The following is a 144,179-nucleotide window of genomic DNA, read 5'->3' as shown; positions in this document are numbered from 1 at the left end:
AACCTCCACGTGTTTGATGGTGATTGGAGACATCACTTACACAAACAATGAGGCGGAGGATGACAACATCTTCTGCATGACGAGTGTGTGTTTTTGAAGGCTGTCCTCACACAACCAAATGGCACTTTGAATCATCCTCACGCCCCTGGACGTGTGTACACTCGTGGCACGCACAAACACATCCAAACACACAAAGAGATTTCACTTCACATTTTCCAGCCCGACGTCGTATAAAGTGTGCGGCTACACAAGGTGGAGGGGGTCACTCGCCTTGTTTGAGAATCAATAAAGAAGCACTCAGAGGAGAGAAATGAATGAAGGTGTTTGAGTGTCAGAATTAGAGAGATGAGGACGTCGGTCTTAAAGGGAAAAAAAACAACAAATCCCGCTCTTCTCTCCTCTCTCGCTCCATCTTCACTTAAACGACTTTGACAACTCAGCGGTCTATAACCATTCCACAGCACTACCCCTTCATTTGCCTTCTCCTGTAGGATGATGTGATTTCATGCGGTGGACGTGGATGCTCGAAGAGGGATCAGGGATCTGAGCAGGCAGGACAGCGTGCTACATCGAGCTGTGGCTTCACGATGACAGACATTCTTCAATCAATCAGTCAGCTTTTATTTCTAAAGAGCCAAATCAAATCAAAGGTTTTCTCAGGACACTCTACCTAAAGAGTGAACATGAATCCACCATGAGCCGAGGGCCGATCCAAGGGGAGGCCAGAGGTGACCTGGGCCCCCCTTTGAGATCGGATGGCCACCCCAGGTGCCACCAAAAATCCTTACTCCTCATCCTCACATTCTCATTGGCGCTGACGGCTTTCTCTTTCTTCACTCTTCAAATAAAATAAAAACTTTGATGCTTAAAAAACGATATCACAGTTTGACTCGTTATTGTTAATTTTAACTTCAATGGAGATTTTCAGGGTTTAAACTTAAACTTAAACTTCAATATAATTCTAGTAAAAAAAATCAAATGATATTGTTCCCTGTTTCAATAACATGGCAACGAAAGTAGAAGTCCATAAGCAACCAATAGTGCTTTCACACTTGCAGAAAACTCCTGATATTTACAGGAGGAGCGTCATGTGTGAACGCAAACAGCCAACTACACCTGGAGTTTCTCCTCCAGCCTCCTCGTATTTATTCTGCTGCAAGTCTGATGAGCTGACGCAGCAGAATATTACCCGGAGATATCACCTCGAGCCAATGGGATGGTGGAGCGACGTTTATAACCTGTGACTGGAGTCTGCAAAGGACCTCTCCGTGCTCTAATGAACCTGCTGCATTATGTTTCCTGTTCTCCAGTATGTTCTTCTCCACTCTTTAGTTCACATTGTGATTCTGTTCAACTACACGTAGCATTTATATAAAGACAAATATTCTCATTATAGAGTTGTATAGAGGACTCTGTTGCTGACCTCAGGAGACCCCCCGTCCCCACGTCTGACAGGGATAGTCGCCCCCTGTGAGGTGCATGTGTGAACGACCAGATGTGTAGAAAATCAGGAGCCGTCCTCCTGAATTGATCTAGATATTTTCAGGAGTGCAGATGTGAAAACAGCTCTATATTAGGTATTTACTTATTTACAAGAAAAAAAGAAAATTAGTATAGTGATATACTGTCCATTTTTTTGATATAGCAGCATCTCAGGGTAAGCTGTGTGCAAATTCCTCTCCCATGCACCTGGCTCATGATCAACGTGCAATAAAGGTGTGGTCATAGCAACATCTCAGGGTAGACTGAGGCTGTGTATGACGGGCTCTTTGGTCTTTCATGTCTTTATTTAGAGACAGGACAGTAGATGGAGTCAGATATCGGGGAGAGAGAGAGAGAGAGGAATGAAATGCTGGAAAGGAGCCACAGGTCGGATTTGAACCCAGGCCGTCCACTTATAGAGGGCTATAGCCTCTGTACATGGGGCACACCCACTAACCACTAGGCTACTGGCACCCCCCGGATGTGATATCTTTTCATTGGGCCCTGAAAACCTGCCCACGCCCCTGATCACACTATGGTGCATTGTTGTAGATCTCAAACTGTACGTTGTGTCACTCTAACAAACGTTACGTGCAGTCGGGTTATTACATCCGAATGCACACCTTGAGCCGGTGCTGCTCCCTCACACGGCTCCTCTTCAGGTGTGGTCCTCCCAGATACACACCATCAGCTGTGCAATCCACCATGTTCTGCTGCCAGCCTAATAAATGGCTTGTGTCAGAGGCAGTGTCAGTCTATCGCTTGCTCATTTTGAGTTTGTCTCGGGGTCGGAGAGGAGCTTTGCATTCTCTGCCGCTCTGCTCAGTGACTGGCAAAGTCCTGACTTTATTGATTTCTTTCTTCACTGCTCTTTGTCAAAACATCCAACTGCGGACCTTAAAGACCCCCGCCATCGCTCGACATCTGCAGCCACACACGCTCCTCTTCTAATGCTCGACTCCTGCACTTTGTTTTTTTTTTTGAAGGGGGAGTGGGGATGATAGGCTGTGTGAGTGGAAGATGATTGGAGAACACAATCTAAAGCCACAGCAGCCCTCTCTCTCTCTCTCTCTCTCTCTCTCTCTCTCTCTTTCCGTTCTGACACAGAGAAAATATTGTACACTGACTGGCTCCCTTTGAATCCACGTTGTGATTCATCGTCCAATTTCAAACTGCCAAGCAGCTAAATTGCACCAGGTCTGCCAAAATTCATCCCAGGAACTCGCAGGAGATGTGAAAAATTAAATGTCATCGTGGCACAGTGGAAAACTTTCACCTCTCATCGAGCAGAATATGCTCGCTTCATTCTGTACTGATGGATGACGGCCCGGGGCTATACTTAACCTACTTAGTAATGTCATGTACCGCAGAATGTGTTTACTTTTGAAAAATAGTGAGAAAACATAAACTCTATCAGAGCCTGACATCTACGCATTCTTCCTCCAAATAAAGTGGCTTTTTATGTTGATGCAGGAATGAATTTTCCCCCTCATCAGACTTGTTTGCTGTATATCATGCGCTAACGCTGCGGGTGTAAAATAATGTAGGCGAGAGGAAAAGACTGACACAGCTTCTAAATATGAAGCCACGTCTGTTACACTTCTCTGCTCAAGTATCGGGACACACTGGGAGAGATTTTTATATATCTTTAAGGTGCCAAATGAAAGTTTTATTAAGGACAGTTGTAACGTCCGGACATCTTGAAGGGATAAAGGTACATTATTGAGCGTGGACGAGACAATGGGCTGAAAAGCCGAGAAAGGATGAGGATGGGAGGCAGGGAGAGGGTAGGAGGGCTGAGCGATGACTGGCTACTTTAGCAATTAAAATGTGGGGCAAAGACACAGAGGCTTGGTTTGACCGAGAGACTGCACCATTCATCATCCCAGCTGCCATAAAGCAGCAGTAGATGGAATCTTTGATTTGAGCTTCACAGGAACATAAATCAAAATCCAAACCATGGCCTGTCAGGGCCATCGCCAGAATAACCCATTTGAGAGAGGGAGAAGAGGAAGAGAGGGGAGGTGAGGCTGCAGAGAGGAAAGGTAGTTACTTCTCTGCCTTTGCACTCCATTCTTAATGTACACACACACACACACACACACACACACACACACACACACACACACACACACACACACACACACACACACACACACACACCTCTGCCCCTCTATGTGTATTTGAAGTTCAGACGCAGCTGCCTCACACCCAGCACAATATCCAAACCAGGGATCATTGATCAAGTGGCTGGGTCCTGTCAGTGGCCAGTGGTGTGCCTGACCCGCCCCGCCCTGCCAACATCCCCCCCGCCCGCCCCCCTCCTCTCCTCACACCCTCCAATACAAGGCAGAGAACAAGGAAGTGAGGTCATGCCGCGTGTACACCCATCCATCTAAATAGCATGACAACGACAGCTAATAAATCATTCATTCATTGTTTAATCTATTGTCTGCCCGGGCAGAAGTCATGCGGCTGATATGAAGACAGATTTACCCCGTGCAGGTGGGGCCCGTTGCAGGGGGACTTTTACTGTTACATGGTTTCCTTATCAATTAGTAATGTGTTCATTAAACCTCTGAGCAATTAAAAGCACTAATGATTGAAATAACACTCGGGGTCTTCTATCACGTCAGTGTTTAATGCAAGTTGTGCATTTTATATTGGAGGCCTCAGGCGTCTTCTAAAGGTTAGGACCTGTGTCCGTTTCCTCAGTAGTGACCTTATAGTCCGTTTTAAATCCTTTCTTTGATTAATATTTGCTTTAATTCACCAAGAAATCATGAAAACAAGATGAAGGAATCACGACTTGGCAGCAGCTCTACACCTGGAAGTTTAACCCCCAGAAACACAGATTGGTTTCTTCTCCGCCGTCGTTGTTGACAAAATTAATATCAGACGTCCAGCCTGTTCTTGATTTTGATTGGTTGATGATAATCACACTTTGGTGGCTGGGAAATACAAAACATAATTACACTTAAAAACACTTTTACAAAATTTGCGACAAATTTACATTTTGAAAAACATTTTTTACATTTTATAAAACGAAATTACAAAACCAATACATTTTTACAAGCACTGGGACAAATGTACAAGTGGCAGAACACTTTCACCAGTCCCCAAACAAATTGACAAACGACAGAATCCTGACGGAAAGGGAATGTACCAAATGCAGGAAGTGACTGCATTAGAGTGATTGAGTTAGAGGTTGTTTTGTTTGTTTTGGTGGAAAGACTTGGCGGATTATTTTGTTTTATTAATTAATACATTTTTAATCATATACTCATAACATTATATTCATTTCTATACGTCTTAAAGAAAAACTGAGTAATCTGGCTCAAATGAGTTCCACAAAACGGGAAACACATCTTTCTTTCACCACAAACTCTGTATCACTGTTCACCAAGTCTTTCATCCAAAACAAACAAAATGACCCCTCACTTGATAGTTAGTAGTTTAAATTACAGACCAATTTAATATTTTTCTAACTTGTTTCCATTAATTTGCTTGGCTCATAATCGTCCTGATTTTTCGATCCGAATCTTTCTCAAAAGTTTTCTTTTGAACATCCAGATTTCTGATGTCTGTGATCCTGTTGGAGGACTTTTGAACATCTTGGCTCAGACGTTGTGATTGATCGATGTGTTGTGGGTAAAGACTGAAAGAGTTATTTTAACAGTACCTCCACCTGCACGTACATGCAGCAGCGACTCTAATAATATATTCATTTGGGAGGAGGGGGGGGGGGGGGGGGGGGGGGGGCTCACTAGCAAGGTCAGGGAAGGTTCACTTTAAATGCAACGCACAGTCCCTGAAGGATGAATATTTAGGTTCATCTTCTGCACTGTGAGCCGTGTTTAATTTATTATAATTACAGAAGTCTGAGTGAAGGCGGCATGTTATGAGCAGAGGTAACAACCCTAACATAACCCTATTACGCCGGGGTTACGTTCCCCCAGTGCAGAATCAATGTAGAACACATGACCTGGAGAAGCTCAGGACAGGTTAATGAGGCTGCGTTTGGGACCTGCATCTCATTACGGCCGCCGGAGGGAAGGTCACTAAACACCACTGTTTACCTTCAACACACCCACGTTTTAAAACCGGGGCGAAATGTTCAAAAACATGTTGGTATGACTCAGACGGGAAAAAAACTCACATTCCATTTGGAAAAGGTCATGGGCGTTTGTCCCTCGGCGCACATGGCCGCCATGTTTAACCTGTTATTAAAGCGGTGATAGCTATTGTTTTACGCCAGATGAGTCGGATACACAGTGTGATTTAGAAGCCATAAAAAGCGATGAGGTAGTGTTGATCTCCCCGACATGCGGCCGTCGCTGCTGATGAATGATTGAGCTCGGGGACGGGCTTGAAGCCGCCGATGGGAGGCCACTGGAAGGAGCGCGTTCATTTAGGTGGAAGCCAGAAAGCGGTGTGTGGCACTGCCGTCTGTGCCCGCATGCCGAGCGTGGCATTAGTCAGAGAGTGTAAAGCCCTACCAGTCAGACGGGAGACGGGCTGAGGGAGATGAATGGGAGGCAGGTTCACTTTATTACTGTCACTCTGCTCTCTCCCAGTCTGCCTCAACCTCCCCACTACCACCCATCCATTAATCACCTTCCTGCCTCCTCCTCCCTCTCTCTGTCTATTTCTCCTCCCTCCACCTTTATACTCCTCCTCCACAGCTCCAGACAGACATCCATCCTTCTATCATCCACAATCGCATCACTTCTCCCATAAAACCCTCGCTTACTTTCTCTCCCTCGCACGCCCTTTCAATCAGTCCTGTCCGTCTCGTTTGACCCTCCCTCTTTAGGTCAACACAAACTCAAGTCATGTCAATAAAGTTAACCTCTAAAAGGAAGAAGATCAGCCATCTTTTAGTGGATTATAGTTCATCAACAGTTTTGCTTTAAAGTTTGTCTTATGTTCTTTGTGATCAGATCGCTGGCTACTTTCAAACTTTATAAACTTTCTTTCTAAAGCCGGGTTCACACTAAAACATTATTAAAGTCAGAACAGAAGACAGCAAATAATCAAAGATCTAACCGTTTTATTCCTGTGGTGTGAGGAGAGAAAGGATGTGACCAAAACATCACAAACCAGCACTAAGAGCGCACTGACACGAGTAACTTTGACCCAAAAAAGTCCAGGTGGTTTGACTAGTGAGCGCTCTGTACCGTGTTCAAGCATGATGCACTTCCTTGGCCGTGGTGGGATTGGACGAGGTGTGCTTCAGAATGGTACAGTCGCTCATGCACGTATTATCGTTTCCCTTCTTGCATAATCGAGAAAGTGTTAGAGGGCCGTATCCGACAAAAACAACTCAAAACAAGCCACAGAGTCATTGAAGGTGCAGCCATGTTCTCTGTGTTTAGAGTCGGAAATCATGTAGAGACAGAGGGGAGAGAGGAGCTGCAGGTCAGACTTAAATTCAGGCCGCCTGCTTGGAGGAGTGTAGCCCCACACGGGGCACGACATAGCCCCGAGGCCAACAGGGATCTGGTAATAGTCCCGTCACTACCCACCCTGCAGGATAAAGAGACTTAGAATAATCTTAACGTCTGTGACTAAAATGTCTTTGGATGTCGGAGAGTTTCAGACTGTGGTCTTTTAAAAATGAACCCCTTTTTTGTTGTTGGATGAAACTTGTTTTAGTTTAGTGATGTGTGCTCGCCTCTCGTTGTGTTATAACTAACCTGAGTTTGAACTAACGCAGATCAGGAGTATCTGGCCTCTGGTCCTTAAACATGCAGACTGCAGGAGCTGCTCTCTACAGATGAGTGTGGAGCAGCAGATTTCCCCCTGCAGTGATGCCACCAGCTCTCCCTCTGTCCCAGCAGCTATCAGCCTTTCTGCAACTCCCAGGGGCCGCACGTCAGACTGTACTGCTGTGTTGATGCTTTTGCAACACGCTGTATATATATATAGCCAGCTAGCTCTGCCTCTCTGGGGTACCTGGATGAGCTGTGAGCTACGTGGAGACCCGGAATGAGGGGGAGGAGGAAAGGGAGGTAGGAGAGGCCCCTATAGGCCGGCTGTGCCGCCGCTCCCCCGGATCCTGTCGGCTAATGGGTCGGCAGGGATTTGGGGAGGGGGGTGGAGGTGGACAGAGACGGATGGCTCCTGACAAACTCACACTGACAGCCAGTGAATACAGGGCAGCCTAGCAGAAAGGTCAGAGCAGGGATGGATAAAGGACCGCTTGACTTTCAAAGTTTCACCCTGCTTGGTGCCACCGCTCTGTCAGCGAGGAGAGAAAAGTGTTTACGGCTCGTCGGTTGGTTTTTCTGTCAAGTTAGCCAGCCGTCTTTGCTAACGGCCTCTTCTTTAGATTCACATTCCTGCAAACATTTACATCCTGTGCTGCACACAAAACACATTTCTTTCTACAGGCAGGATAGGATGAAGAATAAAAGAAGGCTGATCCTTAAAATAGCCAAATTCCAGGTGCAGAACATGCATGCAACCCAGCTGACACTCTCGTTAAGTCCTCTGTAAGCTGTGTACCTTCAAGGAGAGAGAATCAAACCCTTTCTAAATGAACTAATCTGGCGTTCGCCCCAGAGGCTCAGTTACTGTGTGTTTGTGTTTGTGCGTAGGTGATGTGTTTATTGACTCCAGTAGAGGAGTGGATAAGAGGAGAGCCTCTGACTGAAGAACACTGATCCAGTCAGATGTCACAGGCCCTCAGAACTGCCTCTAATAGGGCCCCGGGGACGCTCTATCTCTCCCTCACACTCTTCCTCTTTCTCTGTCCTCCTCACCAGCTCTCCAAAGCTCAGTGTCTCTCTGCTCCTGCTGCACTGTGTGCATCTCCTCTTACATGTGTGCATCAAAAACTGAATGCATAGTCCACCTCTCAAAGAAACCACAAGATTACCCTGCTTTATGCATCATGAAAAAAAAAGATCCAGATTAATTCAAAGAGAATAACACATTAAATTGTTCTTGCATCAGGGCTCAGTCAGCATCAGATCAGTTAATGAATCAGCGTGAAACTTGGGGAGCTATCTTTATTTGTTTTCTTGTCGAGTGCCGAGAAGAAATTTACAAAATAAACCTGGAGCTAGAAGACAGTTAGCTTAGCTTAGCACAAAAACTGGCTAAAGGGGGAAACCTAGCTTAGCTCTGTGTGAAGGTAGAAAAAAAAAGCCTGTAAACCACAATGTGTTTTTTTTACACTTCAGTCTTTGCACAGAACAAACACACAGGATGTAACATCTTAATTACTCTCAGTGACCTTGAGAAGAGCTGGTTGGCAGATTTCGTCAGCGAACCATCTGCTGACTACGGCTTCATGTTTGACAGACAAATTGATGAGAGATGAATCAGCCTTCTTAGCATACGGGTGCCAAGGAAACAAATCTGTGAATTTTCCCAAAACGTCTAATTATCCATCTCTTGTGTATTTTTCTGTAAAGAAAGAGATTATACAGATTTCAGAAATACATCTTTGAACTAGATCTACCCTCTAATTAACCAGCCATATAAAAATCTCAACAGGATGAAACATATCTTTCTCAGGACTACAATGTATACTTTGTCCACAGGGGGCGCCAAATCCATCCAGGCTGAAAAATCCTCACAGCTGTATTAAAGCAAATATCTGTTACCACCTTAAAATAGCCGTTTCAAAGATGATCTATTAGAACAGTAAGGGAGAAGGGCGTCTCTCTCTCATGTCCACAGAGCGCCCCGCTCGCCTGTTTTCAACACTATGTAACTTTGGCAGCGGGTCGAGGTCAGCTACAAAGCGGCCAATTCGCCCATCTCTGTACTGTCTGATACGACGGCTGAGACTGAGAGGAAGAGGACGGAGACGGAGGAAGATAAGAAGAGAGAGAGAGAGAGAGAGAGAGTGAGCGAACGAGGAACTGATCCAGTCCTGTGCCTGGATCAGGAGGATCCTTTTGGATCCAAGTTTTACCAATCCCTCTCAAAAGTTTTTAACAACACAAACTGAAAGCTTAAAAAAAAGATGGGATTTCCCGATCATAAGACCTGACCCAATCCAATACCTTTCACCCTGTTGGATTAATTTTTAACAACCGGGCCCAGGAGATCTGTTTCTGCTCACCAGATAAATCACACTTTCACTCACATGGATTACAACAAAAATGTAGGAAAATAAAGTATTTGAAAGCATGAGTGAGGATGGATTTGATCTCTTGATAACAAAACCGAATATAAGTCCACAACTCATCTCTATCGGCCACCAAGTCTTCCCTAATGTATTGACCTGTCAGGTGTCAGGTATGGGGTTGTTCTCTTTGTGTAGAGCTGCACAGTCAGAGTACCTTCACATGTCCAGTCTTCTTCTGCGAGTTCTACAGCAGCAGGGATCCAACACATTATGACAGAAAACAAAACTCTCCATGAATGATTAAAACTGCTCCCTCTATGAGGCCTCTGAACCTTCTTCATCACACAGCCCCTCAAACGTGCCCACATTTATGATTTCTTTCAGATAAACAAAATGGATTCTTTATGTTGACTGGATTTCACACACTGCTGCAAAAATCTTGGTTAGCGCTCTCTGGGTTGTTTCTTTCCTCATGTCGCTCTGATTCCACGAGAAAGTGTCCACACTGAAACACATCTGATTTGCCTACTTAGCGTGAGCCTCATCATGTGAGATCAGCAAGGACACCACTCGTCAGCGGGACGGAGGAACCGGAAGGGACAGTTCCCGGCAGGACGTCCACTCCCACCGCTCACAGAAGGCCATGCTTCAGCCATGTGTCCATCATCACCGTTGGGAGGCGTCCATTTTTGAGTCGTCGCGTCCTCGTTCTGAGGCACCCCTGTCTCTTTGACGAGTCGCGTGACCTTTTCCCCACGTCAGGTGTCGCGCTCGGTTACGTCAGCACGGCGGCAGAGTGTCAAAATGTGGTCCTGCTTGTGTCTGTTGACTCTGTTAATGGTTTGACCCAAAGAGCACTGCTTTGGAGTGAGACAGGACCTGATGGGAGGTGACAGGGTGACAGGGACATGCCGGCCTGCCTCTGCTGGACGAGGTGGCCTTGACTCGCTGTGACGAGTCTTATTAAGACGGGCCTCAAACTATTTAACACTGATACGGTAGAGTGCACTCTCCATGATGATTTTAAGATAAATAGTGCCGTAATCAGGGATAGAAAAATCCAAAGGCAGACTTTTAAAGTTACAATTTCAAGAGGACTGCCCTGAAATCCTCCTGACCTGGTTGTTCACACATGCACCTCACAACATGTGAGTGTTTCTGCAGACACAAAGGGACCCATGCTGACCTTACACCCCCCCCCCCCCCCCCCACCCGCCCCCAAAAGAGGCTCCATCTAACACAGGACAGACAGCGCATGTCCCTCCGCCGTGTCATAACCCCTTTTCTTCTCCCTCATTACATCTCTAAGGTTGGACAAAACACATTGTGCTCACACACCATTGCCTGATCATGTTAGAGTTTACTGGGACACCAAAGCTGCCCTCCCCCCCCCCCCAGGCTCCTTCCGGACCCCCTGCTGATACTGTACCATCACTGCAACAAGGGTCAAACAACCAGCCTCTTTGATTCAGCACATGCTCCTGAGCATGAAGGGCTTTCTGAGTGCTCAGAACCCTCACCCGGGTGTCTCGATGTGCTTGGGAGCACATTAAAAGAGTCTTAACACGTCAGCGTTTGTTTCAGCCTGTGTGCTTTATTTGGACACACATTGGCTCCAGTAAAACACTTTGTAACTGATGGTTTTGTTCCAGCGTTTAAACCTGTTTCAGAGACCTGTTGGGAGCCGGGAACATTTGGTGTTAATAGGGCAGAACGGCGGGGTGTATTTGATAACCACGGCAGCTACAGTATGACATCCACAGCCAAACGATGGCTAGCAGCTCTGCAAACAACCACCACACCCTCGATCCATTTTTATTGTATTTGAGCAGCAGTGTTATATTTCCTGGCCTCCCCTTAGCACCACACACACAGGGCACTCCAAACAAAAAATCCATACTATCGACCCGCCAATGTCACCACAATTACTCTTCCCAAACAGCCATTGAGGACAAATTACATCTGCACTGCCTTTTCACCCGGTCACTATGGCTGAGCAGTAGGCCCCTCACACCACTGCCTCCCCCTCCCACTCCTCCCCCTCAGCCTCCCATCTCCGTCCCTCCGTTTGCCCCCTAACTGTAGTCTGGTTGGAGATATGGAGAGCGGGGTCACAGCAGCAGAAGAGCAAAGAGCCGGCAGCTTAGATTCAGCTTAACAGAGACATTTCATGAAATGTTGCTCCAGCTTATCACCCATCACACGATTTTAAGCCTTCCAGGCAGCTGCCACTAAACGTGCAACAGTTATTCCGCTTGAACACTTTCTCTCTTATCAAAGCAAAGCGGGTTTTTCATTGACATGTAGTGTGGGCAACCAGAAAAAATTGCCTGATATTTGCATACGTCGTGTTTGAATAGGCGATATTCAAATATCATCTTCCTGCCGGTGGCAGACTTCAGCTTAGAGCCGCATCTTCCTCTGCAGCCGGGCAGGCCTCCAGTGGTGAGAGGTAATCTCGCTCTGAGGTGTGAAGAAAACCACTTCCCATGTTTACATGAATACAGAAGCCTAACGCCACAGAAAACCCTCTGGTATTGATTTCCCTGTCTGTATACACTGCCAAAATCATTTATTCACTATTGGCAGCGGTGCTAGCAACAACCAGCATTTAATGCTCTTAGCTATTAAGTTTCTTTGCAAGTAATCTCAGCGAGCGTTGTCCCCCCTCCAACAGCAGACAGGGTGATTGAATTTTCCTGATGCCGCGATGGCCCAGGAGGACATTTAAATGACTTGTGGTGCAGGTGCTGTATACCTGGGTGTCGGGACTTTGATTCTGTTTCAGACGCTGTGTAGGTCCCCTCTCTGAATCAGGATCATCAGTCACCGCCCACACAGCACTGTGTGTGTGTGTGTGTGTGTGTGTGTGTGTGTGTGTGTGTGTGTGTGTGTGTGTGTGTGTGTGTGTGTGTGTGTGTGTGTGTGTGTGTGTGTGTGTGTGTGTGTGGGGTGCCTTTCACCTTCATCTTAAACAATGAAACGGTCTGCTCTCTTTAAACTGTAATAGCTCCAATGCCATCTACTCAGTATTTCTTCTCACAGGAGCACTCGTGTAGAACTATTTCTCTCTGAGGCACATCAGCCGCTTCACGGATATTTTCTTCGGCTGTGAGGCTGGAATCAGAGAAATGTTTGTGTCTGCTCCCTTATGGAGGACAACATGCAGATACAGCAGGCAAAGGTGATTCTGCAGCATTCAAACCAGACCTTTTTTATTTGATCATGAAGGGCCCTAAAAACTCAAATCTTCAATAATATCTCGTTACAGGGCGCAGATGGCCTAGTGGTTAAGTCGCACCCGTGTACAGAGGCTGTAGTCCTCCAAGCGGGCGGCCCAGGTTCAAGTTCGACCTGTAGACTGGCATATCTCCTCACTCCCTCTCCACAATATCCTATCAGATAAAGTCCAAACCCTAAACCATAAGGTCTGGGTTGCTTGTAATTAATAAACATGGTTGCCAATGCAACAAGAACATTTTACACATTAAAGTGACGTTATAGAGGAGTTATTGTTCCGCTTTGGCACCCACCGGAGGTCTCTGCGTGTAACTGCACTGAGTTAAAAAACACAAAGTGTGTTGACAAAGCCAGCTTGATGTTAGACTTGTAGCCTTCAGTTTCTTGACACTCTCTCCAATGTGCTCAAGTCTGTCCAATATGTCATCTTGTCCGGCTTCTCCCTCGCCCACTCTCTCTCTTCTTATCTTCCTCCGTCCTCTTCCTCTTAGCCTCAGCCGTCGTATCAAACAGTACAGAAACGGGCTAACTGGCTGCTTTGTAGCTGAAGGCTGCTGTGTGAACCTCGACCCGATGACGAAGTTACATAGTGCTGAAAACAGGCGAGTGGGGCGCTTTGTGGACATGAGAGAGAGACGCTATTCTCCCTGTTGGAGGTTATTGTGCTGTAGATTCTCTAACCTGAAAGCTCCCGATTATAATCTTATGTAAAGGCTTGAAATTAGTAAAAAAAAAAAAATCTGCACAATGAAACGAGCAAAATGTAATATAATGTAAAATAATCCCTGAAAAAAACATGTGAAAGAAAAGTTAAAGACAGAGTGGAGAGTGAGGGGAATACATCTTTGTTCTGGTGAGAAGGCTCGTATCATGCATCATCTAAAAGTCTTGATTTTGAAGGATTTGATTGACAGAATCTATTTGACTGAGAATGTAATAAGGAGAAGATTCTCGTGTTTCGGTGGAGGAGAGATCGAAGCCTTGAACTGCATCTGAGCAGGCATGTCTGTTGTTTGGTACGTTTGAGATGATGGAAGCAAAGCCGACAGTTTAAACAACGTCCTAACGTTAAAAAAAAAAAGCAACAAAGCTTCATCCAAATAAATCAACCCCCCTCCAATCCACACAGCAACCCATTACGCTCACTCTCTACATTCTGCATTAATGCACAAATCTGCATTAAAACACTAAAGCTCCACCTATCGAGAGCTGTGTGTGTGTGTGTGGACTCATCCATGCATCTGTAAGTGTGTATGTGTATGATATATGGTGATCAGTCACAGGAGGGGTTTTTACTGCGTGATTATTTCTGCTGTGACACTAACGAGCTTCGGCTGCAGATCCACTGCAGACCAATTACAGCGGGAAGAGGCTGCTCGCTTATTACACTCAGATAATCAGCCGGTTTTACCCTCCGTGTTACAGCCCCTGCTACACACATGAACATTTGATTTCTGCAGGACGTGCAAGTCTGACTGCTGCGTAGAAATATATAAGTTTTGTGTGTGTGTGTGTGTGTGTGTGTGTGTGTGTGTGTGTGTGTGTGTGTGTGTGTGTGTGTGTGTACATCCACTCTGCTATTCAGAGGGACGGCAGGCTATTGTCTGTGATGCGGTGCTGTCTATATTGGGGAGCTCCAGCTTGTTGATTTATCACTCCTGCATTGTGTTGCCAGGCTCTCCACTCGATTGTATCTTTGGTGCACCAATATGCCACCTCTGCATGTGTCAGATTGTGACCGGGCCTGCGTGAGGGATTTGTGACTGGAGGGGGACCTCGCAGACAGACGACCTACGAGGACGCTGAATATGAGGAAGACAGAGGGATCAGAAACCGTCTGTATTCGGTGATTGGGTTATTCCAGAAGGCACTGTCAGCACTTTGCACCAAGAGTTGCAGAAAAGCAGGGAGGGCGGTCGGGTGGAGATCTTTTGATGTGTACTGTACCAGTGTGGAAGTGTGTGTGCGAGCATGCACGTGACGCACTCTAATCACCTTAATTATTTCCTCTAATTACCTGCAAACAGCTAATGAATTCCTCAGGAATCCTATCATGTTGTGTATGTGCTCACATCATCATCCGTTTTGCACGGCTGCCATTAATTTGCTCATAAACAAATACAATTAGCATAAAATGTTTCATTACAGGCTCATATATCTGCTTTAGTCTCTGCTGAGGGTTTAAAAAAAGCTCAACTACTCGCACAAAAAGGATCATTTTGTTGCATTTCTTCGCCCGTTTTGTCTTCAGCGTGGTCGAGAGAAATATTCCACGCTGTGTGTGTGTTTGTTGTCCTTGGGGATGTTAATGTGTGCACTACAGTAGCATGTATGTTTGCACGCGTCTGTGTTTGTGTTTGCGCGTGTTTGTTATTTTTTTCACTTTATAAATTTTCCATCCAAGGTCGTCTGCAGAAGAGGGACAATGCGCTCGGCCCTGCGTGGACCGATGATGAATGTGTACATTTCATGACAACAAAAGCATAATGACCTTATTCTATAATGAATGGATTCATCATTAAAAATCTCGGGCCTGCGGCAAAGTCTTTTTTGCATATTCTGATGTCACCTCCTCTCTGAACATCACATGCATTTGTAGTCTGCGCCCCTGGTGTGTGTGTGTGTGTGTGTGTGTGTGTGTGTGTGTGTGTGTGTGTGTGTGTGTGTGTGTGTGTGTGTGTGTGTGTGTGTGTGTGTGTGTGTGTGTGTGTGTGTGTGTGTGCGTGTGTGTGTGTGTATCCTCTGTGGTGCACCAACAGTCCAGACAGAGCTAACTACACCTCCCATTAACACAGTGAGACGTGCTCGCTCACACAGACGGATGTTCAATCACTCAGACATGTTTATGGAAATGCTGGTGTTCATGTAACTGATGTCTGCATGATTGCAGAGTGTGTGTATGTGCAGCATCTTTCCGCAGATAATTAGCGATGAAACGTCTCACCAACTGAGGTTTCTGTGCTGCACAGTGTCCCTGAACCCAACGGAGAAACCCCGTTTATCAAATCTAAACCCTGGATGTATCTGCAGGTTACTGATGATCTGCGGCGTTAAGTTGTTTTACTGAGTGAACTTTGATGTGGTGAAGAGGTGAACTTTACTTTACAGAAACAGGAGAATGGAACTACTCATTTGAAGCATGAGATGATTTCAGCTTCAGTGAATGATTTAATAAAGAGCAGAGTTAATAGTTTAAGTAAACATTGTTCCATTTAATGTTTATTAGCAACTCTTCTTTTGGCACAAAAGAACATGGCAAACCTTTTTACTGAATGTATCAGACCGCCGTTCTGAGTTCTTCCCTCTCTCGCAGAGTTTAGGAATTTGATTTCTAGCCACTTCTGTTTTCAGATTGTAAATGTTTTAATTGATCTTTAATTGATTTTAAGTCTTTGTTGTTATCTTTGCTTGTTTTTCTGTGCTTGTAATCTCGTCGGCGTTGGAGATGAGGGAAACCTCTGTGTCCTTCAGAGAATAAAAAAAGGTTTGAATGAGTTGAAAAGATAAAATGTTGTTATTAAAATAATATTTTTATAAATAAAACAAGGATACAATCAATGAAAATGTCAGAATTAGATTAATGTCAACAAACTACAACAATGAAATGCTACCTGGGTGTTCATGCAGTGTTGTAGTCAAGACCAAACTAACTGAGACCAAGACACAACCGAGACCAGAGTCCTCCAAGACTGAGACAAGACCAAGACATTTAGGGGTCGAGACCAAGTCAAGACCAAGACCAAGGAAGGGTGAGAACGAGACAAGACCATAAATATTAATGAAGAATCATAATCTTGTGTTTAGGGGGCTTGTCACTCACTTAGACCTTAACATAGGGAAAGCTGCGGCCGTAACCGGGGGATAAGGTATTAGTTATTTAAGAAAGAGGGGTTTTCCTGCTAGTCACAGTGATGACGTGGAAAAATGGCCGATCAGTGGATGTCTTGACCATTCAGTCTGACGTGACCTTCAAAAAATGGTCTCGAGACAAAGACCTCAAGTACTACAACACTATGTTCATTCATCACTTATAATACTGCAGTTATATCTTACAGAATATTAAAGTGCTGACATGTCTGCATTATTATATTCAGTTATGTTTCTGCAGGGACAACACTTCACTTTGTACCTGAGTCACAGAATCAAAGAATAACTGAAGCATAAAGAAGCTTTTGATGCATCATATTTCTTTACACCATGGTCTGGAATGAATACTCAATTCTGATTGGCTGATGGGTGTCACTTTTTTTTTCTGCCCTTATCTTGAGACAGGACAGTGGATAGAGTCAGACATAGTGGAGAGAGAGAGCAAAAGAGAGAGAGAGAGTGGGGGATGACATGTAGGAAAGAAGCCACAGGTAAGATTCGAACCGGAGCCGCCTGCTTGGAGGACTACAGCCTCTGTACATGGGACGAGCACACTAACCACTAGGCTACCGGCGCCTCTGTCCATTAACTTTTGATTTATGGACACCTTTGGAAGAAGTTCCAGTTAAACAGTCACCATTCACTGTTTCAAATTAATGCGCCGCAGAGGGTATCTAAGATGAGTAACCATAGCAACAGGGACTCGTGTGTAATGGACCTCGTGGAGGCAACTGTCCTCCGCTAGCCCTCCACGTCGTCCATTAATTCCTGATAATGGACACCTCGTCGGGCATTCTCGCTTGCTGTATTTCATGTTGCAGCCGATAAAGGTTGGAGTAGTTTTTGCTGCTCTGTACTTTTAAATTGTTGTATTTAAAGGGGACATATTCTGAATAATCCACTTCTACAGTGTTTTTGAACATATATTTAGGTAACCTGAGTGTCTACTGACTCACAAAATGTAAAATAAACCCATCCAGTCCTTTGTTTGTGGTCTGCATAAGTCTTACAACACAGAGAAAAATGCTCCATTTCAAATTTGCTCTCCTTGTGATGTCACAGTGGGATTCTGGTAAAAAAAAATCCCCTCCCCTCCCCTGGTATCTCCACCCATGGACTCCACCCCCAGTCTAGAACAAAGATTTTGGGCAAGTCCGCCATTTTTATTCTCGCTAGTGAAGGAGTGATGTCTACCGGGAAAACTTAGGGGGGCTCATTGCATTTAAAGAGACACACACACCAAAACGGAGCATTCTGAGAGAGCTGGTTTATAAAGGGTCACAAACCTCCTCTGGTGCTTGATTCATGTTATATTTTGACCAAAGCACAGCACAGATGTTTCATTTAGACCACAGGGGACTGTTTGAAAAGCTGTAAAATGGGGATAATATGTCCTCTTTCAATTATAATAAAACATCACCAGTAATTTGTTGATGAAGTTTTGTTTTAGAAATATGAACGAGATACTAAAACTCAAAACTTATTGCAGAAAATATGTGAATATTCAAGTCCGGTGGCATCACAGTACATTGTTTACATTCCTTGAACTTCTTCTTATCTGCATTATGTTACACTAACTTCCTCTCTCCAGTGTAGATTTTTAGGAGAGCTTTACTTTCAGGTATTTCTTCTACCTTTACAGTATTTCCTGCTCCAGCAAAGAGACGTTTAATGTTTGCGAAAACAAAGAGCTGATTGATTGACAACAGCCAATTATCAGAGGCTCTCTGTGCCGTATCGATCCTCGGGTAAGATTAGTATCTCTTCTCTGGCTCTCTGTCCTGCAGGTCATGTAACATGCTCTGACCCTGCCAGGGATACAAATGGCACATACATCTCCTGGACGGCTCCAAATGTCACCTGTCAGGAACGGTACTCAGAGAAGATGGGGGGCAGAGAGCGGTTTGGGGTAAACACACACTGCACACACTCACACACACAGAAAGAAACGACCCCCCCCCCCCCCCCCATAAGAATCAGGGACCTCATGAGGCTGGAGAGATGCCTCTTGTTTTAAAAGGCCATTATGTCATTTGACAGGTCTGCATCTCCTCCCGCTGTACGACTTTCTCTGCATCAATGAAACACTCCCTCGCACTCCTCAAAATCCTGACATGGTCCAGGTGGGCTGCTCGGTACAACACAAACATCCAAATCTGTTCCATACAGACTTCTCTTTCTCCAGCCCGCAGTAAAAAGTCTGTGTGGAGTCGGGGTTATTTGAGGTGTGAACACAGCAGGCACATTCACTGTGAGGCAGTGGGAGGGGCTTCCATGTGTCTTTGCTATGTGCTGCTCGCCTCACATGTTGTATTTTCTACTGGTGTTTATGTCCTGGAAACGTCCCTTTACATGCTGTCATGGTATGAACACAGAATCAGGAGCTATTACTGAACACTCCTCCTCCTTAGACTTAATGACGGCAGATCTTTGTTATGAGGAACTGCAACCTGTAAAGGGCCAATGTCTGTTTCTGCAGCGGGCTGTAATTGTTTGACACCTACCCTACCTACCCTTAACAACAACTGTAGACATTTTGAAGTTTAGCAAGAAGTTCTCGCTGATCTTGAAGATCTAATAGAGGAATCAGTGTCCATCTCAGTGTTTTAGTTTGCAGTAGTTCTGTCTGTTGAGGGCCGTGGGTTCAAGTCCCAGGATGGACCAAAGTATGGACATTGGTCTGGTTGCTGGAGAGGTGCCAGGTGACTTCCCGAGTACCTGTCAAGGTGCCCTTGAGCAAGCAATGAACCCAAAACAGCTCATCAGTGCCCCCTGTGAGCAGCCCCCCCTCTCTGATATCTCTCCAATCATACATATCCACAGGTTTGTTTGTGTATTCATGTATTTTAGGCGTATTTCCCTCTATAACAGAGTGTAAACTTTAATTTCTCCTTGGGTTTTAATATAGAATATAACATAAATGAAATATATATTTCATCTTGTTTCATAACCACATAGAGGAGCTTAATGTCTGCCCTGCACGTCTGCATTTTAAAGAGTGTCAGCAGGTAAAACCACTTGAACTCGATCTGGCTTTCACATCCCTCAGTTTGAATATCTAATATCACAGAGCGACCACACTGATGCATTTCTCAGATAAAGGAGCCACAGCGGGCGTACAGTACAGCAGCAGGGGGAGGAAGCGGTGGATTCAGGGTGCCATGTTGAGAATTCAGAGCCTCCCCTCTGTCTGCGGGGATGACAGGGGGCGAGTGCTGGTTGGTGGCTCTCCGGTGGCTCTGACAGCCTGTCACAGCGAGATCACTGCCACATGCCTGTCTGTCCACAACGCTGACGGCTGACCCGTCCAACACGGCCCGGCCCGCTGGTCATGCCATCCCTGTCTGCTGTCGGACGTCTCTGACAGCTGACAAGACACCTGGGACTGTGCAGGCAGGGGCCAGAGCTCTGCTACCTGTATAGACATCAGGATTTACTGCTGCCAAGGAGGAGAGGAGAAAGAAGTGAGGAGGAGGAGGAGGAGGAGAGGGAGCATAAATAACACATAAAGGATCATATAGTGTGGTTGGTAAAATAAAACAATAGAGATTTGCTTCCAATTAGTGAGTCTTTGTCATCAGTTCTTGTCTAAACATAGAAACACAGAGCAGTTAATACAGCATATCCCGGCTTCTGACACAAACATGCACTCTGTGTGCGTCTCCAAGTGTGATTTGTTTGTGTGTGTGCATGTTACATTTCTCACAGCATAACTCCCTTTAGATGTGGAGACAAAGGAGGCTGGCGGCTGGAGTCTGCGCTGCTGAAACATATGGGCCATGTCATTTATCACGTCTGCTGCTGAAGGAATGAGAGCCCATCAGTGGCCTGGCATTGATCCCTGTACGGGCCGGCCATTGTTTCCTGCAGCACCTGGTGGAGTTTATGTCTGCAGTAATGGGGAGGAGGAGACACAGAGGGAGGGGGGAGGGGGGGGGGGGGGGGGGGTTAGTTTAGTGACTCTTTTTAGAGCAGAGCAAAGTTTGAAACAAAAGTTTAAATATTGATTGTTGTTGTCACGTTTCCTTCACAGTTATGTTCTGGTTAAGAAACTCTGAGGGCAGCAAAACTCTTCTTCTTCTTCTTCTTCTTCTTCTTCTACTCTTCTTCTTTGTCAGATAAAAAACATGAAGCCAAACAAACTCGCACTGGAAGCATCGTGAAGACGGGCAACTTCAATCTGAGCAGGAATGACGGACTCTGTCTGAAACATGCCTGAAAGAAAGTAAATACAGAACGTACTGCTCATAGAAGGCTCCACAGGGTTAGACATTTATTTAAAATCTTGTGAATTAAACGATTAATTTTTTTTTAAAAAAGCCATAAAGAGATTATTATGGATTTATTATATTAATAAAATGTACTTGCTTTAGTGTCTTAACTTTCATGATTTTCTGTCTTTACCAAGTGGCAACCTCTAAAAAATAAAGCCAACTGCAGTTCCTCAAGTGTCCACTGGAGTGAATTTAGAATTCCTACTTGGAAACTCGGAGAACCTTCAGTAGTCCGAGTTCAAATCCAACATGCCTGCCCCGTGCATCAACAGTAACGTGTAAGCTGTAGCTGTTGTGTTTATGAGCAGCTTAGTCCTCTTTGTGTATTTAAATCAATCACTCTAATAGCATCGTGTAAGTTCTCTCTGTGGACGTGTTTTATTTTTATTTTCCTGCACAAACCATCACGTAGTGTGTCGTTATCGTCTGGTATTAGCAAACTAAACAAAGGTTCACCCGGAGGTGTCCATGTTGCTCGTGTGACTGGAGTGTGGTTAACTCGTGAGTCATGCTCGGGAGTTGTACGGAGGCTATAGTCCTTAACGTAGCGGTTGTGGGTTCGAGTCCGACCTCAGCCCTTTGCTGCATGTCGTCCCCCGCTCTCAACTCCCAACAGTTTCTCTCTCTCTCTTCAGCTGTCAAAAAAGGTAAAAAGGACCAAAAATATCTTTCAAAAAAATAAATAAAAATAAGGTGTTTATCTTGACTTTGAGACTTTATGTGAAACTAGACAAATGCACACTCTAAGGTTTTTTTTTGCAGTGAATATTGTCTCACAACATGTGCAGATGTCATAAAGGGTTAATCTTCAGAATAATAGTTTATATAAAATCAGTCAATCAAAGAAATGACGAATAAAAAGGATTAAAAACTAAACTTTTAAAGGCCTCCTTTGTTCTCGCTGTGAGCAGTCATATGAGGACAGAAAAGGAACCAGACTTAAACAAAGCAGTTTTATTTATCAGCTGAAGCTGTAATATTTCCACCTGGCTTTGTTAAAAATGTTTGCTTACTCAGCATTGTTTGTCTGCAGTAATTCATCACGCAGGCTTTGAGCTATTGATGGGAGCAGCATCGGTTAGCAGGCTGCTGTCAATGATTCACTCAGTAAGCCCATCTGTCAGCCGCCCTCTGCTTCCTCACCGCTCGGCTCGGCCCTCCTCTTCCTCAGTGATGGATGCATAAAGTCCCTGACAGGCTCAAACGGCCGCATCCAACACAGAAACCCCTCTCAGGTCCAGCTGCTGTTACACAAGCCCTCACAAACACACGATCAGTAACTGTCTCAAAGTCACCTGTGGCGACAAAGGGAAGCATTCACAACTTTGTGGGGAAAGTGTGAAGGTGATTTCTGAAGTGATGGGTAACTATTTGAGTATTCACAGCTTATCCGTGGACAGAGATCAATAAATCAGCTGCTCACAGGATCCATCACGACTGTGTCTTTAAAAGCTCTCGATACAGTCGGTGATAAAGTGGCTCTGTGCGTTTCTGGGAGGTGCTGCGGTGTGGAGCAGGCCGAGCCTCACAGGGAGGGGAAGAGGAAGACTCAGTCTGAGTGTGGAAAGAAACCTGAGGGTTCAGGCCGCCAGCACAGAGCTCTGCTGTGAGTCCAAAACAAGCTGTGGCAAACAGTGCCATCTGTGGGACGACGACGGTAACTGCATATGTGAAATAAATCAGGGTCTTCTGATAGTATGGGAGTCTATCACTGAGGTGCATACAGCAGCTGTAAGGTCAGTCGGTGTGTTTTCAGAGGCTCATATTAAATCTCATTAGAAGGAGTTTGCACAGTTCTGGTTAAAACTCTGTTTTTGAGAGACATGCTTCTGACACACACAAGCCTGATATACACACGTGCACAAACAGGACCTGTTGACATGCAGAGATGTCAGTTTTGGGTTCGGTGTCTTGCTCAAGGGCATATTGGCCGTACCTGGGAAGTGACCTGGCACCTCTCCAGCAACGAGACTAACTTCCATACTGTGAACAGGCGACCCTCTGACTCCCAACTAGGAGTAGGAGTTGAACCTACAACCCTCCAGTTCCCAACCCGTTATATTTTCACTATGTGCTCGATTTTGTATTTCAATTTTATTCTCAACAATTCAACTTTTATTTTGAAGTGCAGAAACTCTTCCTCCCCTCAGTATTTATTTCTCGTGTCTGACCCTTATCCTCTTCCGTAAATTTGAGAGTCACAGCTGATGTCATGATGAGCTCACTAAGCGACTGTCTCTCTGAATTTGCTTTTATGTTTTTTCCCATCAGATTAAATATTCATAATTAAACTGATGTCATACAAGTGTTCATTCTACACGCTCCATTTCTCTGGATCAAAACAGAAACATTTTCAAAGTTCAGCCGTCGTCTAAAACAGGGGTTCTCAACTCGTCCAGCCTCAGGACCCACCAACAACTCCTCCGGGAAAACCCAAATTAGAGTAATTTTTTAACAAATCAGATTTACTTCCTGAAAAATTGTGCAGTTTGGACCTCAAAACATGTGAAAGAAGCAAAAAACTGAATAAATCAAACATGTTTAAAAAGCGCTTCACAGGCTTTTTTTTTCAGGCACACATTGGCAGCTCACTGAAAATGTCTCCGCGTCCCACCTCTGGGTCCCGACCCACCAGTTGAGAACCACTGGTCCAAAACGCTCCGAGGTAACATCTTCTTTAACCATCACCCAACATTAACACGTTACAACAACTCAAAAGAAAACAGCAATCATAGTATCAGGAATAATGAGAGGACTACTACTAAAATAAAAACAACATGTATATTTATACTATTTACACCTAAAATGTCGTTAATACTACTTTACAAAATGGAAAAAACCACTGAACATCAACTTCATAAGACAGGTGCGTAGGCGAGCAATGTGTCCATCAAGTAAATCATGACTAATCAAGGTCTTACATGAATATTTTGAATGGCGATTGATCTCCTGTTATTTTGTCCCTTCAGTCTAACCGTAGATAGTCGTCCTCAGTGTCTCCCTGTAGTCTGATGTAAAAGAAGGACACTGCTGCATCTTTGAATGTCTCATTTCACTTTAACAAACTCTCAGACAGTTCAGCTGATGAGTCCAAAGTAATATCCACCTGATGACATCACACATTGACCTTATGACATCACACATTGACCTTTGTTACTGTTCCTTTGAGCTGTTTGACCTCAGTTTGGGATCCCTAACCACTTCCTGTTTCTGGGCTTAACTTCATGTCCTAACCTTCACTCTACAGGAAGAGAGTTACTTTACTTTAACCATTTTTATTTTTAAATGCAAAATAAAAGTATTCTAAACTTATAAATGTATAAATGTATTTATTTGACAGCCCTTCCCTTAACAAAAGCCACATTTAACTGAAAAATCCAGATTAAAATCTTATTTCATGATATAAAAAGTAATAAAAAAAAGCCTGCAGCAGCAAATTTTACTTGTTTAAGGAGCAACATTTAACTCTGACACCTAGTGTTTAAAATGGGTACTGCAGTCCAAAATCAAAACACTGTAGAGAGCTGTCCGTCCGTCCCTCCGTCCCCACCCCCTCCTCTCTAGTCAATGCTCACACAGGTTGCCATGTGGTGGACACTGAAGCTTCAGTGTTTATCCAGCTCTGCATCGGTCTGTAAACCTTTCTGTGTTCTAACCTCTCTCCATTTTTCAAAAACATCTCCAATATTGATCCTAGTTTGAGCACGTTTCTGCTCGTGGAGCTTATTAGAAACATGCAGAGGCTTTTTAGGTCGGGTACAATCACTTCTATCTGAACCACTTCTCTTGACCGCTTCCATCACTGCAACACCTGTTGGTTTGACCTGATAACTGCTCTCATATCTGACAAACTGAGGGATGTCCAAAACAGCTGTGAGGGGGTGTCTTAAAACCGCCTACCTTCTCTGGTCCAAACAAATCCAGAGCATTCAGGAGCAGAATCTAAAGTTAGAAGGAGGACATACTGACTGCTGCATTGTTGTCAGAGAAGCCAGCACTTCAACATAGCATGTTTCCTTAATGTCTGATCATATAGTAAGGTCACTTTATCATTTCACTCACTACACATCTTACTGATTGATGCTTTACGATTAAAACTTTAAATACAGAATGGAGTCAGAAACAGGCTGCCAGTCTTCTCAGTGATTGTCTCGTTTGTCCCACAGTGTGCTCGCCGATGATTTATTGGTGGTAAACATTGTGTGAACACGCTCCTCATGGCACATTAAAGAACCACGTCAGGAAAAAAACAGTTTGTTTTTTACATCCACTTAGGAACAAAAGGCTGTAAGTGAGGTGCAGCAGAGTCTCTGCGTCTCCAGCTGTGCAGAGATCACTGCAGCTTTCAGTCACTCTCTGAGAGGCCGGGCCCTCAGCGGTGACCCCTTCACATCAGACTCGACTGCTCGTGTCCTGTCTGCATGCCGGCTTGTCGTGTAGGCTGTGTCGCTCTGTCACAAGACATGTCCCACATTTGCAGCCGCCATCGCTGGCCAGCAGGACGAGAGCGTCTGTCAGGAGAGCTGACACGCATGCCACTTTACTGGGCGACTGACAGAGGGCCACGCCACACTGTCACTTCTCCCAGATCTATTGCCTGAGGATAAACAACGGACACACACACACACACACACACACACACACACACACACACACACACACACACACACACACACACACACACACACACACACACACACACACACAAACAGACACAGTCACACTTGTTAATAACACACGAGTAAACAGAGCTGGATCTCCGAGAGTGACTGACTGACAGTCTGACCGGCCGGGGCTGAGGATGCTGCAGCTCTGTGTCACCCCTCATTCTTACAATCTCCAGCTGTCACATCAAACACTCTGCTCCGTGTTGCCCCGCCTCCAGACTCTCCACCCCCTCACCGCCCCCATCCTCTGTGCACAGATCTCATCAGAGACGTATCCTGCAGAGCGGAGCACACACACACACACACACACACACACACACACACACACACACACACAGAGTATCATTCATCCTGATTGTCTCAGGGTAAATAATGCCTCTTACTGGGTTCAGTCTGTTAAATCTGTTGATTTTAAAATTATTTTCTTATAATCACAGACTTCCTGTTAAGATTTTGCTCATTTCAGAAGTTTGTGTGCAGAAAAAAAAACTTCACATTGTGAAAGTTTTGAGAGGTTCTTCTAAAGGCCCTGACACATCAAGCAGACGACAAAGAACTAGTGGTGATGAATGCCGCCTGTGGAGTCGCCTCACATTGCCTCACGTTGCCTCACGTCTTGGCCAAAAAGTTGCACTTGAACACACCGCAAAGACTGCAGCCGACAGCCAACCACCATGTACGTTCTGAGCATGCATGACAGGAAATACCTCTCCATGCCAGCAGGCGGCGGTAGTCTGTTGTTACGATACGAGAAGACCATTTTCACACCGCTGTCGCTCACCACTTGTATTATAGGTAGCCTGCTAATGGAGAATAATCTCTGATTAAAAGTTGAAAATGGCGCTGGCGTTGTCAGCCCTTTGTCTTTTAGTGGAAAAAGAAAAGAAGAAGCAGAAGCGACAAATAAGGAGAAACCGCACTAATGGGTAAAAGCAGGGATACTACAGCGGCATGCTCAAGGGGCTTTACTGAACCTGTGAGGAGAGCTGGAGAGAAATGAAACCTCCCAACAGCCAATCAGAGAGACTCCTCTCACCGACCGCCGCCAAAAAAATGCAGATGGGTGGCCGAAGGAGCCAGACACACCGCAAAATCTAGAGAGACGACCGCTCACTGACGATCTCCTCGGTGTGTCAGGGCCTTAAGCGTGCACTCTCAGCGTGTCATTTCTCCACCAAAACAAACAATTTAAGTAAGTTATCACTTTTTTGGAAGGCCTCGTTTTTTTTATTTTCGTTTCAGTTAAAGAAAATGTTTTTTCCATTTTAGTTTTCCTTATTTCCTTAGATTCCGTTAACGATAATAACTTTGATTGGAACAGTCGTTCTGTGTTTTCGGACCGCAGTTCAGGGACGTTAAGAGGACAGACAGGCTGAAAAAAAGGAACACACAATCGAGTGCGCACATCTGAGACCAACACAAAACTTCATTACTGAGCTTAACAAGTTGTAGCGATATGTGCACGTACATATTTATCATGATTTATTTATCATGGTCCTAAACTTGCTTTTACCCTCAAGAGGTTATTCATTTAGATCATGTTGGGTTGATTTCATTGGTTGGTATTTCTTCCTCTTTTAAGCTCTGACCACTTTTGTCATTTTCATATTTTTAAGGATGTTTTAAATCGTTCTTCTTCTCTCTAACGTGAAGTTTCATTTTACATCAATGTTGTAATTCTGCGTCTGCAAAACTAACCCACTTACAGGTGAAAATAAACTCACCTGAACTTGAACCTGATAACAGAGACAGGACAGGAGCTCGTTTCACACGACAGCAACTTTGAGCTCGACTGTGCACATCATTAGAATCGTCAGCTGCGACTCCCCGGTTCTTCTTTCTCTTTAAACATCAACAATGATTATTTTCTTGTTCTGTTTGAAGAGATGAAATAACCTTCTGCTCTCTCCGAGTTTTACTTTAAAACTTTTACGACTTCCAGTTTCTGAGCTGTGGATTTAATGGGTTATTTGTTACCATGGTTACAGTCAGAATCCAAATGTTTCTGCTTCCCGTGGCAAAGTCAAAGACGTCCTGAGGAGGAAATAAATGTTTGACGTGATTTCTAAACCGCCATATTCTCTCATTAAAATGTGAGACTTGTCATTGCACAGAAGGAAACGGACCCTTTTTTCCTTTTTACTTCAGGACACAAACATTCTGAAGTTCATTTAAAAGAATAAACCCATTTAAAGATAGGGTTTGTAATATTCTAAAACTAGCATGATTTTGAAAGTAGCATTCCCTCAGTGCTCTGCTACGACCCCCTCCCCGCCTCCCCTCTGTGCTCCCTCTAAAGCCACGCCCCTCACTTACATTGAGCGCCATTAATCCAGAAGTGGACCTCAGCTCACCGCTTGCATTGTGTAGAAACTACATCGTCTCATGTCTCATTCAGCAGTAAGTAAACTCACAGTATAAACTCTGTCATGACACGCTTTGAGTGTGGGCTAGAGCACGCAAGAGGTAGAGAATGCGCAGGGAGGCAGGGAGGCGCCTGATTGGTTCATCAGATTGGTACCTCGTGGCAGACATGGTCGATAAATATAAATATAAATAAGGAAGTCATGAGTATCAGGACATGAAAAGATAAAGAAAGAAACTGGAGCTTTTCCAGAGAAAGAACCAAAATGACTGTGAGGACATCGTCTCTTTTGTGGTTTTAAGGGTTTGCCCTCAGTTATTCAGCCTATAGCCCATTTTTTTATTTTACATTTCATTAACAAACATGCAGCGGTGGAAAGACTACTAAAATATTCTACTCAAGTAAAAAGTAGCTTGTTTAAAATGTACTTTAAGTTAAAGTTACTTAATACTTCTACTCTCCTCTGTAGTACAGAAAAGGACGAGATGATTACAGTCTCAAAGTTGATTTGAACTAAAGTCAAATCATTACAAATTCAAGTGTGTGTGTTTGTGCGTGTTTGTGATTGTGTGTGTGCGTGTGTGTGAAAGATGAAAATAGTTGCCTAAATCTGTAAAGCGTCTTTTCTCTTCTGAGACGGAGCTTATTTTCTTCCCTGTCCCTGATTCAAATAAAAAATGTGCAACATGATCACGCTGCACAGCTGATTGTAATACAGGGTTCATGTGCAATATGCAGAGTGTGTAAGTGTGCAATACTACATTCTTTCAGTCAAGTAGTCAAGTATATTTGTATAGCATGTTTAAAACAGCCTGACCAATGTGCTTTACAGACAATGCATAAAAACAAAAACAACAACAAAGGAAAACATTTGAATACGTTTGATAAAGAAGAAGAATAGATATATTCATGCATATAAATTATATTGGATTTATTTAAAATAATTTCAAAGGTCAGGGAAAAAAGGTGAGTTTTGAGTTTTGATTTGAATTAATTCAATGAGTTAATTTTTCTGATGGGGGGGCAGTTGATTCTGAGAAGGCACGGTCGCCCCTGAGTTTCCACTGAGCTCGAGGGATGACAAGGAAAGTGCTCAGAGGACTTGAGCGATCGTCCTGGGGTGTAAGGGGTTAAAAGTTCGGATAAGAGGGAGCTAAACTGTGCTGTGCCTTAAAAACCAGTAATAGAGTTTTTAAATGGATTCTAAAATGTACAGGGAGCCAGTGAAGCGAGGCGAGTACAGGGGTGATGTGCTCTCGTTTGTGTGTACCTGTTAAAAATCCTGCAGCAGCATTTTGTACAAAGTGCAGACGTGAGAGGGACGACTGGCTGACTGACCATAAAGAGGGAGCCACAGTAGTCCAGGCTGGACGTAATAAAAGTATGGATACGTGTTTCTGCATCTTGGAAACATAAAAACAGTTGACCTTTTGTTAAAGGAGGAAGCAGCCTTTGACCACAGAGTTAATTTGTTTGTCGAATTTGAAGGTGGAAATAAAAATTTTTGCCGAGGGGTTAACATCAGAAGACAGTGAGCCAAGTTGTTTTTTTACAGATTAAGTTGGTGGAGTAAGGGGGGCCGAACAGAAGTACCTCAATTTTTTACGGTGGCTGGGAAGTTCAAAGCAAAATTACAAAGTGTGAAACTATTTTGCAAAATTTGAGACAAATTTACATTTTGAAAAACATTTTTACATTTTATAACCCCTCACTCAATGATTTCCAGGTCACGTCCTGTATTAGGTGCATTCCCTCTCCGTCAAGATTATGTCGTTTGTAAATTTGTTTGGGGGCTGGTGAAAGTGTTCTGCCACTTGTACGTTTGTCTCAGTTCTTGCAAACGTGTTATATAAAATGGAATGTTTTTTGTCCTTGGTAAAAAGTGTTTTGGTTTTGTAATTTTGTTTTTCAAAATGTAAATTTGTCTCAAATTTTGTAAGACTGTTTCACACTTTGTAATTTTGCTTTGAACTTCCCAGCCCCCATAGCTTCTTGGAAGTATAAACCATGCTTCCTTCTAAGGGCACCCAGTTGCAGCATGTACAGGAGATAGAGTATACAATTATTGTACCTATTTATTTCTCTATGCATCTTTTTTATGTTTCTGCATTTACAGGTCTGACACTTGAATCTTTCGGCTCCTCTGCTCTTCTTTTGTCTTTCAGTTTCTGTTATTTTAAAGAGTTATTAAATAAGCCACAGTAAGAGATGTTTCTGTGTTTATTTTTATTTTTTAAGTGTCATGCGTTTCTTGGATGCTGTCGTTTCCTCCGGTCTACAACGCTGCAGAAACTGCACATGATGTAACAGTGACCTCTAGTGGCTAAAACGTACATTAAATCCATATAAATAATTTAATGAATAATGTCCTGTTCTTTCTTACCACATCATTAATACATTCATGGTACTTTTTTAAGAAACCACCCTGAAAGTCGGATCTTTAACCCACAGTTGACGGGTCAGGGTCTAAAAACGACACCCTGCCAACATGAATGAAGCCGCAGACCGGGATATGCAGATCAGCATGAGGCATCAGAGCCAAATGTACAATTTAATGTTTTTTTAAATTCAAATCCAGACTCTATTATGTAACTGTGTTCAGTGTAAATAGGTAGGCCTAGAAGAACCGCAGTAATTGCAATATACATTTTAAATTCACACTCATCATGCATCCAGCACTTGGACAACTTTTTAATAAGTGTAATTATCTGAGAGCTAAATTTTAATTCATGATGCCAGAAAACAACCGTGAACTCGTTCAAGGATCCTCAGATCCACCGAAGAAATTCCACAGAGGGGGAAACTCTGAATGTGAAGTAATGAGCTGCTGCCTGGACCACATGCAGCGCCACAGCCTCGCCTATAGGTGGCACTGTGCATTCATGCAACGTGTGAATCAAAAGAGGTTATGATTGAGCAAGACTGAAGATCATTAGTGCTAATTATTAATGAACAAATAGGGAGGCAGATGCACTGTAGCGTGACTGCAGTGAGAGCTGAGTATCTGTGTAGCACAACAACAGATCAATGTGGACTCCTTTAACTCCACAGGAGGCTCAAACAGTCCTCTCCTGCTCTCATGTCTGTGCGTGGAGCAGATATTTAAACCATCAGCAGCTCCTCCGGTGTCTCAGCTGTTTAACTCCACTAATGCCGACTAATTAAGTGTGTGTGTGTGTGTGTGTGTGTGTGTGTGTGTGTGTGTGTGTGTGTGTGTGTGTGTGTGTGTGTGTGTGTGTGTGTGTGTGTGTGTGTGTGTGTGTGTGTGTGTGTGTGTGTGTGTGTGTGTGTGTGTGTGTGTGTGTGTGTGTGTGTGTGTGTGTGTGTGTGTGTGTGTGTGTGTGTGTGTGTGTGTGTGTGTGTGTGTGTGTGTGTGTGTGTGTGTGTGTGTGTGTGTGTGTGTGCGCGCGCCCCGACATACTGGTACCACCACGCTGTGTGTGAGTTCAGAATGCAGACTCCCACGAGCCGAGGTCAGGAGGCTTCAGGCTGTGGACATGAATGATTAATCCTGGAATTGACTTTTCTCTTCTCTTGCAGAGTGTGGCTGAGTAAGACAAGATCAGCTGTTCCAGGTTACTCTTCAGTCATGCATGTTGTTGTTCCAAATAAAATTTAAAAAAAGGACAAAGCAGCAGGAGGAACTTTAGAAGGATAATTCATGTGAAGGTAAAAAATAAAGATGTCTTTTTGCCATTTGTGTCCGCTGAACATTTGGACTCAACATCTGATGATGAATGTCGAGAAAAAAAACGAGAGATTTAACGATCACAAATGTGGGCTGACGTCTGCACAAGATGAAGCGCCGAGCCTCCGAGTATTATCAAAGATAATCATTTATTGAAAAAAGAAAGGGATAATACAAATGAAAGAAAATGATTTTGTCACATAAACGGTTTCATGAGTCATTAACAGCGAAAAAGAGTTCTGGCAGGAAACTCATTAACCGTCAGACTTTGCAGACATTTGATGAGCTTGGTGGAGATGAAGAGTTTGGACACGGCGCTTCCAAAAGTGCTCTCTGTGGAGTTAATACTGTACAGTGCAATGCCAAGTAAACAATACATCACATCTGGTCATTCATTGGTAAACATCTTTTATATCAAAGAGCTGGAAAGTTCAACGTTTCATCAATACAGTACATGTATAGCAGACTTCACACAGACCCTGGGCGTCCTCCCAGTCTCAGAGTATTTCACATTTAATTATCTCCCTTTGGAATTCCCACCAACCGCTCCTGATTAGCGTTGCTTTTCTGCAACCTTCAGTTCAGTTTCTCCGAGCCTCAGCCGCTCTTCTCACAGTTCAGCTGCCCTCTGCTCTCCTTCACTTTGTCTCTCTGGGCCTCCGCAGTCTTGGTCTCTCCTCTCAGATCGCTCACCACGGCTCGGAGGGTTTTGAACCTGTCCAGTCGGCTGCTCGGGGCCGCCTGCAGTTTCACCTCTGAACCCTGAGAGGCACTGAGGGAGCTGAGGGAGCGCACCGCCGCCAAGCCACGCTCCTTCCCGTTGGAGCGCCGCGGCGTGGTCATGGTGCCGAGCTCCCCCGGGTGCTCCATGTCCCTGATGACCTCACACAGGTAGCGGGCTAAGTCCTGGCTAGAGAAGGAGAGGGTTTTGTGGGAGCGGCGGAAAGTCAGAGGGGAAGGCAGTGATTCTGTCTCTGAGGGGGGGATGGCCAGACGCAGGGCGATCGCTGCGCTGCCGTTGCCATTAGTCATCCCCTTCTTGTTGTTGTCCTGGGGGATCTTCGTCTGCGGGTAAGAGATGATGCTCTGTGGGTAGCTGTAGCGCAGAGACTGAGCCGGGCTGGGCTGGAGGGAGCGCTGCAGCTCCACCATGTTGAAGGCATTCTGAGAGAAACACAGAGCGAGAGAGAGAGAGAGAGCGAGAGAGAGAGAAGAGAAGATAAAAGGTGTTTTTTTTCTTGAATTTAAGAGATAATGAAAAACAACATTGCCACATGACACCAATCTGTGCTCGGAGCAGTGTGTGCTCGGCTAATGCCTCTGCTAGCAAATGAATCTGTGCCTCTGTCAGAGCTAAAGATCCAGCATGAAGGCCGAGACGTTGGCTACAACAGTCCCATTGATTAGCCACGTAATTAATTATCTGATTGCAGAGGAGAGAAAACTGCTATTACCAGCAGCACTATTAAAACAGAGGCATTAACAGCATGCCCTGTCTACTTGCTTAATTTCAGTTAATTGGCTCGCACTCCTGGCTCTCCAGGGGACTGGTATTTGGTTTTCATTTGAAGACACCAACAAACACCTTTCTGCATAAAGCGTTTGCTGGTTTAGTTCCTGTTTGATCAGATTTATTTTATGCGTTTAAAAGGTCTTGAAATGACATTTAGAGTGCATTAGGAGGCTGAGATCTGAAAGAAGTGCAGCATTTGTGTTCAGCAGTGCAGTGTTTACCTCCCCCTGTGTGTCTACATACCAGCATGTGTAAATGTTTACCTGGTCCTGCTCGCCTCCTCCCTCCTCGTCGTAGTTAAGCACGTTTTCCCGGATGTCCTCCCACTCGCCGTGGTGCGCAGACACATGGTACACGCCCTCCTTCAGGCCCTTGTGCCTCCTCCAGCAGGAGTAGAGGAAGAGGCCCAGCATCAACACTGAGGGGAGCCAGAGGGCGGGGTTAACACAGAAACACATTTTTAAGTGTGGATGTAATCGACAACGTGAGCGGAAAGTGCTGATATGATAGAAATGACATTTTGTGTGTATATGTGCAGCTTCCATCAAACAAAGAAAAACAGTGTTAATGATAAAGAAAAGGAAAAGCAGACAAACAAAATGAGTCTGTAAGGTCGCACACTTAAAGGGATAGTTTTGAAGTACTGTTGTAAGAGGTCATGAGGTCAAGATGTTGGTCAGCACGGCCTCTTTAAGGAGAAACTGACGGGAGAGACGGAACAGAAGCTACACTACACATCGCTGCATTTATCTGCAGAGTCCCTTTGCACCTTTAAGGAAAAGCTAAAGACCCAGATCTTTATGAACACCTACGACCTTCATGATGATGATGACGATGGTTTTGTTTGATAATGACTGATATTTAGGATGGTTTTGGTGCCGATTAGAACTCTCAACAACAGCTGGCCATGTTGTACTCTGCCTCTGGTCACTTCCTGTCACCACCTGTGCTCTGGTCACTTCCTGTCAGCACCTGTGCTCTGGTCACTTCCTGTCACCACCTGTGCTCTTCCTCTGATCACTTCCTGTCAGCACCTGTGTGTCTGACTTAAAGCTGTTCCTTCATGACGTTGTCTCCTCCGCTCTACATCCTTGCCCATGTTGTTCTTACTCTCTGATGTTTGTCCATTTGGATTAAAGCATCTGATGAGTGAATTGTAAAATTGTAGAGCAAGAATATCAAACTCTACAGCTATTACTGAGACAGCCAGATAATCTTTCAACACCTCGTGCTTTAAATGACTTCAAACTGGGATGCTGTAAAATCCAAAATTCACATTTTAACAATCAGTCTACTCGTACACTATAGAGCCAACTCGCTGAAGGCGGAGGAAGACGTATGTGGTGTGCCTTAGTAGTGCCTACTACAAAGTGGCTTGCTAGCAGCAAAGTAATGCGCTGACGTGATTCTAAATATAGCGTTCCTATTTGGTTATTTCCTGTAAATTAGCTATCTGCGTGGTACAACTACCTCCTGTGGCTTACACACTTACTATTGACAACCACCTTCTTACAACCCATCTTCAAAAAACCAAGCTGTCCCTTTGTAAGACGTCCTAAGAGAAGACACATGGAAGCAGTGGCTCCACCTGTCCCCCTCTCCCTCTCTCGTCCGCTTCCTGTCTTAACAAAGAGCGCGGGTCCTCAGAAACCTATTAACTGGATGTGCAGTCCTCCCAGCTTAAAGTCAAAGCCTCGGTGTCTCGGCTGAACGTGGGGAGGAATTCTGCAAGAGTGGAGCAGGAAAAGGTCCTAAAGCACACACATCAATCACAGCTATTGTGTGCTGAATTATACAACATGCTGCACTGACCTTTAAAGTCCATTAATCTCAACCAATATTTTTCTCCCATCTGCCATCCCTCTTTCTCTCTTCCTCTTCTGTTTTTTTTTTATCTGTGTAATTCTCTTTTTGGTCGTGGAGCTCCCCTCCTCTCTGCCTCTCTCATTAACTCTCTATGATGCTATTTTTCGGCTCCTCTCTGGCCTCTGTCTGGCCTCGGCTTTTATCTCTCGCACTAGATGGGATCCATTTCGACTAGAATAGTTTATATGGTGCGTGTTAAGTATCTGTTTAATTGGAAATCTTGGGAGAAATGCAAGGTAATCACATTAGTCTGGATTTTTAAAGTAATTGCTTTGGAGTAGAACAATGCAGAGAGGGCTCTTTGGGGTCACACTAACAGGCAGGTCTTCATAAACAAAGATGGAAAAACAACTCCCTGAGAGAACACCTCTTCAAAAAAAATAGATGTTATCTCAATTAAAAATCATCTTCTCTGTGTTTTCACTGCCTCACTGCATCAGCTGCTGCTTTTATATTTCTATGCAGCCCTCACACCAGGTAGAGATGCTAGGCTCCCCCCTCTCTCCTCGGTGTGCGGTGGATTGGGAGCGGTATCGATCCGGCCTCCTCACCCTTGCAGAAAACACCAGAATGTCGATGAGTCTGGTTACCCCCCTTCAACTCCAGAATTACACTTCAAAAACTCAAATCTTAAGTGATCTTATCTAATATCTAGTCAAAAAAAATGTATTACACCTACAGTATCATAAGCCACATTAAGTCAAGATTAAAATCTTATGTATTCTTATGTACAGTTTGTAGTGAGTAAAACTACAGTATCAGCCAAGGCAGGGAGCAAATGGTAACTTGTTCAGTATTTCAAAATAAAACATACAGTACATACATAAGTACATCTCATTTCAGGACATTTAAAGGAGTGATTACATTAGTGTACTGTCCGGTCCTCTGAGGTCCAGGATAATGAAGGCGAGACGGCGCTGATGAAATGTGTATGTGGCGGACTTTTATTAATTAATTTTTTTACATTTATATCTTGTCATATTGAACGTTATTTATTGAAAAAGGCTGACGTGCGTATAGCCTGAATAAAACTGAATGATTATGATGATGTGGCTCAGTCAGTAAAGTTTGATACTTAGTGAAATAAAATGTGTAACAGCCCGTCCTAACAGCACACAGCACGAGCCCATTGTTCCCTATTGGAGTGTCCTCTCACTCAACACAGCTTGTTAGCTTATCTTACAAAGAGGAGATGGAGGTGCATTAATCACATCCACATCCTTGAGTTAAATGGTGTGATCTGATTTGTGACACCAGAGAATAATTTTTTTTTCGGCTTACCACGACGAGCTTCTGTGTTGTGATTTGAGTCAACAGCTCCTTAAAGAGGACATATTTTTCCCCTTCTCCACCTTTTCAAGCAGTCCCCTATACCGCTGGCGTGCTGTTAGGACACGGTGGAGGAGACATCAGTATACATTCTGCAGGTCAATTCACCACTTCGCCGTCTGTGTCGCTGTATCCCATGCCTCCAAAATGTACGTACGCCTGAGTCAGCGATAGCTTACCGGCGCTCACATCACCGTTAGGTTCATTTTTATAGATCGTAAACTTTGCGTGGGAAAAGGCGTACGCCAGTTTCAGGCCATGTTTATATGCATACGTAACGGTTATGAATGAGACGATGGTGTGGTGGTTCTTAATACTTTAAACAGTTTAAGACTGCTTAAAAAGTATGACATGAAGGTTATCTTCACTTGTTTAATACATATTTGATGCTTGAACACGCCCTGACCGTCATGTCAGAGGAAAGATGGCTGCCATGGAACTTTGTGTTTAAAAATAAACATTTACGTCTGAGAGTCCTTTCTAGAACAGAATCCTCAGATTGTTTCATTGTGACATAAATGGAACACAGAGGTCACAAAACCCTCAGAGTCCACTCAGATCTTCATAACCACTCTGAGCAGTCTCATCATCAGTCGGTATTTTACAAACCTTTACTTTTCTGTACGTAGTTTAACTACAGCGATGGATAAACGCTTTAACAACAAAGCTCAAAATCCAAGGAGGAGCAGAAATCTGGAGGCACCCTGCAGCACCCTGCAAGACTCTGCTTCCATGTTTGAGTCTGGAGTCCAGGAGGATAAAATGTCTCAGCTGATGGAAGAAAATGCTCATTTAAGAGAGCAACTCCGGGATGTCGAGTACCAGCAGCAAATTAATTACAGCAGATATGTAGCTGCAGATAAGAAAGCTGCAAAGCTGAAGACCCAGCTGAACAAGGCTCGCTCCGATCTGCTCAACACAGAGAATAAAGCTGCAGCTTTTGAGCGCGAACTTGAGATGGCAAAGCAGAAAATGAAGCAGCAAAGCGTCAACACCACTGCAGCCGATCAGTGCACCCAGGCTGAGGAGAAAGACGCCTCACAGCTGATCCTTCAGCTGCAGACAGCTCATGAAGATCTGGAGAAATGCACCCTCAAACTTCAGTCCAATGAAGACTTGAAGGAAGAGGATGAGCAAGAGCACCACCAGAAGGTCCGGGCTCTGAAGTCGGGCATCCTGAGCCTCGGTGTGAAGCTGCAGCAGGAACAGACTGCTTTAATGAAGAAACACACAACAATGAATCCCTGCACCTCAGAAGAAGACGGCAGCAGCCAGCGGAGCCAGTCTGCTCAGGACAAAGAGGTGGAGAAGATTAACTTCCACCTGCAGACGCTCCAAATTGATCTTCTGAACCAGGCCCTGAGTCTGAAAACAGTTTGCAAGGAGAAGAAAGCTCCAAACAAATATCAGTGGGTCAGAACCCACCGGGAACAGGAGCAGCAGACTGACAAGCTGGACGAGAGAGCAGAGAGTCAGAGAGCCGCCGATGTGGAGAAAGATCTGCAAAGGATCAAGGAGGAGGCTCAGACCGAGCTCGAAAGGTCCCGCGCCTCCTTCACAGCCGATCTAGAGAGCCTCAAACAGGTCAACGCTGAGTTAGCTGCAGCCCAAAATAAAGCCGAAGAGAAGCTCCGGCTCCGGCAGAAGGAGTGGCAGGAAGAGAAGAGCTCCCTCTTAGAGGCCTTTCAGCTCCTCCACAAAACCCTGAAGGAGAAGGAGGAGAAGTGGACGGAGAAGGAGAGCTACATGGTCTACAGGATGGATGAGCTGGAGAGCAAGATGGAGGATATGTTAGAGAAGAAAGCAGAGAAGAAGAGAGGCTGGCTGAGACGAATGTTCACCTGCTCCAGCTCCAAATAACCCCGTCTGTACCCTGTCACCTGCACTAAAACATGTCAACTACAATGTGCATGTAAAGAAATATATAAATAAACAAAAAAAATGATCAGTGCATTCATGTTTCATGTCTGTAGAGAATTGTAAGAGGCATTTTCAGTCAATGTATAAGTGTGCAGGATTACAGCAGTGTCACTGCTTCATATGGTTTCCAATTACTTTGATATAGTTAAGAAATATTTCTGATAGGTAAAGGGAATTTTTTTTATTAATTCTAACTCGTACTGCGCTTAATTTAAGGTGGAAATAAAATGTGATGAACTAAAAAGGTTTCAACTCATCGCTGAAGTCAAAAGTTGTTTCTTGAAGGTGTGACCTGCGGCATTAAAGGCTTTGAGTAGTCAGAAGACTTGAAAAGCTCTATATGCTCAAGTCATGGGGGGGCAAAAATACTTTTTAATACAGCATGCATTGCACATTCACTTTTTCCTCAAATACAAACACACTGAAGTCGGAAGAACGGCCTCCCAACTCAGAAACTGGGACCATCCGAGGAGCGCCTGAATACAGCATACGATTGGCCATTTGCAAAATTTCCTGCTGCAGGCTTAATTTTTCGACTTCATGAAATACCATTTAATTTTGGATTTGTCAGTTAAATGTGGCTTTTATTAAGAGTAGGGTTGTCAAACAAATCCATTTATTAATCACATTTCTAATTGCATGTTTGAAATCCAATTATTTTGCATTTTAAAATAAAAATTGTTAGGCTTTAATTTTGAAATGTACTGTCTTAAGATGAGAGTACTTTACTTACAGTGTGCTTTTATTTTGAAATAAAGTAACTCCCTATCTGTAGAGTGAAGGTTAGGACATGAAGTTAAGCCCAGAAACAGGAAGTGGTTAGGAATCCCAAACTGAGGTCAAACAGCTCAAAGGAACGGTAACAAAGGTCAATGTGTGATGTCATAATGTCAATGTATGATGTCATAAGTTGGATATTACTTTGGACTCGTCAGCTGAACTGTCTGAGAGTTTGTTAAAGTGAAATGAGACATTCAAAGATGCAGCAGTGTCCTTCTTTTACATCAGACTACAGGGAGACACTGAAGATGACTATCTACGGTTAGACTGAAGGGACAAAATAACAGGAGATCAATCGTGTTTTTTTTTTTATGTATGCATCAGTTTTGGATCTTTATTAATCATGTTTAAGTGGTTAATACTGACAGCCCTCATGGAGAGTAATGAGACACCTGGTATTTTAAAAGTTTTTACAGTGTACCTGCTTGGAGCTGCTGTCTGCAGGCCTTCATCCGCCACCCCCCCACCCCCACCCCACAGCATCACCTGAGCTGATCCACGCATCTCTACAGGGGAGGAGTTCGATACCCAGCACACACACTTACACACACGCACACGCGCACACGCGCACACACACACAATTAGGCCCAGGTAAACACACACTAGTTGCCCTTACGCCTGGAGCTACTACTTGGATTGTGTGTGTGTGTGTGTGTGTGTGTGTGTGTGTGTGTGTGTGTGTGTGTGTGTGTGTGTGTGTGTGTGTGTGTGTGTGCAGTACATCCCGGGGAGATCAGTATCAATCAGGCTGTGAAGCAAACATCGCAGTCATTCATCAATCCATAATGCTGCTGCCTCTTTGCCCTCTAACCGTTACTACAAACAGAGTAATATGATGTCTGTCCGGACTGGACTGTGCATCATGAACGAGTAAACAACTTGAAAACATCATTCTGATCATAAACATTTCACCTGTTCACCAAATCCAGTGTGAGGAGACAGAGGAGACATGAGCTGCAGCAGGACAGACCAAACATCAATGAAAGAATGACAAAGACAAAGTGAGAAGAAGTGGAAGGAAATGAGACAGGTGAGAGATGAGCTCAAATCATTTATTTATAAAAGTGTCAGGGTTGAAAGGAACAGGCACTTTACATGAATACTGGTCATCCACAAGAACCCATATGGGACACTCGTTTCTTTCAGCCTTCCCAAACCTCGTGTCAAATTTGATTGTGGACTAACGAGTCCCGCTCAGATCATCTGTCAATAACACACTGTGCTCGCTCTGAGACAGCGTGCGTGTGTAGAGCTTAATAATGGATGATCATTTTAACTTTTAATGCACGTCGAGACGGAGAAGGAGTCCCCCTTTAATTTAGCACCAGGCCAGCAGTCTGGCTGGGTGCAGTGAGTGTGAGTGTGTATTTATGGCAGTGGTTCCTGTGGTGATGAGGGTCGTCATTAAACAACTGCACACCGTATGAACCAGCTGTTCATTAAACCCCCCCGACCACTGACTTCATTTTGATTCCACATTCACGACTCTTCTGACACGAGCTGAACATGCTTCTGCTTCTTGCTTTCATTTCCATGAGAACTGTTTTGCACATTTTGTTCATCTTATTCAAGGTGCGAAAATGTAATAGGTGAACAAAGACGTCTCTTTTTCTCTCTGAATTAAAGAGCAGAGTCTCTCAGAGGTGAGAAGACTTGAATACAAACGACTCTCCTGCGACAGTGTCCAAGCCGCTTCAAATCTGCACCTTCTTTGACTTTGCATGCAAGCAACACATGAATTCTCATAAATGATGCCAAGGCCGCACTCTATCATCTTTGAATTCATTATCAAATATTGAAGAGCGCTTTATATGTTTCACTCTCAAGTGTCAGAATAACTGATGTCCCAATACTTGCCTCATGCCCTGCAGGGATGGTTGAGTCACTCAGAGAGGACAGGGACAGTGCAGTGAATCGTCCAGGCGCTTTATAAGCCCGTCACTGACACAAAGACTCATAAACAGTGATGTGGCCCTGCAGAGCCGAGCGAGTGCAACAACATGCAAGCCTCTCTCTCTCTCTCTTTCTCTCTCTCTCTCTCTCTCTCTCTCTCTCTCTCTCTCTCTCTCTCTCTCTCTCTCTCTCTCTCTCTCTCTCTCTCTCTCTCTCTCTCTCTCTCGCACACACCTGTCTTTCTATCTTTGTGAGGACAGGGGAAAAAAAATACCCCAACTCTTTAGCTCCGGTGCCTTAATCTAACACAGTTAACTCATCCCTCTCCTCAGCTGCAGGAAGGAATAAAAGAAGTCGTTTATCTTTTTATTATAGAGAATATCAATGCATATACCTTTAAAAAAAAAAAAAAGCCCTGCTGGCAGCAGATGTGGGAAGATATTGAATCCTGATCTTATTAGATTTTAACCATCCTTATGAAACCATAAACCATGATATCTCATTTTTTACACAGACGGGTGTCGTCACATTTGAACCAGTTCTGGAGCTGAAACATGAGACAATTTAAATGATGGAATTTGTGTGTAACTTTCTCAATTACTAATTAAATATTTCAGTCATTTTTGGAGAAAAGGGTCAAACAGTGTTGGAGGCGCAGAAGGCCTAGCAGTTACGCGCCTTATTGTAAATGGTAAATGGACTTGAGCTTATATAGCGCTTTTCTAGTCTTCCGACTACTCAAAGCGCTTTTACACCGCAGGTCACACCTACACATTCACACCCTTTCACACACTGATGGTAGTGATCGCTATGTAGTATCATCCATCAGAAGTAACTAATCCCATTCATACACCACCACTGAAGCGGTGGGAGCAATTCAGGGTTAAGTGTCTTGCCTGGTCTGAATTATTATAATTGTGAATAACTCTTGTCCTTCATCAAATCAAAACTGATGAGTCATCAACACATTCACCCCCCCCGTTCAGTGTGTGTCCATCGAGACATGAGCTAATCAGACCGGTTTGGTTTTTGAACCAGGCTGTAAACATGTTAATCTCTGCTGTAAAAACAGGCTTTTTAGAATGGATTGAGTGTATGTGACTTCCTGTGCTTCTGCAGTCAACCTCTAGTGGACACTCGAGGAACTGAAGGATTTAACACTTCAGCATCGGCTTCCTTATCTCTCCCATTTCCTACACTTTCCACTGTCCTGTCCAACTTAAGGCAAAAAGCCCAAAGAAAAATGTGTATTATTTTTAAGTTTGAAATTCAATTTTTGGGATCTGGGTTAAGGTTAGACACAATTTGAAGTCATCACCAAAAACGCAGTGACATTTTGATGGGCATTATCTATCGTGTCACATTTCAGAAAATAACGTTTTGTTATCGAGAGGAAAAAGGTCAAATTCACACTAGGGCTGCCAATGTTAACACGTTGACTCGTGTCATTAATCTAGAGACCTAGACGTGGGTCATTATTTTTCTACAAGTCATTTAGCAGACGCTTTTGTCCAAGGCGACATTCATCTGAGAGGAAGTGTCAACCCAAATAAATAATTTGACTTTCTCGCTTCATATTGCAAATTTACAAGGAGCTTCATTCACCTTAATTATACTTTAAACAGATTAAATTGTGATAAGAAACCGTGATTCAGACTCACATCAGAGATAGTGAGAGTGAGACCTCATAATACCGAGCAGCAGACGTCGACCTAGCGGGTCATTACGGACTGAAAGTAATGAAATGTCTGTCTCCGCTCCTCTCGCAAGTCACGCCCCAATCGAGTCATTCTCAGCATGTGGAGATGCAGTAAATGGTAAATGGACTGTGTCTTCCGACTACTCAAAGCGCTTTTACACCACCTGTCACACCCACCCATTCTCACCCTTTCACACACTGAGGGTAGTGCTCGCTATGTAGTATCATCAGAAGTAACTAATCCCATTCATACACCACCACTGAAGCAGCGGGAGCAATTCAGGGTTAAGTGTCTTGCCCAAGGACACATCAGACATGTTTCTCAGCTGGGGATCAAACCCTCGACCTTCTGGTTGAGAGGTGACAACTCTACCAACTGAGCCACAGCCGTAGTAGATGCATCGGGCATTGTAATCGGGCAATCTGACTACAATACTTTAGATTGAGAATATGCACACTTTTAACAGCAAGAAAAAGAGGCTCCTTCTGTTGGACTTGTTTATTGTCTTTACTCCTCACCCAGAACTTCCACCAGATACAGTAATGGTCCACTGAACATACGCTAATGAACATAAGTTGGGGTTAGGGCTAGACACAAGCTCAAGTCGTCACCGAAGACGCAGGGAGCTTTTGATCATTGAAACATAAATGGGTTTTAAAAGGATTTTAAATACATAAATATTTTTGCTCGGTCACCCATGAGTTCATGCCTTTTCACGCACGCACACACACACACACACGCACACACACACGCACGCACACACACACGCGCACACGTGCACACACACACACACTGTATTCTCTTACAAAAGTCGAGCCTTATAAATTCAGCAGCTCAGCTCTGTGCAGGCACTACAAAGAGACAACATAGCCCTCGTCTTACACGTCCTGATTTTATCATTCTGCTCCTCGCCGTTATTGGTCGGGAGATGGTATACATTTGTGAACTTCTGACCCCGGTACATGTCAGGGTGCAGCCTCAGATCATCTAATAAGTCAAAGTCTTCAAAGGGAAACTTTTGTAAGTACCACATCCCAGGATTCCTAATTCTGACTTCACTTTCACATATTTGACAATAACTTCCTCTTTCAGCACGCTCTCTTTATTCTCTTGCTCACCAGCATACACTTCTGTTTTCTCATTGCTGACTTCATCTGGTTTTTGTTTTGCCTTATTTATCCCAAATCGAATACTTGTTGTTCTGGTGGGAGCATTTATCATTCATAATGTGCCCATGGCCGCTGTGTCAGTCCTGACTCACCTGTGGTCTGATGTCCCAGCATGCAGTCAGAGACAGACTCTGCACGCTGAGCTCTTTTTTAAAGTCTGCTGTTAATGAAACATAAAGATTAAAACAGCTGTAGATCTCCTGATCAGAGCTTCAAACCACCGCCTCACACTGATGTCATTTCAAGACTTAAATGCCACAAGGGGGCTCTAAATGAAAACAATAATGATGACGTCGAGGCTGGCGGAGAATCAAGGGAGTGATTCTCTCTGCTACTCCACCACACCCCCAATGGAAACGAACTTAGAGTTGACCGTAGTCATGACGACCAGGCAAATCCAACCCGAAGAAGATTGACGAGCTGATGTATCAGAGTATAAATTACATGACGTTTTTATCACAGCACATACAGCAACAGTACGGCAGCTTTCAGTAGCAGCTCACGCTTCCTTATGTAGCGGTATGTGTATAAAACTACACATTTTTCTGGCTTTGATAACTGTTGGAAATATTTGAGGTAATGTAAATACTCTATAAAAAAAGAATTAACATACTTTTAGTCCATTTTTAATGTAATTTAGGTATTTTAGTGTACAAATTCTACATATTATTCCTTTAAAAATGGGAATCATTGGCTACAACACTAAAGATAGATTTGCAAACACTTAAACCTTACTGGTTTAAAGTGAATTATAGCCAGGGGCAGAGCAAGGTTTCTCCCAGCATCCATTACTATTCCTTCCAGTAACGTTTAGCCTCAGAACAAACCTCCTCATTAAAGCGTGTTATAATAGAAACCACATTATTGAGCTTTCTCTCATACTAAACGGTCACATTAATCAGACATTAGTGATCAAAGGTAACTACATAGATGCATTTTCTAGATTACATGCTGAATTATGGTCACTGCTTTAGCACATTAAAGTGAGAAAAGAAGCTCTGGATTATCTCTAAATGTTAGTCCTGCAGGTTGATATGAAGATACAGGACATGTGGCTGCATGGTAAAAAGATTGAAAGCGTTTGTAGGGCTGCCAATCGGGGGATTTTTTCACTCCAGAGGATGTAAAACAGCAAGCTGGAGTGTTTTGCTCCAGCTGAATGCTTTCACATTTTTAAATACCCGATGGACAGAATAGTGCGGCCAAAGGAAACGTTTATTTTTGGAGTTATTGGCACAAAGATGCTGCTGTGAATAACTCAAATGTTTTTGCATTTTTGTCGATGAACCTGTTTGATGCCTTTTTTGGTTCATTGTTTCCAGAAGTGTATAACATAAACATAATAACATAAAGCAATGCATGTGTTGTACTGTTATATGTTGAAGAGGTAACCGTGCTCTTGCCTGGTAAGTCCTGGAGCAGTGGGAGTGCAGGCCATGCAGAAGGGAATGAGGAGGGGTGACAATCGTGCTTCAGCACAGTGAGGGGACAACTTTGCCGATTGTGAGTGCATCATTAGTGTTGTCTTATGTTGTATGCTGATTGTTGGCTGGATGTTTGTATGTTTTTACTGCTGACTGCAGAACATGTTACCCTCACAGGGAGAATAAAGACAACCTTAAACATTAAACCTTCAAACCTCGGACCACAGAAAACCTGCCATGTTTGTCTATGTGATTGGTGTCACCTGTGTTGTATCAAAACTCCAACTTCAACCTCTAAACTCTGGATCAGTGATACTCAACCCGAGGCTCTAGGGCCACATTTTAGGTCTCTTTTATGGCACTACTTGAAGAAAAAAATCCAAAGTAATTATTTAAAAAAGGGAAACATTGTCAGCAGAAATTATTCTTTGCACTTCATATTTTTCTGGCTCTTGCAGAAATTGGTCAATGTGACTCTTAAGTCTAACAAGGCTGAGTACCACTGCTCTAGATATTAAGTTGAGTCCTTTGAATGGAGTCCTTTCGACCTCACCCTAACCCTTACATTAAAGAGCAGGACAATAAGAAGAGCTTTCACTTCAGAGGTTCTTGTTGCTGTAGGTGAACCCTGACCACAGATCCAAAATAAAGTGCACAGTGTGGACACATTCAGGGGGATTCGGGAAAAACAGAAACATACACAGAAAAGTGGAAGGTAAGGCAAAAAAAAAAGACATCAAGCGAGTAAAATGGTCGGATGGTGGGATATAAAATAAGTTGGCGAGATAAAGAAAATAAGGCTGAGCGTGAAATTGACTTCAGAGCGAAACACTGGAAGAGACAGGGGACACAGAGGTGATGAGAAATACAGAAACACACATAAAGAAACTGTGAAATTGTTTCTCAAGAGGACTTCAGCTTCCCTGTGAATCTTAAATTAACACATTCAATGATTCCCTTCCTGCTCCTCTGATTTCAGCAAACTCCCGTGGAGAAATCGCTTCCTGGTACAACTCCAGAGATCAATACGGGGACTAGATGTGTGAATGTAGATTTCACAGAGCCGAGCAGGGGTGCAGAACAGATAAAAGAGTGGAAGTCACAGACGAAACCACACGAAATGAAAGAATTATACAACAAATCAAAAAATACAACAGGATGAAAATCAATGAGTGGAACAAAAAAAAAACAAGGTGGAGATAAAAACCTACAAGACAAACCATAAAACCATGACGGAGATGATGATGGCGCTTGTTACCACAGGTAAAAGAGGACGTAGTCCACATAGCTACCTAGAAACGCCAGCACACAGATGCTGATGGCGAACATGGAGCTGAGGCTCAGGCTGTTGCCGTCCTCATTGTGGAACATGGCGAGCGTCACTTCGCAGTGGCGTCCCCGGTATCCCTCGCTGCAGAGGCACGTGTAGCGGGACGGGGAGTGAGCCACACAGGTGCCGTGGCGGCAGGGCCGGCTGGCGCACAGCGTGTAGACACACACCTTTCCCACGGAGCTCTCTTTGGTCAGGTGGCCTGCGGGGCACCTGTGCAGAGACGACACAAAGGGGTGTAAAAGCAAAGCCAAGAGACACTCAGGAAGCCGCCAGATAAAAGCGGTGCTGAATTCTGCAGAATTGTGAAACCTAAGCTGACAGTGAAACTCTCAATCCCTCAGGAGTTACACCTCTTATTTCAGATTCAAGGATATGCTCTTTGAACGTTACACAGTGGCAGCTGTTCTCCAACAGAGAAAAAACAAGACAGTGAGATTGGCTCTGCAGTAGTACTCCCACAGTATATTTGTACATGAACTATGCCCTGAATATCCCCTCCCCCTGCCCCCCCCTCTCTCTCTCTGCTCTGTATCCTGAGGCTGTGCTGCAATCACAGAAGGTGGATATCCAGCCACAGCGAGAAGTCTCACACTGATTTGGCACCCTCAAATCAAAGCCAGGAGTGGTCCCGCGGAGTTAAAAGGGACAGTCAACACTCTGACGGGAGCTTCTGTTAAGCACTGTTTACACAATATGACACACACACACACACACACACACACACACACACACACACACACACACACACACACACACACACACACACACACACACACACACACACACACACACACACACACACACACACACACACACACACACACACACACACACACACACACACACTCTGTCACAGGCTGAACGCTGCCGAGCTGCCATCTGCTGGACGCTCTCATTTCAAGTGTGCACAAACTCTGGTCGTCCATGATACAGATTCTTTTCTGCACCAATTGATCCTGACATGGTTAGTTTTCTTTTTTTTTGTACGTAAAAGTTAGAAAGTCACATGTAATGATTTATTAACATCAAGAGTTGAGATTCAGTAGGTGGTTATAAATGTGCATTTAGGTCTGAATGCTGTGAATGCCGACCTGATGACTTACAGTAAGAACATCAAGTACATCAGGTACCAGCCTCTAGGGGTGTGAATCTTTTAATATCTTACGATTCGATTCAAACCGGTTACTGATTCACAAAACATTCCCTGTGTGTTACAAAGTCATGCTTTACTGATTTTATCAGCTGATTCTAAAAGTGTAAACACACAGAGGAAGTTTGAAGCTTGATCTGAAGGGAAGACGTTTCTTCATTTCTAAACTTGAACTTACGAGAAATGTAAGCCTCTGTGGATCATTGTTTGTCTACACACAATTTCTTTATGCAATCTGCAGGTTGAGAGCTGGTGTTACTGATGTGATCATGAGTTAGTCTTCTGTATGCTAGTGTTGTAGTCAAGACCACACTAAACAAGACCGAGATAAAACCGAGACCAGAGTGCTCTGAGACCGAGACAAGACCAAGACAATAAATATCACTGAAAAATCTTCATCTTGTGAGCAGGGGGCGTGTCACTCACTTAGACCATGACACCGGGAAGGTTGCGGCCATAACCGGGGGATAAAAATCTAACAAATACAAATTAATTTACGGTATTGCTTCCTTTGGAAAGAGGAGACCGAGACCTTCAAAAAGTGGTCTTGAGACCAAGTCCGTTTCAAGTACTACAACACTGCAGTTCTGCATGCAGCCCTTGTCTCTGGATGTGTGCGTGTAGATATGTGGTTATCTGCTCTCTTTATTTTCCGCACCTGCACTCGTGATGTCTCCAGAGATCCACGCAGACCAGCGGAGGAGAGCACTGATGTTTCCTGCAGGCGTCAGACGAGCAGCCCAAAGTGACGCCCTGCGAAGTGACCACCTGGAGACCCTCCGAGGGCTGCTCCCCATCCAGGGGGACGGAGCGGCCGTTAAACCTCAAGTCTCGCAAACAGCCTGATGGAAAGGCGAAATAAAAACAGAAAGAAAGAGAGGCGAGGACGAGTAAAAACACAGAGTTTACAACGTGAAAAAGACACTTTTCGACACCAGACCTCAGGCGAAATCTTTTATGGACACGTTTACTCCCAGCTCTAATATACAGACACACATGCATCAGTAAACAGACACACCTGCAGAGCAGCAGAGCAACACACACACACACACACACACACACACACACACACACAAGCTCTCATGCATGCAAACAGCCAAACAGCCTGAGGCTAAGCTGTCAGCGTGGACTTCTTTTTTCGCTGGATATTTTCTCAGCTGGTTAGTTTGCTCTCTCTGTGGGAAGCATGAGCTCTAACACATCATTTAAACACAGATCAGTGGCGCTGACTCGCTCTCTCTCATGCTGCCGCTAACTAAGGGATCCAAACACCTGTGGGCATGCGATGAAATGTGAAAGCATCAGCAAGTGGTAATGAAAAACACTAAATGATTGATGTCCGTCAACTTTAGGAAGCACACAGGGTAACAGAGAGTCAACTCGTGTCTGTTAATTCATTCACCCACCGAGGAAGCTCCGGTTGTGTCCCGAGGGAAAAGAGTTTCCTAACATCACGGCCGAGGAGTCGATGATGATCTCCTGACTCTGCCCGGGTGAGAAGGTGACCTCCCGCCGCCCGCCGCCTCCATCCAGTCTCAGGGTGAACTCTCGGCCGTACCGGTCCAGCTCAACCTGGTGCCACTCTCCATCAGTAAGGCGATGGTGGGGCAGCGTCACGTTGAAGTCTCCGTCTCCGAGGTTGTAGAAAACAGCCAGCAGACCCTGAATCACCTGAGAAACAGAGTGAAGCTGATTGTTTAGCTTTGAAACAGACAGGAGGAAATAGAAGAAACAATAAAGACGTTTTGTGTTTTTGGCCGAGCTCCAGATGTGAACTCTATCTGCTGCAGGACCACATAAGGAGGACGTCTGCACGGCTGAGCAACACAAGCTGCTTTGTTTTGTCATCAGCTGCAGAGATGCTCGTTGAATCAGTGTGAATTTCATGGCTTATAAGGGATGCGTGAATACAACTGTAGAACGGGGTGACACAAATTCTAAAGCGGCAGACCTGGACGGCTGCCATAATGTGCCGCGTTGATGGGCATAAACAGATCCTGTGAATAACAACATCATAAGAAGTAGGCCAGCTCCCGTGGCGGAGAAAAGGCAGCAAAGGTTGGGCCAACAAGAATTGTGATATTCAACTACCCAGAAAAGACTCTCTGCGGTGAACCTGCCAGAAAAAAAAAAAGGCATGAAAATTTCTCTGGTAAAAAATTAATCTAGCAATTTCGCAGCTATGATGCTTTGCAGAGCCGGCGTGCACATCAGCGCGTGGCAGAGCCGGAGTCATCCCGAAGGGAAGGTATACAAGCAACAACAATTATCTTCAGCAGTTAAGGATGAGCGAACACAATGGACTCCACCAATGAGGGGCCCCCATAACGGCAGCTTTTACATGTCCAAGGCTTAATTGGAAACAGTGGGGCAAGATAATTCACATTCTGCCCGGCCTGCGTTAACTATTGCTCCCTCAGCATGGGCTTCTCCAATGAGTGTCCCCCATTGGACTCTCACACAGGGTAAGAGCTGACTGTGCTCCCCCCCACCCGTCCTGCCCCGAAGTCCACCACAAAGAGCAGCAAAAGACAAAGGACTCAATCAATAGTCAGGAAAAATCTGATTACAGACACTTTCTGCACAGATCTGCACAATCACCATTAAGCAGAAGATGTTCAGCAGATTCTCGGAGGTCTGAATTCTTTCTCACGCTTTTAATTAACATTGAATGCAAAAAATCTGAGAACGACAAGCTGAGATTGTGGAGATTTCTGTTCCTGACAAAGTATTAGTCACTCCATAAACTCCATGATGTCTTTGCAGACCCTATATTTTCCTTGGAGAGCTGCATGCTGTTTTTACCCAGCTCGCCCCTGGTAACCTCTGTGTGCTTATTTATTCTGTGTGCACTCTATCCCATATCTGCCCTTAAGAAAGAAAGGCAGCCCTTTAAATTAGGGCTTGTTGTGGGCAAACACTACAGGCTGGTGCTCAAGTGCCTCTAAGAGCTTTGAGACATTCAGGCTGAAAACGTTTCAGCAGACAGACATCCCATGTTTCATTCAGCTCCAGAGAGGCTGCACAGCACTCGTCCTGTTCCTCTCCCCATCTCTGAGCAGCTGCAACCAGGGAGGACAACATTGTTTTTCCTCATGTAGCGTAAAGACACAAAGCAGCAGAACAGATAATGATTCTTTAAACAACGCTGCTCAACAAATAACAAGCACAGACACAAAGAGAAGACGTGTTCAAAGACAGGGCGGGCGGTGTGGAATCGCCCGAACAAACAGGCTCACTGCACACCCCTGACCTGCGTGTGACGGTCCTAACACAGACGTTTACTTCAGCTGCTGTTCACACTCCGGCCTGTCAGTCAGCGAGACGAAAGCTTTGACAGGCAACACCGGCTTCATATCCGCTCAGCAATGTGTCAGCCGTGCCTACGGTGCTTTGGCAAAGCCGAGCCGACTTTTCTCATGAAGGAACGCTTTGTGCGAGCAGCACTCCGCCCCAGGTGTGGCAAAGCAAGCAGCCAGAGTGCAGACATGACTTTGAGCTCGGCTCTTGAAGCAGGCTGTGTCAAAACCCTCAAGTGCAGAGCAGGGGATCTGACCTTCACTGAAGAACACTCGGCCCTCGAATTACAGCTCGCACAGTTTTCTTTTTGTCGTTCTGAATTGTGTTTGAAACATTAACTACAGACCGAAATAACCTTGAATAACTGAGGCCTATTTTTTTAAATAGCAGCTTCTCACCGGCGGCTTTCTGCAGACTTATTGAAAGAGCTTGTCGAGGACTTACATATGTCAATGAGCCCCCTCAGTCTCCACCCATTTGTCTACAACCCTGATATTACTCACTCTCAGCCTGACAGGTATTCACAGCAACCCTAGTCCGGGCCCTAATTATCACTTAGAGGCCCACAAACAAGACAAACAGAGCTATCGAGGTGCAGGGGAGGGTCCTGCTGTAACTCACCTCTAAACGCAGGTATTCATTCTGCTCCTGGGAAAGCAGACTGAGGATGACTCCGGAGGGAGCCCTTGTCCGGACCCCGACCTGGACCCTGTTCTGTCGCGCAGGCAACGACCACAAGAGCTGGAACTGGATGTGGCTGCGTCCGTCAAAGGAGAACTCTGGAGCCGCTTGTCAATCAAACACACACAGGGCTTGTTTAATTAATTCAGCTGTCATGTGGGAAATACACGAGGATATCTCAGCGAGGACGTGCTGTTCTGCTGAAGCACTTAATGCGAGCAGAGGTTATCTTTCTGCAGCAGCAAAGAGACATTTATAAACGCAGAATTTTTTCAATATTTCCCAGCTGGATGGTGCGCCTTGTGAGCCTTAGAGTGCGTGACTCCACAGAAGTCTCACTGCATGCTCCCTGAAAACCTCCAGGTCAGTTAAAAACCATTAAAAACACTGACCTTTTTCACACTGCGGGCCTGTAAACCCTACGTCACACAGGCAGCTGACCGAGCCCCACTCCCCCTGACAGCGCCCCCTCCTGCCGCAGGACGGGAGGGTCTCCATGTTGGTGCAGTGGTCATCAATAGGAAAGCAGCCTTGCACAGTACCGGCAGATTCAGCTGGAGAACCAAGGTCGTAGATCTGAATGGAAGAAGACGAAGAGGAGAAAAGAATATGTAGATAAACCTGAGCAGAGGGCGGGGAATAAAAGAGAAGCTCTCACCCTGTGATTATATAGAGGAGAATGTGACGGCAGAAAATAACATCTTGTAATTAAATATTAGATACTTTAAAATGAGAAGGTTTTTCTTCTTGCTTGTTTAACGAGACATCATGATTCATCTTTTTTCCGAGCTTGTTTCTCTATCATATATTATCACTGAGAGTTTAAAGAGCAGATATCTAAATGTCACAGCTATAAAAAAAAAAGCTCACGCAGAAAAAAAAGAAATGTAACAAGAAAGAAGCAAGAAAACCAAAATAAACCTGTGAACACTCACAGCATGAGAGAGCTTTGTTGAAACACAAATAACGTAAAGAGATGATGAAGTAGTAATGAAGCTATAAATAAGCGCTGGACATCACTGGAGTCAGGTGTTCAGGAGTCTTTTGTCTGCAGCTCACGAGAATGTCACTCTTTTAGCAGCCAAAATATTTTGAAGAAGACGCCGGTGCTGCTGTTGTGTTGATGTTGAAAGCATTATTAAATATTAAATCTATCCTTCTGCTGGGGTAGAGGCGTGAAACGAAGTCCAGCTTGGAGTGCTCATACTTTGACGTTGATCAGTCTATACGTCAGTGGGCATGTACAGAGAGGAGCTTGTTAGAAATGCTAAATGGACTTGAGCTTGTATCGTCTTCTGACTACTCAAAGCGCTTTGACGCCGCAGGTCAAACCCACAGAATGTAAATATTAAAGGACGACGCCTGAGTGACGTCACCCATCCGTTCCTGCAGGGGGCTCCAGAGGCTCATCAGCAGCAGCCGCCATGCTGGAAATCCTATCTCAGCCTAATTTTCAGTCAACCTAACGACAGGCTGAGAGCTGAGGCGGGTTTTAAGCCTCCTGACGAACCGTTACACCCCCCCCCACCTGTCAATCATGTCATGTACGCGCCTAGGTTAACTGCTGACTCTAAAAAAGCCCGTAGGTGTGAATGTGAGTGTGGCTAGTTGTCTGTCTCTGTTTGTCAGCCCTGTGATTGGGACCCCGCCTCTCACCCAACGAGAGCTCATGGGTTTGGCTCCAGCCCCTTGCAACCCCAAATGAGAGAAGCGGTATTGATAACGGATGGATTGATGTTCATCTTCATAGAGAGACAGGTTTTAAATCTGTTTGATGTTGCAGCATCACTTAGTGGGAGTTGCTGTTCTGTACTTCTTGCAGGCTACGTTTCAGATGAATTCTCATTTGCATAGAGGGTGAGTGACAGTGTACTAAGAATATATGTTTATATGCTGATGTTTATGGTGAGGGGTTGGGGGGGTAAGGGGGGCGGTAGAGAAACCTCTGACCCTGCTGTATATAAGCACATATGACTATTCTGAAGCAGTGGATTTATGCCTTCTATTCATCCTTAAGAGGCTTCATAAAGAGAGTAGTGAGTGATGTTACCTTGCTGTCCATGAGCAGGTTTCTTAAACAGCCAGTGAAGTGTTTGTGCTGCAGCTGAGGGTATTCATACGATATGTTTTCATTGACGCCTCCGAGCTGCAGGACCTGGCTTCCATTCAGATACCTGCAAACAAAGACATTTTAATTATTAAACCAACGAGTGGAAGGTGAGCAAAGAAAAAGAAAGGCCGACTCCTTAAGATATATATACGTGCAAAAAACAACAACTCTGGATACACAGAAGACGAGTGTAAGCACACACACACCAACACTGTGTAACCCATCAAGTCTGAAATTCACTTTCATTCTTTTCCTGCTGCGGCTGCCTTCACTCTTAATGCTTTATGACAACAAATATGACATCTGATTCTTGTGATTTTTCTTTTATTGCAGACATAAATGCACAAAGGGAAATTAACTTTTCCCTGCAACGATCCGAACTCAAAGTCATGCAGCTGCAGCTCTTTACATTTTCTGAACTCGACCACACAAAGGTGATAAAACAAAGGCTGTTTTTTATATTGCTTTTTTTTGTTTTAATTGGTTTATTTATCACATTCCCTCGCTAATGATAAACAGTCAACATTTTGTAAACATAATAAGTTTAAACTCTAATCCTGTGATCACAAGGTTCTTGTAATTTAGAAGTTATTAAAATTAATAGCAGCAGTAAAGCCCTTATGTACATTTTTAAACTTCTTAAACTCATAGAATAATTACACAACAAAACAACGAGCACAGTGGCAGGCCGAGCGCACGGCGGGGGGGGGAAACTAACTCCTCTGTGGCAAGGCTGAAGCAGCTGTGAACTGAAACGCCGGCAGGAAGATTAGCAGGGTGTTTAAGGATAATATCTAAGGAACTCATCAGGATTGTTTTTCCTCCAGAGAGGACAGAGGGGTACACCCAGAAGCTGAACGGACGGAGAGAGAAACAGTGGGAGTGTGTCTCTGATTTGATTTTGATGGATGCGTCCATGCAGCTTGGAGACAAACACCACTTTAGAGAGCGTGAAACTGTCAGAGTATGAAGACGGGTCTCTTTGTTGTGTGGAGGTTATCACATAACAGCTTTTATTATCTATCATTAAAGGTGGAATCTGTAGAATTTTACAAAAATATCTAACTTAATAAAAAAATGGACTAAAACTGTGTTATATATTTTTTGTGTTGAGTACTTACATCACCTCAAACAGTTATCAGAGCCAGAGAAATCCTTCATTTTAGAGTTGTAACGGGACGTGTCTGGTCGCGGCAGCTGCCATGACAGGCAGGACATGTCTATCGTTGCCATGGAAACAGCGGATGTAATGTCAAAGACCGCTGCATAATGAAGCGTGAGCTGCTGCTAAAAGCTTCCGTATTGTTGCTGTATGAGCTGCTGTGATAAAAACGTCATGTAAATTATACTCGGATATATTAGCTCGTCTGTAAACATATTCTCTCTTCCTCAGGTCGGTTTCACTTTCACTTTAGTCAAGTTGTCTTGACTACGCTCAACTTGGAGTTCGTTTTCATCGGGGTGTGGGGGGAGTAGCAGAGAGAATCACTCCCATGATTCCCCACCAGCTTCGGTGTCATCTTTTGTTATTGTTTTGATTGAGAGCCCCCTAGTGGTGGAACTTACATACTGAGTGTTTAAATTAGGGATAGGTACCATTACTCCAGCACCCTATGTCATTTTTTGGGCCACGTTTCATCACTTGTGCACACATTATTTTGGGCTACATTAGCCCATCTCCGTTAGTGGTACATTCCCTGTGTCAGCTGTGAGCAGGTAAAGTGACATCTGGAACTATTTTATAACATGCAGGGCAACATGAGGTGTTAACTTGCATATTGTGAGCCTAGCGTTTATGCTGTGCGTCAGAAGTAGAGAGGTTATTGGCTGTAGTAGTAGCAGCTGTTGGTTTGAAAGCGACCTCGACCATTTGCTGCACGTCCTCCCCCCAACTCTCTCTCCTCCCAACGTTTCCTGTCGCCCTTCAGCTGTCCTTCTAATATAGGCAAAAATTGCCACAATATACAGCTTTTAAAAAACAAAACGTACATATCGAAAGCCCTTTTCAGAGTGCGATTCTGAGGCAGCGGAATAATGAAGCTCTGCCATCATTATGTATTTGTATGTTCATAGTGATTGCATTGCGGACGCACAACGTGTAGAGAACCAGCAGGAGCTTCTCATACACACACACTCAGACATGCCAACACACACACACACACACGTAGTACTGGCTCTGCTGATCCCGTTGCTATCTCTAGAGGTGGGTTCAGAGGGGTGATCACTTTGTCCCTCCATCACGTCTGAGGAAAGAGCAGCAGAACAGAGGGCTGATTTGCAACATGTCGACAAAGTGTCTCTTGGACAGCTCTCACTGCAGAGTCATATGTTAACATAACTTGTTATTTAATTGAGAACTTATTAGAAGACTTTTGCCCCGCAAACACGCAGTGCTGATGAGCGACACACCGCAGAAAACAAAGCAGAGGTCTGTGTTCTGAGAATTAGAATATTGAAAGGACTGAAAATAACCATTCCTATATTCTGTTGAAACCCCTAAATGCATAAATACTTCCCTCACACTACATGCAGTTCATTGTCTGTATAAATTGCAGCCACCTTGCAGACTGCAGCCTCTGTGAGTGCCAATGCTGCACTCTATATCAGATTGTTTACCCCTGAGGGGACACAGGGCATTTAGTCATTGTCCCCGTGGGCCGTCCATCCATTGACATTTTAAAACAGGGAAGGAAAAAATAACCTAAAGCCATTTGCAGCCAAAAGGAAAAACCGCCTGCAGGATCTGTGGAGAAATAATAAAGCCTAATTGTTGACAAACTAAAAACTGAACCAGCCTGTAGTGGGATTAACTTTGTTTATGTGTTTGTTCATTTAGCTTTGATAGATAAATATGGTACTAAATCCACCCACACACCGACCCTTTCATCCATCCATTCAACCACCCATCCATCCACCATACATCCATCCATCCATCCACCCACCCATCATCAATCCACCGATCCATCCACCCAACCATTCATCCATCCACCCGTCCATCCATTCATTCATCCATCCATCAACTCACACGACCACCCATCCATCATCCATCCATCCATCCACATGTCAACCCACCCATCCATTCAATTATCCATCCACCCACCCACACGAACACCCAGCCATAATCCATCCATCCACCATTCCATCCATCCATCCATCCACCCACATGACCACCCACCCACCCATCCACTCACCCATCCATCCTCCATCCATCTACCCACCTACACGAACACCCACCATCCATCCATCCACTAGGTTCAGAGGGGCAGCTCTATTTTCTTATACCGTGCAGTCAACTCTCTCTGCACACTTCTTCCACTCAGTTATTGATCTTACTTGTCCCTGTTGGGTGTGACCCCTCGGATTTCACAGGATGAGCGGTCCTCTGTCATTGCCCAGGAGTCCACGCCTTCTGTCTCCATGATGATCGCAGTGGAACATCGATCCAGAGTGAAGCGCACTTCCTTTACATTAGGAGAGAGTGGAGAGAGGTCATCTTCTGCATGTATGGATGAATGAGTATATTACATTCTGGTATTCTATGAAAACTACGGCTAATTTTTTAATCCATCATCTTCTTTATAAACCAGGAGAATCTGCACTTCTCTTACTTTACTGTTGCTCCTCACGTCCAGGCGATGCCAGCGCCTGTCAGCCACTCCGGCATTATGTGTCAACTGGAGCACCAGGGTCCCAGAGCCGTGGTTAACTTTCAGACTGGGTGTCCCACCAATCAGCTCTGAGGAGAAGAGATGTCAGAGATAAGATCATAATTAAATCTGTATGAAAAGTTTTCCATCCAAGAAAAGAGAGCGACTCTTAAAGTTTGGCAGTTCAGAACAACAGCGCGCTCACTAGTAGAGACAAAATGAACAAGGTCATAAATAACTGTCGAGTTGGAAACACTGAAAAACAAGGCGAGGAGAGATGCAAATTATACAGATACAGACAAAAACCCAAGAGAGGCATAACAACCTCTCATTTCCGCATAAACACGAGGAGTATGAAATACAAAAAGAAATTGACAATAAGTCACATCACCGCCGGATTAGAGCGGGAAGAATCAGCAGAAACGACGTGCTGGAAACCAGTGAAACCAGGCAGATAAAGAAATCCATTAAAACGTCGGTTCTTCTAAAAGACGGTGCACAAGGAGCTCTGAATTTTCCAGTAATCAAGACATCCTGGAATCAGATGTTGCTGCAGAACTTTTTCAGTTCTCATTAATAAATGATGTGAGTCTCTCCACCAATGAAAGCGCATTCCCCTTCATTATTTCATGGTGGATGGAAACAGATATCTGAAGACATCAGCACAAAAAAGAAGAGATAAACTATCAGCATGGCTCGAGTCCAACACTGTGAATGTAAAAATCTATTTTTTTGTCCAATTTTGTGGAAGTTAAAAAACAACATTAAATCAGTGACACAGAAGACACAGAAGTTATTGGAGACTGAGTTAATGTGATATTTTAAAACTCACCATTATCCTTAACTAAAACAATGAACAGAAAGTGTTTCATGTTTCCTTGACTGTTTTCATCAACTTTCAATGAAGGATTCCCTGTATTAAAGGACGAAGCCTGAGTGACGTCACCCGTCTGTTCCTCCAGGGGGCGCTGGAGTTCCATCGATGGCGGTCTCCATGCTGGAAATGCCGACTCAGCCTAACTTTCAGTCAACCTAACGACAGGCTGAGAGCTGGAGCTGAGGCGGGTTTTAAGCCTCCTGACAAACCGTTACACCACGCCCGCCTGTCAATCATGTCAGCTACACGCCTTATTGTGAATAACTCTTATCCTTCATCAAATCAAAACTGATGAGTCATCAACACATTCACCCCCCCGTACAGACCTGTTTGGTTTTTTGAACCAGGCTGTAAACATGTTAATCTCTGCTGTAAAAACAGGCTATTTTAGAATGGGTGTGTATGTGACTTCCTGTGCTTCTGCAGCCAGCCTCCAGTGGACACTCGAGGCAAATGCACGATTTTGCACTTCAGCATCAGCTTCATTTTTGAACACTGGACGTTGCTGCTTGAGGATTCCATGTTTCTTAAAGCAACAATATGTAACTTTTACAACTCTTCAAGATCAATCTTACAGTAGAAAAACTTTCAACAGGCAGAATAATGTCTGTGTCCACATGTCGCCCTGGCCGTCGGCTTATAGCACGATTTAAGTTTAGCAGTTGGTAACAGCTTTCTCACAAGAAGAGCACTAAGCAGTTAGTCCGTCTCTGTACTGTTTGATGAGTGACTGAGGCTAAGAGGAAGAGGAGGGTGGCGAATGAAGTCAAGAAGACAAAAAGAAAGATTGACCAAGCAGTGTACATTCCTGCAGATATCTCCTGTGAGGAGTTCTGATCTGGTTATTAAAAAGGCTGTACTCAATGCTGAGGCCTTTTTATGACCTACAAATACAAACAGGACCAGACACGCCAAACTTTCTATAGTGTAGTTTGTCATGCCTGTCCACACTGCTGCCACGTCGCTGTCAGATAAATCCATCTACAGCATGCGCCTGAAACAGACTGCTTACATTTCCCACCATACAACAATCGAGAAAACATTCAGAGCCGGTTCAGAATCGAGAAAAAGAGTCAATAAAGCAAAAATAAAGACGGCTCGCACACTGAAGAAGAACAGGTGTGCTCGAAACGTCACAATGGTGAAATACATTTCTGGACTATTGGAGTCCTGCAGTGTGCGAGCCGTCTTTCTTTCTTCATTTCCACAGAAAAGATTCACAATGAGGTGAGACCATAACCTCTATAACGAACAGATGATGTCTCAGTGGCATCACCCATCAGTTTCTGAATAGGCGTTTGGAGCCGATGATTGCGGTCCCCATTTTAGAAATGCTGACTTCCAAACTTTCAATCAATAGAAATAGGCGATGAGTTCACAGATACGCCGACATGACGCTCGAGCCACACGCTCAATCAAAGACTTGAAATGAGTGTATTCCAGCTACCAGCAGCACCTCGTTCAGGTGCTTGTTAATGCTGTAGGCCACATATTAATGGGTTACTTTTAGCATCTACTTTATGCCTGCAGTGCACACGGCGTGGTGTGTGTGAGTCACCGGAGGCTCAAGAAGGTGAGGTACAATGAAACAGCTGCTCATGTAGACAAACCTCAACTCTGAACATGGACAGGAATAGTTGATGATGTATAGAAGTAAAGCATAACGAGTAAGTTTATGGAGAAATTTGTCCCTCCACCGGTTCTCTCTTCACCTGCTACATGTGTGGGTGTGTGTGTGTGTGTCAGAGGGCCAGACCCAGTGTTGGATCAAGGTAGGAGCAGGTTTAGATTTGAAAACAGGAAATTACTTCAACAATAAAAAGTATAATTTTCTGATTTCGATATGAATTGCTTCATTTTATTGTCCAGCTCTGATTGCAATGAGACTCTAATTGAGTGTATATGACATATGATGACATACTGTAAGTCTTACTCCATCACTAAAACCAATCAGCTATTCAGTTTGATCAAATATTTACTGGTGTCCTTCCCCTGAAGGATTTGGGTCTGTGAAGAATAATCCCTGCTGATGTGTCCTTGAATGAGACACTCAGAGACTCAGCTCTGACTCTGATGGAGGGTAAACAAAGACGGCTCACCATAGAGGACTACACACACAATCAGCTGTGAAACAGGGTCCCCTGTGCAGCCCCATATTCACTCTTTACATATTCAGCATCATTCCCCCTCAGCAGAACAAATGCGCCTCATGTATCTGATTAGCCGTCACCCACTAATTAAACACACAGAATTAAGTTCCATGTTTCGGAGCAATAACAGCCCACAGGCTCGCGTCTAATTATCCGTCCTCATTCTTTACCGATGGCCATGTAGTCCTCGGCGTCTCCAGGCAGCAGCGTGGCCAGCGGGCCGGCGTACAGCAGCAGCCCGTCCTCCTCCTCCGTCATAAACTCCAGCGAAAGATGGCTATCAAAGCACGGCCTTATGGGGGGAAACCAGGCATAACCGTCGCCAAGGAAACTGAGTGTGGTCTGCTGACAGTCGGGCCCCTCCAGCTGCGGGGGGCAGTGGCACCTGTAGCACCGAGAAGAAACAAGAAAGAGTGAGGAAAATCACAGCAACACAGGGAGAGAGAGAAACAATCAGTTTGATTCTTGCTTGGTGTTCTATGACATCTTCACGCTGTTCAATCTCAGGATCGGAGCGCGGCGACTTCTCTGTGTCGGGCGTGACAGTCGTGTTGATTCCCACAGGCTGAGGTTTTGACTTTGCTCGAACACGCCGGCTCTCCACAGACAGCAGAGAGAGCCTTTTAATCAATCAATTGCTTGCATTTGCTGGGAAGCCCTGAATATTTAATTCTACATTAAATCAATTAGCGATGAGCACAACAGAACTCGGGTCTATTCTTTATCTATCACAGCAGCCTGAACTGAACCCTCTGGAGACTTGGCACATCACACATCCTTTGTTAACAGATAATTAATTCTACTTATTTCACTTTGCTTTGCAGAGAACTGACGCAGATTTCCTGGAATCCTCAAATACCACCCAGCCTCATTCTGAAGTCACACGTTGGTTGATTTGTGAGCATGTTCCTCTTCTTGTTCTTATCTGCTTTGATTAGGGCTCAGAGGGTGAAAGATCAGTGCTCTTGCAGGAAGTAGAAATGAAAATCTTCTGTTTGAGAGCGCAAAGGTTAATATTAAGAATCATACACAGACACCATAGAGGAGGAGATACATGCAGTGATGAAAAACAGCCCATTCTTTAACGGTGGTGGCAAGGATGGAGGCAACTAGTTGATCTCATCCGGTTTCCTCCACTGCAGGCATGTGCGACAAGCTGGCTTTGCTGATAATGTCAAAGCCATCTATTTTCATGCCGTGTGTGAGGGAAGCTGTGTGTGTGTGTGCTGAGGCTGTTAGGGGCTGCTTCTCCCCGTCACTGTTTATTCTGCAGAGGGGCAACACATGTCAGGAATACTGATCCAGACGCAGCAAAAGGGACGGCTTAGGCAGAGTGAAGCCCTGTGCATACACATCCATACGGCGAGCAGAACACCTTTTACTGCTCTTTCATGTGGCTCAAGAGATCAATGCCAACCCAAATCAAGAAGAGCAGGGCATGTTTTTCTCTCTCCTGACTGACAATATCTGATCAGCCCTGACTGAGATTGTCTGTTGAGCTCCTTTGACAGGAGGGAGAGAACCAAAAATTGGATTCCTCATGGTTGTAGTGTATCCACACGGGGTCATATATAGCACATAGGGGAAGATTTCTCCTCTCAGAGAACAGAGGCTTCTCACAGCAGTGTGAGGATCAGCTGCCGCAGAGACAATTTAAAGATAAAAGCAGAAGAAAAACACTTCTGTGCGTCCTCTCCCTCTGCAGACAAACTTACACGTTCATGTAAAGTACATTAAATGAGAGTTTTGGAAGTTGTGAGTATGGGAGGGGGCGGGCATTTATACTAATCCCTTTGCCCTATATTTGTTTAATCTGCGCATTAGTGTGTGCATGAACTAAAATGTTCTTCTGCCACAGACTCCATAGAAACCTATACACTTGAAGCTGAAGGCCTTTGTATTGACGGCAGACATTCATCTATATTAAAGGTTAATATTTAAAGCGCTGTGTATTGACCTTGATCCAAAGGCTATGTTCATTAATTATTGTTAACTTCTGCAAAACACAGCACACCAGAACTTTAAAAAAAATCGATATGAGGCTATAAAATCCAGAGACCTAATTTAATAATCTTGGCAAGATACACTCAGAAATGCACAAACATGCATATTGCTTCCGCGGCAAAAAAAAAAAGCCCAAAGCTGCTGCTCTATATTCAGCTGACAACACAGCACAGCGGCACAAGAAAGTTGGGTCAAGCAGCAGGTGAAGGAGATTTTTCTACTGAAGGGAGCAGTTAGTAATTTTGGGGTTCATTTTGTGAGATGTCACTTTTACAGTTAGTTGAACACAGTTAGAGAGAAACCTGCAGCACACACCAGGGAGTTCCTATTCCACTTTTATAACTTTTAAAAGCTTCTTTTTAACCCACCCCACCCCCCCCATGCTCCAGAAACGGAAGACGATCCTCTCACCTGTATCCATTCTGGGTGTCGACGCAGGTTCCCCCGTTCAGGCAGGGGTTGCTGGAGTAGGAAGAGCAGCCTTGGTGAGTCATTTCCCGGGCAGCGCAGCCACACACGGCTAAGGACGTCACCTTTACTGACACCAGGGATAAGACTCCTGAGTCCACCAGGGTGGGCGAGTCGCTGAAGCTTAACTGTGTTGAGCAGCCGCCGGATGTCTTACAGTCTGAGCGCACACACTCGTCCACCTGCACCTGGCTCACAGTGACACGCAGCAGTGACTGCAGCTGTGAGAGTCAGAGGAGGCAGGGCGGAGGGAGAGGAGGGTGGGAAAAGTGGGAATTACAGTAATTGTCAGTGCAGATACAAGGATTTGTATCTCCAGTGTTTGGTGGCGAGGGATGCACAGTGATACATTTGGAAACAGAAAGCAAAAGAGGAAGGCCTGATCTACATAAAAGCTCTCAATATGCAACAACTGGATGTTTTTCAAAGAGCAGGACACGAGGATAGGAATGACAGACGCGTCAAAATGATGCACGATCAAAACATGGGTAAAAGACAGGGATGAAAAAAAAGAGAAAATGCCAAATAGAGGAAATAAATGAGAGCGATAAAGAGACATGACAGGGCCAGGTGGTAAACAGACGGAAAGTTGGAGTGAAAATAAAAGGGCAGATAAAAAGCCCCGTTATCTCTTCCCCTCAAGCTCCAAAGTGTATCACTTGATGTATGAGCATTGATTTCTATCTATCAGACACCACGTTATAGATATACCTTCTTTTTATGTGCGGCGAGGACAGCGTGCAGCTTCTCTGGACGCAGGTAGCCGTTTTCCGTGAGCACATAGAAATGGATGTCCACTGTTTTCTGCTCTCTGTCTGCTATGCTGAAAATGTTGATGCTCCCCGGTCTGACGGACAGCGATTCAGACATGAAGTCCCAGAACGTCTCCAGTCGACTCTTCCCCTCGACGTGCGAGTCGATAAAATCTCTCGCTGTGATGCCTTCAGGAGACAAAGAGAGAGGGGGGTTCATGAAAAAAAGGAGTACAGACTCGTCAATGACAAGTACAGAGCTGATCAAAGTTTGCTGAGTTCCTGATTCCATTAGAACGAGAGGTAGCCCAACATCTCCCGTATCGATCCGCTCACTCACTGAATCCTCCATAAGGTGAACGAGTCTGATGCTGTCAAGCTGAAATCATTCATTTATTCACTGAAACAAAGTCAGGGCCTTGTACCAGATACCCGGAAAATCAATCATATTTAAGTTTTCACTTTCCAATAATATCCTGAGAATGTGGGCAGTCGCTCTTAATCTCCAAAAATGATAATGACCCGGAGTCTGAGGCATCCATAAGGCCTGTGCTGAATGGCTTTTCAAATGTCAAGGACTTCACCTGACACTTCCAAATTGACCTTTCTGGCTCCGATTTGTTCTGAGAGCTTGACAGAAAAATGAACACTGCAACATAAACTTCAGAGTGTGGAAAAAAGAAAAAAGGCACCGAGGGAAAGTGTAACTAACAAGCAGAGAAATGTTAAATAATGCAAGAACCAAAATGTTTCCCCTGACAACCTATTATTATCAGCGTTAACCGGAGTGACAACTTGATAATCATTTAATGAAAAGAACCACTTTGTTCATGCTTGTGGCAGAGACTGCTGCTTTCACATTCAGCCTCACAAAAGAATGAAACAACAGCAGCTGCAACAAAGAGGAAGATTTCTTTTTTTGTGTGTGGAGATTTACTGAGAGAGAGAATCCAACTGAAAAACACTCAATGTTGTCCTGATTTATTGTTTTTAGAGGTCACGATGACACCTAGCAGGGAAAATCATTGTGGAATCACAGCAGCATCTTTGCACCTGCAGAGCTGCAGGCACAGCACGCTTTAAAACAACACAGTGTGTGAGCCAACAGGTGAGTCAGCGTTTCTGCTAATGTTACCGGTCAGACGCAGCGAGGCGGACGACAGGATGGCCTTTTCCTCCAGCTCCCTCACATGAACTCTGATCCCTGAGATCACATCAGGCCAAACCCCATCAGACACCCCGACCCTCAGCCAGTAGCTGCCTGCTGGAGTGTTCTGTCTGACGGTCAGCACTCCTGAGCTCTGGTTCAAAGAGAAGTACCTGAGGGGAACAGAGGAGCGGTTGAGTATGAGAGGACGTCATCAATGGAAGATGAGAGAAAGAGAACAAAGACAAGTGGCTTCTTTTCATTCAGAGGAAAACTACCTGACAGATGGCACACAGACAGGAAGAGAATTGGTCAGCGGTAGCCGCTTTAACTCCAGCAGGACATGAATGTGAATTTAGTTTAAAAAAAAACAGAATATACAAAGAAAAGAGAAAAGCAGCCAAGAAGAAGAGGAAAATATTCGTGGCCTCCAAGAGTTTGATAGTTGTCATGGTAACTGTCGGAATATGTTATGTGTATAAGACAAATATGCAATTGGTATTCCTAATCTGATCTTGAGGGTGTGAATACTGAACAGCAGCACAGGGTCCCTGATGGAGTCAGGCTGTTTCATCATACACGTGGACCCAGATTCCTTGGTTTGTTTCCATTGGATTGCATTTTCCAGAGAGGCAATCACTGTTGACGGCCGTGATTAAAGTCTCTTTGGAAAGTGCATCTTATATATCAGAGGCCAGGGAAAAAGATGTGAGATAAGCACCTGTAAGGTATGTTTGAGTCTGAGTGATATCAATGACGGAGGCCGTGTTAGAGAAACTCAACGCTGAGTCCACATCCTCCTTTAGCTCTCACACTCCACACTGTAGACACTTCCTCTGATTCCCCACCGCTCTAGCACTTGTTCTTATTCTTGTGCTGCAAATTTGAAGCTCAGCGTGTTTCCAGAGGAAAAAAAAAAAAGATATACATTTAAAAGAGAGCTCTTACTTGGCTGCACTTGTCTCCAGAGTGTAGGTCTTGTTGTCCCAGTCATCAGGATCTGGGGCATACACCCTCCCCAGTGCCGCATTTGCCATCCCTCCTGTTCAAGGTAAACACGCACACACACACACATGCATGCGCACACACATTGATTCAGTCTGGACAGAATCTGCTGATGCCAACACTTATCTTTTGGTCCCTCTCTTCTCCTTATCTTGCATTCTTGTGTTCTGTTCTACTTATTATGCTCATAAATGTGGAGCCCCACTGCTGGAATGAATAGGCTCTCAGTGCTCCACTTCAGAGAGCGTAGAGCTTAAGGAAGCAGGGCTATCTCAGTATGGATTATGTTATTATCGACCTGCAGTGCCAGAGTACTGCAGCTGGGTAAACAATGGCAGCCTGGATGAGTCACAGCACTCCTGTTTTCCACAATAACCAAAACTGCCATGTAGCTGAGTGTGTGATTGAATGCTAACAAAGCAACACACCTAACCAACTTTCCTTGAGGGTATAAGAAAGTACAGAAGAGGAAGTTTCTTATCATAATGTGATGTTCAGACGAGCTTAAGGCGGAGGGTTGGCGAGGGAGGAATGTGCAGAGAGAATGAGAGGAGGGTTTGAAAAAAGATTTTAGCATAACAAAACACTGTTGGAATGTAAAAGGAAAAGTACTATTATGAATTCCAGACTACGCAGCGCAGGTTTGGGAGCGAACACTTTTCCTGTCAGCTGCAGCCTCAGTTTCTCCACCTCATGCTCGCCCTGCCTGCAGAGAAACGCTCAGTGGGGGAAGCAGGGGACACAGAGAATGAAATGAGGGGGAGCGGGCAACTCACCCTTGCGGCAATGCACATAGACATCTTTCTCGCCTGCCTGGTGGGCGTTGTCATTCTGGTCACCGATGGTGATGGTGAGCGTGTGTGTGGATGTCATTGGCGGAAGGCCGCTGTCAATCATGATCACGGGCAAGCGGAACTCGCTCTGCCTCTCCCTGTCAAACCTCCGCAGGGCGGTGAGCGAGGCAGAGCCGTTTCCGTGGTCCTGGAGGTGGAAGTCTGCAGAGTGCAGCGGGGGGAGGGAGAGGAGGAAGGGAGGACCGTGCTCTGGGGAGTCTCTGTCCACAACGTGAAGCAGAGTGGAGCTCCGGTTCAGCCAGACCGCCTGAGGTGCCGGACTGTTCTCCCACAGCACGGGAGAGTACGCCGTCTCCAGCTCCGGCCCGTTGTCATTCACGTCCAACAGCGGCAAGTGGACCGTGACACTGCCAGTCAGTGCTGGGTTACCCCGGTCTGTCGCCATGACAACAAGCTCATATCCTGCCACGGTCTCTCTATCCAGCGTGCTCGCCACTGTGACCACACCTGCACGGCTGACTGAGAAATGCCCAAAGGGGTCAGAGTCAGGCAAGATGCTGTACACAATCTCCCCGTTCAGGCCAGAGTCTGAGTCAGAGGCCACCACCTGAACGATGCTGGTTCCCGCGGTAACATCCTCAGGCACAGGGGGGAGCAGGTGTGAGCTGGGGGCAAACACGGGAGCATTGTCGTTCTCATCCTCCACCTGCACCACACAGTGGGTGAGGCTGGAGAAGTCAGAGTCCTCCACCTTGACGGTGAGGTTGAAGCGCTGCTCTCCTGCTTTCTCAAAGTCCAGCTTCTTCTTCAGCATCAGAGTCGCCGTCTGATCCTGCCTGTGGCTCACCATGTAGAACCTCTGCTCCATGTCTCCCGCCACCACACTGAACGCCAGCTGTGCGTACGTGCCCGCGTCCGGGTCCAAGGCGCTCAGCTTCAGAATTGGAGCATCCTCATTGGTGCTCTCAGACACACGAGCACTACACCACTCGTCTTTAAACCTGGGAACGTGGTCGTTGATGTCTGCAACTGCTACAGTGGCGGTCGCTGTTCCTGTCATACTGCCGCCGTCTCTGGCCTCTACTACTATCCTGTGGCTGTCCGCAGACTCGCGGTCCAGACCCTCTGCTGCCACAGAAATGGTGCCGGTGCTTGAATCAATAGTGAACAGCTCTGCTTTGTCTGCGTTGCGTGCGTTCTCAGTGATGCGATACGTGAGGATGGCGTTCTGACCTACTGCCGCGTCATCGAGGTCCACGGCGGTCATTTCCACCACAAACGTTCCAGGAGGAGAGTTCTCCGCAACGCTGCTGTGACAGTTATCGGGCGCACACATGAAGGTGGGGGCGTTGTCGTTGATGTCCCACACGTTGATGATAACATCTGTGAAGCCGGTGAGTCCCTCGCCCTCCTCGTCTGTCGCCATGACTACAAAGCGCCAGACAGCGCGCTCCTCTCGGTCCATGGTGCGCTGGGCGTACATCTCCCCCGTGATGTCGTTGATCATGAAGTGTGACTCCGCCCCCTGGCCATGGATGGAGTACCGGATGGCGCCCTGGTCTGCGTCTTTGTCAGGGTCAGTGGCCGTCACCTGCAGAGAAAAAGATGACTCCTTAAAGGGGACATATTATGAAAAATCCACTTCTACAGTGTTTTTGAACATATATTTGTGTCTACTGATCCACAAAATAATTTTCTCTCCTTGTGATGTCACAGTGGGATTCTGGTAAAAAATTCCCCTCTCCTCCCCTGGTATCTCCACCCATGGACTCCACCCCCAGCCTAGAGCAAAACCTTTGCGCAGGTCTGCCATTTTTATTCTCTCTAATGAAGGAGTGAAGTCTACTGGGAAAACTCTGTTGGGGGTCATTGCATTTAAAGAGACACACACACCAAAACGGAGCGTTCTGAGAGAGCTGGTTTATACAGGGTCACAAACCTCCTCTGGTGCTTGATTCATGTTATATTTTGACCAAAGCACAGAAAAGATGTTTCATTCAAACCACAGAGGACTGTTTGAAAAGGTGGAGGAGGGGGATCATATGTCCTCTTTAACGAAACAGATCTTCATTCATCAAATTACTGCTTCCTCTCATCTCCTCTCAGACTTCACGCAGGTCTTCTTTGCTCTGAGATTTTTTCAGACAGCCCATTTAAGTGTTTGCACTTTTCCCTGACAGCCTGAATTAAAGCAACGTGCTCTGATCAGCCATGTAGCTCACATCTGGCCTCAGAGTACGGCTGACAGCCTCGCAGCTGAGCGTCTGCACAAGATCAATCACTGCCGTCTACCGCGCATCTGAATAATAATTATTCAATGTTACTTCTTTAGCTAATGAACAGAAGAGAAAACATGTAAAACAAAGATGTGCAGTTGTACTCGCTGCACACTGAACACATTTTGAGCAGCTGCTGACTTAAGTTAGAGCGCTCTATAGATAATTACAGGTTAGCAGATAACAGAAAACGCCTCAGCAGTAATGATCTCACCTGCAGCACAAACACAGGTGACCCATCAAGCTCCTCTGTGACTGATCCGTAGTACTCGCTCATGGAGAAAACGGGCGCCTCATCGTTCTTATTGACCACAGTAACAACCACGGCGGCGTAATCCTCCCACTTCCCGTCCGAGGCGAGGACGAGCAGCTTGTATCTCTTCTGCTCCTCGTAATCCAGCGGCTGTGCGATGAAGATAGTCCCCACCTCTGGCTCGATGTCAAAAACTCCTCCTTTGTTTCCAGACGTGATCTGATAACGCAGCTTGGCATTCGCACCTGTGGCAGGAATCACAGAATGCACGGTTGATGTGAAATCCCTGATTGTGCAAATAATCAGTTTCATAGTCAAAGTAGTGAAATTACAAGGAACTTCATACATGTACAACCCCATATTTGATTAAAAATAGCACAAAGACAAGTCAGTAATGTCATTTGATGCCAACAACAGGTTTCAAAAGAGTTGGGACAGTGTCAATAAAAGTCTGAAGAAGTTGTGAAATGTTAAAAGAAAACACCTGGTGGAACATCTCACAGTGTATAAGGTAACCTGGCAACAGGTTAGTAAAATGACTGGTTATAAAAAGAGTAAGGATGGGGCGCTGGTAGAGTAGTTGTTAGTGCAGGCACCCCATGTACAGAGGCTGTAGTCCTCCTGGCGGACGGCCTTGGGTTCAAATCCGAATTGTGGCTCCTTTCCGGCATGTCATTCCGACTCTCTCCTGGGTTTCTGACTCTATCTGTCCTATCTCTAAATAAAGAGCTAAAAAGCTCGAACATTAACCTTTAAAAAGAAAGAGTGAGGCTGCGTCTATCTGAAGTAAATATGGGGAGGGGTTCACCAGCCTGCGACGGACTGCGCTGGAAAACAATGCAACATAAAAATGTTTCTCAACTTAAAAATGCAAATAATCTTCTACAGTTCATCAAATCATAAATGTATTCTATCTTTATGCAGGGGACAATGCAGACCACCTTCAGGCCCTCAAACTGTGAGCACAGTTTGTCACTACATCAACAAACGTGAGCTGGAACTCGACCATGCACAGAAGGAACTGTATATGAACTAGATCCAGAAACGCTGCTGCCTTTTCTGGGTCAGGGCTCATTTAAGATGGACTGAGGCAGAGCAGAAAACGGTCCTGAGGTCTGATGAGTCAAAATTTGACTTTCTGTTTGGAAAGAATGGATGCCTCTGCGGGCTAAAGAGGAGACGGACCATCCAGCTTGTTTTCAGCGCTCAGTTTAAAAAGCCAGCATCCCTGATGATATGGGGGTGCATTAGTGCACATGGCCCGGGTAACCTGCACATTTATGAAGGCTCCATTAATTCAGAACCATAGAAACAGGTTTTAGAGCAAAAAGAAGAAAAAGAAGAAAAAGAAGAGGAGAAAGAGTCCGGGTCATAAACTGACCTTCCTAAGGTCCTGACTTGTCACCCACTGAAAATGTTCAGAGCATTATGAAATGTAAAATAAGACAAAGGAGAATCTGGACTGTTGAACAGCTGACATCTTTCAAGAAGCCAAATGGTAGGGGGTGCAGAAAGAGCAGTGGTTAGTGCACACGCCCCAATATATGGAGGCTGTAGTCCTCCAAGCGGGTGACCCGGGTTAGAATCTGACCTGTGGCTCCTTTCCCCCACTCTCTCTCTCTCTCTCTCTCCCTGGTTTCTGACTCTATCGACTGTCCTGTCTCTAAATGTTCTCTTTTTTAAAAACTGTTGAAAAAGAGAAAGAAGCAAAATGGTAAACATGACTCTTTCAAACAGAAATGTGTCTCATCAGCTGTTAAAAATGGTGATGCAACAGAGTGGCAGACATGACCCTGTCCCAACTTTTTGCAGACGTGTTGCAGGCTTTATATTTGAAATAGGGAAATCATTTCTGTTCAATAGTATCAACATTTCTCCGTTTCAACATTTGCAAAGTTGTCTTTGTGCTGCCTTCAATCAAAAACGAAGCTTTAAAACCCATCACATTCTGTTTTTCATCACATGCCCTAACATTTGAGGGGATGGAGCTGTAGCAGCAGACTTTACAGCTGCCTTTGAATTATTTTCTTTAATCTCTGCACACACACTTTAATATTGTCGCTTTTCTTACTTTAAACAGAAACACTTTCTTTCTCCAAACAACAGAGCTGCGCAGCCACACGAGTATTACACCTCATTTCCTCTGACACCTGAGCATTAGTAGGTTTTCATGTATCCCTTTCTTGTTTTGATTACTTAATTAAATGGAAACGTTGTAGCTCGTCTACTCGGCTTTAATCAGATCCTAATTAAAAAAGAAAGACGAAAAAAGTAAAAGGGAGCAAAGCAGCGTACTGTAATGCACTCTGATAGCACCCTTTGGGGAATCATTGTGAGGGCGGGCGGGGAGCGGGGTAGTTTAGTCAGTATCTGAATTTATCTACTGCGTCTCCATGGAGACCGTCCAGCCCGATGGTTTAACACAGGAATAGATAAAATAATCTCCTGGAATGAACAGTCTTTGCTTTCAATCACGCTGTTGCGTTAAAGTAGCTCCAATCCCATGTAAATACACTAATCTGCACTATTAACACCACCCTGGCTGACAAAGTGCGCCCTGCCTCCCACAGGGATCTGCCTGGCTTACAGCAGGGTGGAGTTTTTAAACAAGACGGATTGAGCGTAGCCTGTTAGACACAAGTGCAACAGTATTGCAACTTAATGTCTGGGGTTGGTGTTATTGCACAGCTATTCATCATTAGAGCTGCAGACGGCCTAAGCTGCACCCCCACTCGCCATAAATACTTGATTAACGGACCCAAACAGGCCCGATAAAAGGGGGTCTTACGGCTACTGGAGGATGAGCAACTGCTTTATTGGTTAAATCCCGCCCACCTACTGTGTGGGAGCTCTGTCACTCTCTCTGGAACATATGTGCTACAGACATTACCGAGCACTCACCGCTAAATCTAGCACACTGAATGATTTCAGCAGAGCTCAGGCCAGATTGGGAGACTGCCCAGAGGGTCACTTTTTGCTGCACACTGCTGCAAACACAGGCCATCTTCCAAAAAGGTGCCTACTTGGCAAATTACTCCGCTGCTGGAAAAACTGACTGATGGACTGCCAAAATGTTTCTGTAGTTTCAGGAAATAGTCTGCATGAAGTTTTCAAGTGTCTACATGCAAAATAACTTTCCAATTCTTTCAGGTTGGCTGGCTGCTTTAACCTTTATTTCAAAGAAATGGCATCAGTGAGATCTCCTTGGGCCGTGCTGCCTCATCAAGCGTACCTTCATCCTCGTCATTAGCGCTAACAGTGACAACAGCCAGGCCCACGTCTGCATCCTCGTCGACTCCGACTTCATACAGTCTCTGAGCAAAGACTGGTTTGTTGTCGTTGACGTCGCTGATGAAAACCCTCACATATGCTGTGTCTGCAAAAATGACAGAATGTCAGAAGATTAAAAGACGAAGCACACAAACACACGCACGCACGCACGCACGCACACACACACACACACACACACACACACACGCACATACACACACACACACACACGCACACACACACACACACACTTTCCCCCTCCATCTGTTTATTGATTCCACTATTCATTGTCACTGCTTAGTGTGGAAGAGGCACTTAACCCGGCGCCATGCGCCTCGTTGACACGGGAATCAGAAAAAACATTATTCACAAAGATGTGCAGTAAATTACAGAAATGATTCTCTTTGTCAGGAGTTTATTGTTTGAACTGGGCTAACCGTTTGGAGCAGAGAAAATAAAGCTAATGGGACTAAATCTCTTCAACAAGCTGCTCCGTCGCAGAGAGAAGATAAAAAAAAAAAAAAACGTGTCTTCTGGGAAGGTTAAATATTCATAAGATGACAAGTGTTTGTGTCTTGTCGAGGCCCCTCTCATTACGCTGTTTATTTCTTTAGTTAGAAAGAGTAAATTATCTGCTCACATATCACATGGCTGACATGTTAATTTAGAGCTGCTGCAGTAAAAACAGGTGCTGAAGGTGGCTTGGATTTCTCCACTTGTTTTTACGTTTCCCTCCTCCTCCTCCTCCTCCTCCTCTTCCTCGTGTGTCCCGGTGGTGACGCAGAGAGAGACAGGTAATGTTTGCAGAGGAGATGAGCCCTTCTGGATGTGGGAGATTTGTAGCACAAGACGCAGCTAAGGCTCATTGCAAATGCTAAGCAGCCTTGGCAACTCTGGAGAGAAGGCTTTACTGCTGCAAAACATCACCCTTTACCCCTAATACCTCCTCACAAACATTTACCAAAGACCTGCTCCTGAATCCACACGTATTATTCTGTAACTCTGCATGCAGACCGAGGTTTTGCAAATGCCAAAATGTCACAAAGTGAAAATGGTAAACAAACACAGGCTGTTCTGGTTCAATATTGAACAAGGCAAATTAAAATAGGGGCAGGGAAAAAGGCTCTGTAACAACAAGAGAGAGCCAGGAAACCTCAGGAGGCCCAGTCTGTCTGCTCATGACACTGGAATAAAGCAAATTAAGACTATTTCTTCAAGTCCATCCCATGGCGTCAATGAATATAATGTCATGTGGTCTGTTTGAAACACAGAGCACACAGGGGAAACCCCTTATAGATGAGTTTTCAGTGTCACCCAGTGGGCTTATGGGAAATAAAACAATGCCGCTCTTTATGAATGAGACATTTCATCACCAGGACAGAGGTCACTTCAAAGTTAACGCTGACATATTACAGGGAAAAACAATTTGCATGACTAAAATGAAAAGGGATTGTGCACTAATAACTTTTAAATCGTGCACAGATTTGTCTCATATAGGAAGAATAGTTTGAAATGATGTTGACTTTCGTGGCCTCTTTGAGTGACAGGTTTGAGCTGCTAGCTGTCTGCTAGGTGTCAACCATAGACTGTAAATAATAATGGAGGAAGCCTGAGAGCTGGAGCAGAGGCGTTGTCCTGCCTGTCTATCAGGTTAGCTACACGCCTTATTGTGAATAACTCTTATCCTTCATTAAATCAAAACTGATGAGTCATCAACACATTCACCCCCCGTACAGTGTGTGTCCATCGAGACATGAGCTAATCAGACCTGTTTTTTTTTTTTTTTTTAACCAGGCTGTAAACATGTTAATCTCTGCTGTAAAAACAGGCTTTTTTGAATGGGTGTTTATGTGACTTCCTGTGCTTCTGCAGTCAGCCTCTAGTGGACACTCGAGGAACTGCAGGATTTTACACTTCTTCATCGGTTAAAGTTTGCCACTAAGTGTCACCTCAGGTAGTTCAGTCGCTGAAATGAGCATTATGGCCGTGTTTATAACGTGCATGCCATTTTGGACTCTAGCACTGAGACACAGCCCCGCACTTTGGCAATGTTTGGGTTTGTAGTTTAAAGCTTTGATGCCATCAATAATTAAAGTAAAAGAGTATCTCCTTTTAAAACTCATGCTATCAAAAAAAAAGTGTTGAAAAGTCTGACAACCTCATTGAGATTTGTTGTAATCAGGACAGAAGACTGCAGACTAGAGTGTCGACAGGACCAGTTACTTCAAGGTCATTGATACATGTTGTTCAATGGACGCGCTCTCTCTCTCTCTCGTTATGTTTGACGAGCTGTCTTAAACGTGTTAGTTTGATGAATAAACAGTGTTATTCAGCCACCACCACGGACAGAATCTCTCTCTCCATTGAAAACATTTTTCACATATTTCACTAAACGTACGATTCCTTTGTTATTAGAATGATTGTTCATGAGGGGCTGCTGTCATTATTAATCAAATCTAACCTGAGTTGGGCTGCTTGTTCTTTCCGGGTCGCGCTGACTCCTGCCCGTCTTCTGACTGAACTTCCAGCAAATAGGAGCTCCGAGCCTCTCGATCAAACACAGCCTCGGTGCAGATGATCCCCAGGTTTGGGTCTATACGGAACAGATGGTGGTCGCCGCTGCTGTCACTCAGCAGAGAGTAAGTGATCTGAGGAGAACAGGGAATCAGAAAATGAAGGCACAGTGTTTTAGAGCAATAATTTGTAGAAATAAAGGGAATTAAAGGCTTTGTAGTAGAAAATGTCAGCAGCTCTCGATCATCTTCTCAGAGACCGTCTCTTCATCATCACAGGCAAAGTCCGATCAATACTCTATCCCAACAATATGGTCACAGTCAGGCACACACAAGTGATGGCTCGGTTACTGACACAGCCTCAATACCACTCCAACAACTCTGGTACTAAATTGTGTTGTGAAGAAACAGAATGAGCAACCAATTGTGATACATGGACCAGAGACTGTACTGGTTTCAGAGCCAGAGGCAGGATTAGGATAACTCCCCAGTACAACCCAGAGAGCACAAATATAAGTAGATAACTCTAATCCACAGATATTTCTGTTTTCTTTTAAAGTTATCTTGTGAAGCATTTTGCCTTAATAAGTAGGAGAGCTGAAGAGCAACAGGATATGTTAGGAGGAGAGAACGGTGGATGACATGCAGCAACAGGCTGAGGTCCGATCCAAATCCACAACTGCTGTGACGTTCATTATATAGCCTTTTTTTCAAGGGGTGCGGGACATCAACTGCTAGGCGTCCTGGCGTCCTGATCAAATTGCCTTTTAAAGTAGAAGGAAACTCTTTCATTTCAGCCACAGCCAGCTGCGTCATGAGCATAGTTGTTCACATGCTTGGCTCTGCACTCTGCAGGTTACTGGAGGATACCTCTAGAGGGCACTCCAGAGATGTCAGGCCGTATGCAGCTCCCGAATGTGCAGATGTTCGAGGGGGTTACTGTTACTGTTACATTCATTCAAGCTAACATAATCTATAGAAACATCAGATCAGCTCAGACAACTGATGACGGGTGGAGGGAACACACACCGTCTGATCTGTCCACACGTTTCTCCAACATTTCCCTCCAAACGGTCAGAACGCTCACAGACCTGTTTCTATTTTTGTTTGTCAGTGGTAATGAACCTTAGCCAGAGCCCCCCTGAATGTGGCACCCTAGGCGACCAATTATATTGCAAATCCTTCAAGCCGGCTCTTAAGTGGCCCTAAGAAAAGATCCTGAAGATTTGATTGAAAATTCCCAATTCTTTTGACCTGCAATGCACACAAAATAGGAGAGCACCAACCTCTCCATTAAGCCCCAGGTCTTTGTCGTGGGAAGAAACCTGCAGGACTGAAGTCCCGATCTGAGCTCCCTCTGTCACCGATGCCTCGTAGATGGAGGAGGTGAAAAATGGCACGTTGTCGTTGACATCTATAGAGTGAAGAGAGATTTATGGGTAATTAATAATGTGTTCATTTCCAAACAGTAATTAGATAATAAATTCTGTTGCATCCCGAGCTGAAGTCTCTGTAACTGTGTGCATTAAAGATTTAGGGGTTTGATTTCCTGCAGAAAAAAAAAATATATATATATTAGCATGTTTACTACAGCTGCTTACTCATGCAGACTGAAGTTCAGCTTTCCCCTGCACATGAACCCAACATTATACTGAACAGTTTAAAGATCAGTTTGTTTTACATTTATTCAAAAAAAACAACAGAATAACAGGCAGGAACAAAGCCTCAGATGAAGAACTTTAATGACTAAATTGTGTAGTTTAGCTTGACATCTTAAAAGTTATTTATACATGTCATGGTTTAACCGATCAAAAGTGACATATGACATTTTACAGTATTATTACCCAGCAGTAGCTTAATATACCTGCTGTTTTTCTAATGGCTTCAAACTAAAATTGCAGAGGACGACTGAAACAAGAAGTAATCAATCAGAAGACAGAAGGCGGGTCATCACATTGGCATTAGCTTCTGTCGTTAGCGTCATAATTGGTCGGAAATTTAGTAAACGCCCCTGAGAGCAGGATGAATCATCAGAAATTTGACATGTTCTACAGGAAGATAAAGTAAAGTTATTAAGATGTAAAAATACTCAGAGAATGCTTTATGGAAATATATTTCACATATTATGCTAAATCCACTCCACCATGTTTCTCTAACACTATGTGTCTCTAGTCTGTCTACAAACCCCCCCAATGATGAGAAAAGTCCATCCTCTCTGTCTTTTACCTGCTCCACTTTTCAGAAAATGTGTGCTCAAACAGGTCGTTTGGAGATTTTCCCTTCATGACATCACAGAGGGCAGTAGCCCCTCCCCCATGTGGGTGACACTCCCACAGCTAGGTGTTTGTTCTGCCCTCTGAGTCTGCCTTCTCACCGTAAACAATAGGACATGGAGCGAGAAAGCCCGAGACACCCAATCCCTTCCAGAGAGGGGGCGTGGTCAGTCATTTACATATTTAAAGGTACAGACACAGAAACAGACTGTTCTGAGCAGGGCTGAAATAGAGGGGTTTATAGACATGATCAAATACAGGATCAGAGTGGATTTAGAACAAGAAACTTCACACTTGTTTTGAGGAGCTCAGAGACTTATTTAAACTGGTTGAAGAGGAGAATATGTGACCTTTAAGAGAGGAATGCTGGATTAAAACGGGAACATTTATTTTTATTTCATGCTGACTTTAAGAAAAATGACTGAAACCTCCCTATGTAACACAAAATCACAAACCCCACCTGTAACATTGATGTAGACTGTCGTGAAGGCCGCCAGAGGAACAGCAGCCACGTTCTGCGCTCGAACCCGAAGGGAGAAAAATGGCGTGGTCTCGTAGTCGAGCGGCTCGGACACCAGGATGGAAGCAGAGCCGTCCTCACGGTTTGGTGAGAGATAGAACCGGACTGGCATGTTGGTTTCAGGGACCATCCCGTCCTCCAGGTTGTAGGTCACCCGCGGGTCACCCAGGTGAGAGGTGGCTCTGATCGTCTGAGCAGGAGGAGAGGTGAAATCATTAGTCTGCTTGGCTGGAGGCCTGGATGACAGGTTCTGTTAAAGTATTATGTTCTTGGTGCTTACAGAACAGAAGGAAGTCTGACGCGTACATCCAGTCCAGCTTTCTTTATTTAGTGGATTAAATAAAGAGGGAGCTGATTTGCCTCCTCGTTATGGGGATGATGATAAAATCAGAGTGAGGCGGAAGATATGCCCGCACACTTGCTCAAATGCCACAAAAGCCTTTAATTCATTAAAATCACAACGTTCCGAGCAACAGTCCTCATCTGTGATAATCAAAAAATTATATGTGTGGTGGTGACGCTGCAGACTCTGTCCTAGTCCCTGGATTTTCATGTTCTGGTGTTTCATGTTCATGTGTTTCGGTTGACTTGGACATTTCTGAGCAGAGAGCTGGTGTGTTTATAATATTGATGTGAAGAGCCAAGCGGATAAAGCACATTTGAAAACGAGGGTGAACCTTGTGTTGGCTGTTACTTGTGGACGTGAAGTTGGTCTGCTTCCTGTTTGACAGGCAGGTGACAAACACCGGCAGTTAGCGTGTGCTAGCTCGCTAAATTATCGGCTTTTCCATGACAGCAAGCGTAATATTCTCAGGTAGCTAACAGTGTAGGTACAAGCTGTAAACATACAAAAAAGTAAAAGTCCTGCAATGGGCATACGATGAGCCCAGGAGGAGGGGACCAAAATGAATGTTGTGTTTACAAATTGCAATGACCATAACTACTGACTCCACCTTTAAGGTCACAGGCACAAAGAAGCTCTTATACTTCTATGGTAAATACTAACCATAGGTATTCATAGAGACCACATAGAACAGACTCTGTTTCAAAGCTTTATCTTCCTCATATCCAGTTTGTCACTTTGGTTGATGCCTGTGAGCTTTCAATAGGATCTGCTCCATCTCAGCCATTTAATCAAAGCGATATGGACACACCACAGAACCAGTATGCTCACAGCGAAAAAGCTGACAGGCTCCACCTGAGGCTGTATGTAGATTCATCAAAGCTAAAGAGGAAATGTAGGAGGTCATCAGGAAAAGTTAATCAGTCAATCAGTTAAAACACTAGCTGCACATTATTTTAGACTTTGGACAGAGCCAAGCTAGCTCCCTACATCCTCTCTGAATGCTGAGCTAGTCATCCAGACATCAAAGTAGTATCCATATTCTCATCCAAGTCTCGGCAAGTCAGAAGGTAATATCCTTAATGTTGATATTTGTTCACATGTGACCTTAGAACAGTGTCACACCACACTTATGTTTTGTGGTTTGCGAGACGCACTGATTGGTCCAAACTTTGATACCAAGCTTGCTAATTGATTATCTGAGTAGAAACAGAGTGAAGACGTCAGTCATATCTTTTATCGGAGTCCTGAAACAACCTCTTATCTCTAAATGAATCCCCTCGTGAGGACCTTGAAGGAATGAAAAGGGATTTTTGCGCTCTCCAGATTGACAGAATATATTTCTCACATCAAAGGAGACTTTTTGATTGGATTTAATGCGCCTGCAGTCATGAAACTTGCTTAACACATGTGATCTGGTGTCAGCTTCCTCATTCAGCATACAGCTCAAACACGCTCTCTGACAAGCCTTCAGAGACCGATTCTGAGCACAAAGAGAACGCTGTGTAGCAAGCAAACAAACAAACAAACAAACAAACAACAAAAACAGCATCTCAAAAAGACACAAGACGAGAAAACATCTTAAAGCTGCAGGCAGAGCTACATGCACACATACCACGATGGGCGTGTCCCTGGCCGTGTTTTCAGGGATGACCACGCTGTAGCTCTCCTTGTCCCACTCCGGCGGCTGGTTCTTCACATTGGTGATGGTGACTGACAGCTCTACGGCGGTGCTTCGGTTTCCTCCATCAGTCGCTATGATTTCCCGCGTGATGTAAGTTCTCTGCAGGCAACAATGACACGTCAGACATCACAGCATTCACAGCTGGAACACTTAGTCAATACAAGAAATGAATAACAACTGTTTACTGGAAGTGTTTGACAGATTTTGCAGAAGACGTCAAACAGTTGATGTGTCTAATTTCTCAGCAAATGGTTAACATTTAAACAGGTTTATATTTCTGTGACAAGCTGTCATTGGCTTTGATTCTCCAGTACAGGTAGCCTACAGCTTTGTCTTACATCTCGGAGTACTTTTCATTTTTCTATTGCTTCTCTTGTTTGGTTGTAAATCTTTTTAGAATTCATTAACATGCTTTAAATAAGATAGATGGATAAATGATCTGACAAATGAACAGTTTATCTCCGGGCCGTCACTCTGATGAATGTTTTGAACTCAGTCACAGGTCAGATGAGATCGACTTTAATGACCCCACAGGACTTTTGTTTTGGTCACCGGGTTCAGAAACAATCTCTGTTTAATCGTCCAGCAGTTCTTTTCACACATGCACAAAACTTATGAGTTTCCTGAATGTTTCATGGTGAGCAGCATGTGTGAACAAACACAGCTGAGTTATTCACCCCCTGATTTTATACAGACTTGTTCCTGCAGCCCCCTCGTACATTTTCTGCACAAAGTCAGTGTGATCTGATGTGTGAACGCAGCAGGAAATAATCCGGAAGATTCCCTGAAAGGAGTGAGAGGGCATGATGATGTTTATGTCGAGTAAAAAGACTATCTGGACGACTATGAGACCGCTTTAAGACGTTTCTAAACAAGGTCTAAAATTCTTAAATGTTCTAAAGATTATCTTGTGTGTTAAGAGTGATGTCTTGTCTCGGTCTCGATCCCTAAATGCCTTGGTCTTGTCTCGGTCTTGCCCTGCTTTGGTCTTCATCTTGTCTCGTACTCTGGTCTGGGGTATGTCTTGGTCTCGGTTAGTGTGGTGTTGACTACAACATAACTTAGAGGAGGAACATTAAACGAAGCTTCAAACAGCAGTACTCGGACCGTAAAGACACATAAACAAGATTAAGGTATCAAGCATGTTGTCCTTGTACCTGGCCCAAAAAAAACATGACTCTGATTCCCATATTGCTCCAAAACAAAATAAGTGATGGGAGGGGGTCTAAAGATAGGGCAGGTCATTTCATTTAAATTTTTGATGCTTTTATTAAATAAACTTTCAATCCAAACAGCAAACAAAAAATGAACCAAATGATTCAGCAATAAAGAAAAAAAGATCCAGTTTCCCCTGCAGTCCAAGGTCTATTTTGAATCCATCTCATGATTTTATCCTGACAAAAACACGATGACATACCTGCCTGTCTACCTTCCTGCACAGATTCTGCACATGCATCAATAGTTTATGAGCACAAATTTCTAGAAGCTTCAGCAAGAATAGCAGTGAAAGGAGGTTTGCAACTGAAGTGAGTCAGTGCATGTTCATGTGTGTGTGTGTGTGTGTGTGTGCGTGTGCGTGTGCGTGTGCGTGTGTGTGATCATCTTTTTATCCTCACGGTAAGTCGTGTTACCTTCAGCTTAGCCTCGCAGGTTTCTAGTAAATTAGCATCATCCAGCAGACTGACAGTTATAACTTCCAGTTCATACCTGAATCTGAAGTTTTTGTTTGAATTTATAAAAAAACATCACTTGGATAGATTTGGAACAGAGGGAGCTGGTTGACGTGTAATTCAGGCTGCAAAATATCCACTTTACTTTAGTGACTGTGCTGTGATTGAAGCACCAGAAAGTAAGGAGATATCAGCCCTGTTTAGTGTTGTAGTATTTAAAATCTGTCTTGGTATCAAGACAGACCGGGCTCAAGACCACTTTTTGAAGGTCTCGTCTCGGAATCGAAAGCATGCAGTCTTGTCTCGGTCTCAGACTCGGTGGACTCCAGATTTAAAATCAAGACCAGTCAAGATCCCCACTGATAGGCTATTTTTCCAAGTCATTTCTGTGATTAGAAGGAAAACACCTCTTTCTCAAACAACATATCACTTGTTCATATAACTAGTTTGATTTTTATCCACATGGTTACGGCTGCAATCTTCCCTGTGTCACTGGCTAAGTGAGTGACACGCCTCCTGCACTCAAGAGGATGATTTTCTGTGATATTTATGGTCTTGGTCTGGGTTTTTGTCTTGACTTAGCGTCGACCTCTAAATGTCTTGGTCTTGTTGGTCTTGGAGCACTCTGGTCTCGGTAAAGATTTTTTAAAGATTTATTTTTGTGCTTTTTTGTGCCTTCAATGGAGAAATAGGACAGTAGATAGAGTCGGACATCAGGGGGAGAGAGAGAGTGAGGAATGACATGCGGGAAAGGAGCCACAGGTCTGATTGAACCTGGGCTGCCCGCTTGGAAGACTACAGCCTCCATACATGGGACGCGCGCACTAACCACTGCGCCAACAGCGCCCTGGTAAGAGTGGTCTTGACGACAACACTAGCCCTGTTCAGTCTGCTGCTTCAAGCCGCGATATTTACGCCCCTGTGACGTTTCACCGTCAATCTGAATGTCCTGGAGGCGTTATGGGGAAGAGACGGGAGAGAACAGTGGGGCCTGACCAATATGAGACTTTTGGGTCCGATACCGATAACGATATCAGGGAGGGAAAAGATCTGATACCGATATATCGGCCAATATCTTTCTTAGATCTTTCTTCACTCTGTAGAGATAGATATAGATCTGCAGTTATCAAACAGGATGGTCACTCAGCTGGAAAGTAACTACGCATGTGCGTGCGTCACATCTTGACACTCTGGAGAGTGATGATGCTTGCAGTAATCCTTATAGCGCCCTCTGCTGATGAAAGAGAACTGCTAGCGTTATACACTTAATCTCAAATGAAATGCTTTTTGACTGGTGAATAAATCTAGAAATATCCGCGCATATCTGCGACTAAATTAGCCGATACCGATAGTGACTGGATTTGCTAATATTGGCCGATATTATTGGCTGGCTAATCAGTCAGGCTCTAGAAAACGGCGCTGTGTGTGCGTGCATGTCTAACTGTGTATGTATGTGGAGCTCCATGCTCGCTAAAATGCAATGTGACTTCACAGACTGGGGCACCAATAAAACACAATCGCTGAATAAAAATGAACGTACTAAGACGTGATGACGGCTGAGATTAGTGACTGCACTTTTAAAAAAAAGAAGCAATCTGAGCTTCTGTCCACTACATGGGACACAACAGGGTAAATGGAAATGTTCCTTCAGCTGCTGTTGAAGTGCTTGACTTTGTTTGTCTGAATTAGATAATGTGTTACATCATATTAAACTCACAGCAGAGTGAAAAAACTCTGAAATCCTCTAAAGAGCTTTTTTTCACCGCTAAGAGAAGATAATTAAATTTCATTCTATCCACTCACAGTGAAAAATAATAAAAGTCATAGTTAAACCACTTTGTTAATACAAAAACTGGTCAAATAAGGATTCAATTGTTACAATGTAATGAATGTATTAATGCAAATCAAGGCTTGGTGACTCTATTATTGTACTGCTGCAGCCTGATAAAAAGAAATCTCACTTAACTCCAGAATTACATTTTCTCTTCTCGGGACAATCCAATTAGTATTTGTGAACAAGTCTCCTCCGAAGCTCCAAACCACACAGAGAACAAAGATTGTAATCTGTGATGTCCGATGTGGACCAAGCTGCTGCTGCTTTTACAATCAATGCCAGTCTGAATGGCTTTGTGGAAACATCCAGCTCAGGTTTATAATTACATTTATATTAAAAGTGTCACATCCAGGTACGTCTGGAGCACTGGGCCGGGTGGCCTGAGGGTCTATTTGTCCTGCTGTGAGCAGTCAATGTGAGCAGCAAGAATGAGTGAATATCTTTCTGAGCGCACACATTATCATGTGCGAGTGCGACTCTCTGGGTTGGTTTATTGTGCTCAGCAAGTTGCCGGATGGTTAAAACCATGATCCATCCATCCATACATTTTCTTCCGCTTATTCGAGGTTGTGTCTCTGTGGCAGCAAGCGCAGTAAGTCAAGCCAGACTTCACTATCCGCAGCAACGTTTTCCAGCTCCTACTGGGGGATGTAATCCCTCCAGTGAGCTACCCCGCGGTCTCCTCCCAAAAGGGCGTGCTCGGAAAACCTCCAAAGGGAGGCGTCCAGGAGGATCCTGATCAGATGCCTGAACCACCTCAACTCGCTTCTTTTGATGTGAAGGAGCAGCAGCTCTACTCCGAGCTCCCCCTGAATGTCTGAGCTCCACCCCCTCTCTCTTAGGCTGACACCCTCGTATCTGCGATCTTATTCTTTTGGTCACAAAGGTTGTGACCAAGAGGTTAGTATATGGAGAGTATAATCATGATGTTGTTACATTTTGTTGGTGTCTTCACCAAACAAACGTGATTTATTACGTTTGTTATTCTATCTTATAAATGCTGGTTTGCGATTTGGATATTCCACTTGGTCATATTGCGATTTTATTAATTTGCAAGTAACTGTGCAGGAAAGTTAGCTTTCACAACTAATGGTTCCTGTGGACAGGATGGCCCGGGATGGAGTCAAGCCCCCCCGGCCTGAATGATAAATCCAGTCCGCCTCTGGTCACATCTGAACCTGAAGTTATCCATCAAATGATTTGGATTCCCGCAGACCATCTTGTTCTATATTCTGTTCTAAATTCCCTGCAGAGTTGTGCTGTACAGGCGGCTGGCCCTGCATGGATCCAGCTGGCTCTACTGTATTTGGGCACAGGAATAATCGCAGAGTGTCTCCTTTAGAGTTTTCTCTCAGAAAGGCTGCGAGTTGCCAGTTGGGAGCAGAGCTGCAAGTTCTCCTGTGAAGTTTGTGTTGTGAAAATTTTGCAGATTGTTGCTGAATACTCGTTCCCTGTAATCAGAAACTCTGATGAGAAAATCAAGTTAGAACAACGTCTTGGACCGGCGGAGACTTTTAACATTTAATGAAGTGCTTTTACAGTCTTAGTTACAGCACAAAGCTCGTTGCATGATTCAAACAGACTCAGAAACCGCTCTTAAATATGCAGCAGCTTTGTTCAGCGAGGTCTGGGGCTGAGCACTTTCAATTTTGCATGAAGTCAGCAGCAAAATTGCCAGGGACTTCCAATAATAAGAAAGTATGCTAAATAATACACGTCTTTATAGTGCTGTGGCAAGTTTGTAGCTGCAGAACAACTTCTATCTTTGAAGAAGAAAACATGAAAAGCTCCAACATGTCGCTCAAACACTCTGACACAGTAATCCACTTCAAGTGCATCAATTAGTCAATGCACAGCGACCACTGGAGGACAGATTTATAACCTTTGTTGCTGCTGCTTTACATGTTAAACACAATCATTTATATAACGCTCAAATAATTCCCTTTTGAAAAAAAAAGGAGCTGTCTTATTTCTCTTCAGGGGAATGATCTTTGCAGCACTTTTCTAAAGCACGTTACAGTTTGGGTTTCAGAGAAGGCGTTGGCTTCGAGGTGATCGTGCTCTGCAAGTGAAATCGCAGGTATGGCCTTCGAATTGTTTCACTTAATAGCATCAAAGTACACGACTCGCCCAAAGCTGCTGCACGCCGGCAAGTCTCCTCATCAAAGTGCGAGATGATACACTCAAATTAAAGTGTCGAACCTGTTTGAGCAAGGCCACGCAAAGAGTCCTGATAATTAGCTTCTTAGCAGACCTGAGCTTTCCGGTCTCTGTCTGACAGATACGCTTATTTAAAGCTGTTTCTTACACATATTTCAAGGATATTCTATGGTATCAGTGGAAGTGGAATCATCATAAATAACCACAAGAATCTCAAGCTGTTAGGATCTATTTTTAATAATGTGTTTAGCCTGCATGACTCTGCTGCCTCCATCTTCTTCCTCTGTGGTGTTTTCAAATGCAGCACCTCTGGGAGTACACACATCCCGGATCACTTTGAGGCGGATCATTCATTAACTTTGTCGACACAGACCCAGAGGCCGCTATGTGACACAGACTGTATGTGTGTGTGTGTGTGTGTGTGTGTGTGTGTGTGTGTGTGTAGCAGTGGGTAATAAGCGATGACCGACCTGTGATATGGGCTGATTAACGTAGACCCATCCAGTGACGGGGTTGACCCGCAGGTACTCGGGTGGCTCCAGGGACATGGAGTAAGTTACCGCTGCATTAGTGCCAAAGTCGTCATCGTGAGCCGCCACGCGCAGGAAACTTGTGCCGACCAGCGTGTCCTCTCTCAGGAAGTCTACAGGGGGGGGAAAAAACATGTGAGGCTGAGTGTGAGGCATGGTAACTAAACTAAACTAAACACATGTTATAAATGTTTTTGTTGAGTACTTACATTACCTCAAATATTTCCAACAGTTATCAAAACATAGAAATAATTCATTTATTAGTTGTAAGAGGACATGGCAGACACAGCATGTGTATCGTTGCCGTGGAAACGGCGGATGTTTTGTCAATGACTGCTGCATAAGTAAGCGTGAGCTGCTTCTGAAAGCTGCCGTACTGTTGCTGTATGTGCTGCTGTGATAAAAACGTCATGTAAATTATACTCGGATACGTTAGCTCGTCTGTAAACATATTCTCTTCCTCAGGTCGGATCGCCCCCGGTTTTCTACACTACTGTCAACTTGGAGGTCGTTTTCATCGGGGGTGTGGGGTGGGGAGAAGTAGATAAGTTGTGATAAGTTTAACAGCTTAAAAACAACAGGAGGATTTGTTTCTTTGCAGAATGCTACTTATGAATGCACGGGACAAGAGAAGACAAGAAATAAGAAGTACAGCTTTGTCCACAGGGGTTGCCGTGACAACACCAACTGAACAGTAGGACGTCAAATGTGCAATATGCCAGCTTCCATCGTGGGGGGTATTTTGTTTTCACTTTTGTCAAACAGGAGGAGTAGGAAACATGACGTCGATACTGAAAGGAGGTCTATTCTGCTGATTCATATTTAAACACATACATAAAATGTTGCGATGTTTGATATCCACACAACACAAGATACATGGTTGTTGGCGTAATCCCCGGACGTGGTTTCCTGCTGTTCTGAACGAGATGTTACGAGAACCCTGTGAGACTTGGCCAGAACCTGGCAAAGTTGTAGGACACGTCCACCCCAGCAGCTCTCTAAAGGACACACCCCCACCCAGAAGTTCACTTGAAATGTTCCTGACACTGCAAACAGAGCTGGCCAATCAGAGGAGAGTGGGCACCAGGGGAGGGGGGGGGGGGGGGGGGCCTTAAAGAGACAGCCGCTGAAATGAAGCGTTTCAGGCAGAGGCTGACATGAGAGATTTTACTGACGCCAGTATCAGATACATGAGGAGGTTTTTGAGCTACACATCTCACAACTCTACTCTATAGGTGTCCCAGAGTGACATCATTAATGCTGACAGTGACTTTAATAGATCTCCTTTAAACACAGTCGTTCGTATTCATGGTCCTCGTTATATTCCTGCTTTAATGATATTCGTTTTTGTTGCGTCAGCTGTTTCAAACACTTACACTCGTAGCGCAAATTCTCGAACTTTGGGCTGTTGTCATTCTGGTCCAGAATCTGGATGGTGAGCTGACAGATGCCGATGAGCGGCTCCTCGGCCCAGTCAGTGGCCGTTACCGTAATCAAATACTCCCTCTGTCGCTCCCTGTCGAACCTCCGGGCTGTCACAATCACTCCTGCAAAGACACACATGAATAAATATTTATTCATCCACCCGTTCAGCTGCTCTCCAATTCAGTCGTCTGTGCACCGCATTTAAGCATCCATCCGTCTTTTCATCCGTCGTAGCGTCCATCCATGAATCAGGAAAACAAGTCAACAATCATAAATGTGTTCTGAGAAAGTCGAGCATTTCTTTAAAGTGCAGGGACTTTGTTATGAAATCATGAGAAATGAAAACAGAGGTCTGACCCAACGTGCAGAGACTATATGAGCTTCATTATGTAGATTCACATTCATACTTCGAGGGCTCTCACTGAGACGTCCACATTAAATAAATTAAATAAACACAATGATGATTGACGGGCAGGTTTTGGCATTTGATGCATATTCTTTCAAATATAAAGTTCAGTTATGAGCACATTTCCTCTCAGCTAAGGTCACACTTTACAATAAATGACTGGATGTCAATTAGAGTTGAAAAGCAGCGCTGTCTTTGCACAGTGAGCCCTTTGCTCTGCGTCTAATTGAGAGCTATTTTAGCCCAGACATCCGTGTCCACTCTACCTGTGTCTGGATGGATTCTGAAGGCGGGCATGGCGCTGTCTCTGTGCATTAAGCCATATTTGACTTTTCCATTTGCTCCCTCATCTGCATCCACCGCATGCACTTGCAACACAAAAGTCCCCGTCGGCTGGTTTTCCAGCACTGAAGCCTGCTCACGATATTGCTGGCACTGAGAGTCAGAGAGAGCGAGAGAGAGAGAGAGAGAGAGAGAGAGAGAGAGAGAGAGAGAGAGAGAGAGAGAGAGAAGGAGAGACAAACAAACAAGAAGCATCCTTAATATGTATGAGAATATATAATGAAAAAATCTTACAGCAAAGAGAGTACAAGGATCATAGGAATAGGGCACGATGCACACACAGGGAGGTACAGTATAGATACAGCAGGCAGCGTCTATAGAAAGGAAAACATTTTAGCTTATTTCTTTTGAAGAGCCAGCAGTGAACAGCTTTGTCTTAGCCGCGGATTCAATCCATTCCCCCTAATGAACATATGCCCCAGATAAAGAGGCACTCTCTGGAGTCTTTCTTTTTGAAATCAGACATAAATGCATGCTTCTCTTTCAACAGAATGACCATGAAAAAAGGGAAAACAAACGGCGAGGAGGAGCGAGAGCCAGACCGATACGGATCAAAGGATGAGAGGGAGCATTGTAGAGAGGAATAAAGCAGGGGTTAATGGGTCGTGATGGCACAGACAGTAGTACGGCCTGCAGGTATCTTTTCACAAAACTCACATTATATCACACAGAAGGTCATGCTAGTCGAGATGGTTCTGAGGCGTAAATTGAAATTTGAACACGTCGAGTTGTAGAGACTTACGGCCAAACTGACAGACCTCAGGAGCTGTCTCCTGTACAAGTTCAAGTCACTCCTAATTAAGGAGCAAGTTAATTAAACAGGTAGACTATATTGTGATGATGTTGCACTTTTTCCCCCCATAAATTAATTGAAACCCCAATGGAGAGCCTAAAGATAGAGGGGGTGTGCAGGCTAATCAGAACTCATGGGAAAACAGAGCGCGGAGAGACGCAGGCCAGGGGAAATGAGAACGCCAGGGCAAAAAAAAAAAAAAAAACCCGAAGAAAGAAAAACTCAGGGAGAGCTGGCAGGTGGGATAAAGAGAGGGAGAGGGAGGAGTGATAGACGGAGGAATAACTGAAGTGCACTGAGAGGAAGAGGCAGACAGGCAGAAAAAACCTTTGTAGGCCATATTGTGTAAGCACAATCTTTGATTTGAGTCAAAACAACCGACTGTCAGCAATTTAGACGGCTTCAGGATGACAGCAGCAACAACAGAGAGCCAAAACAATGCTTTAAAGGAGTCATTCTACATTTCGTAAAACAGATGCTGAGACCCTCATATCTGTGCTGCAAAAATGAAACCACCTCCATGAGCTAGTTAGCTTAGCATAGCATAAAGAAACGTGCACTGTCTCTTTTCAGCCAGTCACCTCTTGGAGCATGGAAAAATCTGATATTGGTCGGGCCCTAGATATTAGCACGCTAACGAGAGCCGTTACTGAACACTCCTCCTCCTGCACGCTCTCCCCAGGTGTTCTTATGAACCTACACCACACAGAAATTCTCCCGCTGTGTTTGAAAGGGAAAGTCTGGAACATTTCAGGGCCGGTATGTCTGGAAATTATCTGGAAACTGTCCTGAAGTCATGTGAGGAAGGTGGAAGGTGACCATGCTAGCTAATGCATTATGCTAACACTCGATTCACAAGATAAACAAAGAATCGATCCTGACCTCCTCAAAGACAGGTTTGTTGTTGTTGACATCATCCACTCCGACGATGACACGTGCGGTGGAGGAGAGAGGGTGCGGTCCGCCTGATGCATTGTCGTCTGTGGCCGTCACATTCAGGACGTACTCCAGGCCTTGAAGCTTGGGCAGGGGAGTGGAGCGGAGACGAATCAACCCTTCAAAGACAACGCACACGTTGAATGGCACGTTATAAAACACAGTAAGTACATCTGTTCCATTAGTCTTTAAGCATGGATGTCACTGCCACAGCGGCCTTGCATGTTGAAGGATGCCATCAATAAAAAACAAAGCGGGGGATGTAAACTGGATGTTGTTGTTCTTCAAAGTGAGATAGCAAGACGCAGAAATCCACCTCAGAGTTCCAGAGAAAGGTAAAAAATATCTGATATGCAGACTAAACCCAAAAAGCAATTTCACAGCTGTGATCTCGTCACTTTTCTAATCAAATAATTGCACGCTCTCCTCCGAAGATGCCCATCCAACTCAGGCACTTGAGCGCAAACATGAAGTCGTAAGTGACTGGGGTTAGAAGTTAACCATGCTCAGCAGATGCCTATTAGCTGTTCCCCCCCTCCCCTCTTTGTCTGCTTTCATGTAACAGTGAGGATCAAAGGTGGGATAAAAGGATGCAGCATCTGAGTCAACATCTTTCTCGTCGAGAGTGAAACAAAACATCAGAGGTTGCAGGACGAACATGCAGTCTGTGATGTGGGGGAAAGTCATTGAAGTGAAAGCATCGGAAGGTTTTTTATTTTCTCTGTGTGTTTCGATTCATCTCCTTTAATGCTTTTGATTAAAGACAGCTCGGCATGCTGACACACGAGGATGCGAGTGCCTGACTTTCCTCTCTTCCCAATTTACTCGTCTTCCCTGCTGCCCAAAGAGCAGAGAAGCATCCTGGCTCCTAATGACGGTGCGTGACATTGACAGCGCTGCACCACTACATTAAAATAAGTGAACTGTGCGATGCACACGGTAATTCTCTGGGCTTAAATGTCAACCTTGTTTACAAATGCGACAAGCGGCTATTCAATGAGGCAGTCCTCCTGGTATATACAGCACCGTAAGTGGAAAGCCATATAGTGGTTTTCCATGCACCCAAAGGATATCAGCCTTAGTAATTTTTTGCTCTGAAAAATACACAAAAATAGGTGGCAGGGAATATAAAAAGCGGACACAAAGGGAAGGAGAGCCGACAGAGCGCAGCCTGCAGATTGTGAGCCATGATAGAGCAGTTGTTGTGAAATTGAATTGAAAGGGTTGGGTGACAAATGTCACAGTGATTGCCACTGGTTTCGGATCAAAGCATAAATAAAAAAAAAAGATAAACTGTGCAGTCGCCAGCGCTAGAAAGACGGGAAACGTTCCTCTGTGAGAGCGAAGGAAAAAAAAGAGAAACCCAGAGTGGAAATTTCCTAAATAATGTCATCGTTTACATTTTATGACCTCAATAATGAAAAGAGCAGCACTCGTTTTGAAGTTACAGCTTTTCATAAAAACTTTTAATACCTTTCCACATTGACTTTGAGAGTAGAGGGCGTTCATTACACGCCATTGTAGGAGGAATATGTTAGTGGAAATTGAATATGTGATTTGACGAAAAGCCTGTCAATTAGAGCGAGAACTTAAAAAGTGTGAACCCCCTTGAAGGAAAATGAAGAAGTATCACCTTTCTGGCTGTCGATGACAAAGTTCCCTTCCTCATTGCCGGCTGTTATTGAATAGATTATCCCGTCTCCGTCCGGGTCTTTGGCCAGAACTGTTGCGACCAGAGTGTTGGGGCCTGCGTCCTCGGACACAAACGTTCGATATCTGCAAAGAGTTAGAAATAGAAGTCATTGATAGGAACAAACACAGGCTGGAGATACAAATCATCTCCTCAGTCTGAAGCATCAGCAGCCTGATTGGACTTATGGTTGTGGCTTTTGCTTGTCACTATGATTTAACCTTTCCTCTTAGCCGGCCAGACCGGAGACAAATGATAACGTCTACTGGGATGTTGAAGTCATTGAACAAATGGTGCTTCCACATACCCGGCCCACAGTGGGCCATTTGATCCAGTGCCTTTTAAAATGTCAACAGTGATTTGCTCGCTGTGTGGTGCTGGGCAGCGAGATGCCCGTCCAGACACCGGAGACTGATATATATATATATATATGGCTGTGGAACAAAGCTCGATGGGGTGAAGATGAGCTGCGTGACTCGGAGGACGCGGAGAGATGAAGAGAAATGGAAAACAGGGCAGAGGCGAGAGAGGAGCAGGTGACAGAAAAGAAGGCTGGCACCAAAGTGACAGGTGAAGTGATATGTGGGGGTGAGAGAGGAGAGCGTGAGTAGAGAGGAAGGCTGATAGACAGAGAGAGGATGGGGGGGGGGCGTGCTCTCTCTCAGTTGGAGTTGATTCGTCAGCAGAACTTATCCCCTGTGAGATTCTGTGCTGCATCCTCCTCCTAATGTGTGTGTGTGTGTTAGTGTGTGTGTGTGTGTCTGGGGGGGGAGTCAGTGTCTGAAGTGAGAAGTCAGGGGTGATTGATGGTTTACAGAAGAACGCTGATGGGTGATTCATCTCCGCCAGCCGCTGCAGTCTCCGTGGCAACATGAGTGACCTGTAATCTGTCACCCGGCTCAGAGGCCACCTCTCCGCCGCTCCCTGGGACGACATGTATACACTCGCCTGTATACACTGTCCTCCCAGCTTCACCCAGCGTCTCACTGAACTGCGAACCAGACGGTGCAGGCCTGCCGTCCCCCGTCTGCCGGACCACATGTCTTGATTATTTGCATTTTCACAGTCGCTCTCCTGCACCGGGCTGCACTTCAATCACTTTAAGCCTCTGTGTGAACTGACGGGACATGGCAGGAAACATCAGCCTGTCCTCTCACAGAGGATCTCAATTAGTCAGAGCTGAAGAATCACTTCTTTTACATCCATCAGTCTTCCTCTACATGCTCATCTCTGTTCTGTTTTTGGCTCCATTGTCCTCCTCTACCCTCGCAGCACTTATCTGCATCTCAGTGAGCCACAGTATGACGAAGCGCACAGCACACCCTCGCTGGCAAACCGCCTGCATCTCTAACTATCTCTGTATGGCTCTGGCAAGAGTATTTGTCTGAGTGCCGACAGGCTTCCCTGTTTATCTGCATATCTGACTGGCTGTCTCCTCTCTTCTTGCAGTGTTTGTTTTGGTATTCTCTTCTTGTTGCCCTGAAAGCATGTTTAAGTGTTTTCTCCTCCTCTGTGTTTTGTTTGTCTGCCTACTTCTCCACCTCTCTGCCCTTGTGTTTGTATGGCTCAGTGTAAGCCACCCACTGAGACTGACACCTGACAATGCAACAAGAGTGGGAAAAAACACAGGTACACATCAGAATTCTGTGCAAGGTCATTGAGACATGACTGAAAGGACAAGTGGCTCACTCTTTTTTGGGGGGGAAATAAGTACAGCAGAGTCGAGGCGACAGTTCTGCCCACACACTCACACAGGTTTGCCAAAAAGTCAGTCGAGGACAACCTGGACTGAATCCACCTGTCAATCTGCTGCGTACCTTTGCAACTGGCCCAAAAATAAACCGCAGAGAGTTCCATGTGAATGCTCAGTTTGACTACAATATCAGACAAGAGGTAGCAAAGTCTCACGGTGTTCACAGTTAATGTGTGAGCAGCGAGCAACAGATTGTTCTGATGCAGCATTGCTGTGATTAACACACCAAATAACTCACAGCGAGTTTGTTTTAATGCTGCTGGTTTAACAACAGCAGCACTGACACGAGATGCCAACTCTTCATGGCAGGACTCCCAGAATCAGAAATGATTGCGAAGAAAAGCCTGAAGGAAGGAAGGCAGGTCTGTGAAGTGTGATGTAACGGCCTAAATATCTGTGATGCAACTATCATTCTGTGCACGGAGACAAGCTTTGATTTTTCCTATATGACTATATTTTTAGGGATATAAAGAAAAGAGTAGAACAAGTGTAGCTTTAGCATTTCATGTTTTGTGTTAGACGGATGCATAACAACTGAATGGCTGATTTTGTCATGTGAAGAATCATAAACATGCAGAGAACACCCACACATACACTTTAGACTTTTTATAGACTGTTGATCTGCTCACTGTATTTTGTACTTTTCCCTTGTGAAGTCTTCCAGATGCAACCTGTTCAGTCCTGTGTTATAAATAACTACATGGAGACATTAATATATAATAATAATAACTACATGACATGCTGGCCATGTTATCTGTATCGTGTTATACAAACATTAGTCCTAACTCACTTAGACTATTGTCCAGCAGTGTGGTCAAGTGCATCAAATAAAAATTACAGTTAGTCCAGAACAGAGCTGCAAGACGGGCGCTGAACTGTGACAGAAGAGCTAATATCACTAAAATGCACTTAACTTTAGGTCGGTCATTAGTGAAAGAAAGGACGATGATTTCTCTGCTTTGCTTTTTCAGAAATATTTAACCATCTAAAATGCCAAATACTTTGTTTAATCAATTGTTTTTTAGCTGTAATGGTCATGATTTCAATACTAGGCATGCTTCAAGAGGTTGTTTTACACTTCCACCCTCAAACACTAACGCAAGACAACGTACTGTTTTGTATGGAGGCATGAAGATGTGGAATGATCTTCCATCAGAAATGACCATTCTTACCAGTAAAGCTGTTTTTAAAAAGAGATTGAATAATTACCTAGTGTCAATGAAACTCTCGTGAACTTATCAATTGTAATACCAATGTTTGATAATAGCGTAGAATTTCTATGTATATGTGTATGTATGAAACCCTGACCTTCGGGTTTAGAGACGAGCCCCTCTGCAAGCTCAAGTCCATTTACCATGGCGGACACACAGCACAAATCCTCCAGGCGTAGAGACGCGGCACAAAGCTCTGCTGCTCACTTGTTGTCTTGATTAAGACTGCACCTCCAAAGGGTTTATTTATTAAACAGTATATCTTTGAACTCATGACTGCGACATACTGATGGAGGAAAAATGTTTAAAAAGTGATGCCACCAGCCTGATATGCAACTCGAACTCGATGTGCAAAGCATTCTGGGATAGCTCGCAGCACACACCAGGCAGACAACCGGAGAGAGAGAGAGAGAAAGTGGGGAACTACATGCGGGAAAGGAGCCGCAGGTCGGACTCCAACACAAGCCGCCCACTAGGAGGACTACAGCCTCTGTTCATGGGACGCAAGCACTAACGGCTAAGCTACAGACGCCCCAAGGCAGCACTTTTTAAACAGCTTTTGTCTATTATTATGTCAAATCATGAATTTACAGTCTTTGTACGAATGCTAAGATGCATTGTTTAAAACTTTTATCTTTTCCTGTGAACTGTAAACACAAAACCCAGATTTCTAATTCCACAAACACAATACCTCTGATTCTTCTAGTAAAATAAAAAATCAAATCAAAACAGTTTCACTGAGCTTGGAATCAAACAGTGTTTTCACATCAGACACACAGCAGTCAGAATGAAAACCCCACTGTGCAGGCGTTACACACATCAACAAACAGAGAACACAGAGGTCAGGGGTCGCCACAGAAAAAAGACACTGAGTGAGTGCGTAAGTGTGTGAGTAAAGTGCTTAAAAATTACTGAAAATGCAGTTTCATTTTCCAAAATAAATATTCAAGGAACAAAAACGTTTGCACACCTGGACAGATGCATGAGAGAGAAGACTCCTGCACACTGTCGTCTGCTCTTTCAGTTCCAGAATTGACTGTATTGCTTCCCAACGTCGCAGGACGCCGACCTTCATCGGGTTGATTCATCATCAGAATCAACCTGAGGAAGAAGAGCCGAGAGCCCAAATGTTTTGAAGCAGTAAATCTTGGGAGTGCAGGTGCAGACAACAACATGCAGGAATCTTTTTGTTTTTCTAGTTTTTTCTTTATTCATGACTCATTCCCAGTTTATCGAATGAGTGTGATTTTATCTTTCCGCCTCAGCATCGTGCCTTCCTGCTTGATCAGATTCGAGGACTTCATCCACACCACATGCAGTGTTCCCTGTTCCTCCTCTGACTCTCAGATTGTCTCCGTCTGTCTTTGAGATCAACCTCCATCTCGCTCCTTCCCTCTGCACCAGTTAATTTTGGTTTAATCACACTATTAGTACCGGGTAAGTGTTTTCAGGCGTGAGTCATTGTGTGTAAACTGTGACACCTGTGCTGTGATCGTGTTTGACTTCTGCCACCTGTGGTTACCGTTATTCACCACAAGTGCATCACAGTGCAAAACGTTTTTTAGTGAGGGAGAATGTGTTGAAAATAAAGATTGAATGAGAGTCGCAAAGTGTATGAAACTGTTTCAGAGTTTTGCAAAAAGAGTGATTCCTTCAATCAATGGGTTGAGGCCACTGACAGCTTGGTTCAGAGAGCATGATTTAGGCTGTTTAATGTAGGTAATGAACCTCTGTGTGGTGCTTCTTTTATTCAAAAGACTCCTCAGTTCAAACAACAAGGGAGCCGCAGACAGTGGCGTTTCTAGAGTCTGTTGGGGCCCTTGGCAAAAATTCATCAGGGGCCCCTCCGACAAGCATTCATCACCATTATGTCTTTCAATGTCCCCACGCCTACTCCGCTTCCACCTTTCTCTCTTTCTTTATTTCACTCCCAGACGGATAATTCCTCTTCATTTTCCTTCTGTGACTTTCATTGACAAGTTTTGGTTTTCAAAGGAGGAGAAGTGCTGTCAGATGGGCCCCCCTTAGGGAGGTAAATGGTAAATGGTAAATGGACTTGAGCTTATAAAGCGCTTTTCTAGTCTTCTGACTTCTCAAAGCGCTTTTACACTTCATGTCACACCTACACATTCACACACTGATGGTAGAGGTCACTGTGTAGTATCATCCATCAGAAGTAACTAATCCCATTCATACACCGCCAAGCAGCGGGAGCAATGCAGGGTTAAGTGTCTTGCCCAAGAACACATCGGACATGTTGCCCAGCTGGGGATCGAACCCTCGACCATCCGGAGAGACGACAACTCTACCAACTGAGCCACAGCCGCCCCTTGATCGGCTGTCGTTGGAAAAGTTGCTTATTTTGAGCCTCTGCTGTGGTTTAAAGTTTGTCAGCCCTTGGGGCCCCCCCCCCCCCGCCCTACTGGCCTGGGGCCCCAAGCAGTTGCCGCCCGTAACTATTGACAAACTGCAGACACCACAGCCCGCCCACCTGCTGCAGATACACAGCAATGCTGACCAGAAAGCAAAGTCAGGTGACCGCTAAGTAAGACAGAGGGAGGGATGATTGGGATGTAAAAGAAAGACCTGACTGTATAAATGTACTCACACAGGCTGGGAGAACTCCGGGGCCTCATCGTTGATGTTCGCCATCCTCACACGGACCGTGGCTGTGCCGGAGTGAGGCTCATCACCGCTGTCTGTCGCCATCACCACAAACTCATACAGATGGTTACGCCTCTCGTAGTCCAGCCGCCCCGCGGGGAAAACGGTCCCATGGGGTGAAATGCTGAAGTCGGGGCTGAGGGTGTAATAGGTGAGCTCGGCGTTTAACCCCGAGTCACAGTCTGTGGCCAAAACTGCAGGAGGGAAGACATCACAGCAAGACCATCAATTTACAGTTTAATGAGCGGATGAGACGCTATCAGCTGATGAATATGTTGACAACTGTGTACATCATTATCTTTTTATGGCCTTGCTAAACATGTAATAGATCATAAGCTGTGACAGATACAATTACCAGCACACACACTGTGCAGTGTCCCTCTGGAATAATCTCTGCAGAAATGAGCTTAAAGACTGAAAAAAACTAACAAATGCAACAAACACACGCCAGTGTTTTCTGCATGCGGTGTTTGGAAATCATTTTTTTATTTTGAAGTAATTACACAGAAAAACAGACTATGGATTTATTTATAATGTGTGATGAGATTTCTTTCCCAGACTGCAGCCACAAATATCGACACCCTCGGCTGCTCAGCTAATTTAAGTGTAAGTTTGTTGGATTTCACTTTAGCTCATTTTTCCTCAAACAGCCCCCGAAGCTCACAACTCTTTTTATGATGCATATTCTTTTGATGTGTTTATTTCCTCTGAGTCAAACATTAGCACAGACGCTCCAGTGCATCTCAAGGCTTCAATCTCCCTCCATCTAAATGTCTCATATTAAAGATGATGACTGTTCATTTACAGTATAATATTTGTATAGATGGTTTAGTGTGATCGGTTCGTTGCAGGTCAAATAAAATATAATAGAAAAATATTCCCTCAATCTCTCAAGTGGCTTATCTGTTATGTCTTCTTTTCTGTATAAAAAAAATGGACAACAACACAGCTCCCTGTAAGTGAAGCCAAAACGTTTGGAGCTCCCCCTGCTGACTGGCTGCAGTATAGGTCACAAGCTCGGCTCACTCATAATAAATATTCCCTGTCAGCTGGAGGTCTTTTCTGTTGAGGGTTACTGTCCCTTTTAAAATGTTGTGGTAACTGCCCTTTAAGAAAATTGTTGTAATCGGCCTGCGGCTGTGATTTCACAGTGCAAGTGTGTGTAAGTGTGTGCAGTCGTACGACTCTGGTCGGGAGCAGCAGAACGGGCTGTGATTGGCCTTCGTGATCCCTGTATACTGAACAGCAAATGACACGTGATCCGACTGAAATCTAGCCAAAAACCTAAATCAGTCTTGCAGCTCAGAAGGGTCAGGTCAGAAGGGGGCATCAGTAGTCTAGCGGTTTGTTCGCGCACAATGTAGAGTTCTGTAATCCTCCAAGCGAGCGGCCCCGGTTAGAATTTGGCCTGTGGCTTCTTTTCCCGTATCTCAACCCTCTCTCTCCCCCTCTCCAGGTTTCAGACTCTATCCACTGTCCTGTCTCTAAATAAAGGCGTAAAAGGCCAAAAATAATAACATTGATCGTCGCCTTCAAACTGACAAGAATCAGTTGAGGGACCTTTGACCTTTGATCAGGAAGTTGAATGAGTGTTGTATGTTAAGGAAGGGGCGGGACTCCATGGGCCGATCTCTACTGCACAGACTCTGACTCCAAGTGTCAGGTTGAGGTGGTATTATGGCTTCACTTTTGTACAATGGCAGGAGAAGAGAACGTGTTGTCCATCTTTATATACAGTCAATGTTCTTTACAAATAACCAAAGTTGGTAGCTTTTGTTATTCTTTTGTAAGTTATTCTTTTGTAAAATGTTTGATTGTGCCTTTTCACAGATTAATGTCAGATGGCATTTTTAAGGTAATTTCACTCTTTTCATCAATTCATTGGTTATCCATGCAGCCCCACACATGAAGAAATTAACACATTTTTCTCTCTATTTGCAGATTTTCACCCTTTGATCTGAATTGTTGGAGCATTCTGGGCTTCTAATGTGAGCTAGAGTCTATTCATAGCAAAAAGATCTAACTTTCCCTTTGCTGGCTCTTTCAGAACACTTCCCATCTCTGCTTTCTCTACCTTGGATCTCTCCACCGCTGGGCTCTTTCTTCCGTACCGCTCGTTTGAGTCTCTCTTCGTGTTGCTCTGGTTTATATCGGGTGCTGTTTTCTCTGACTGCCGGTTCTGCTGTGCCAACAATTTCAACCGCTCCAGGCTGTGTGTTTGAATGTTTTCAGATTAAATTTGTTCCATTTTTCTCACCCAGAATCCACTGGGAACTATCCCCTAGTTTGAGATTCCCACGAATCATCTGCCGCCTACCATTGGGGAGGGACGCCCCACAAAGAGGAAGCATTTGACAAGAACTAACCAACACAGGGTGGAAAGGTGAGAACGAGGAGATACTTTTGTGTTTATGGATCTGTGGTGTTGGCCAAGAGAGCCCGTTAAATTGTGAGTAAAATAGAAAAAACTGTGGGACATCTAAAATCCTGTTGAGGTACTTTTCTGTCTTTGGCTGGAGCTAAATATCACACAGGATATTCAAGTTACAGAATCCGAAAATAAACCTGATTTCCAAGATTGCAAACACATTTTTTTTATGCAGCAAACATGAAAAGATGTCAGCGAAGGAGGCAGAAATAAAAACCTTTGAATACAATCCTCTGTATGCACAATATGTTACTGTACATGTTTTGCCTCCAGCACTAAATGTGATATCCATAAGGAAGCTTCATGCAGTTACAGACACGGATACATATATAAATCCAGGAATCTGTGTGTGTGTGTGTGTGTGTGTGTGTGTGTGTGTGTGTGTGTGTGTGTGTGTGTGTGTGTGTGTGTGTGTGTGTGTGTGTGTGTGTGTGTGTGTGTTCGTTAGTCGATTTTCTACACAGCCATTCGTCCGATTAACATCAGACTTGGCAGGTGTGTTACTGTGGACCCAAAGAAGTGCAGCGCTGATTGTGAAGTTTACACAAGCTCATATTGTTGCTAAAACCCATGCACAGAAGGAGACTCGCCCAAGGAAAAGTTTATTTAGGTCGCTGAGTGGACGGGACGGAACACACTGTACATTGCAAAGTTTACCGTTTCGACTTGCTAAATAGAGGCTATCTTTACGGTCCCCCTTTCTGTTTGACTATTACACGTTAGTTAACCGTTGTTAACAAAAATCACTCAGCCACTGCTGTGCAACTTAGTTACCTAGGTAACGTTACTCTGCACTAGGCATGTCATGTCATTTTGTGTGATTTTGCGGAAACAACACACACAGCACATGCGCAGGAGACTGGCCTAAGGCAATATTATGTACAGTATAGGTACACATTAGCTATTCCCTTGATTCAAAGATCATTTTGGCTCCTTGGCTGACCACAGAACTTCACGTTGCCCCTAGCCAATCCTGATCAGCCACATTCAACACATCATAAACAAACATTCTGAATGGGCAATGCACTAGTATAGTAAATAAAACATCAAAACAAATACATGCTGCAAACACAGCATGCGTTTAGATTGAGGTAATTGGAGCATGATCTCAGCTCTAAAGCATCTATTAGTTTATTTCAGTTGGAAAAAATGTAAAACTTTACGTGTCAATGCAACGACTCGAGGTCTGAGCAGCACCTGCGTGAAGTACATCTGCTGTTTTCTGTGCAAAAAGTGACTTTTTAAATAGTTTCTCTCCACAATGCAAAAAGAAACAGATGGATGTGAAATATGGGGTCAGCGGAGTCTCACCCTGCAGCAGAGACGTTGCCGTGGTTACAGTCTCGGGGACACCATCCACACTGTAGATGGATTGGAGGAACTCTGGGACACAATCATTCTCATCCGTTATCAACACCTGAACCTGATTAGGGTCAAAGTGAGAGGAGGAGAGGAGAGGAGAGGAGAGGAGAGGAGAGGAGAGGAGAGGAGGAGAAAAAACAGAAGAAATCAGAGAAGATGCTAAATTAGCTTCTCTATAATAACCCTCAAAACCAGGAGACAACCATAGCACATTTTCTGCACAGGAAGCTGACCAAAAAAATTGAATCTAAATTGCATTTTATAGTTTCTCGGGTTGCCAGTTCCCCACATTCTTTATCTTCCACTTCATGACTTCCCGAGTCAAAAATAGAAATGTTCCGAGCATGTGTGTGTTTTCGACAAAGGCCCTTAGCTGCCCTGCGCCCTACGAGCTCCCTGTCACCACTGTGTGTAAAGTGTGAAGTGACAGCTGAGTAATAGTCCTGAAATAGCTGGGATAGGTTTTCCCAGGCTTCATCTCCAACCCCACAACGTCGACTGAGCAGAGGGAGATTTCTCTCCAGCTAAATCTGTGGTGCGGAGTGAGCGCCTGACATGATAATTGGGTAACAAAATCTTTGAATTAATAATTTAAGAACACTGAATTCATGCATAGTTGATCGAGACATATTCGTTTGTGAATTCACTTTTTTCGGATTGAGAGTTCTCACAGCCTCAAAGTGTTTGTTCATCACACTCTCAGCGAAAGAAGCTCTTCCTAAGACGAAATACAGAAACACGGGACGAGCAGGAGAAAAATAAAAATCCCTTTGTCCTCAGGTCCACTTGTTAACATCTCAAAAGCATTCAGCCATGTAGACAGCACCCGAGACTGCTGCTTCTTCTGCGTGGTCACGGCCGAGTAGTGTGGGGTCAACAGGTCAGCTCTGAGATCAGATCATTGCAGGTAAACGCAGCCTTGTCACTCGAAAATGAGCCACAACATAAAGGTGAAAACAGGTCTGTCTGCTCGCTCCTAGAGAGTCCAGTGGGAGAGAGAAAAGTGGTGCGATTCTGAGCAGCAAAGCAGATTTATTTATCAAGCTTCCACTCAGCAGCAAGAGTAAAGGTTTGTGTGACAGCTGCAATAATAAAACATCACTGTGGACCGCAGCTTTGGGCTCAGTTGACCCTGTCTTTTCTCTGACTCATGTTTCAGCTTCTCTCTCTCTCTCTCTCTCTCTCTCTCTCTCTCTCTCTCTCTCTCTCTCTCTCTCTCTCTCTCTCTCTCTCTCTCTCTCTCTCTCTCTCTCTCTCTCTCTCTCTCTCTCTCTCTCTCTCTCTCTCTCTCACCTCTGTGGCCGTGCTCAGGCTGCCGGCCTCCTCGCTGGCTCGCACCATCAGCAGGTACCGCCGCTGGTCGCTCTCGTAATCCAACGTCCTGGTCAGGCTGATCTCTCCCGTCTCCTGCCGGATACTGAACAGGCTGCTGGGATTGATCAGCAGGCTGTAGCTGATTGGCTGCTTTTGGAAGGAAATGGCAAACACCACCAGGAAGCTGCAGGACAAAAAGGACATAAATGAAAGAAAAGTCTTTACTGTTTGATTTTAGATGCACACATGTTAGATTAAAATCGAATCCTCTCCTCCTGCAGCAGCAGTGCGCAGTAATGGAATCAATGCCTGTACGGCTCATTGACTGTGCGCCGTCAATCAGTGCTTGTCAGTGCTGTGTAATAATATCACACTATTATGCAGATATCAGTGTTTGTTTTTGTGGTTAAGGGAGTTTGTCTTCCTCTAATGACGTGTGATAATATCTCAATTCATGCTCCAGTGCATCGGTGTGACCACATGAATATTCATCGACATGAATCATCACAGGTACAGCGTTCTGAAATTGACACCTCAGACAGGAGTGTGTCTGCATGCATGCTGCAGTTATTTTAGGAGCTGCTTGTGCCGAGGATTAAATATTTCAGTTGGTTTAATTGTTACAAAGCGGGATACTAAATCTCCTGTCACTGAATGATTATGATCCCAGTGTTTACAAATACGAGGCACACTGACAGTATTATTTATATTTCCTTCTTCCTTTTATTGTTTTCTTCAGAATCAGACGATCTCTTCGAGATACCGCAGCAACAATAAAGAATCTGACAGAGTGTTTGGTGATAGCCACATGGGAATAAATCACATTTGAATAAAATGTCCCAAAGAAACTGTCTCACTGCGAAAAGAACAAGACATCAGTAAGACAACACATGAGTTTCATTTCAGCTGAAAAGGATAAATATTGTCGCATGATGCCGGAGTGAGCTGCAAATGTGAACGCAAAAAGCGTCATTTTTCACTGTGACTCTACGCGGGATTCTTCCTGCCGGCCCGCTAGTACATTTTCTGCCTGAAGTCCGGGTGAGTGGATGTGAGAACACAGCTGGAAATATTCAGGAAATATTCACCAGGGAGGGGGGGGGATTACCTTCATCCTCCTCCTCACTTACAAATCACTGCTCAGCTCCCCCCCCCCACCAACCAGAATTGCCAAACTTTGGTTTTCACAGCAAAAATGCATGCAACGCTCTGCATGGCAACAAGAATGAGTGCTGTCAAATGGGCCCCCATGAGGGAGGTTTCCTGCTGTTGTTGCAAAATTTCCACAATTTAGGCCACTGCTTTGGTTTGCGTTTGTTAGCCTGAGCGCCTCGGCCCTTTGCATGTCATCCCCCTCTTTCTCCTTCCAACATTTCCTCTATCTCTTCAGCTGTCCTGTCTTCCCCCAATTTTTCTTTTTCTCCCTGCTTATTTGTGTATGTGTACATGTGTGGCACTCACGGCTGTCCTTCCGGCGTGTTCTCTGGGATGGAGATGGCGTAGCTGCTGTTGGTGAACTGCGGTGCTCTGGCTCCTGCGACCACAGAGAGCATGGCGGGGGCGCTGCGGCTGCCCGGGCCGTCCAGAGCCACCACGCTTAACAAGTACTCCCTGTCCCTCTGCAGCAGCAGGCCTGTGGTCACCACCTGGCCCGTCTTCTTGTCCACTGCAAAACAGCCGTCACCGCCTGCAGGGAAATACAATTACAATATTTTTACAGAAGCAGATCCAAACCAATCCAAGCCAAGATCTGCCTGCCGGAATACTAATGCCAGCCAAATCACATTGTGAAATAGGTGAGTCTGTCTTGCTGGGTTTGATTAGTGCAGCGCTACATCTTTTGTATGTATGGTTTGATTCATGTCCAAAAGATTAAAACACAATCTTTCTGTGCAGCTCATTTATTTATCAAAACATTGAATCAGTGTAGGATTAAAAATGATTTAAACTAAATGTTGTTAACATTTGTTACCTTTATAAGAGCAATCTGTGTTCCTCATAGTCTGTTCATGACATGAGGATTAAGAGATATAAAACATCTTTATTAAAATGACTCCTTAATGGCTGTTTCTGTATTCAGGCGGTATGGCACACATTCAACAGTGACTTTAAGCTGAATTTGCATTTCCATGACTCCATTTGGCAGACGCTTTTGTCCACAGCGATGTACAAATTAGGTCTGATCCGGGCCACAATAGGAGAAGCCGTGGAGAATAAATGTCTCAACGCTCGGCCCCGTGTTCCTGCAGATCTGCTGGCTGTTCTTATCACTGACCACAGAGCAGTTTGAATGGATTCGTTAGCCTTAGCCCACGGTAGCTCACTTTGTTTCAGCGACATACAGAAGCCAACAAGTTCAACTTTGAAAACCTTTCCACCTGTTGGAAGTCAAACAATGAAAATCCTTGAAGAAACATTTCCACTATCAGGTGCCTGGAAGGAGAGGAAGGATTGTGTTGTTTGTGAACGCGGCTGTGAGCTCGACACAGTCCTCTTTGTCAAAGTTTTCACATCATATCTTTATCACAATGATACACATCAGTAAAGCTTACAGAACGGAGATATGGTGAAGTCAATATCGGCTTTACTTTGTAACTAGACAACAGCCAGCGGTGGAAAAGAACGCTCATTCTCTCAAGTACAAGTCCAGATACTCGTCTAAAAAAAGAGACTGATAAAAGCTTCAGCAGTGCGGTGAGATGATTCCTGTTGTAAACCTTTTGCAGTCCAGGCTCAGAAAAGTTCTAACCAAAATGTGAGCCTGTTTACATGTGTGGTGATGACTGTGTCTGTCGTCTGACTGGATGTCATGAAAACCATCTCTCCTCTGTAACTACCTCTGAAGAGATGGGATCACTTCGTCCCTGCATTACGCCTCCACTATGTTCAGATTGATGGTGAAACGGGTGTCACATCACAGGGGCGTAAATATCACGGCTTAAAAACATCGATCTGAACTGGGCTTGTCTCTCTCTCACTTTCTTTTTGCCTGTTTTTCTCACTTTTTCCACCATGACACTCACAGCTGATATCTGTCCACCAATTAGTCTGGTTCTGTTCATGGTTTCTGACAGTAAAAGGCAGGGTTGGTAACCTTTTCCAGCTCCATTTTTTGACATTTGGGTTGAAATTGTTTTTAGGTCCTGACAGAAATTAATAACTCATGTTCTCTGAAAAAGGAACAATGAAAATCTGTCATCTGTATCAGTTTGTAAGTCTGTAAAAACTTCAACCAATGTCTGCCACGAGGTAACAATCTGATGAACCAATCACACGCCTCCCTGTCTCCCTGCTTGTTCTCTACCCCTTGCGTGATCTAGCCCACACTCAAAGCATGAGCTGAGGTCCGCTTCTGGAGTAATGGCGCTTGTGCATTTAAGTGAGGGGGCATGGTTTTAGAGAGAGCACAGAGGGGAGGGGGTACAGACGTAGCACTGAGGGAATGCTACTTTCACATGTCATGCTAGTTTCTGAACATTACCAACCCTGCCTTTAAGTGTTCTTGCTCGTGGTGGATTCATGTTGGGTCTCGGTAAATAATAAAAAAGTATGCTCTGGATTGAGGGAACCCCCGTCTGTGCAGTAAATACCACGGGGATAAATCAAACTTGTACAGTTACTTGATGGCTACATTTAAATATGCCCTGTGGAGTTTTCTTTTATCACCACACTGTATTGTTCGTATCCTTGGCCCTCACAGAACTCTGAAATAGACTCCCTTTTCAATGAAGGACTTCGCAGAAGCCAATTTTAAAAGTCTTTTGATATAATGTTAATGAAATATAGCTTTGAAAAAACTGAAGAATGCGTGACCTCAGACTTGAACTGATAAATCAATCAGTGTTTTATTGTCAGGAATGTTTAACTCTGCCCACATCTCCCTGCAAGCCAAACACACAACGGTGCTAAAGTAGAAGTAAATGAAAGTTTTTTTTCTTATAAGTAGATCTGTTGAAGACAAGAGCCTCACTTTTAATCCTTGTGTGGAACGACGTGCACAAAATCTCATAATTAAAATGGTTTTAATAACAGAGACAAGCTTATTTTTCTCTCGAGTAGAAGAAGAAAATCAGTGTGCAATGGAACCAGCAGGCAGATATATTTCACTAACATGCTGCTTATTTCACCTTAAAAAAAACAGATGCAGTTTAATCTCCGGCTTGCTTTCATTTCAGGACATAAATATTGTATTCATCTCTCTGCACATCTGCACAATGTGAAAACGTGTCGTGTTGGTCATCACCAGAAACAAGACAGGAAGTACGAGCTATTATCTTTTTAATGAACGCCTCCTGCTGAAGCTGCCTCAGAACATCACATCTCCTCACTAATTTAAAACTTCAGTTCACAGTGCTGGAAAAGAGGACAGAAGAACTCTTTAAATCCTGAGTGTGCACGCTGAAGAGTCCTCCAGTACTGAACTGGCATGAACTTAAAAGCATACCGGGTCAACAGTCTCACTGCAGGATTGTATCTTGAGACTGAGACTGTTTGTAAAGTTCTATAAATTAGTGAAATGCATGTCAGCAGGCTGCTTTAACTGTGCAAGACAAATGAGTGTAAGAGAGGATAAAAATAAGAAAATAGTCAGTTTTGCAAACATCTATTTTTGTTCAGCTGTTTGTCTCCGGTCTCTCTCGCAGACAAGATCCTGATCTCAACGAAAAAGCACAGTTCAAGAAAGAGAAACACAGAAATGTTTTGGAGCACACGTTGTTTATGTCTATGTTTAGAAGCTGCAGCCTGATTTTCATGCTCCCTGTTAATGTATCTATGCTTTTTTTTTAAATTTCATTTGCACCATCATTGTCGCTGGAAAACTGTAGGGATTTATCATCAGGTGTGTGTTGCATCCTTTGCATGCTTGTGCACGGACATGAGGTCACATACGCTGCACCTGCATGAGGTCACACATGCTGCACCTGCATGAGGTTGCACATTCTACACCTGCATGAGGTCACACAGGCTGCACATGCATGAGGTCACACACTGCACATGCATGAGGTCACACATTCTGCGCCTGCATGAGGTCACACACGCCGCACATGCATGAGGTCACACATTCTGCACCTGCATGAGGTCACACACGCTGCACGTGCATGAGGTCACTGCACATGCATGAGGTCACACATGCTGCACCTGCATGAGTTCGCACATTCTGCACCTGCATGAGGATGCACATGCTGCACGTGCATGTGATTTAAACCAAATGGGGGTAGCCTGTTAAATTATTACATTTAGCCCTACAAGTGGTTCAAATCAACATGGCACCTTTGAAGGAGTGGTTCTCAACAGGAGGTCAGGAACCCAAAGTGGGTCTCGGAGCTGTTTTCAGTGGGTCGTGAATGTGTGCCTGGAAAAAAGTAATTGTCTCAAACGTGTTCAATATTTTTGTTCTTCTGTTACATGTTTTTCTTGAAAGAAATCTCATTGGTTTAACAAAAAAAATGTTGTTGTGATTTGCTGGTGGGCCTTGAAGCCAGACCAGCTGAGATCTACTGCTTTAAAATAATTTCTTTCCATATTATCAGACCCTGTCTGTAACCCTCTGGCCTTTTCTTATCATTCAGTTCTTGATCTATTTAAGTGCTTTTGAACGTGTATGTACTTATGAATGTATGAAGTGCAGTCTTGTGGTGGTGTAGTCTAGCCTTTAGGGCTTCTCGTTGTTTTATTACCACCCTCACCTCTTTGGGACTCGGGCCAAAACAGACCTCAGCGCTCGCTTAATGTTTGCCTTGAGTCTGTTATCGTGGTCCACCTTAAGGAAACTATTATGGGACCTGTACGCCTGCAGTCTGCTGGCACATGGCACCTTTTCAAACCTCTGACTCTATGAACACAAAAAAATGTTTGTGACAGTTTGACGTATCAGCTTCACTCTGCAGCTCTGGAAACTGCTGTTTGCTGAAGGGGTGCTCGCACATTTTGACAAACTAGACTTGTACTGACAGGAAGTAAACTGCTGTGCTACAATCATCTGTTTGTACCAGTTCTTTGCTTTAAGAAAAGTGCAATATGGGAACTATTTTCAGCTGCAAGTGTAGCTCAGCTATGCGCTCTATATCACTTATATGAATTCTGTGCAGGACAAAGAAATAATAATAATCTCTATTTATAGACTGAATAAGAATGCAAAATCTACAGGTAAGTGTCAGAATTCTTGACCCCCATGGAAGCGTTTTGATATTTGTTTTAGAGAGCATTATTGTCCACTAACATTTTCCCCGGCGTTTGAGGAACTCAGGAAAACGCTCCATGTAGGGAGCAAAAGAGAACAAACCCAATCGGCAGTAATGCAACCATGGAAGCCATCGCAATCATTTAAAGGAAGAATGTGCAACAATTTACACGTAAATATATCAGAAATCATGTTTATCTTCTGTAAATGTGTCTCTGAGTCATGACTGTCTACAATGAGTGAGAAGCTCGAGTCCCGCTGGCTGTGTTGTTGTTAGAGCCGTGTTTACATGGACGGGACGGTCAGCTCCTCCCCTTGTGTATAAAAGATGTTTTAGTCAAGAACTAGAGAGAAGAAGAAGAACATACTCACTGATTATTTGGATGTTAGTAAGAGTTTTTAGATCACGCTCATTCTGTCTATTAACATGCAATGTGAAGCTACGAGCTAACTAAAGAGCGCTAACATTAGCATGCTAACACAACAATGCAGGACACAGGTGATTGTAGCTCATCTCAAGCCGAGGGGGGGGGAGAGCGGAGGCGGTGGAGGAGGTGTGGCCAAACGTTTGTTTTGGTTTCATGCTGGTGCTCAAGGGCGACATCTACTGGACTACAAAATCATGCATTCTTTCTTAAATATCGATGTTGCTTTAAAGGCTTTATATGCGATTTTTTGATCCATCATGAAACCAAAACAACTCGCGGTGGATTGTGGGTTAGCATGCTAATGCTAGTGATCTTTATTATGCTTGTATCTTCACACTGCATGTAAATTTACCTGAAATAAGCGTGATCTAGAAACACAGTTAAGCAGTGAGTACAGTATGTTATTCTTCTTTTCTCTAGTCCCTCAATTAAACAACTTTTATACATGAAGGGAGGAGTCAGCCGCAGTCCGGGCGATGTAAACAAACTGAAGATAGGACTCTGAAAACTCTGAAAACATCACAGACAGTGGGACTCGGGTGTTACACCCATTGTAGACAGTCATGACTCACAAAGTTATTTTCAGAGGATATACTTGATTTATATTATATTTAAGTGTGAAAAATTGCATATAAAGCCTTTAAATAGCTTTATATATATATATATATATATTTATTTTTGGGCTTTTTGTGCCTTTAATGGAGAGACATGACAGTGGACAGTGGTAGGGAATGACATGCGGGAAAGGAGCCACAGGTCATAGCCTCCATACTTGGGGCGCGCGCACTAACCACCAGCGCCCCTAAATAGCTTTTAGGGGCGGTTACATGAGGGTTACATGATGACTTGGAGAGCTGCTGCATCAGGTAACTGTAACATTTACACTATTCATGAGTGACAGGGTGGAGCATTTTCTTTATCATGTTTGTTGTTTGTGTCACGTACACAGTTCACATACTACTTCCTGTTTTTCTTAACACTTTTCCATGGGTTGACATTTTGAGGCGAAAACTCTCCAGTAAATTTACGAAGGTGTGAGAGGAAGCGAAAAAGACTTCAAAGTGTGTAAACAAGACTCCTTTTTTTTTATATTTCAAAATGGGCTTTACAAATGTTTTATGAGGAAGGAAATGCATTCAACACGTCTTAGGCCTCAAAGAAAGACATGGCGTGTGTAAACTCCTCTGGGCAGCGCTTAAATAAAAGATCAACTTTTTTCACTGCAGTTAAACACTGAAAAATGAGGTCAGACAGACTGACCTGGCACATCAAAAGGCCGCCTACAATCATCCTCTGAGGACTTAAGACTTAAAGACAAGATAAGAGGGTTAAATAAATACATGTGAAATCTTCAAATTGGGTCTAGATTACTTTGAGGGGAAACTATTCGGTATTTAATTTGAGCTTTCAGAGGTAAACCTCGGTGCTTACACGACTTCTTATCGTGTTCATACAGACCATGCAGGGTGCATTGTGGTAAATGTGGTTTACCTCACATCAGGCAGCTGTGCAACACACTAATGTGAGTCAAAGCAAAGTCTGTAGTGTTTTGTAAAGCCCCTTTAGCAAGATTAGCACATCCCCCCCATCTTTGACATGCCAGCAAACCTCTATCCCCACAAGCACCAGGGGGTCTACAACGCTGGCAGATTTCCAGCAGCCCACTGTGTGTGTGTGTGTGTGTGTGTGTGTGTGTGTGTGTGTGTGTGTGTTTGCATGATTTTGTGTGCATGAAACAGAGGGAAGCAGACAGATAGACATGAGTGCATGATAAGTGCGTAAACAAATGTGTGAAGGCCTCTGGCTGTGTACAATTGTGTGTGTGTGTGTGTGTGTGTGTGTGTGTGTGTGTGTATGTGTGTGTGTGTGTGTGTGTGTGTGTGAGTGTGTGAGTGTTGTGGAGAGAGAGAGAGAGAGTGGCGTTGATACAGAGACAGAGAGAGACGGGGTGACAGAGAGACGGAAACTAATGGACACCTAGAGTGTATGAATGCATGAATGAATGTGTGAGCGCCTGTGGCTGTCTGTGTGAGCGGCTGTGCTGGTGTCTGACTAGTTGTGTTTATTTCCGAGGCGCTATAGCCTGTCAACCTATTTCAACAACAACACAGCCTAGCAGGATTTTAATACCACTTCCTTCCTATACATCTCATGTGAGTGAGTGTGTGTACAAAGAGCAGGAAGCTTACCATCTGACAAAAAGTACTCCACCTCTCCGCTCTTGCCCTCGTCTCCATCCTGGGCCTGGAGGTGATAGACAAACGTCCCCGCGGGAGCCTCAGGGGACACCACAGCCAGGTACGGGTACGGCTTCATATTCCACTCAGGGATGTTGTCGTTGACATCAGTGATCTTCAGCCTCACCTTGTTCAGGTACCAGTCTGGGCCTGGGGGGGGAGTGCAGAGATAGTGGAGAAGCTGTGGTTACTGGAAGTGACAGCTGTCGTGTAACTGTGTGTGTAGAAGGGAGACAAGCAGCCAGGGGAACCCAGCGCTGTGACAGGCAGCGAGTCACTGATGGTGAAGGTATGTAAGATATACATGCAATATTAGAATAAATCTCAGAGCTTCTTCTATCAGGAACATGAACCTGAAACCAATGCAATCTGGATTCAGCTCAGAGTTTTGGTCAAAGTAAATTACTGCCCTATCTGAACACAGCACTTTGCTCACTATCTTCCCTTTTGCTTCCACATAGCTGTCAGGTTTGGGAGATTGGTTTAAGTGGATGTCAGGAGGGCTGTTTGGGCCTAAGGTGGAGGTTGCTGGTTGTGATGTCATCAAACCTTTTCCATCAGGGCTCCAACCAGGCTTCCAGACATCCAGCTCCCATGGGAGACCGCCTCAGCCACAGTCTCATTGAGCACGTCTGTGTAAGGCTACCTTCATCTCACCTCAGGGGCCTCGGGATGAAGCCTCATGGCTGCAGGCATTTTGTCGCCTGCACACTGCATCACTGGAGTGAATAAGAAGATTCCAGAAATCCAATTACCAACTCACTCACCCTGAGCCGGGCCAGACAGCTAGAGTGCACAGCAGCGCCCAAAGAGAAGCGGTGTACAACTGCGTTGCAGTCTCTATGACAGGAGCTGACTGTGCCTTTAGCTGGAACTGATGGCAGGGGTTCGTTATCCACATTAAACCCAATGACAAAATCTGGAAACAATGTGCACAAAAAACTCCTGACACTGCCACAGGCCAGATCTAGGGCACTTTGTGTGTACAGTCTATTCCTGCAAAGTGGAGCAAGTCACCCCATTGTGAGCTAAGACACTATTTCAGCAAATATTGGCTGTGATCTTGTGTCAATGTGGCATGAAGGAATGTCAGAAGAGCTGCCAACCAGCTCAGTAGGCTGCGATCCACAGAGGCCATCTGCCTCACCCCCGGAGCAGAAGAACCCCGTCCAGGACACACACACACACACACACACACACACACACACACACACACAGTTATGATCACCAGATCTGACAAACAAGCCAATCATCCCATCACAGCCAGTCACATGGATGCACATGTTGACGTAAAGCTGTCATTAGCGTGTCTCTGTCGACCTCAGCCTTCTTATCACACACACAAACACACAAACACACGGCACCTTAGTAACCTGAGGGCTAAAAGTAACTATGGATTTCAAATCCCATTATGTAAGAGCTCCCCTGTGTGTAACCACAGGCTATATGTGTTTCCTTTAATCCCAGACAAAAGCAGCGGGAGTTAGCATTGCATCCTTTCACTGGCTGAGGGCTGACTCAACAGATGTGCCGGCGCTGCTAGAAAACGTTCTAATTTGCTGATTTTCTTAATTTTCTGTGACATATTGTCTCTAAAAAGATGATTATAGGCTATTATAGAAAACTATATACGCTGGCGATGAGAAGTACATGCACACAGCAAACGATATTAAGCATTCAAACTGTATGAATCGGCCTAATAAATCTTTTACAGCACCTTGTGTTCGCTCAAATGAGTCTGAGAGCAGAAGCTGAGATCACAAACTCCTATTTCTTTTTTAACTGGCTTACAGTTAAGATGCATTTTGATGGGAAATACAACGTGCTGCGCTCCAGACTAGCTGTGGAGTGTTCACAACTGTAACACAATAGCTATAAAGTGTGTGACAGCACAACTGTAACACAATAGCTATAAAGTGTGTGACAGCTCCTAAAAGGATTGTTGGAGGGATAATAACAGAGGACGGAAGAAGCTAGAGGAGAGAATTAATCTCGCTTTCTGCTCAGGCTTTAAAGTTGCTCTGCGGAGAGAAAAGTTCTGACTCGGATCTGACGATAGATCGTTTTGGATAAATAGCCACTGTATCGTGGGGGCAGAGAAACTAATCAATGTTCAGATGCTATCTGCTAAAATGTCGACAGCAGCAGTTTATGCATTTTAAGCCAGATCATCCTGCCCTGTAAGACGGAACAATCCCAGCGTGATGAATAATATGAGGGGATAAAGATTCTTCTGCAAAGTAGAAGAGGCTTAAAAGGCACTTAATCAAAAAGAAATCAGAGCTCCAGCACTTAACATTTAGTTGACTATCAAATGTTGGCAGGGAGCAGAGCAAGACACATTCCTGCCTTCTGCTTGTTGGTGTCTTTCCCAACCGTGTCTCTGTGGTAATGCTGGTGATGATTTTACAAGGCTCCATCTAATTAGCTTGTTACTGAGAGACTAATCAGAGGCAAGGCAGATAATTAGAGCCTATCAGCTCTGGAATGATAATGAAGAATGTACCAGTGTGTGTGTGTGTGTGTGTGTGTGTGTGTGTGTGTGTGTGTGTGTGTGTGTGTGTGTGTGTGTGTGTGTGTGTGTGTGTGTGTGTGTGTGTGTGTGTGTGTTGTTTGTGTGTGTGTGTGTGTGTGTGTTTGTGTGTGTGTGAGAGGTCATTTGTGTGCACATGCATGTGAGTGTGCGGAACCAGCAAACGGGATTTCTCTCCAGTTAAGAAGAGAACGCTCGCCCCGCAAGCACCGAGCCGACACACCCCGCACCTGAACGAGGCAAAAGATCAAACACACACACACACACACACACACACGCACGCACACACGCACACACACACGCACACACACACACACACACACACACACACACACACACACACACAGGCTCCACCAGATTTTTCAAAGTAAAAAATGCTTTCTGCTCACTCAAAGTGATGAAAAGCAGGGCTACACTTTACACCACAATCCCATCGCTGTATGACTAACATAATAATGCATCACAAAAAGGTGGATGGCAGGGTGCAGAGCGCGCTGGCAGAGGCTCAGTGAGTAGTACAATGAGTGTGTGTGTGTGTGTGTGTGTGTGTGTGTGTGTATGTGTGTAAGTACCATATAACTGCAAGCCATTCAGATGATGTTTCCTGCTGTTAATCCTCTCCTTGGGTAGTTGCTATATAAAGCTGCTAAGTGGCTTGGTGGTATGAAAAAAAAGTTGTCTCAAGTGCTTGTGTGCGCATGTAAGCTGCCCACAGTACAAGGACACTTGGTGTGTGTGTGGGAAGGGGAAACCGAATGAAGTAGAGAGGCAAAGATAGAGAAACACAAATATATCTACAGAGGGAGAGGAAGACACGGGGAGGAGGAAGAAGCCGGCAGCGTGGAGGAAGGAGAATTGTGTGATGCTGAGCTCAGAACGTAGAGTAACAAAACAGAGACAAGCGCACAAGGGAAGCACAACAAACAGTGCAGCGCCGATGGCTGGGAGCATCCATGTTTGGAAAGAAAACATACAGCAACAGAGCACAGACCACAAGAGGAGAGAATTAACACCGAACATACAGTTTAATTAACATCGGAGGCTTTCCTAAAGGGTCCCTTGATCCTCCTCGGCCAGTGAGGGGGGGGGGGGAAATTAAGAAACAAATATTTCTTTGTGGGATTTAACAAATTGCGCCTGTTAGCAAAAATATCAATGGCCCGTGCGAGACGTTGAATTTCAGGAGTGCTTTTGTAGCAGCATGTGAATGGAAAGTGAAATTCAGCTCAATGGGGGAGTAATAAGGTACATTAACCAAATGTTTGCAGTGTTAAGGAGGCTCTATTCTAAGCCGCCCACCCCTCCAACCCACCAATCTCTGTGCTTAAAGCAGAGTGTGAAGTCGTCAGCAGGAGATCAACACACTCAAAGCACCAGGGATGGAAATCTATTAACTCAGGGATCCCAGCGCAGCACACCCTGTGGGCTTTGCAGCTCAGAAAGGCTGACACACTCACGGCGTAAACACGCAAGCAGGCGTTTTTTATCCCAGAACAATTACAAATGGTGGAAGTCTTTCAACATCTGCACTTTTTTTCCTCCATATCTGCATTTCTGCAGAAAATGCACAAAAACAGATCGATATGGTGGCCGGTGTGTGTCTTAAAGCAACTTTAAGACAGAAAACAATGAGCAGTATTATTGACTGGATTGTGCTACAGCTTACATTAGAGGCCAATAAAAAATATATACAAAACACATTAAACCTTTTTTAAGCTTTTATCTTGTAATGAAAATGGAGTTTGACATTTGACACAAGAACCCTGAATATGATTTTTGATACGATTTATTGGATTTCAAAGAGCAATATGTAACTCTGACACCTAGTGTTTAAAATGGGTACTGCAGTCCAAATTCTAAACATCATAGAGAGCTGCCCCCCCCCTCTAGAGTCAATGCTCACACAGGTCGCCATGTGGTGGACACTGAAGCTTCAGTGTTTATCCAGCTCTGCATCGGTCTGTAAACCTTTCTGTGTTCTAACCTCTCCATTTTTCAAAAGCATCTCCAATATTGATTCTAGTTTGAGCACGTTTCTGCTCGTGGAGCTTATTAGAAACATGCAGAGGCTTTTTAGGTCGGGTACAATCACTTCTATCTGAACCACTTCTCTTGCTGCTTCCATCACTGCAACACCTGTTGACCTGATAACTGCTCTCATATCTGGTAAACTGAGGGGCGTCCAAAACGGCCGTGTGGGGGGTGTCTTAAAACCGCCTACCTTCTCTGGTCCAAACAAATCCAGAGCATTCAGGAGCAGAATCTAAAGTTAGAAGGAGGACATACTGACTGCTGCATTGTTGTCAGAGAAGCCAACACTTCAACAAAGCATGTTTCCTTGATGTCTGATCATATAGTAAGGTCACTTTATCATTTCACTCACTGCAGATGGATGGATTGATGAATAGAGACATACAGCTATAATCCGATATTTATCCTCATTGCCTTCATATTCGTTTTGTAGCTTTGAGCAGAGAAAGACGTTCCATATTCACGTCCTTTACTCACATAACAGAGGAGGATTTAGAGAGGAACAAGAGCTGGATGGAGATATCGTGCTTTTGAGTGTTTAGCCTCAAGGGACAGGAAACATATTTTCACTGAAATATTTCATGCCACAAAAAAAACAAAAAACATGTTTTCTTCTTGTACGGTGGATTGTGTATTTGTCTCCTCAAGTGGGGATATTTACATTTACTTGATCATATTTCCACTTATGGAACATGCCTTTAAGTCTATTAAATATGCACATATTAAATAATAAATGTACTGACTGTTTACGGGATGCATGATGAGCTTTAACCTCGGGAATCAATTAGTAAAAACGGCGACATGGTAGGTGGTAAAAGAAAAAAGGTGGATTTCTGAATGAGCCTGGTTCCCATGATGTTTCTCAAAAAGAAGAAAAAGATACAGTGCCACGTTTTAACCCCCACCCCCACCTAACCCACATTTCCTGCTGCTCTGCAGAGCCACAGACGCACAAGGCCAGATAAGAGGCTGCACATTACTGAAGGGCTCGCATGCATCACACTCTGCTTTTTTGAGATTCTCCATCCAAGGCTTAAACCCCAGTCAGTAAGGCTGCATGCACTGCCCACACATACACACATCATCACCCTCATACAAGCAAGAGCTCTCAAGCTAAAGCAGAAAGCAAAAGGACAACTTGGGTGTTTTGTGGTGCAAAGCCAGAAATATGTATTCACAACATCCCCAGATTGTTTTTTTATGCCAAAAGAATTCAAAACAAGGAGCACAACTTGTGCAGAACATCGTGTGTCTCTTACACAGGAACCCCATGTTGACTAGAAAAGATCAAATGTTCCCATCATTAAAGCTAAGGTTTGCAATTTAAAAGAACGGCCTGAGTAGCTACATTTTAGGATTATCAGTCTGTAGAATGTGAAAGCCACATCCCAAAACACACAGGGGCATGCTCTGCCTGACTTTAACCCCTTTCACACATGCACCGCCGTCCTGAAAATGTCTTATTACCAAGGTGGGCTGCATGTGAGAACGTGTCGATGCAGCAGGTCTGGAAGAGTCACAGCGAGCGAGTGGGCAGGGCAATTACGTCGACTTTGCGGACTGTCTCTGCTTTAAGGGGCTTTCAGATAGGATTGAGACCATCCTGGGCACAAGTTGCTAGGCAACCCAAACGATAGTCGGGAAAGTAGCTACTCTTAAGATACACAATGTATCTGTCCACTAGAAGTTGATGAGCGGCAAATTAGAAGAGGGTGTGTGTTCATGAAATCCTCGGGGAGCGACAGGATTTCGGGGAAGTTTAGGCTCGTTCAGAAACTGTATCTTTATAACGACGGCTTCCAGGCGAACTTTAGGCTTCAGAGGGAGCAATTTGACAGCCTGTTGGGGAGAGTTGCACCGAGAATCACAAGAATGAGAACAAACAGGCAGCCGATCACTCCAACAGAACGTCTGGCGATTTGTCTGAGTTTGGTTTTGTTTGTGGGATCTGATCTGCCCTCCTATTGGCTGCAGTTCGCAACCTTGCCCTGTTCTCGGCTCAGCACAAATATGAACCGACACATACCCTAGATTCATGATTATGTTTACTCAATTCTGTAGCACTCTGAGATTTGTGTTCAAGGAAAAGTGTGCTAGAAATAAAATCTATTCTCATTTATTTTGTGATGGACATTAAACAATGTAACCACTAGAGGGTGCTGTCTCAAATGGACCTCCACCTTCACTTCCAAACAACTAACATTCAGTTCCCGCCTCGCTCAGCTGTTCTGTTGAAGTTGTCCGTCTCTGTGCCCAGGCAAGGTAACATCAAATGTTTGCTTATAGTTCAGAACCAACTCGCTCAATCTTTCCCCAAAAAGTTCTGCCAAGGGGCGCTGGTGGCGCAGTGGTTAGTGCGCGCGCCCCATGTATGGAGGCTGTAGTCTGCCAAGCAGGCGGCCCAGGCTGGAATCCAACCTCCGACATGTGTGCCTCCTTTCACACATGTCGTTCCCCTCTCACTCTCTCCCTGATTTCCGACTCTATCCACTGTCCTATCTCTCCAATAAAAGCAGAAAATGCACAAAATGCAGAGTTCAGGCAGGAGACTAAATGAACCTTTCCTCCTCCTCCTCCTCCTCCTCCTCCTCCTTCACTCGACACAGGCGCCTTCCACTGCCTGAGCTATAAAGAGTATTTTGAGCAGTGTCAATGTGTCTGACACTGACAGTCTCCCTCTGGCACGTGTGTGAAAAGGGAAGGTGACGCGTATGTCCAGGCAATTTCTGGAAATCACGTGTGAAAGAAGCTTGACAACGCCGGTGGAGTACATGAGGGAGCGTTCTCTGCCACACTTGTACCATCAGCTCACTAACTCTAGCTTTTGAATAACTTTTCAAATGCACAAAGAGCTCACAGGTAGAGCGGAGCAGGTGGGTAGGCATACATTGAGCTTTACTAATCCCATCTGTGCTGTGGTTAAAATACCTGCCATAAGAGAAAACAATTGCAGAAGGTGTATTGTGTTAAAACTCAGATTTTGGCACATTTACATTTGTGGGAACACTTGAGGACAAGTGTCACTTCGACATCAACACGTTGCCTGTAACATGTTGGAACAACATGCTGACCAGACATCATTTGGAGCGAAACAGACAGAGAAGAGGAGAAGCAAAAATACATCAATGACATGAACATTAGTCACTCTATAAATGGCTCATCAAACCCCTGCTGGCGATAGAGATGAGGAGGTGAATTTGTCATGTCTGGACTGAAAACAGGACTCGTTCTTCTTCTGTTTGAACATTTCAAGATTCAGTCCAGAAACTTCAGTCAAATCATGCAAACAGCATTTTGTGTTGACAGGAGATTCTGTTTGAAAATACCTGAAGTTCAGACATCGTGCCACAAGATGTGAAAGACAGAAGATGATTTAGAGCATTTTAAAGTCGACCTATTATTCTGATCAACATTTTAAAACTCATATATAGTGTCCCACGTGGGCAAAGTTTCAGATCATGAGGTTGACGTATGTTGAAGTAATCCCAGCATCAGTCTGCAGAGGGCGCTAAACGGCTTGTTGTTGATAATTCTCCGATATGAAACCAAGAACTTCACAAGACAGCTTCAAACCTCTACATAAGCCGTTGAAACCTCTTACATAGACTCTCTCTTCTCCCAGCACCTGGAGAGCAGCCCTCCCATGGCAGCCCTGCAGCGTTCTGCCCCCGGGTAGGCTTCCAGAGAGCTGGCCAATCAGAAGACAGTGGGCATGTGGGAAGGGGGGCCTTAAAGAGACAGCAGCTGAAACCGTTTCAGGCAGAGGCTGAAATGCAGGATCTTACTGACGCCGCTATCAGATAAATAAAATCATGTAAAGCTGCTCTAAAGGTTTCACAGACTGACAACATGAAGGTGAACGTGAGGAGAATATGGGAGCTTTAAAATATTACATCTCTATTATTGCATCAAGGCCTGTGTCCATTTTTTTTCTGAGTGCCGGCTTCTGTTTTCAACTGTTCCCAATGAGGAGAGATAGTTTACAGAAGGATGCCCGGAGAAAAGGCGCGGCACCCAGCGTCCTTCTTCTGAGCGCTTCAAGTTGAAAATCTCTTTAACTTTTCAGAAAAGCACTAATATTGTCGACAAGGTGATGATGTTCCCTGTTTTTTTGTCTCCTGCGGATCTTGTCGTGTACCCACATCCTCCTTGCTCTGTGTCCGATCGGAGCTGTGATACCGGGGCAGCTACTGTCATTATTCTGAGGGTATCGTTGCATTTCTACTAAAGAGTCTGATGAGTAAAAGGTTAAGTCACTTTTGGAAATATCACGCTGATCAAATGAGACAGAATTAAATACAAAAATGAGCAGAAGATCCCATTTCCCTTTTGATGCTTTGATGCTCAAAGGTTTAGAGATTAGATCATTGTTACAATTCCACTGACGCACGCACGCACGCACGCACGCACGCACGCACGCACGCACGCACGCACGCACGCACGCACGCACGCACGCACGCACGCACGCACGCACGCACACACACGTCCTTTGATAATTTCTGCAAAATTCAGCACGACTGGTGCTCTCGAAGAAGAGAAAAAGGCAGAAAACTGTTAAATTAAATTACATTAAACAGTTGAAGTTTTTTGGTAAAGGCAGGGTTGGTAAACTCCTCCAGATCCTTTTTAAGATTTTGGTTGAAATTGTCTTTAGGTCCTGACAGAAATTAATAACTCATATTCTCTGAAAAAGGAAATAAGAAATTCCATCATCTGTAGCAGTTGTAAGCCTGTAAAAACTTTGACCAATGTCTGCCACGAGGTACCAATCTGATGAACCAATCACAGCCTCCCTGTCTCCCTGCTCACTCTCTACCTCTTGCGTGCTCTAGCCCACACTCAAAGCACGTCATGATGGAGTTTATACTGTGAGTTTACTTACCGCTGAATGAGACATGAGACGATGTAGTTTCTACACAATGCAAGAGATGAGCTGAGGTCTGATTCGGGGGCAACAGCGCTCGTGCATTTAAGTGAGGGGCGTGGCTTATGATGGAACACAGAGGGGAGGGGGTGGGTGTAGACCAAGCAGAAACCTCCGGTCTTGAAAAATGAAGCCAATGTGGAAGTGCAAAATCCTGCAGTTTGTTGAGTGTCCACTAGAGGCTGGCTGCAGGAACACCGGTTGTCAAAAACACATGACTGGAAAAAAAGCCATTTTTACATCAGAGATTACCATGTTTACAGCCTGGTACAAAAAAACAATTAGGTCTGATTAGTTATTGTCATCACTGGCACACACTGAATCTTCTCTTCTGAATTCTTCATCCATTAATATTTAAAGTTTATAGTGTAGATGGAGCACTGAGGGAATGCTTCTTTCAAAACCCTTTAATCCGGCATCATGGAGCTCTTCAGTAGTTGTACTTTTGATGAAGAGTGAGTTTGAGTGACTTGATGGATGTTTCTGAGTCATCGGAAATGATCAGAAAGCACATGTTCACCCTTCAGAGAGAGGTTTTTTGTTCCGAAGCAGAAATTTCACAGCATCTCCTTAAAATCTGTTTCCAGACCTTTAATGTTCTTTTTCTTTTTTTCCCATTTTAACACAAGTATAGCTCCATAGCTTTCAAGCTCTCAACAGCTGTCAATGGAGTCAGTTCCTGTTTCCATCCAAACACAGCGTTTTGGCCGCCTCTTAAAGGGAGCGTGCGTCATGCGACCGTGGAGTCATGTTGTTATATATGTCAGGCGGAGAGGTCCAAAACACAAAGAGCTGTGTGTGAGGAGAAACAGTATGCTACGGTTGGTAACCTGACACATCACTCCGTTATATATGAACTTTTTATTTCTCTGCCTCCTCACGCCCTCTGGACACTTAATTGATCCTTGCCTTTGACTGTATATAATCAATACGAGGCTGAAAGTCGTGTCTGAGTGTCTGAAAGCCGGCAATGACAATGACAGTTTTCCCACAATCGCTTGTGCTTCATGGAAAACACTTCAAACATTCACATTAGCTTCATTACAAAGAACGTGTTGATCACAACACATGCATGCGCTCTCTGTCAGCGGCTTCAAGGTACAAACGCTCGGCTGAACTCGTTCTTTGTCACTTAGCTCTCTTGACATTTCTCTGCTACTGTTTGTTTCTTCTCACCCCGCGTTTACCTTGGACATGGCGTGCTGCAATGAAGAGAAAAGATTAATCACACGGTTAAACAGCCTCTTTCATACTGCAGGCCTCAAACTGTCAGCTTTATTAAAAGATGACCAAATACAATCTAATTTTATCACTGATTCATGTAACCGTGCAGACTTTCTTCCCAACAGTTCTTGACATAGCCCCCCTGCTACGCTACCACACTCCCCTGCCCTCCCACCATGCCGAGCTGTCTTCAAAAAAACACAGAGGCGTTATTTTGCATCCGAGGAGAATTGTTCTGAGTGTTGATCGACCGGGCATTTACTGAGTTTAACATCTGACACATGAGGATGAATATGATGGATCTGTGTGGCCTTAAAAAAAACACTCAAATGTTTCAGCTCTGTGACTGCTGGGTGGAGCTTTCATGAACATTTTGTGATCGTGTTGTGGCTCCTTTGCGTTTGTATTGTGGAGTTTGCCAAGTGTTTTTTTGTAAATGCATTCGCCTGACACCTCCCAGCCACAGTATAAAAGTGGCGTTCATATGTGAATATTATCTTTCTGAACCAAACATGAAAGCATAATAAACATGTGTGTCCCACAGAGCTTATTTACTGCAATGATCCAAAATCCGATGCAAAAATCCCATTGGCTTTTTTAGACAGACCGCATTGGCGATGCAAACTTCTATGCTGGCCCACAAAAATACAGTTTTCTCTCTATTGCCGTGTCATTTTCAGCCCAATAAGGACTAAAATGAATACAAAATGATAAATAGTGTGCACTGTTTAGTCCAAAGACACTGACATGTTTCTACTCTTTAAGGCTATAAGTGGAAAGACTAAAGTTAAATCCAAAAAACTGTAGACGTGTTGATCCAGTTTGCTGATATATCAAAGAAGCAGAATATGAGAATCAGCTTTATTGGCCATTTATGCTCACACACACAAAGAATTTGGCTGTGGTGAACTGTGCTCTCAATGTACAAAAGTACAACATTAAATGTAACACAAAATAAGCAAAGACTAAAATATAGCCTACAAGGCTAAGGGGGTCGCTATGAGACGATAACATATAGGCTGAAGATCCCTAATTAGAACCCGTTCTAAAGCTGTTTTTACACCGAAACATGTTTGGTTCGGTTAAAATGCACTTGAGTCTGATTGCCATGTTAATTGCGGTGAGTTTGTGCTGGTGTGAAAGCTGTCAATCAAACCCTGGTGCAGACCCCTCCACGTCTGCATCCCGTACATCGTATTTTAACACCCCTGCAGCTGAATCAAACCCTCCAGCAGTCCCGAGCAAACAGTGCAGACTGCAGACTGAAAATATTTGGATTGAAAGTTTGGTTTGAATATGATATGAGTGAAAGGCTCTCTAGTACTGTAGGAGAATCTCAACAAAGAACTGGGTCTCTTATATAAATAATAAGGGTGAGAAACCTTAAGGTATGACTGTGATAACAACTGCTCACACTTAAAACTTATGTTACACTCGTTAAACATGCAGTGCCAAGCACCCTGGTTCTGTGTTAGTCACACAAGAAGACCATGTCCTTACATTTCATACAATGAGTACTCATTAGAAGAAAAATACAACATGTACTGTCAGAATGAAAAGAGAGTACATTTTAGATTGGAGTACGGGAGACAAAGGCCGACACATTTCATAGAAAACACTCTGCTATAAACTACATCTCTTAAATACAAGGACTCTCTGAGTCCTCTTTATTAAATCATGCTCTTTTTGTTCATTTTTGAGGCTTTAATAAATGTTCTACTTTCATCATTTTCGCGCAGGCTGGTCTCGAACTCGTTAATTTACGTTTGAGTTTAATCTCGAAATTAAAAAAAAAAAAAAAATGTAAATCGCCCTAATCCTCCGTCACACAATTCAAATCAATGAGACAAAAACATTATTTTGATGTATGTTTTTAACCACCAGTTTTTTACTGTATCATCAACCCGTGATCGTGATAAGCCGGCTACAGACTGAACAATTCTAAGCTGCCCAGATAGACAATCACTCGTGGTCATATCAGTGGTCCAGGCTCCAAAATGGCGGTCCTACGTTGCTCTGGGAGAGAGGATCAATCAGGACTGGTCGGACTAAAGGTGGCCTCTGACAAATATCTTACAATGTCAGAAATTCAGGACAATTATCTCACAATGTGAATGCTTCTACGATCAGTAGTGTCAGTTAACCACCCAATAGAAATGTAGCATGAAACAGCGCATGAAACAGCGCACTAATCAGCGCGACCACACAGGCGCCAGAGCTGTCGAAATAGTACGCTAACAATAACGTGACTTATCTCAAGCTCTCTGCAACACTGGCATTCCAAATGTATTTTGTATGTAAATGTATTTTTCTATTCCACTGTGAACGGCACTATGGCAAGAGCTCGCTCTCTGCTGATGGCATGGCCACCTCAGCTGCACACTGATGACGCTAATGACCTCGCAACCTACGATTCAAAGGTACCTCTTCATCTCACAGTGTACATGTATTTCGTACCAAACATAATGAGATCCACGTCACGCAGAGTGGCTGTAATAAACTTAAAGGAAGAATGTGCGACATGTTACTCATAAATAAATCGTAAATCAAGTCTATCCTGTGTAAATGTGTCTCTGAGTCATGACTGTCTACAATGAGTGAGAAGCTCGAGTCCCGCTGGCTGTGTTGTTGTCAGAGGTGTGTTTACATGGACGGGACGGTCAGCTCCTCCCCTTGTGTATAAAAGATGTTTTTGTCAAGGACTAGAGAGAAGAAGAAGAACATACTCACTGATTATTTGGATGTCACGTTAGTGTTTTTAGATCACAGACATTCTGTGTTAATTTACATGCAATGTGAAGCTAAAAGCTAACTAAAGAGCGCTAACATTAGCCTGCTAACACAACAATGCTGTTCAAGACAAGGACAATTTGTTCTGCGGCTTGCGCTTAATTATGGTGCGTTCCAATTTGAAACTACTTCGTGTGAACGGAGGTGAAGGGGGGTTGGAGGTGTGTCTCTGGAGGAGAGCGGAGGCTTCAGTATGGAGGAGGTGTGGCCAAACAGCAGTTTGTTTTTGTTTCATGCTAGTGCTCAAGGGCGACATCTACTGGATCAAAAAGTTGCACATTCTTCCTTTTAAAGATTGCAAAAATGTCACAGTCTGTAGGAGGCAATATGAATCGTATGGTTTGTTGGGTGTATTGTTACAATTCTCAGGATGAAACAAGTTACACAACCAACAGGATCGTAAGATCCAAACAAATCACCAGACGTCCTACAGCGTAATGAGAGCAGCGACAGGTTGGATGTAGGATGATTCTTTTCTCAGCGGTGCATCAAACTCAAGACAACAAGGCGTCATTGTTAGCATTTTTAAGGAAAGTGTTTTCAAAGAATTCTGCTCCTGATTGCAGCTGCTTGATCCTCTTTTTTTCTTTTCTTCAGAACCGTCTTTGAAAAAAACATCTATAACTGGAGCTGATTCGTTAGATTTATGAAGACTGGGAGCTTCTTTAAGGACAGTTTAGAAGAAGAAATAAGAAGAAATCAAAGAAGCTAATATCGTCTTTTTTTCTCAGTTTTAGTGATACCATCAGCTCTGTTTTGCTCGAGCTTTTGAGGTGCAAAAGAAGAAGAACTGATTGAAGCTTTGTTGTGGGTATTCTGATGTGATATTAAAGTGTGTTCAGGTGATGTGACAGTGTGTGGGATCCCATGAAGCTGGGAATAACGGCACAGACAGGTACGAGGATCACATTTACATAAACACTACATTAGTAGTCAAGTATTGGATCTTCACGACTATCAGTGATATCGCACATAATTAGATGGCGCGGTGAAGTATGCTTCTATTCTCAAATTTGCGCTGGAACAATGTCACCGCTGTCCAAACACACAGAGTAGGAATAATACACACTCAGGCATATGTACAGTGCAGAGCATAGTGCACTCACCCACCTTCCCACCCACCAGCCCACTGCACTGCAAATGACACGGACGTGCAGCGGCACACATGCACACCCTGTCGCACAAGTTCACCGCCGAGACAAGTCATTTGGAAAGGTGGCGAGGAGAGTTAATGTAAACAACATTGCAAGATGGAATATTCCAGAGCAATCTCTCAGTCAGATCTAAAGTAAACACACGTAAATTGTTGTTCGGCCTCTCCCTGCCGGGCTTTGCAAATTGCTCTGGGCTTGTGTTTCTACTCGAACATGTGCTCTGTATGTTTTCCCGACTCATAGGTGTAGCATGAGCGTGTTCCATACTGTCCTCATGAGTGTTGTGGATGTAAGGGAATTCAAGATTTATTGGATTGGGTCTTCTCTGAGCATCCTTGTGTGTATGTGGGCTTCCATGTGTGTGAAATTGAAGTGTGACTGTATGTTTGGATGTGATGTCAGTGTGGCATTCTTGAGTGTGTGTGTTGTTTGTGTACTGGTGTGTAAAAGTAGCTGTGTGTGTACATGAGTGTTTGTGTGCAGTTGAAAGCAGAAGAGACAGAGAGAGAAGCATCTTTGCACCCCTCAGCTCACACTTGCCTTGGGTTAACTGGAAAGAGAGAGGGAGTTCGAAGAAAGCCGAAAGAGCTGCCGGAAAAAAAAAAAAAAACTTTGATCCAAGGGGAGTGGGTTTGGTTTGATGCCGAAGAAGTTCAAGAGACAAAAGAAGGGAGAAGAAAAGAGCAGAGAAGATGAACAGAGAGGAAATAAGGATTGTTGCCCTCCTCCATTCCAGTCAGAAAGCTGCACTGCTCCTACCAGAGGCTTTCATTTGGTCATTAGTCTCTATCAGCACCCGTCTGTTAGTGTTAGTGTGTGTCAGAGAGCCATCTTTCTCCCTCTCCGTGGTTTGATGATGGAGAGGTAATTTCAGCTTTATGACAGTAAGACTCTAATGATGAGAATGGGAGAGCTGAGAGCATGTGAGGGCGGGAAACAGTGAAAAATACTTTGTGTGTTTCTCCCCCCTGTGCGCACACAGAAGCACACATCTGTGCCTTTTATCTCAGTGTGTATCTGAGCGTGCACATGTGTGGACACAGAGCGGGATGGGGTCCAACTCCCAGCACTGTCCCCATCACTGAATGGGTTGTTAATGGAGAGTAATGAGGGAGCACTTTCATGGCAGATGTGCCCTCTCTGCAACTGTTTTACCCCGAGACTGTAAAACTGACCGGAGCGGGACATCAGCAGGCAGCCGACGCTCTCTGCTCTGATATTAGCCGTGCACTGGTTGCAGGAATTTGAATAGTTAGTTGGCTGAGTTTGCCTCGAGCTGCTGGGAGTAAGAGTAAGTATCATTTTGACCTAGCACCTAGGGTCACATTAAATGACAAAGCCCCAGCAGTGTCAGCCCGGCCCCAAATCTGTTACAGGGCCATCTTCTTCACTGGAGTGTGAAATTATTTTAGCTCTCTGCTCATTATAGGATTTTAAAATGCATTATAGTTAGGGCTTTTATGGTGTGCTGCGGCATTAATTCAATTTGCCCCATTCACGCTTTCTTATTATCATGCTCAGTTCAAGCTACAGGGGGAGGAAGCTGCTGAGCACTGCTCCCCAGTCTTATCTCTAAAGGATATAAACTACAGTACCCAGCTCAATCAGAGCCAGCCGGGCCGCTCCATCCATTCATCCACTCTGTCTGCTTTTTCTCCAAATGCTGCTTCCTGTGGCGACCTCCTTCCTCTCTCTCCATCCTCCTCTCCATTTGCTTCTGAGTTGGTGATTGATGGAGGTTGTCTTAGGAGCCCTTTCGATATCTTTCCATAGGAACACATATATAAGGTAACAAGCATAAACACACACGCACGCACACACACGCGCACACACACGCACACACACAGCAAGAGCAGGGCCAGGCAGAAGCAACAGAGGGAGCTGCACAGGTTTAATAGGAAACAAGCCACAGTGTATGGGTGCAGGCAGCATTGATCTATCACTGAAACCAGAATCTGGGTCTGTGTTTGTTTAACTCACCAGAGAGGGTGGTATTGTGGGAGCAACCCATCACTGTCTGGGATTGTGCAACGCTATAATAACGTGTTGAACATTGCAGATTTATTTGCCTGGGAGAACAGCAGATTAGAGCGAGGATGGATTCAGCCCCTCGAATGTAAACTTCTGCATGACAACACAGCCATGGAACAGCACGGTTTGCTCGTTGTCTGCGCTGCACACACACACACACACACACACACACACACACACACACACACACACACACACACACACACACACACACACACACGTACTGTATGTGCACAAAGCATGCTACACACCACACTAGACACATGCATTAAAATGTAGCTCAGCATGTGAGCGCGGTTTGGCTTATTGGTAATGGGGAGAGAGGAAGCGAGGATGAGGATAAAGTCCTCATTTAGATATCTAATCCAGAGAGCAGTCTGTCCTGTGTGGACCATCATCTCCCGTCATTAACAGCAGGCCGGCAAGATTAAACAAGATCAATGTTTATCACCCACTGTCTGCAAGAGAGAGCGAGTGTGAACTCCCCCACCTCATCACGATTCATCACAATGACGCTCTCAGAGGAACGCACACACCGGATATCTATGATTATGTACATATTATCATATTACATGTAACATATGTGGTGAAGAGCGTATTAATCAACTTTAATGCCCTAAATCTGTGATAATGTTTACAGATCCAGACTGCATGATCTCATATTAATGATTTGAAATGCTCCATCAGCGGGGTTTAATTTAAATATACGGTCAGATTGCACTCAATCCAAATATTAAGACAGGCTGAGTGATTTCACTTCATTTGTAACTCAGAGCGTGTGATTATTCATGAGGGATCGCTGAACATTTAGGGACAGATCCTCAATTTACTGTTTGACAGACGCAGCCATTTCTCAGTCAGAGATATCCATCACGAGCGAGTTCAGCACACTCCAACAATTAATTATTGAAATGACTCGATTAAACAGAAGCTGCTGTGACAGGGCAGAAAGGGCAGCAGTAATTACGAGTCGATAACTTGTGAAAAATGTCAAACAGAACAGAAAATATGCACTTCAGCGACATTAAACTTAAAATTGTCTCCTCCAATGTCCTTTTTGTTTTTTGACAATCCTTTCCTCGGCCTCGTTTGAGGTGAACGGGGTTTATCGGGGGCTAAGTCTGTGCACTCCAGATCTTGATCTTTAATGTGTGGCAGTGGTGCGTGTCTCTGTGTTTCCACGAAGGCTGCCACCACTAACGACGCCACAGCAGCAGCATCCCTGCCCCATCTTCTCCGCACATCACAAGACTGTGGAGACCATATGGTCTGATTAGTGCACAGAATTAAGCCCTACACTGTCCAGGCAGAGAGAAAGACTGGGAGAGAAAGCCATGCATGTTCACTGGTTCCGCCAAGAACAGAAACAAATTGGAGGCTGGAACGCAGTAAGAGGGGAAGGGGGGGAGGTAACCTCACGCGCATGCTTCACAGAGAACAGGCACATGAGCCCAGTCTGCTGGAAAAATAACAGAAATGTCCAAAACTGGATGGAAGGAAAGTAAGAAAAGCTCACAGCAGACAGTCCACAATTTCCATTATCAAACATCAGATTCAAAAATCTGTCTTTTGTGTGGCCTCCATTGTGTTTCCAGATCTTCTATTGCGTTTCTCTCCATATGTCTCCCTCTCCTCTCCCTCTAAAACACAGAAAAATACAAGAAAATATCCATCTATAACTGCCCGTGTACCTTCCCTCTCTCCTGGATGCTCATCAGCCCTGAGAGGTACCACATTTTCTCTGCATCAAAGACACCTGCTTTCGTAATCAGCCGCCCTCTGGCTGTGATGGAGATGCAGGCTGTCTTCTTGTTTCCTGGAATTGATTAAATAACTGAACCATGAGATGGACATCATTTTCAAACACATTTCCCAATGCGAGCTGCACTTCCCCTGCCTTTTCCACAGTCTTTTTGATTTTCCAGTCAGACTAAAATACCAGAGGAAAAAAACCTTTCTCTTCATTCTACCATCTCCTTTTTGCATGGCAGTCATTTTCATCTTTTCAACAAAAGCCGCACTCACACTCTGCAAATTGGTGTCGCGCAATTACTACAATTTCTGCAGTTTTTGCACTTTACTCTAAAGCAAAGTTCATGGCGTGTCAAAACATCTCACTAGGCGACTTTGCCAGCCATGTGATCTTTTTCTCCTGCATTAAAAATCTCCTCGTTCACAGTTCAGCCAGCAAAGCTTTCAAACTTGTCTGTGTCCTGGGTGTTTATCGGCGCCTCCTTAGGCCACCGGGAGCGCAGCTGCAACCATTGTTATGCTCAGTTAATTGGACCTTTGGGTACAAAAGGTTGAGAAATTCAAGACCAAATAGATAAATAAGCACAAGCATTGAATTCCCATGGCTTAGCCTGGCGCTAGCTCCAATTTTCCCCGGCTCATTCAGGCCTACAGGCGGCTTGACGGAAAGGCTGATTCATTAGAGTGCTTCAGGACGCTTCTATCAGCCTGTGGACTCAATCACACACCTACCCTGTGCGACTTTGTAAACTATCAGCAACAGTCTGTCACAGCCTATTCTGCGACATATAAATTGTTGTTTAAAGTGATGTTTTGTGACTGGGAGCAAAACAGCTCCTGGTTAATCAATAGCACAAAATCAATCCAGCTCTCAGGGGAAATGGCATAGAGAGGCGATCCAGCATGCAAAGGTGGAGCTGAAACAAAAGTTTCAAAGCGACGGAGGGGAGGGAAGTGGCAGGTGTGGAGGGGACATTCAGACGGGGGAAAATAAACTGCCTCTCTGTTCATTTCAAATCATTACAAATTTAGACAATCACTGCAAACACAGCAGCAGAAAATTCAATTACGTCAACAAAAACCTCAAACTTAAACCCAGAGCTGGTGCCGGCGAGTCGTGGATTATATTTAATAAGAGAAAACCTTCTCAGTGGGTGATAAGCTCGTCTTACAATGTGCAAGTATGGCTCATTTATCACACAGGTAGACACCAGGTATGCACTCAGGCTTTCTGTGAGTCTGTGCTGCTGGAGGTCAGCAAGACATTTACCTGACAGCGGCTGCCTCCGTGCAGTCTGGAGTTGACAATGTCTGTGGTAATAGGCATCAATAATGCAGACCCTCGGCCAGATAAAAACTCCCTGTCGCCACGAGTGTTCTCACAGCACTGCGACATATGCAGCCTCCCACTACACCTCACACAACAAACTTGTGTAATTTATGAGTTTCCTGAGCGTAGGTGTCGGCTCTAATGAGATATACATTGCTTGTGTAAACAGAATGACATATGCATACTCGCCGATTCCACGTCTGTGCATCTATAATTGTGGTTTTTTTTGGCAACTGAGGGCAGCATATTCTGCTCTGACATCAACATACACACACAAAAAACTTCCCTTCCTCCCTCTGCTAGGTGTTCTGAAAGCAGAGATCCACAAATTGCTTCTGTTTTCCTTGATTTTAATGCAGTTTCTGTCATTGTCATTTTAATATTTTAATTTTGTGTTTTTTTGTGCCGCAGCAATCCCTGGACAAACGACAGCATTGGTAGTCCGTTTGTTTCTGTCTTTCTATCTCTCTGTTTTCTCTTCTTCTCTCTTTATGCCGTTCCAAAGGGCAAGTCATACTTTTCTCCCCGTCTTCACTCCATTTGCCCTCAAACAATCTCCAGACAAATACTAGCACACATTGCCCTTTTCGCCGCTGTACAGTACTTTATTTTTTCCTCGCCCTGTAGCTATCCACTCCCCACTACAGGCTGGAGTACAAGCACACCTCATTCCCCTCCTGCCACACGGACACTTTCTCTCTCCTGCCCTATAAGCATCTGACAATTATGTTTCACCAAGCCGACCTCATCGGCAGTATACAACTCCCTGCCTGTGATCTGGCTGCCCTTTCTTATCTTCTGAGAGGCTTATAGCCACAGAGGGGAAAAAAAACAATCTCACACAGGCATAAATTTACACACTTCGTCTTTCTTTCTTTCTCTGCCTCCAACTTTGTCTTACCTTCTCAGTCTGACTCATGTTCCTAAACTTCGCCTCACTTAACCTTCCCGACCTTAAAGCCACATTGTGTGACTGTGCTCCCAGCATTACACCCTGCCCTGACCTTTCTGTGCTCCTGATAGTGACTCTGCATCCCTTTAGTATGCTCACTTTTAACCTCGTAACAAGGTATGAGCACCTCAGTGTCAAAAGCAAGGCAAAGCTTTCCTATGCGGTTAAATTGAGCAGCACAATCATGAGCTGCAAACGAACTCACCTGTCCCATCATTACTGAAAGGCAGTCCAACGCCTGAGTGGGAACATTTTCGAGGACCACAGCCGTCCACGACATCCACACCCACAGCAGTGATCCTCATCTGGCCCCCAGAATATGAATGAACTTAGACAACACACATTAAAATAAAATCCCAAGGCTGAAATACTTGCAGTAGGTGACACCAATTTATGGATCATGTGCAAGAATTTTAAGTCCGGCCCCCGCAGTGTCTGTCAAGAAAACAGCTGGCTTTTGTACAAATCTAGTTGATGACCCCTGACCTCCAGCTTCCGTCTTCAGGGCAACAGTACAAAGTCCTCTGTGCTGAGAAAAATCGTTTTCAAAAACAGTTTGCCATAAAATATCTTAATAAGTGAGGACCACTGACTTTACAAAAAGATAAACATGATAGCTCCCAAAAAGGGAAGCAAGTACCTACTGGCTGGCCGCAGTAAAGGTGATAAGCCCCGCCTCCTCCATGTTAACAGACGGGACATGGATCAAACTATACAATCACAATACACGTCAGATAAATGTTTGGTCATTAAAGTTGGTTTTATGTTTCTCAATAGTTTGGAGTTAGTTCATTATTTGATGCTATAAAAAGGAATAAAATGCCATGATTGACAGCTCCGTTGAAGAATGAGGCTCCTGCGGTGCGGTGAGAGGAAACGTAACGACAACTAACACATGAGTCATTAAACTTTACATAACTGTAAATGTCTGCCTTAAATTGACTCGTGAATCTGTTCTGCTGTGGACTGAACCCTGAGGGACCTTTGACCTTTGAGCAGGAAGTTAAATGTGTGTTTTAGGGCGTTATAACAGCGGCACAGTCTACTCCAAGACTCTGGCTCTAAATGACTTCAGCTGCATAAGATGTCACCGCCCTCACTTCGGTGTATTCTGCCATCACTTGTGAAAACAGGAGGAGGTGGAGCAGCAACGTCCGTCCTTATACAGTCAGTCTGCTACCTCATACTACACGTTAAAGTAAGAATATAACAATAACCCTAACCCTAGTAAAAGCAGGCAGAGTTAAAAACATGAGCATGAAAACAACATCTAAGAAAAGGGTCTGAGAAATGTTTTCATCTGCGGGGCCCTCAGGTGATCAGGGAGATATTTCCACAATCGTCGTAGCAACAGAGAAAAAGTTGTAACATTGTGTCTTGTCGTGGCGGGTGCCATGATAGACAAAACATGTTTATCGTTGCCGTGGAAACACCAGCTGGTACGTCAAAAGCCGCTGCATTAGGAAGCGTGAGCTCCTACTGAAAGCTGCCGTACTGTCGCTGTATGTGCTGCTGTGATATAAAGGTAATGTAAACTGAGCCAGAGTCGGTCGTCTCTAAACGGGAAGGTCGAGGGTTCGATCCCCAGCTCCTGCAGCCACATGTCTGATGCGTCCTTGGGCAAGACAATTAACCCCATGTTGCTCCCGCTGCTTCATCAGCGTATGAATGTGTACGAATGGATGAGCTATACTGATGGACTCTAATGTGTAGGTGTGACCTGCGGTGTGAAAGTGTTTGAGTAGTCAGGACACTAGAAAAGTGCTATACAAGTTCAAGTCCACTTATTATGATTTCAATTATACTCTGATGCATTAGCTCATCTGTAAACATATTCTCTTCCTCAGGTCGGTTTCGCCCGATGGTCTTGACTACGGTCAACTCAGAGTTTGTTTTCATCGGAGTGGGAGTAGCAGAGAATCACTCCCATGATTCCCCGCCAGCCTGGACGTCATTATTGTTTCGATTGAGATACTGTGCGTTTAAAAGTTCTTAAAATGTGTACACTGTGATACTTCTCTAATACTTGACTGTACCATGTGTTGAAAAGGATTCAATCTGTGTTATTTTATTGATCGATAGTATCAAAAGAACCGAAGCTTACTAACTAGCTTATGAAGCTAACTTCAGCTGCAGAGAGAGGGAGGGCGCTGATTAAACTGCACAAATATGACAGCAACTTAAAAAAAGAAATGTTGCCCATTGCAAATTGTTTTGTGCATTAAAACAAAAATTGAGTATCCAGGACTTCGGTTGTTTTGTTGTGGTATTGAAAAAGTATCAATGTTCACTAGTACTGTATTTAAGCTGAATCTGGTAATCTGCTCTTAACACTTCATAGTAACACAGAACACATTCCTAACTTGGTGCCCTCCTTTAATGCAGGTGTGTTTATTATGTGTATGGTGTGTTTTAAGTGTGTTTGATCGTTTTAAAAGTGTCACCTTGTGTTTTAAATGAAAGTATTGTTTTGCACACACAGGTCAGAAACAGCCGTTTGCATACAAAACGTGGACGATAAAGTTTTTTCTATTATATTTCATTTGATAAAAATAAAGCGTTCTTTCACGTGCAAAGCCGCTGCCTCCCTGCCTCTCCCCCCTCTGTTCTCTCTCTCCTCTTAAGCCCATCTTCTGAGAAAAATACAAATGAAACGGTGGCAAAAGCACTTCCCCTTCCCTCCCACATGGCTTTGGATACATGCTAGGACTGTAGAGAAGCAAAGGCTGCAGGGATGCTGCTTACGCACATCCATTTGATATCAGAGAGACCACAGAGCAGGAATCATGTGCTGCAGGCGTGTTGCAGCTTCACAGCACGTCGTCACAAGCAACAAATCTGAGAATCTTAGCTTCAGGCAAACTGGATAGTGAGAAGACAATCACAGCATTTAGCACTCGCTTATGCACAAACACATCGACACAACTAGACATGAATAAAGTATCTGCACATCACACACACTGACGATTAACACACACCAAAAGAAGCACCAACAGGCTTTTTCTGTTTCTAAATTGAATAGATGCGGACAGCTTTTTGTGAAATTGTTTTCTACTCAAACAAACAGCCCCACAGTCAGAAATTACAAACAAAAACGAGATAGGGTCTCTTCTCAATTCATTTCACATCATAAGGGGAATATGCAAATACAATGGGGGTGGGGGGGGGCAAGTCTGAATGGGGAAATTGGATTAAAGACAGCATGAGGCGAGATGCCAGCTATGACACAGGAAGAGGGAGGAGGACGGAGAGAGAGAGAGGAGGGGAAGGTTTCCTGACAAAACCGGCTGAGAAGAGGTGATTACCACCAGCTAAATGCCACCCTGCCCACAGACACCTAAAGGGTATTGAGAAACCACTCCAACACCCCCACACAAACACACTCCCCCAACTCTAACTCACAAAGGACTTAGCCACTCGTTCAATACTCCTCCTAACACGTCAAACACCATTAACAGATTCCTTCTTGGGTGCAAAGAAAAGGCTTCTTCAGGCGGGACAACCAAAAGCCAAAAAAAACAAACAATCCCAAACAATCCAAATGTAAAGTGACGTCCTCTGTGGGCCAGCAGAAATCCTTTACAGGAAGAACTGGAGAGGTCCCTCACTCCCTCTCCTCCAAACAACAGCACATAACCAGTTGGTGTGATTCATGAGTCATGGCCTACTTCCATTGCTTTTACCTTTTTTTTCCTTCCTCTGCTGCTGGTTTGATACGCAGAGGCAATGTCAGAGAAATATCATGTCTTTGTTTTCTCCAGGGATTTTTGTTGTACTGAATATAGTTTAGAAGGTAAATATTTCCCCAACATTATCAGGGGATCAAGTCAAGGAGAAAGGAGGCATACTATCACGGGGCCCAAAGCTGCAGACTTCTTCTTCTGCAAACAAGGTAATAGTTCTGCAAATGTAATCCATTTCTCATCCGCATACACACACTCCAACGATGATGAGTTACAAAACCTTGTTTTCTTCATCAGCAAAGAGAAGTGTAATTAAAGGACAAGAAATAGAGTGAACATGTTTGTTTTGTTTTGTAAAAGAGAAAGTAATTCAGAACTTTGGGGCTGTAATTACAAAATAAGTGGTGTAATGAATCACAGCGCTGTGACGATGATATGTAATAAAGAAACATATTTGCTTCAGAAACGAAAAGTAAAGAAGAATAATCCCAAAGTGGTAACTCCGCTGTTTGTTTATGCAGAGCAGGAGGACAGTTTGTAATGTAACGAGCCGACTCTGCAGAAAGTGTCAATCACACAATGACAAATCAGATCAGACAAACAGCAGCAGAATTTAAGAAGTAATCCTGAATCTGTTTATAAATGGATAACTAACTGAATCTCCTGAATAAAATAAGCGCACTCTTCTCGGCACTTTACTCCTGTGTGGCACATTTTAACCTTATTATCAGGGCCGTATGCATCAACGCATTCGGTCCAGAATAAACGCATTCCCTCTTTAAACCACATGAATATTTGTCCCCCGCAGCGTCTCCCTGCAGCCGCAGTGACGGAAAAGAACGACAACACTGCACCTCTGAAAAGACTCTCAGACAGCTCAGTTGACGAGTCAAGAGCGATTCTACAATTCACTTATCAGACGCTTTTATATAACGATACAAACATCAGAGAGTAAGAACAACGCAAGTAAGGATCTAGAGAGGAGGAAACAATGACAGGAAGTGCAGACAAACAGCTTTAAGTCTGATTGGACACACAGGTGCTGACAGGAAGTGACCAGAGGAGCTGACAGGAAGTGATCAGAGGCCGAGCAAAACCTCGACATCTGTTCTTGAGAGTTCTAATCGGCATCCAAACCATCCTAAATATTATTGTTATCATCATCATGAAGGTCGTAGGTGTTCATAAAGATCTGGGTCTTTTTTTTTCTTAAAGGTGTAAAGGGACTCTGGAGATTGAATGGAGTTTGGTAGTTCGTTCCACCACCGGGGGTGACAGAGGAGAAGAGTCTAGTTAGCGTCTGAGGACCTTGTTGTGAAGGTTGGATCAGACGCCTTTCATTGGCAGAGTATAGCGGGAGGGAGTGTAGACCAAAGTCATACACTTTGACGTTGTCATAATTACGAGATGGGAAAGTCAACATTTTGTCATAAAAGTAAAAATTATGAGCAATGAGTTGGTAGTGTTGAAATGCAAAATAGTGGAATTTCAAACTATGACAATTCAGCGATTTAAAAAAGCTATCCTTCGAGCGCCTTCGTCTAAAGTAATTTGCATTTGATGACATCAAATATTTCACTTCTTTATTGTTCTCTTTGTCTGTTTTCATTTCTTTTTCAATCTAAAACAAGTTCCTCTTTCCATGGTTGAGTTAATTTTAAAAAATGGTAAATGGACTTGAGCTTGTTTATTTCTTTTCTAGGCTTCTGACTATTCAAAGCACTTTTAGACCACACATTCACACACTGATGGTAGAGGCTGCTGTGTAAAGAGACAATCAGTATTAACTCATCCATTCATACACATTCACACGCCGCCAACGAAGCGGGAGCAACTTGGGGTTAAGTGTCTTGCCCAAGGACACATCGGACATGTAGCTGCAGGAGCAGGGGATCGAACCCTCGACCTTAAAGTTGAAAGACGACCATCTCTACCAACTGTAACCTTTGATCAACCAGACGTTCCTTATTTTCTTTCAAAACAAAAGCAGGTTTGTATCTTAACAGGAAGTAAAGTACCCTAAGTTTAAGACAGTACAAAATAAAAGCATAAAAAACTGCAATACAAAATATTAGAATTTCCAACATGCCATTAAAAATGTGATTTGTGATAGGATTAACTACTGAATCTCAGCGATTAATCCAGATTTTAAAAAGTAATCGTTTGATGGCCCTTCTAATTATTCATTCACTTCAAAAATTAAAGCTCATAAAATAATTTAACGGACTTAAAAGAGCGCTCAGAGTTCAAACAGGCCACATCCGGAGGCACAGGATGAGTGTTTCCTGTAAGCATATTTTCTCTCAGGTAACTGTTTCTATGAAGACGGACCCCCGCTGAGAGTAATCCAGTTCTGCTGTTTCAGCACCCCTCCCCCCCCTTTTATCTGCTGTGTGCCAAAATAATTAATCTGAGATATCTCAGTGTCAAAGTCGATTTTTTAATCTCCTCCAAACATCAGCTCTTCTGATGGTTCTAATCATAACGGTGTTACCACAGCAAACTTATTAACATAAGAAAAACTTGCACCACTGTGATTAGCATTTCACGCCCAAATTAGCTCCTAATGAACACATTCACTGCACTTCACACTCATAATCACGTCTTCCCCCACACACACACACACACACACACACACACACACACACACACACACACACACACACACACACACACACACACACACACACACACACACACACACACACACACACACACACACACACACACACACACACACACACACACACACACACACACACTGATCTGTGCTAACAGTGCTAAACGTAGCGCAGCTGATAAATTGGTATTTCATTGTTATTACAATATGAGTATTCCTAATGAACCCTTTGCAAAAAGTCTGAATTTATCACAACAAATACAACAAATTGTTTTATGTAAAAGATAAATCCTTTCTCTCTCAAAGTGCGTACGTTTACAGTATGGAGGCCTGGGTGTAACATCCATGCTTTTACACTATTTATTGCTAAAGCTATCAGCTACCTTCAGATGAATCAGTGCTGATTCAGTGGTGAAAAAACACACCTTTAAAGGTCACATATTCTCCTCCTCTTCAACCAGTTTAAATAAGTCTCAGAGCTCCTCAAAACATGTGTGTGAAGTGTCTTGTTCTAAATCCACTCTGATCCTGTATTTGATCATGTCTATAAACCCCTCTATTTCAGCCCTGCTCAGAACAGACTGTTTCTGTGTCTGTAGCTTTAAATGTAAATGAGCTGTGTCTGACCACGCCCCCTCTCTGGAAGGGCTTGGGTGTCTCGGGCTTTCTCACTCCATGTCCTATTGTTTACGGTGAAAAGGCAGACTCAGAGGGCAGAACAAACACCTAGCTGTGGGAGTGTCACCCACCTGGGGGAGGGGTTACTGCCCTTTGTGATGTCATGAAGGGAAAATCTCCAAACAGCCTGTTTGAGCACACATTTTCTGAAAAGTGGAGCACATAGAAGACGGAGAGGACGGACTTTTCTCATCATTGGGGGGTTTGTAGACAGACTAGAGACACATATTAGAGTTAGACAAACATGGGGAAGTGGATTTAGCATAATAGGTGACCTTTAACATATTTTCTAAATGAACTGGGTGCAGGGATGCAAAAGTTGCCAACACAGATATTATGTTTAACATGAAGAACAGATAGAGATGATAAGGTTTTCAAATTGTTTGATACTTTAACACCTCTAGATTCTTGTTGACACCATGTGTTTTAAAACGATGCATCTCTATTATATGAGTGACCAGTTGTACCTTTTTAGTAGCACATCTACATCTGTTCCATAAAACAGGAGTAGCAGAGGTATTCATTCGTCAACAATTTCAAGCAGCCACCTGCACACTGTCTAGGCTGCACAAACACATCTGCAATGTTTCTGTACTGAAAAGTTGTCGATGTATTTGTGCAATTTAGACTGTGTGCAGGTGGTTGCTTGCAATGTCTGATAATTGGAAGCAAACCAAATATAGGCAGCATAGGGCTTCTATTTTTGTTGCCATGGTATCTTATTAGGTATAGATATTGTTTGGGTTTTTATGAGTAATGTATCTAAGGTTAAGCTCTGGTATCATGCAACCCTAAAAGCTAAAATATACTAACTTCATTGTGCTGTAATACGTAATACTGAGCAATGTAATTGCACGTTGCATATTTTTCTCTGCTATCGTTCGGGCACAATAATCGAGGTAATAATAGTGTGGGAAGGAGCCATTTTAGTGTTTTAGAAGAAAAGGACCAGAGGCAGGTCTTTTCATCAGCTCTAGTGTCAGAATGAAAGTGACTCCGTGTGCAGAAGGTGTGGAGATAATGAAAGGGAGACTCGGCAGAGGAACAAGAATCCCTACAGAGATTCTGCAGTAAACTCTTCCCGGAGAGGTACAGGTAGTTCTAGACCTTTGTAACTATCTTTGGGAAGCACTATTCCAGCTCTGGTTCTGTTGTTTTTTTGAAAGCTGGGTTGTCATGCTGTGTCGTCGGATTGTGTGAGTGAGCTCTTTATTTTGTCTGGCACTCACGTGTGAATAAATATTTGTATGGCAAACAGAGGTTCTGCTTTGAAGCGCAGGTAGACTGCTGCCTGCCTGACAGAGCTTTCTGTTTGACATTCAGCAGGTGACTGTCAGCACCGCGGACAGCTCCGTGCTACAGAGAGTTCACGGTGCGAAGATAAGTTGAGACGATGAAACGCATGGGGCCTTATTAGAACTGTTGTTTGTGTACCTGGGGTCAGTTTCAGTACGACCACGCAGTCTCTCACTTGCATACAAACCAACACCTACAAAGACACTGATACAAAGCAGCTCCCTCATCCTTTTCTCTCTCTGATGTGTCTGTGAGCTCATTCCTTTATCTCTGAGACAAACCAGGAATTTATCGTAACACCCAAGCAGACACACATTCGGCGGTAGGAGGCAAATTCACGTGGGAGATTAGGTTAAATCTCAGAATGAAAAAAAATGGACTCAGACATGTGTATAGGAGGATTGGGGATGAGACAAGCAGAAGAAAGGCCTGTCCTCCCCGCCGCCCGTCAGGATTCTGTGTGGAAATCTGCAGTCACAGGATAGAGGACATGCAACGTCTTTGATCAAGAGAGGAGAGTTTTGCAGGTGAGAGGTAAAATGGAGGAAGGTATCTGAATATCTGTCAGGAGAGAGCGGCTCATTTCTGTTACATGCATCTGTGGGGGGGGGATTGGAACCCATCAGAATTCAGACTATTTTTGCTCTCCCTAAAAAACCTCCAGACACCCCTTAGCAAGAATGTGTCCCAATCAGGCATGCAATTACAATCCTGAGCATGCTGTGCAATGTAACAGCGCCAGGCAATTCAAATGAAAACAGCACACACTGTTTCCTGCACACTGTGCAGCTCAATTACAAAGCAAATCATCATGATTCCTTGTTTTTGGTTTTGTTGCCGTCTTTTTTTAAAGCTGGGAGTCGAACTATCAGAGGAGCAAAACAAAACTTGAGCTAGTCTCACACACATGTTTCACCTTTCCTCCAAGATCGGAGAGGTTGCCTGATTGTGGCAGTGCTACTTCAAATCCCTGGCACTGGAGAGTGAATGAGAGAAGGATTAGAGGGGTAATGCCAGTAGATGAGAGACAGAGAGAGAGAGAGAGAGGATCGAAGAGGTTTGCCACTCTGCCAGGATTAGCTCTGAAAACAACTTCACACTCGCAAACTATGTCAATCAAGGACATAATTCAAGCAGCGCACAAAGGTCCTTAAACATAAACTGAGAAACTTCTCTCTGCTGCAAATGAGCTCATAATGTTCAATCAGCTGAAACATCTCATGCACATCAGACAAATATTGAAATGCATTAAGACAAAAACCTCCTCCCTGAGTGCTGCATTATTTGAGCTCTCAGGTGTTTGGATGGACACATGGTAATGAGGCACCTGTGGAATGAGCCTGTGCTGCACATACTCTGACAGCTCTGGATGTATGGAGCTGTCAGGCCTGCTGAGGGGCTCCACTTATGAGGGCTGAGGTGTCCAGATGGCAGCTCAGTTTTACCATGAGCATGTAATGTGGAGCATTCCATTAAAATAGGGCATCACCACCACAATGTAAGTAATGCCCGGGGAGATAAGGGAGGGGTGCATGACCTAACTTAAATGCGGATTAATGGAGGAATATTCTACACACCTCGTTTATCCTGAATCTTAACAGTGAGCTCCAGGAAAGGCTCTGTCTCTCTGTCCAGTCTCCTGCTGATCGTGATATCTCCACTCTCGCGCCCCACGCTGACCGGAGAGCTCTCAGACTCCGGGGAAATCAGCTCGTAGGCGGCTGACTGGAACCTGCTGGGGCTCAGGCTCGTTATGACCGAGCCGACGCTGGCATCCTCAGACACGTTGAGGGAAACCACCGTGCCAGGCTCGAGCAATGCCCTGGGTGACCGTCCTGCCCTCCCTGACCCCGTTAGCTCGGCAGGACGCGTCGCCCACCTCTGAGGAGACACGGTGACCACTACACCTTTACTGGTGAGGGGGGGCCACCCGTGGTCTCTGGCAAAAACACAGAATGTGACTTCAGAAGGGAGCCCCAGGATAGAGTCAACAAGCAAAACTTCGCCCGTTTTCGGCACCACATAGAAGCTGCCGTTTTTGGGGACAGAAATGTATGTCAACTCTGCGTTGTTGCCGCTGTCAGCGTCGACCGCCTCCAGCCTGTAAACCACACTACGGAGAGGTGTCGTGTCATCTAAAGTTATGTGCACGCTGTCTGCACTGCGAAAAGTGGGCTCGTGGTCGTTGGTGTCCAACACGTCCACTTTTACCGACGCGACCTCGAAGGCGACAGACTCCGGCACGCAGCTCTGACAGCACAGAGCCAGACTCAGCAGGTATTCTGCGCGAGCCTCTCTGTCCAGAACCCTGCAAGTTTTTAACAAAATATTCCCCTTCTTGTGGTGGGCGAAGGCGCGGAAATCTTCGCTGCCGTTTCCGTACAGTTTGAAGTGCATTCCGGAGACCGGGCACCATTTTTGCGCGTCGATGCGCCTCACCGGAATGCTCAGTCCGTTTACTTTGGAAGCCGTCGGAGAGTTCTCAAAAACATGCCCGTGAAAGAAAGGCAGTCGACCCTTGGTTTGATATCCAGCAGCAGGCGTCAGAATGCAGCATAAAAAAACAGCCCAGATCATGTTGGTGGCAAGTTCAGCACCTCCACGCGCCTCAGCGCGGCTGGGAGAAAATCAATCAAAAAGAAAAGAAAAACACTTGAGACACATTTCCGTCATAGTTATCCCACGATCCGTTCCTTCAGGAGAGCCCTCTGAACTTAACGCCTCTTCATCCTGAGAGATCCGTCTCCTCTCCATGCAGCACGGCCACAGCGCTGCAGGCAGCTGGCTCTGAACGTACCCAGCGTTCAGCACCACAGCGCCGGACAGCGCCAAGCGCGGGGGCGTGGCGGCGCGCGGGGACGGAGCTCCTCGGTGAACCCCACCCAGTGTGCTGGTCAGAAGGGTCCCCGCCTCAAACCTGTGCACAGCCGCCTGACTGAGCCCGTGCGCACGCAGCAAGAGGCTTCCTGTCTGACACCGTGCAACCCAAATCCGCTCTCAGCGTTAAGAAGTGTTGATTGAGAGAAAATCGCTCATCTTTCTGTCCAGAGAAAAAAACACATATGCTCCTGTCCCAATCTGTCAAGAGTCAAACATCTCCAGCCTCCCAGTACTGTGACAAACAGGGCTGCCTTGCTCAACAACATCTACTCCGGATTTAACTCCCTTCTTTCTCATCAGTCCTCTCCAAAGTTTAGGTTACAGTTCCCACATTGCTCTGCATCTCTGCAGCCTCGTGCCCACACAATCATGCTGTCTGTCATGTGTTGCTTGAAGAAACTACAAAAGCCTGGAAAATGGTTCAATATAAATGCAAATGATAGGATCTGGGCTGTTAAACTGTGTAAACATGATGATGTAAGACGGCCTGCTCTGCACAGCTCCATACGTCTTTGCAGCCCCTGATATATGCAAAGCAGAGTTCAAATTAACATTGTCGCCCTGATTGCTCCTCCTCTCTCTTCCAACTCTGCCAGCATGCCGAGCACCCAGAGCGCTCGAAACCTAATCTGTAGGTGGCTTCTGCTAATTCTCACAGCCTGTACACTTCCCATTCCCCTCACCTCTCGGTACGTGTCGAGTCAGGAGACTAAATATTACATGGGCGGACGGATGTGAATTGTCACCGAGATAAGGAAATAATGGGCTTGAGAGCACGACTGCACGCTTCATTGAGCTTGTCTACCATGTCATGTCAGCCTGTACTTCACATGTGCATGGATCAATAATTACATGCATCAGAGGCATGATGTTATGCTGGACGTGTAATTTAATGTCATGCAATGTTCCTCAGGATGCATCTGTAGGCTATTCACTTTTAAAATTCATCAAAGCTCCTGCTGAAAGATCCTTATCAATTTGAAACCACAATCCATCACTGCAATTTTAGCCGAATCCACTCTCTGCAGCAAACTGTTCTTTTTCAGGCAATAACTCTGGTAACTGGCAGTGAGCCCCGAGACAATTTTAAATCACAGCCTGCCTGCAGCTGGAGCACACAGCTC

The 144,179-nt window shown here is 44.4% G+C and overlaps 1 protein-coding gene across 1 annotated transcript; it reads right to left on the bottom strand.

The window, feature by feature from the left end:
• Positions 1-32,060: 32,060 nt before the first annotated feature.
• Positions 32,061-143,235, bottom strand: LOC109988318 (neural-cadherin-like). The gene is made up of 33 exons (XM_020639767.3): positions 141,753-143,235; positions 111,130-111,327; positions 103,793-104,018; positions 102,311-102,515; positions 100,967-101,078; positions 97,172-97,421; positions 91,543-91,685; positions 89,856-90,028; positions 88,105-88,273; positions 87,384-87,554; positions 85,948-86,120; positions 79,745-79,912; positions 77,727-77,976; positions 76,280-76,407; positions 74,942-75,128; positions 72,443-72,586; positions 69,172-69,455; positions 66,664-68,272; positions 65,831-65,924; positions 64,871-65,055; positions 63,695-63,924; positions 62,927-63,204; positions 60,682-60,896; positions 57,446-57,573; positions 57,171-57,298; positions 53,778-53,901; positions 52,120-52,303; positions 51,668-51,834; positions 49,153-49,417; positions 48,405-48,588; positions 46,556-46,806; positions 33,446-33,600; positions 32,061-32,833 (listed from the first exon to the last, which is right to left on the bottom strand). Exons 1-33 carry the CDS (start codon positions 142,750-142,752, stop codon positions 32,267-32,269), a joined length of 8,745 nt encoding a protein of 2,914 aa, XP_020495423.2. The 5' UTR covers positions 142,753-143,235; the 3' UTR covers positions 32,061-32,266.
• Between the last annotated feature and the right edge of the window lie 944 nt (positions 143,236-144,179).

Source organism: Labrus bergylta, chromosome 7 (genome assembly GCF_963930695.1).
Source record: "Labrus bergylta chromosome 7, fLabBer1.1, whole genome shotgun sequence".
NCBI lineage: Eukaryota > Metazoa > Chordata > Actinopteri > Labriformes > Labridae > Labrus > Labrus bergylta.
This window is presented reverse-complemented; position numbering and strand designations above follow the sequence as displayed.

What these genes read in the sequence shown, in the direction of transcription:
- LOC109988318 (XM_020639767.3), bottom strand. Translation starts at nt 142,752, where the DNA reads ATGATCTGGGCTGTTTTTTTATGCTGCATTCTGACGCCTGCTGCTGGA. An exon ending in CAGAATCCATCCAGACACAG is followed by an intron (nt 87,555 to 88,104) that starts GTAGAGTGGACA and finishes GTGTCTTTGCAG; the next exon opens with GAGTGATTGTGACAGCCCGG. An exon ending in GTCACACCCAACAGGGACAA is followed by an intron (nt 53,902 to 57,170) that starts GTAAGATCAATA and finishes CTTTGTTTGCAG; the next exon opens with GTATCTGAATGGAAGCCAGG.